Source organism: Callithrix jacchus, chromosome 15 (genome assembly GCF_049354715.1).
Source record: "Callithrix jacchus isolate 240 chromosome 15, calJac240_pri, whole genome shotgun sequence".
Classification (NCBI taxonomy): domain Eukaryota; kingdom Metazoa; phylum Chordata; class Mammalia; order Primates; family Cebidae; genus Callithrix; species Callithrix jacchus.
In genome coordinates, this window is record NC_133516.1 from 89,191,542 (window position 1) to 89,318,346 (window position 126,805).

General features: G+C 38.8%; 1 protein-coding gene, 1 long non-coding RNA gene, 1 other non-coding gene and 1 pseudogene across 6 annotated transcripts; 2 read left to right on the top strand and 2 right to left on the bottom strand.

Moving 5' to 3' along the window:
- The first annotated feature begins 25,196 nt into the window (after window positions 1-25,196).
- LOC144579445 (uncharacterized) lies at window positions 25,197-43,766 on the top strand. Of its 2 annotated transcripts, none has more exons than XR_013526984.1 (4): window positions 25,197-25,285; window positions 32,542-32,663; window positions 42,051-42,262; window positions 42,518-43,766. It is a non-coding gene; the product is annotated as an uncharacterized LOC144579445 (long non-coding RNA). The 2 variants fall into 2 exon arrangements; XR_013526983.1 differs by having other exon boundaries at window positions 32,566-32,663.
- On the top strand, window positions 34,471-36,977 carry LOC100387020 (glutamyl-tRNA(Gln) amidotransferase subunit A, mitochondrial pseudogene; annotated as a pseudogene).
- A 13,001-nt stretch (window positions 43,767-56,767) lies between the features above and the next one.
- Window positions 56,768-87,087, bottom strand: CD200 (CD200 molecule). 3 transcript variants are annotated; one of them, XM_078352157.1, is made up of 7 exons: window positions 87,046-87,087; window positions 85,982-86,104; window positions 80,970-81,051; window positions 76,793-77,119; window positions 74,065-74,337; window positions 72,002-72,109; window positions 56,768-58,119 (listed from the first exon to the last, which is right to left on the bottom strand). In XM_078352157.1, the coding sequence occupies exons 3-7, from the start codon at window positions 81,040-81,042 to the stop codon at window positions 58,112-58,114; spliced, it is 789 nt and encodes a 262-aa protein (XP_078208283.1). In that variant the 5' UTR covers window positions 81,043-81,051; window positions 85,982-86,104; window positions 87,046-87,087; the 3' UTR covers window positions 56,768-58,111. The 3 variants fall into 3 exon arrangements, with proteins under 3 accessions (XP_078208283.1, XP_078208284.1, XP_008980683.2); XM_078352158.1 differs by lacking the exon at window positions 85,982-86,104 and having other exon boundaries at window positions 74,065-74,332; XM_008982435.6 differs by lacking the exon at window positions 85,982-86,104.
- A 4,924-nt stretch (window positions 87,088-92,011) lies between these two features.
- LOC118148269 (U5 spliceosomal RNA) lies at window positions 92,012-92,127 on the bottom strand. The gene has a single exon (XR_004735023.3). It is a non-coding gene; the product is annotated as a U5 spliceosomal RNA (small nuclear RNA).
- Between the last annotated feature and the right edge of the window lie 34,678 nt (window positions 92,128-126,805).

A 126,805-nucleotide genomic window follows, 5' to 3' on the forward strand; every position in this document is an offset into this window, starting at 1 on the left:
AACTATGTCCCAAGCATTGTTCTAGGTGCTAAGGATATAGTAATGAACAAGGCATTAGCTTCCCCTTTCATGGCTCATTTATGAGGCAGACATGAGGCAACAGAAAGGAATAAATAAATAGATAAATAAATAAATAAATGACAAAGAAATAAAATTCAGCAGTGAAATCAAGACAATGAACCAATATATTCAGTGATGAGACAGAGTGACCAGCAGTTCCTATGGATGGAGTGGTCAAGGAAGACCTCTCTGGGGAGATAGACAGTCACCTGTCACCTTAATGGCAAAAATCCTGTTGCTAGGTATGTACCCACATGGTGTTATGAAATGTATTAGTTTTCATTCATGGAGGATCCTGGCTTATAACTCCCGCAGCCCTTGTTACAGTCTTTTGTTACAGTGTTGGGTATGTCAGGCCTCAGGGATGGGCCTCTGACCTTCTTCTGCCCTACTTTCACTTGCCCCAAAGCAGGACTCTAATCTTAGCTTCCTTTCTGATGGTTCATCTTTCAGCCCTCCCTTGAGGGGAGTCCCACCCTATACCCTCTGGGAAGGAATGCTGACATCATGAAGTTTCCATAAAAATCTAAGGACAGGGTTCAGAGAGCTTTCAGATACCTGAATGAACACATGGCAGTTCTTGCAGGGTGGTGTGCCCAGGGAAGGCATGAAATCTCCATGGTCCCCTATTCCTTGTCCCATTTCTCTCTTATCTGTATTCTTTGCAATATCCTTTATAGTAAGCCAGTAAATGTAAGTAAGTGTTTCCTTGAATTTTTGGAGCCACTTCAGCAAATTAATTGAACTCAAAGAAAGGGTCATGAAAACCCCAACTTGAAGCTTTTTGGTCATAGGTTACAGAGACACAGACTTGTGACTGGTGTGGTGGGGGAAGGGCTTGGAAACTGAGCCCTCAATTTATGGGATATGACACTAACTCTGGGTAGTGTCTAACTGAATTAACAGCTGGTGTCTGCTGCTTGGTGTGTGGGGAAAGACATCCCACACTATGATCACAGAAATCTTCTATGTTGATGACTATTGTGGTGTGAGAGTAGAGAAAAAATATGATTAAAGAGTTTTCTCTACACAACCCAAAAGATAGGAAATCAGTATATCAGAGAGATATCTGCACTCCACCATTTTTTTTGCAGCAGTATTCACAATAGCCAAGATTTGGAAGCAACCTAAGTGTCCATCAACAGATGAATGGATAAAGAAAATGTACATATACACAGGGGAGTACTATTCAGCCATGAAAAATAATGAGATCCTGTCATTTGTAGCCACATATATACAATTGGAGGTTATCATGTGAAGTGAAATAAGTTGGACACAGAAAGACAAACTTTGCATGTTCTCACTTATTTGTGGGAGCTAAAAATTAAAACAATTGAATTCATAAAGGTAGAGAGAGTGAAAGGATAGTTACCAGAGGCAGGGAAGAATGAGGGGGGATTGTGGGGAGGAAGCAAGGATAGTTGATAGATACAAAATAATAATTAGAAAGAATGAATTAGACCTAATATTTGATAACACAGCAGGGTGACAATTAAAGGTTTAATTGTACCTTTAAAAATATCAAAAAGAGTACAATAGGTTGTTTGTAACAAAAATGATAAATGCTTGAGGTGATGGATACCCCATTTTCCCGATGTAATGCCTGTATCAAAATATTTCATGTACCCCATAAATTTATATACTTATTACGTGCTCATGAAAATTAAAAGTTAAAAAAAATCAGCCAGCTGACACAGCTCTAGAGAAAACTAGAAAATATCATTCTATACAAAGGCCCACAGGTAGAAAAGCACCTAGCCATTCAGGAGCCCAAAAGAAAAGCAGAGTAGCTGAAGTGTCATGACAAGGAAATGAATGGTATTTGATGATGTCAGAGAGGTAATTAGAGGCTGCTGATGAGAGTAAAAAGTTTGTGTTGTGGCCGGGCACAGTGTCTCTCGCCTGTAATCCTAGCACTCTGGGAGGCTGAGGTGGGTGGATCACCTGAGGTCAGGAGTTCAAGACCAGCCTGGCCATCATGGTGAAACCCCATCTTTAAAAAAAAAAAAAAGTTTGTCTTTTATTTAAAGACATGAAAAGGGGTTAGGGAGGAATATTACTTTACCTTTTTTGTTTTTCCATAGAAGGAAGAAAACTTCTACTTTGATTTTTCAAAGAGAAGAGAGTTGGAGTAACAATTCTAGATTCTCTATGACTTATCTAATTAAAGAATTCTGGATAAGAAACTGAGATCATAATATTATTTTTCAATCTTCTGGTAGACCATGGTGTTTTTAGGTACCAACAAGACATTGATATTCTTTTGATATAATAACATTATTAAGATTTAAAAAGAGCCATTAACATCGTTAGATATATTAATATACTACACTAAAATGTTTAATCAGACATTTGATTTATTATAAAACATTCTTCTATACTTTTAAAATTCTTCTAAACAAAAACAACAAAAGTCAATTGAACATACAAATGGCATAATAAATGTAAAAATTATTATTCTGATTCAAAAACTTTCTGTGAAATATGAACATGACCAAGTTGAAATTAATTCAGAGGCCGGGCATGGTGGCTCATGCCTGTAATCCCAGCACTTTGGGAGGCCAAGGCGGGCTTATCATAAAGTCAGGAGTTCGAGACAAGCCTGACCAACATGGTGAAAACCTGTCTCTACTAAAAATACAAAAATTAGCCGGGCATTGTGGTGGTCGCCTGTAATCTCAGCTACTGGAGAGGCTGAGGCAGGAGAAGTGCTTGAACCTGGGAGGCAGAGGTTTCAGTGAGCCGAGATTGCCCCACTGCCCTCCAGTCTGGGTGATAGAGCGAGACTCCATCTCAAAAAAAGAAAGAGAAATTAATTCAGATGTTAATCAGTTCTAGAAAATAAAATAACTAAACACATTTTCTGTGAAAAAAACACACACACACTGTTGCTTGCTCTGAATGTAATTACTGAAAAAAATAAAAGCTTTCAAAATGATCTCTCAAACTTCTCTAACAAGGTGTAGAATTATTTAAAGATGAATTAACCAGAGGAAAATATTGAAGTAGTTTGTAAAGGTTATATTTCCCCCAAAAATCATTTTTAATAGTTGCCTTTTTTTAAACAAAACATCACTACATACATGGGTTTCAGCAAAATGGCAGAATAGGAGGGTCCCAGCCCAAGACCACTCACAGAAATCCTTTAGTCCCCTCACAGAGTTGGTAACTATTCACAGACAAGAATGCCTTTGTGAGAAGTCTAGTTCACTAGGATAAAATTGCAGCACCCAGTAAAGCATAGAAACAGAAAAGCTATATTAAAGGGTCAGAGGAATGATTTCACTTGACCCATGTTACCTCTCCAGCAAGCCAGCACAGAGCCATTCCAAGAAGGATCCCCTTAGCCTATAACTTCTCCAGCAGGAGAGAGAATAAGGTGGCTGTTCAATTTCCCCAGCATTTCAGAGACATACAGAAGAAGTTCAATTCTGTGTCATTTCACGTGGAACGCTTGGGGGATTGGCCTGACTAGACAGACTGGAGAGAGCTATGAACAAAGAAGAAGAGTTGTGGGAATTTCAGCAGCAGCATGCAGATCTTTGTGGAGGCTCCATATTTCCACCGGTGGTCTTACCCAAACAGGGCCTTACTGGCAGCCTTGCCCAACCAGAGTCCACTCATCCAGCCCTGCCTAAGTGTGAAGGCCCTCCAACTGGCCCTGTCCAATGATAAAGCCCACACAGTGACTCTACCTAACCAGAGAGTCCAGACAACAGCCCTGTCATGCCAGGGAGCCCAGCCGGCAGCCCTGCCAGACCAGGGAGCACTTCCAGCAGCCCTGCTCAATAAGGGAGCATGACCAACAGCCCCATCTGAATGCAGAGCTCTGCTAGAAGCCCTGCACACCTGAATGCAGAGCCCAGATAGCAGTCCTATCCAACCGCAGAGCCCAGCCAGATGTCCTGTCTTACTGTGGAGCCCAACCAGTGTTCCTGTCCAATCACAGGGCTCTTCCAACTGGTCCCTCCTGACTTTGGAGCCCAGCGGCTGACCCTGCCTGACTGTAGAAATCCTCCTAGACAGCCATATTCAACTTTAGACATTTCATTAACTGGCCCCAACTGACCATGGTGCCCAGTCAGCTGATCCTGCCAGATAGCAGAATACAACCAGTGGGTACCACTCAGCCACAGAGCACTGGCAATGGGTCCTCCTTGACCAGGGACCCTGGTGGCACAACATGCCTGCTCCTGTATGCTACCAGCTGGCTTAGCCAAAACTCCACGCTGAGCTATGTGGAAAAGGTCTGTCCCTGACAAAACCAATCTCTAAAGTCTGAAGAAGTAACCATCTCCTCAAATGTGCAGTGAAGTTGCAGGAAATAAAATCAACATACAGAAATTAGCAGCATTTCTATACACAAACAACAACTATCAAAAAAGGAAAGAACACAATCTCATTTACAATTAGCAACAGAAAAAAATAAAATACATAGGAATAAACTTAACCAAAATGGCTAAATATACGTCTACTGAAAACCACATGTAAGATGTGGTGATGGTTGCTCTCTGTGAAGCGAAGCTATCTAAGCTAGGAGGTTAGGGACATGTGTTACTGTCTGAACTTGGCAGAGGCGAGTATGATTGAATGTGTAAGACAGTGCCAAGTGTGTACCATATATGGGTATGTGTGTTTCCTCCTGTCTAAAATATCAACCTATGCTTGCCTTTAATCTCATCCTAAATGCAATCCTCAAACACTCCTCCTGGTGTCATTATATTGTCCTAAAATGCTCTGAATCAGAAGTTTAGAGAGATTAAAGTTCTAACTTCTCTTAAACAATGTTTGAAAATCTTTTCCTTTGTGTTGTTCCACATGAAATGACTTTAAGTGTTGAATGTGTACATTATTCCTACCTTCTGAGACTTAGATTTATAGTTTATGAGTTGTATATTATAGGACATGAAGCTGTACTCTTCATATGCCAGTGACTCCCCAGCTTGCACAGTAGTTCTTCCTTTCTGGTAAGGGATACACCAAAGACCCCTTGCAGATGCCTGAAACCTGATACCAAACCCAGTATACCTCTGGTGCACACCTAAATCTGTGTTCAGATGAACAGAACCAGCTCTGTACTTGATTATCTTCACTAAGATATCGGATGTAAATCTCAAACTTGTCATATTTAACACAAAGTTCTTAATTTCCTTCCTTTTTCAAGCCCATTTGTGCTGTGTTTCCTGTTTAAGTCAATGACACCCATCCATTTAGTTATGTCAAAAACCTAGGAATTACCCCTAACTTTCTTTCTGCACCTTCAATCCATCAGCTAGTAGTGTCTTCAAGAGTGTATCCTTTTTACCCACTCCTCACCATCTCCTTTCCTGTCCCCCTTGTCCAAGCTACTATACTTTCTTTCTGCTGTGGAAGCAGTTTTCCAACCCTCCTACCTCTCCACTTGACCACTTAATGTGCATTCTTCAATCAGTAGCCAGAACAACCTTTGAAAAATGTAACCTACCATGTCAGTCCCCATTTGACATGTTCCTATTGGGATTTTAAGAAGATATTAGATAACTTCTTATTTTCTCAGCTCTCAAGTCTGGATTCAATTGAGAGACAGATTTGGGCAAATGAGAAAAATATTAGTATTGTTATTGATAAATGCTTGGATTGGCAGATGTTGCCTTGTATTGAGTATGATCACGAAGACACCACTAAAATCTAACTTATCTTCCTGTTTATTTTCTCTCACTTTAAAGTGTGGTTAGAATTTGAAGAAAGCAATTTCATGAAGGTGGAAATAAGATTGGCCTCATAAAGTATATCCTCATAAAATATATATTTGTATATGCATATATTTGTAATATACAAATATATAAATCTGACCTGTAAGCTCCTAGAAATAAAAATTTTAAAAAGAAAAAATGAAATTAAAGAAAAACAAATATATAAATCTATTATCTGATCTTTCCCAAGAAGGATCTCACAGCCCTGGTTACCCTTAGGCTTAATCATTATGCCAGAACTGTAAAGAGAACAAAAAACATTACCTGTGTCCAACATGTATGGCCTGTTCCACTCTCAAGTGATCTCTCCAAAGGAGAAATGTCCAATACGATAAGTAAGTTGGAAGCAGAAACCAGTTTTGTTAGATCCATGCCTTCTGAAGTCTCTTGTTGCCTTCCTCCCTCAAGAGATGTCTACCCTGTTTTCCACTTGATTGAAAACTGTCTCCCTAGTCTGGTGTCCTCGCAGCTGTGTATCTGTGAATCTGTGCTGGTAAGTTTTCTCCCTCAAAAACTGACTTGATGATAAAGACCCAGCTCGAAGGTCACCTTCTCTATGACGTCTTCGGTAGTCAGCATTCATTTCTTGTGCTTCTCTGTTCTTATAATATCTGGTATATATGCCTGCATTTCACTAATCTAACCTACTATATTATACATAATTCTGTTGTTTATATGTTCATCTTTTATACCTCACTGAGTTCAAGGGTAGGAATGGTGAGTTTGCTTTGTTTTTTGTTTTGTTTTTTGACTCCATATTCTCAGAACTCTGGCACAGAATACTCAAAAAATATTTCTTCTTCCTTTCTTCCTTCCCTCCTTCTCACTCTCATTCTCTCCCTCTTTCTTTTTCTCTTTATTTCTTTTATCTTTTTAATCACCTAAACAATACTTTATATGCAGTAGAAATTTTCCTGACTAGTACTTACCCAAGTATTTTTCAATATTGTACAGTAATTAGTCTTAATTAGCCTTTTAATTCCCAACCAGAATTCTAGAGGGATTTAAGTCTGATAGTGGTGTCTATATAATGTGAAACAATATTATTTTACTCTATTGTAATGTAATATCAACAGTTTGTTATATATGTTTGCATGCTTTATGAACACCTCATATTTTGCTATATCTGCCATATCTCAAATGTTGTAAACTGAGCTTCAGTACTAAACAAATGACTGGTACTGGCATGTTTTATCTCCATACCTAAATGCTCCTCATTACTTATAATCTATATCACCGACATAATTCTCTGTCTCTCATTTGTTCATGCTTATTCACATTTGATAATAGCTGGACAAGTGTTAACCGGGTTGGAAGCTGTTTAAGATGGTGAACTGATTAAGCAATAAGTAAATGTATGAGTCCACATAACTGAAACATCTAGAGTATTTAGCTTTTGGAGCAGCTTGATGAGAAGCTTATATACATCTACTATCAGGATCTAGATGATTTTTGTTTATCTTCTACTTCTGCTCACCTCTAATTAGGAACCATTCTTAGTTATGCTCTGTCCTTGTAGTTGCAAGATGACTGCAGCAGCTCCAGAACACTTATCTTTAAAACTCCACACCCAGGAGAAAAGATAAAGTCCTTGTCTCAGAAAGTTCTAACAAAGTCTTAGAATAGAATCTCACAGATCTTGATTTTACAGACTTGGATCCTGCATCTATTCTTGAATCAAACTGTGGCCAAACCAAACAGTGATGAATAAAATGTATGTTGGAATGAGGATTTGGCCAAAATACACTCCCAGAGGTAGGTAGGAAATCAACTTTATACATATAGACAGAAAGGTGGGAGAAGAAAATCGCCCAAAACAAAATCACAGTCCCATAACTGCAAGATGGGATCTTGATTCCAGGTGGTAAAACCAAGAAATGTTCATTAGAGATGTCCTGACATATTATACAGTCTCTGTAGTACATACGAAATTCACTTTGGGGAATTCACAGAAAAAGGCAGCCATTCTCAAGAAACATTAAACTAATGTTTGGAAAGATGCTCATGGACTGCGGATCCATTAGGAAACACCATTCATATTAAAAGGACACTAACAAGTAAAGAAAACACTGGCTTCATCTATCAACCAAAAACAATAATAATAAAAGCAGATGCCTGAACTATCAGCCACTGATCCATCACTGAGCTGTTTCTTAAGAGTGCCATCTCCTGGGTGACAGCAACTGGACTTATTTATTTAATATAATAATTAATATAGTTATGATACATTAATAACTGTATTATACATTTAAAATGTAATAAGAGAGTGGACCTTTGTTTTTACCACACACACAAAAGATGAGAGTGAAGTGAGAGATTTGTTAACTAAGCTAATTTGGCAATAATTGCACAAGGCATATGTATATCAAAGCATCATACTATACAACTTAAATATGTACAGTTTTATTTGTCTATTACACCTCAATAAAGCCGGAAAAAGTATGAGTTAAGCACTATTATGAAAGCCTGAAATCCCTCTATGCTGTACCTGGCACTCTATTAGGTGCTAGGTAAATATATAGTTTTTAAAGAATAACTCTAGAAGCCAAACGGCATAATTATACTAATGGCCAAAGAGACCAGCTCCATCAGAGGCAAAGCTCAGAAGATGCCCTGAGGCTAAAAATATTGCTGTCCTTGGCTGGGTGTGGTGGCTCACATCTGTAATCCCAGTAGTTTGGGAGGCCGAGGTGAGCAGATCACCTGAGGTCAGGAGTTCAAGACCAGTCTGGCCAACATTGTGAAACCCCATCTCTACTAAAAATACGGAACCAGCTACACAGGAGAATGAGGTAGGAGAATCACTTGAACCTGGAGGTGCAGGTTGCTATGAGCTGAGATCATGTCACTGCACTCCAGCCCGGGCAACAGATCGACACTCCATCTCAGAAAAAAAAAAAATTGCTGCCCTTATAGAGCTGATCACCTGGCATTTTGAGCCCTTTCAGCGGTCATAGACCTTTGGAGAGGAAAAACTGAGGCACGTAAGAGGGTGGAAACAACTCAGTAGTGACACACTGTGAGTCCTGCCACAGCAGCACACATGGATCCACCACTCAAAAACCCTAGGTCACAACTCAGTTTCTCCTTATAAGGAAAAAAAAAGGCAGGAAACAAACAGTCTAGGAATGAGGAGAAAATAAGGCGAATGATTCCCTTTTGAGCACCCTGTAGGTTTACAGCACCTCTACTTGCCAGAGTAAAAGGGAGTAATACAGTATTGTGCACGTTTACACTAAGGAAAAAGAGCCCTAAGGTGGGCCTGTAAACCGTAGAGTTCCTGGGTTTCCTTTTTCTGTATATTGTTTTCTGCCTGCTTTAAAGCTGCTGTTACTTTTCTGCTAAGATAAAAACCACTGTTTGTATCTAACAGGTTTTTTGTTTTTGTTTTTTGCAAGGCAGCAAATTTGTATTTATCTCATGGCTAAAGTACTGAGGTAAAAGCTGTGTTGTATGTATGTGTATGTGAGTCAGTGTGTGTTTGTGTGTGTGTGTGTGTGTTTGTGTGTGTGTATTTGAAGACCTTCATGACAGACTTCCATAATGTTATGTTCAATTGGCAGTTAAATCCATTTTAATTGCCTTCTAGCTCACTAGACTTTCTCTTCTTTTCTTTTTTTTTTTTTTTTTGAGACAGAGTTTCGCTCTTGTTACCCAGGCTGGAGTGCAATGGCGTGATCTCGGCTCACCGCAACCTCCACCTCCTGGGTTCAGGCAATTCTCCTGCCTCCGCTTCCTGAGTAGCTGGGATTATAGGCACGCGCCACCATGCCCAGGTAATTTTTTTCATATTTTTAGTAGAGACGGGGTTTCACCATGTTGACCAGGATGGTCTCGATCTCTTGACCTCGTGATCTACCTGCCTCAGCCTCCCAAAGTGCTGGGATTACAGGCTTGAGCCACCGTCTCTTCTTACCTTTTTATTTGTTTGTTTGTTTTGAGGCAGAGTCTTATGCTGTCACCTAGGCTGCAGTGCAGTGCTGCCATCTCAGCTCACTGAAACCTTTACCTTCTGGGTTCAAACGATTCTCTTGCCTCAGCTTCTTGAGTAGCTGGGATAGGCACACCACCACACCTGGCTAATTTTTGTACTTGTAGTAGAGAGGGGGTTTCACCATATTGACCAGGCTAGTCTGGAATTTCTGACCTCAAGTGATCCACAGTTCTGGGATTACAGGCATGAGTCAGCATGCCCACCCTCTAAAATGTATTCTTAAATGAGGGTTTCTGATAACTTTGGAGACTATTACATTAGAATAGAGGAATAACTTTCAGTACTCTAGGGAGAGCTAAAACATTCATAATATCAAGCAGAACAGGAGTGAACTGTGTGAACTGAAGACAAAAGTACTCATTTTAGCTTTTTTCTTAAAATGTTGCTGATCCTTTGTTTTGCTTTTTGGATCAAGAACAGTTTTCTTTATGCTATTTACAGCTTTTAACAACTGAGTAAAGTATACTCTTATGAACAACACTTGGAGCATATTTGCTTCTCTCTATCTGATTTCTACAGAATTTGGAAACTATTTGTGCATATTCCTAACTTATGACTATACAGTCATCTGCATAAGTGCAATAAGTGTCTGTTTTCATTTGTAATAGGACACAACTGGAAAAACTGATTATTTTGCCAAGGCTTCAACTGGAATGGTGTACTTTCCTTTAAGGAATCAAACTTTACTTACAGAGTAAAGTGTAATAAAGCAAATCAGTCCTGCCATCCATGATTTATCTTTAGTAAAAATAGTTAACTAGAGAGGAAAAAATATGTTTCAAAAATTATAGTACACTTGTTGTTAGATTCTAGTCTTGCCTAATGTTTTTTAATTTTCACTGTTTTCCACAATTTGAACAGGGTTCTAATTTTTCGTGGCTACAAGTCATTGAAATAATGTTTTAATTTTTTTCCTTCTTTTTTTCCTCTCATTTTTCCTAATTTGGAGACACTGAAAACTAAACTCTACTCTATAAAGCCCTGTGAACTGAAGCTAGACAGCTTAAACTTCAGAAGTAAATAACAACTTCTATTTACAGAAATAAGCCACTTTCCTATCCTCCTACTGAAGTATGAACTTCAGAGTAATGTGGCCTATATCAATTTACCAGGATTGCTTTTTTATTTGTTGTTGTTTCTCCCTTCCTACCCCTATTTTCTCTTCATAAAACATGAGACTTTACAACCTTCTACAAACGAGCTTTCCTAGTAACTCGGGACCTACCTGTCTAGGAATAAACCATCCTAGCCATGAACGATCAGATGAAAGCAGGAACCAGAGACTTGTTTTCTTGTAAAATGTTTTCTCTGAAAGATTTTTTGAGAAGAAAAGGGAAGAAATGTGAAAGGAAAATATTTTGGGCCCCAAAATTACTAAGCTAAAGGGAAAAGCCAAGCTGGCACTGCTTAGGGCAAACTTGCCTCCCATCCTGTTCAAAGTCATCCCTCTGCTCACTGAGATAAATGCATATCTGATTGCCTTATTTGGAAAGGCTTATCAGAAATCCAAAATAATGCAATCTTTTCTCTCTCACCTACTTGTAACCCAGGAGCCCTGTTGGGTCTGAACTGAACCAATGTTCATTTTACATGTTGATTGATGTCTCATGTCTCCCTAAAATGCATAAAACCAAGCTGTGCTCTGACCACCCTGGGCACATGCTGTCAGGACCTCCTGAGGCTGAGTCATGGGCATGTGTCCTCAACCTTGGCACAGTAAACTTTCTAAATGAACTGAGACTTGTCTCAGATTGTTGGAGTTCACACTTCACAACTTTAAATGGATCATGATTGGGAATAGTTAGTTGCTTAACTTCAGTGTTCAGTGAGGAGTTGCCCAGCTCGTTGTCTCAGGTAGTATCAATGAACTGCAACCAGGGGAAAGACAGGGAATTTTTCTGATAGCTGCAACCTGTTGGGGAAGCCATGCCTGTTATAGGATGATGGGTCATAGTTAGATGAGGTTTCTTATATCTGTAATTTCCTGAAGTGATTAATTGGAATTTCTCAATTATTCAACAGGTCATAATAATAAGACTGACTAATCAGATTATGTCACATCAACAGCCTGATATAATAACCTGTATATACACTCTTCCTGTAAGATCAATCCAAGGCCCTGCCTGGGGGACATTGGAGACCTCTACATTTGACATTAAATCAATAATATTGAAATGATAAAGCTTTCAATAAGGATGAGGGAAAATATAAAAATATCCCTCTATTTTGAGAGAAGCAACAAGGACAAATTTCTTGGGAAAAAAATCATGTTTTTTATATCATAGAAACCATAAGCATTTGACACATTATAGAGATTCACCACTGTGTATATGTGTGTGTGTGTGTGTGTGTGTATCACTATATATATATATATAGTTATATATATGTATACATCGTTTGTATGTATGGAGTATATGTGTTGTTAATTTCAGTTAAGAAGTTTATTTTGAGTTAATAGGGACTAGCTAATTCAATCAAGTAGAGAATAACTTATATGATCTACTTTTTAACTATAATTTCTTTAATGGAATTTGAGTCTTGAAGATTTGTGTAGGAATTTGGAAAATTAGAACTATCTCTAACTTTTAGTACGAGCCAGAAAGAAAATAAATGAGTTAGTCAAAGTTTAAAAATAGTAAGTCCACTCAAATACAAAGTTCTAATTTTTTCTGTCATTCATTTGTGTAACTTATAAATATTCATTAAAAACTACCATGTGTAACTTACTAGGTTCTAGCAGTTGAAAATGGGGGACATCCCAGAAACAAGTGGTGAGCCTCTATAATGTGCTAAAATGCTTGTGGTTTCTATGTTATAAAGTACATTACAACTTTTGCAATACAATTTTTTCCCAAGAAATTTGTCCTTAGTGCTTCTCTCAAAATAGTGATTTAGAATTACCTCTCTGAATTAATTTTAAAAATTACTTTCTAAAGTATCTGTTTTTGTATCATTGAAAATTCCCATGCAGTAATGTAATCTTTCCTCTGATTTCTCAACACAGACACTGGATTTAATTTGCAAATATTTATTTTGACTAATTATTCCTGCTTGTTATTCACCTGAGTGAATCTTCACAATTGCATTTCTATATCAAGGACCTCAGTCAAGAACATTACTACTAAATTGTTAGGAATAAACTCTCTTCATAAGTGCATTTTCTATACCTTTGGCAAAATGTGGCAGAACTCAGTTTTGTAAGAGATACCAAACCATGCTTAAAACCACACTAACTGTTGAATTGAAAACATTAATTTTTGTATTTTAGTTTTCTCTCATATATTTGTTGTACTTTTCACAGTATTTATTTTTCCTCGTGTTTTTTTTTTACCATTTTTCTACCAAGTCATACTATTAATAAAATCAAACTGAATTTCTGATTACTCAAAAATTAGCATTAATCAGTATGATTTTAACTTAAAAAAAAGTTAGCTGCCTAGCTTGTTAGTGACCCTTAATATTTTCATTAAGGCTAATACATAGAATGATGAGAGTAATTGTGACTAAGCATATGTATGATATTCTATTATTTTTCTAGAATTATAATAATATTTTTTTAAGTTGAAAAAGATTCAGCTTCAGCCTTCTCCCCAAAGCAGGGCTTCTTTCTAAAGAATATTAGAAAAAGGCCAGGCACGGTGGCTCACGCTTGTAATCCTAGCACTTTGGGAGGCCGAGGTGGGTGGATCACCTGAGGTCAGGAGTTCAAGATCAGCCTGGCCATCATGGTGAAACCCTATCTTTAAAAAATATAATAAAAATAAAATAATATAAGTAAAGAATATTGGATAATATTCTTTAATAAGCAAATCAAATAATTTAAATAAATTTAATTAAATTTAAATAAAATAATTTTTAATTTGAAAGCAGGAAAGTTGCATAAATTTTTTAATATAAGAAATTTGGTATTTTTTCCATTTCTTTTTTTTTTTTTTTTTAAGATGAGGTTTCCCCATGATGGCCAGGCTGGTCTTGAACTCCTGACCTCAGGTGATCCACCCACTTCGGCCTCCCAAAGTGCTAGGATTACAGGCATGAGCCACCACACCCAGCCTATTTTTTCCATTTCTTAGTTTATGGTTTGAGATTCATCTCAGTGCATTCTTAATCATGACTACCAGGGCAATCAATTTAACCCATTTAAAATAAGGAGAGAAATAATGTTCCATTATTTTATTATTCAATTCAAAAGCAAGTTAAGCCTTCATATTGAACTACCCTTCATTATATCCTCCCTTTTAGTCATCTTCTTAGGAGCCTCAAATGCCCAAGGTCTTACACATACTCACCATATTCATGGAACTGAGACTCCACACACGTCACTTTGAGGCTGGAATATACTGAAACTGCCTCCACAAACTCGTTATTCGGGACCAAGACTTACAGCCTAAAGCCAAGGACATTTCCAAAGAAATTTTCTCCCACCCCGTGATGCCGCTCGTGCTGCAATGCAATGAGCCTGGCTACGCACAAGACATACTTTGGCTTGCTCCCGGGAAACCTTTAGACAAAGCCTCTAAAGAGCGCTGAGCTGTTGCTATCATTGCTGGCTTCAAGCATTTTGTCCCCGTTCATTTCCAAGGTCAGACCTGTTGCCAAGACTTTCTTGAAGGTGAAGTGGGGAGTCTTAGCTACTGCCTCCCCAAAGACAGATGTTTTCATTGTTTGCTGCCAACTTGTTTGTCTTATAGTGGTTTCTCAAGATATCCAGCAAGAAAGGAAGAGAAATGCCTCACCTTGCTCCAGGAAAACGACAGACTGTGATGATATATCCATGAGAAAATAGGCCTGGACTCAAGGAACTTTTCTCCTTTAACACACCCATGGTAAATAAAACCAGTCTAAGTTTCGGCTTCCCGGACATCCTCTCACTACATTGTGTTTAAAGTATCTTAATACACGTTTTCATTTGCTGGAGAAATGTGTCATTGCTTAAGTTGTTCTGTCTAAACAATCTGAGACAGGTCTTAGTTAATTTAGAAAGTTTATTTTGCTAAGGTTGAGGATGCGTGCCCATGACACAGCCTCAGGAGGTTCTACAGCACATGCCCAAGGTGGTTAGAGCACAGTTTGGTTTTATACATTTTAGGGAGACATGTGACATCAATCAACATATGTCAGATGAACATTGGTTCTGTCTGGAAAGTTGGTACAACTCTAAGCAAAGGCAGAAAGACTTGAAGCCAGGAGGGGCCTTCCAGGTCATAGATAGATAAAAGAAAAATGATTGCATTATTTTAAGTTTCTGATTAGCCTCTCCAAAGGAGGCAATCAGATATGCATTTATCTCAGTGAGCAATTCTATTAAATAGAATGGAAGGCAGGTTTGCCCTAAGCAATTCTCTGCTTGACTTTTCCCTTTAGCTTAGTGATTTTGGGGTGCCAAGATTCATTTTCCGTTCATACTCCTAGGTACAGTGCCCAGACAGGAAAAAATGCTCCAAATCTAAAAGGCACGGTGACAATCACGAACACATAATTTCCCATGTTGCTCTGCATCCTGCTTTATAACAACAACTGCATGATCTAATGTTAGTCTTGCATCACCTGAAACTTCTTTACCCTAAGAGCTATGGCTTTATGAGAACACTAATCATACGTCATTATAAACTCACAAGCTGAATAGAGTCCAGCATTGCCTACCATGGAAGAAACATTTATTCTCCACCCTGTCCCATGCCACTACTTTTGTTTAGATCTATTGAGGCAAATTTATTTTATTGGCTTTAATGAGCTTGGGACACTGAGAAAGCATGTCAAGAAGTAGAAGGGAGGAAAGGAAAGAAACGTAATATTATGCTCTGCTGTGCTTTCTTAATACTGAAAACATTGCAAAGAATAATTCACCGATGAGGACATCAGGATATGAAAAGGATAACCCTATGATTGTTAGGGATGAGCTGTGCTGTCTCAGAAAATCCCCTCCGAGCAGGCGACTCCTTCCTTCCCCGCATTGCTCTGCAGCTGCATTCATGAACCCCTACCTAGGCACCACATCCAGGCTGCTCCACATGCTACAATTAATCAAAGCCTGATTACAGCCATCCAGGCAGCTCGAGGGAGACAGGGAAAACATGTTGGTTATCCATACTTGTAAATTCCTGTTTGACACATATCTGTAAAAAATACTGGTTTCTGTCTTTTTTTTTAAAAGACTGCCGCCAAAAAAGTCACAGATGATGTATTGCAGGTCTGTTTTAAGTTAACAAACTATCTCTGTGAAACTCCCTTATGCCCCTCTCACCCCATATAAACCTTTATCGTCTAAGCTCAGGGCTGCCTCCTCTGTTATGGATTTATTTGTCCAAATTGTTGGAGTTTTGTTTTTAATATGTAATTATTTTTTTCTTGATACATTTTAGAAATAATATTTGGGAACCAGAAATGTGTCCAATGTGCCATCAAACATTGCATTTACTGCCAAACCAGGACACCTTTGTTATGTGTCATAATGACTTTGATTTATTCTATCCATCATTCCACAAGCATTTATTAAAGTTTTATTATATGACAGGTGCTTGTGTTTTACTCAGACCCTGTCATTGTGTTCTTAATTTCAAGTTAGATGACTCCTGGAGCTTTATTCTTTGCACCACATTGTCAGTCTCAGGGTTCTTTCAAATCCCACCCCTGGGAAAGTTGGTGCACCTGTAGTTCCTCTCTGAAATAAAGAAATCCTTCTTGTTTTTGCCTGAAACTAAAATGCTCACTATTCTGAGAGTAATCGTTTGCCCTGGATTTTCAAGAACAGTTCTATTTTTAACTTTTTTGTTTTAACTTTTGGTTCATAAAATATGTTAATCACAGATATGTGTAAAAGGCTTCTTTGCTCTTGTCTTGTTAAGAGTATGTATTACCTGCATATCACTTATCACATGCACATATAAATCTGTCGCATGAGGGAAGGGGCTCTTGTAAATATTTGAGTAGATTGATAAATATGTTTTAACTGGAGAAGGTGGGCTAAGAGGCCCTGGAATGTCTCAGGGGGTGCCTCCCCTATAGGCTGCCGTTCCGGTCACGCCTGGTCATAACTACAAAATCTTGCTGGGGCCTCCACGTGTTGTACCAGACCGGGTCAAGGAATGCGCCACACTCTGGGAATGAATTATGGGTCCTTTATTAAGCTGGCAACTGAGAGTGGCTGACGTCCAAAATTCTCTCGGCCCCAAACAAAAAGTTAAGTGGTCTTTTATACACTAGTTTTTTGTTTTGTTTTGTTTTGTTTTTTTGAGATGGAGTTTCACTCTTGTTACCCAGGCTGGAGTGCAATGGTGCGATCTCAGCTCACTGCAACCTCCGCCTCCTGGGTTCAGGCAATTCTCCTTCCTCAGCCTCCTGAGTAGCTGGGATTACAGGCACGCGCCACCATGCCCAGCTTTTGTTTTTGTATTTTTAGTAGAGACAGGGTTTCACCACGTTGACCAAGATGGTCTCGATCTCTTGATCTCGTGATCCACCCGCTTCGGCCTCCCAAAGTGCTGGGATTACAGGCTTGAGCCACCGCGCCCGGCCCTATACACTAGTTTTAACAGAAGTGGGGGACCCAGCTGAAACAAAGTTTTCAAGCAGAGTAAGCAAAAAGTTAAAAAGAAAAACTGAAACATGAGAAATGAAACAGTGGCAGGTGTGAGGAGTAGAGCTGTCATGAAGGACATACAACTTATATAAGGCGGGCTCTGGGCGCTCACTGCAGCTGCATTTCCAGGCTCTGCTGGTACCACTTTACTCGGCCTCTCATCAACAAAGTCATTTCTGGGTGCCCAGAGTCAGTCTGACCTTGCTTTATACTATAGTTACATATTGAATGGGGAGAAGGTTACTAAAATGAAGAAGCCAAGATGGAGTCTGTTCAGCTCAAAAAGGCTAACATAAAGCCTGCACAGCTTTTAGTCAGGGAAAAGGAGAGTTTGTGTTAGCTGGCAAAAAGCAGAGTATCACAGAATTACAAGTGTGAGCCACAGTGCCTAGCCAATGTCCTGATATCTTGAGAACAGAAGCATTTCTAATTTTGCTTTAAAGATAATACTGATTCTTGCACAATATAGTAATTTAAAAAATTAATCCTCTATCACAAACCCTTTTAACAGAGCATGTCTCCCTATCATCGTTTTTTTATCCTTTATATAAACAAATATTTTACCTTGGGTGGATGCATTCTTCTCTTACTTTCGGGAACATCCTACTCTGTTTATGGAGTAGCTGTTTTTTCACCACTTTACTCTCTTAATAAACTTCCTTTTGCTTTGCACTAAGAATTCGCCCTGAATTATTTCTTGCATGAGATCCAAGAATCCTCTCTTGTTTTCTGCATTGGGACCCCTTTCCTATAAGAAAACCATGTGCAGTGTGAGTGCAGGAACATTGCCAGCTGCTTGGAGAATTGCTGAGCCTAACTGTTGCAAAAACAAATCCTACTGGCTGCCATTATTGTCACAGCGGGGAGGGCTCTCTGCCTACTCATACATGCATATTGGAGCTCTTGCTCTGCTTGGCTTACATTTTCCTTCTATTTTCTTAGTTTTCTTGCAACATTATGCATGTCCAAATTCTTTTCTTATTAGCAAGTGGAGACCTTTGCTTTGGCTGGGGTGCTGAGTCTCACAGCTACGTGGAGTTTTACGAAAGAGTAGATTACAGGGCAAAGGGGAAACTGAAGGCATAATCTTGGGGAAAGTGGAGTTGGAAGTCAAGCTGTCCAAATAAAGAATCTCTTTCAAAGGTCGGGGAGTGAGTCAGAAGGGAAAACCGTTTATTAATATATTTTAACAACCATCTTGTTAAACTATGTTTTTGTTTATCTCTCCTGACTCCTGTGGGCATGTGAAACTGCACCTCTCACTGTAGAGACATAAACAAGTTTTGTTCTCATTCGTTTCCTTTTCACTTAGGAATCTCAATTTCAGTGTTACAAAACACACATTAATCCTAAGTAATTCCTCCCCTTCTTCGAAGATTCCTAAGGACCCCATTTGGTTCTTGGAACCAAAACTATGTTTCTATTATGTTGAACTATGAAATAAAGCTACAGACATTAAATGAAACCATATGAAGTATCTCATGAAGCAGCACATGGTTAATTTCCAAATGTGTATTAAAAACATTGTTAGGAGACTGGAGTTAGAAATGATTGTTTTTTTAAAAAAGGAAAAATAGATCTTTGTTCTTTTCTTTTTATAACTTTAGTAAATCTAAAATTACATTGTTTGGGGTCATGAAAGTCTACTATGTAACACTCGGTTTTAGGGGCATGAAAATCTACTGCATAGCACTTGGCATGCTTATTGAAACACCTTAGTTGATATATTTAGGATATAATAGATGTTAATCTTGTCTAAAAATATACAGAGAAAAGAAGTCTCTCCACTTTGCCATCTCCTATTTTTCTTTTGAAGAAGTCAGGAAAAATAGGAACCAAAAGCCTAGAGAAAATAACATGAATGTAATTGTATCCCCAGGTCCATATCTCTCTAATGCCAAGGAAAACAGAGAGACTGGTTCTATGGGAATTTCCTAGGGGAATTGTCTTTGCCAGCTTTACTCCATACTAGTGGAGTAGAAGTGGAAGGAGAGTTTACCCTAGTTGGAAAAGTATGCATATGAGCACAAACACAGCAGTGTCAGAGGTTGTAGCACAGCCTTTGGGCCAGGAATGGGCAGAAGGGCAAACTCGAGGTGATCAGGATCTAACTTTCCCTTTAAAAGTGCCCCAATCTAGCTTCAAAAAGCCTGATTCTTTTCCTTTGACAAATTCTGTCTCCAGTTAAAACATATTTATCAATCTACTCAAATATTTACAAGAGCCCCTTCCCTCATGTGACAGATTTATATGTGCATTGATAAGTGATATGCAGGTAATACATACTCTTAACAAGACAAGAGCAAAGAAGCCTTTTACACATAACTGTGATTAACATATTTTATGAACCAAAAGTTAAAACAAAAAAGTTAAAAATAGAACTGTTCTTGAAAATCCAGGGCAAACGATTACTCTCAGAATAGTGAGCATTTTAGTTTCAGGCAAAAACAAGAAGGATTTCTTTATTTCAGAGAGGAACTACAGGTGCACCAACTTTCCCAGGGGTGGGATTTGAAAGAACCCTGAGACTGACAATGTGGTGGAAAGAATAAAGCTCCAGGAGTCATCTAACTTGAAATTAAGAACACAATGACAGGGTCTGAGTAAAACACAAGCACCTGTCATATAATAAAACTTTAATAAATGCTTGTGGAATGATGGATAGAATAAATCAAAGTCATTATGACACATAACAACGGTGTCCTGGTTTGGCAGTAAATGCAATGTTTGATGGCACATTGGACACATTTCTGGTTCCCAAATATTATTTCTAAAATGTATCAAGAAAAAATAATTACATATTAAAAACAAAACTTCAACAATTTGGACAAAGAAATAAATACTAATATTGCCCTCCTAGGTGTTTAAACAGTGTTATAGTTGGCAATGTTCTATTCCTTAAACTTTTGAGAGAAGCATCACGTTTATTATTTTACTCTTGATTTTTTTGTCAAGCTTTTCTTATACATTTATATTATATTAGTTCAAAATTTTTCTAATTGAAAACATCCCAAAATGTATTCTTTGGACTGTGAGCCATCCATCTCAATTTTGCTAATGATGCAATCCGTTGTATTCTTAATACTGATTTACTCTATTTTAACTCAGTGAAAAATAATTATATTTATTTATTTATTCAAGCTTCCTCTCCTCTCTTGTTCTGCTTCTCCAAGATGTTTTTCCTCTAAAACAAGATGAAGGTCAATCAATCTCCAGTAAAGTAAGACATCTGGAATATCTGAAAAAGGGCAGAAACTATACAAATCTATTTTTTAAAGTGATTATTATAACTTAGTATTTGGGCCTCTGTGAAGGAAGAAAATAATTTATAACTCTTGAAATGATTAGTATTCCATGTTCTTTGCAGAGGTATTGTGTGAACAACATAAACTATGTCAGTGTCCTCTGCCAATCTCTAGTATCAGAGGAGGAATTGAAGATGAAGGTGAGGAGGGACAAACTTCTAGAAACCCTCCTAAGGAGACAGTCTTAGGGGTGTCATGGAATCCATTCTGCTGGCATGTAGGGGGATTTTTATTAACCAGTTCATTTCTCCACTTTTCTGTCGATAATGAAGTTTTGTAAAAAGTCTGAACACATAATAAAATGCTATTTATTATGTCCCTTAGGACTCAAGACACTGATAAAACTCTGTGGAAAATGTTACAGAGCCAACTTAACCTGCTAATATCTGCCATTGGCTTCTGAACTGGGGAACACAGGGTTTACCCTAAGAAAGTCATCTTTCAAAACACTGCAACCAGCTATTAGTGCCTGGGTCTGAATTCCTTGTCAAAACTTCCTAGAGTTTGAAAAGAATTTGGACACTGGGTCAGCTACTTCCCACTAACCTGCTGACACCTCCTCTATGATTAACTTCTGAAAAACTCAACATTGCCAAGAAAGCAAAGTACTCCAGGTCTAAAATGTTTTTAATCAGTGACAAACTTTTTTAGGAATTTAGGGATGCAGGGCTGGGCTTCATTCCATGTCTGCCCAGAAGTCACCATCACAGAAAAATGCAATGCTTTAACTGCCATTAATTAAAATTATACATGCAAACATACTTGTTATTTTCTATGTAAATTTATAAATCCATAAAATGCATTTTTAAAAGTAGAATTCAGCTAACATTACAATTATGAGAAACTGGTCGGGTGCAGTGGCTCACAACTGTAATCCCGGCACTTTCAGAGGCCAAGGCAGGCAAATCACAAGGTCAGGAGTTTGAGACCAGCCTGACCAACATGGTGAAATCCTGTCTTTACTAAAAATACAAAAATTAGCCAGGTGTGGTGGTGCATGCCTGTAATCTCAGCTACTCAGGAGGCTGAGGCAGGAGAAATGCTTGAACCTGGAAGGCAGAACTTTCAGTGAGCCTAGATCGCACCACTGCACTCCAGCCTGGGTGACAGAGCGAAACTCCATCTCAAAAAAAAAAAAAGAGAGAGAGAGAACCTAGAAGCTTTCCCACTACGAACAGGAACAAGCCAAAAATATCCCCTCATACCACTCCTTTTCATCATTATACAGGAAGACAAGGAAAGGAAATAAAAGACATACAAATTGGGAAGGAGGAAATGAAACTACCTTGGTTTACAGATAACATACTTGTTTATATAGAAAATTCATTACAATTGGCATCAACAAAAACAACAAACCTTGAACTAGTAAGTGATTATAGGCAAGGTTGCAGGATACAAGGCTAATTGATACACAAAAGTCAACTGCTTTCATATATACCAGCAATTAACAAATGGAATTAAAATTAAAGACACAACACTACTTACATGTGTAGAAAAACTATAAAACTCTGATGGAAATAACCAAAAGAAAACAAAATAAATGCAGAGATATTTTGGTTTGTGGATAAAAAACTCAATATTGTAAAGATGTCATTTTTTTCTGACTTGATCTATACATTAAATGCAGTCAAAATCAAAATTCTGACAGGTTATTTTGTGGATGTAAACAAACTCATTCTAAAGTTTGTTATATAAAGAGGCAAAAGACCCAGAATAGCCAACACAATTTTAAAGAAGAAGAACAAAGTCAGAGGACAGACCCTACCCAACTCAAGACTGGCTATAAAGTTACAGTAATCAAGACAGTGAGTATTGCTGAAAGAACAGACAAATAGATCAATGAAATAGAATAGAGAGCCCAGAAATGGATCCACATAAATACAGTCAATTGATCTTTCACAAAGGAGCAAAGGCGATACAATAGAACAAAAATATTCTTTTCAACAAACGGCCCTGGACATCACATGCAAAAAAAAAAAAAAAAAATCTAGATAGAGACCTTAAAATCTTAACAAAAATTAACACAAAATGAATTGTATAAATAAGAAATGAAGTACTATAAAAGGCCTAGAAGATAACATAAAGAAAATCTAGGTGACCTTGAATATGGTGATGACATTGTAGATACAACACAGAAACCATGATTTGTGAAAACTAATTCATAAGCTAGACTTCATTAGAATTAAAAGCTTCTTCTCTGTCAAGACCACTTAGAAAGAATGAGAAGATGACCTCATAGACTTGGAGAAAATAGTTGCAAAACACATATCTGATAATAAAAAAAAAGACTGTTATCCAAAATATATCCACACCCTCAAAAAACCCACTTAAAACTCAACAATAAGAAAATGAACAATCAGATTAGAAAATGGGCAAAAGATGTGAACAGACATCTCACCAAAAAAGATATAGATAACTAATAAGCACATAAAAAGATGTTCAACATCACATGTTATGAGGGAAATGTGACTCAAAATGATGAGATACCTCTACACACCTATTTGAATGGCAAAAATTCAAAACACTGAGAACACCAAATGCTGGTGAGACTGTAGAATAACAGGGACTCTCCTTTATTGTGAATGGCAATGCAAAATGGTGCAGCCACCCTGGAAGAGAGTTTGGTAGTTTCTTCTGAAGATATAATTCAAAATTCACACTTCTTGAAATTTACTCAAATTAGTTAAAAAGATGTCCACACAAAAATTGGCACACAGATGTTTATAGAAGCTTTATTAATAATTACCAAAATGGGGAAGAAACCAAGATGTCCTTCAATAGGTGAATGGATAAGTAAACTGTGGTATACTCATTCAATGGAATATTATTGACCATTAAAAAGAAATGCACTGTCACACAGTGAAAATTACCATGAGAAGCAAGCCAATCTGATAAAGCTACAAACTGTGTGGTTCCAACTACATAACATTCTGGAACAGGCAAAACTATGAAGACAGTAGAAAGATCAGTGGTTGTCTGGGGTTAGAAAAGAAGAGGGAATGACTCAGCAAAGCAGAGAGAATTTTTAGGTCGGTAATACTATTCACCATAATACTATAATGATGGCTACATGTCATTATACATTTTCAAAACCTATAGAACATACAACACCATGAGTGAACCCGAATGTATCATATGAACTCTGGGTGACAATGATATGTCAATGTCACATGGAGTTTGAGTATAACAGATATACTGCTTTTATGTGGGATATTGCTAGTGGTGGAAACTGTGTGTATGTGGGGCAGGGAGTATGTGGGAAATCAGTATAGCTTCTGCTCAGCTTTGCTGTAAACCTAAAACTAAAAAGTAAGATCTGTTTTAAAACCTAAAAAACAAATATGTTAAAAATAGAATTAGACAGTTGAAACAGAAGTGCCTCTAAGAAATGTAACAGTGATCTGAAACAATTTGGTAGCCACCAAGCAAAACCGTCTTTCATTTCACAACTAGTAATATCACTGAAATCCACAATACAATCCAAATAAACAGAGCACACCCCTCTTGAGGAACTTTACTAAATCTTTGCAAACATATTTTTTCCATTCCTAACTGTAATCTTACGGCCAACTATCATTTTTAATTTAACTTATTTTATATATAAGAAGGCTTTTAAACTCATTTTCATATAAGGAAACAGATGTACAAAGAAGATAGTGGGTTGCTCGAGGTCACAGAGCTAGTAAGAGAAGAGACAGTGTCTATCTAAGGGTCTTGCATGACACCCTGGAACTCTTTTATTCTTATCTCTTTCTTTGGACAAGACTTATGACACCCAGCATGAGGAAAAAGGACTAAGTACACTCTGCGCATCTGTGCCTTTGGAAGACTGCACTGTGAGCTTTCCAGAGGCTGCCAGTTCCTCCGCCTTGAGTTCTGAATGGCACCAGCCAGGCCTCTCCTGTGTGAGAGGCTAATACAAATCTTGCTCTGTCCAGGAAGATTCTCTCTGCTCAATGAGTGGACTAAAATGAAGAGTGCTGAAGAAGCCACTGAAACTGTGTTCTCAGACCTTCTGCTTTTCAATTATGCGTTCACAGGTGTTCTCACAGTGAGCATTATGTGAAAATACTGTTTGGGGTACAGGAGATACAGGAGTAAACAAGACAGGGAAGGGTCACATTTGAAGCAGAGCAAACAGCAAATGTGAAGGCTTTGAGTTGGGAACAAGTAGATACCTGTGGCCAGGCAGGAGGAGGAGCCCCCAGGAACCATCAGGGGCAGGGCAAAGGTGTACTTAGGTTACATTTTATTCCACTAAAACATTTCCTCCTGATCTGCTTTTCATTTCTTTTCATTCCTGCTCATGTGTTGACCTCAGTTCAGTTGGAAGCATTGCAGCTGGAAGGCAGAAAAGGGGAAGAGGGCTTACATGGTACCACTGACTGTCAGGAAATGATCATATTAGGTTAAAAAGAGAGGGATGAGGAGAGAGAAACAATTGAGCTCTGTTTCCTGAGCCACAGAGCTAGCATCAGGCCCCCCACTGAAGAAAGCACAAACAAAAGCTTCATTTGTTTCCCAGTGGCACTGCCCTCTAAGGCCTCTCCACAGAAAAGAGGTCTGAAAGAAGCCTATGAGATTTCTTTTTACATACCGAGGATGAATGTTGAAAGTGAGTGGCATCTGGGGGAGTTATTTTTCAGCCTCTTGCATATCTTCCCAGCTAAGGAGTTCTGGTGTCTACTGCTTTAGGAATTCCTGCTTTATCCTTCATGCTTCAAGACTAAACTTGCACTTCCCTGAAAAATGCTATGCCTCTCTCCTACTCTGTCTCAATCTGTTCTGGTTCACTTTTTAAGATTCTGTATTTTTGATCTCAGCGTTACTTTCATCAGAAAGATTTTTTGGCTCTGTCTTAGGGTGACATCAATTGGCATTTTGGAAAAGATTCATAGAGGCTTTTGTGTGCAGAAAACAATGCTTACAGTACTCTGTGTTACCACTGACATTTATTCTGCTACAGTTATAAATAGAAAACTTTGCTTTTCTTAAGCTTTTGAACATAACTGAAAAAAATCGGTTTTAATCTATCAATGTAAACATGTTTGGGTTAAAGTAAGCACAATTTGTCCTTGGATATTGCTTGGTTGGCTTATATATATATATATATATATATTTCACAAACAAAATGTATACAAAGCTTTAGGTTCTATATATAAGCTTAAATTATTTTATATTTAAAATTTTTTTATATTATACAGTTGACCCTTGAAAAAAGGCAGATGTTAAGGACGCCGTCTTCCTTCACAGTCAAACATCTATATATAACTTTGCTCTCCAAAAACTTAACTACTAATAGACCATTGCTGACTGGAAGCATTACTGATAATACAAATAATCAATAACATGTATTTTGTATGTTATGCATATAATATATTCTATTCTGACAATAAAGTAAGATAGAGCAAAGAAATGTTATTAAGCAATTCCTATGAGAAAATACATTTACTATCCATTAAGTGGATCATCATAAAGGTCTTCATCATTGTCTTCACATTGAGTAGGCTGAGGAAGGGAAGGAAGAGGACACATTGGTCTTGCTGTCGCAAGGTGGCAGAGCTGAAAGAGGTAGAAGGAGGAGCACAAGGCACACTGGCACAGCTTTACAGAAGTACATAATTTCTGTCTGATATCTTGCTTTTTCATTTCTCTAAAGATGTTTCCATACAGTACCAATCTTCCATCATTTGCTTTAATTTCCGTGCCTGTATCACCGAAGGCTCCATGTACAAAACGGAAAAAGCAGTCGTCAATAATTGTAACCCTTTTGCCAGATTGTCTGGTCAGTTTGTTTCATTGTCTCACACTGGTTTGGAAGCCCTCATCTCCATCAAGTTGTCTTCTGTTAATTCTTCTTGTGTGGTGTCTATTCGTTCTTGAATTTCTCCAAGATTTATATCTTGAAACCTCTTCTCCCTGCACCATTTTTGCCATATCCACACTCTCTTTCAAGATTCCTATGACTGGTCCTGTTACAAATCTTGTGAAGTCACATACAATGTCTGGACAGTTTTCTCCAGCAAAAACTTATTTGTTTGGGCCTAATTGCTTTCACATTTTCTATAACAATGACATCTTCAATGGGGTACCTTCCCAGACCTTCATGATGTGCTCTCTACTGGGATTCCCTTTCATAGTGCTGACAATCATTCCACAGACTACTGTGAATAATGAGCCTTGAAGGTCCTTATGATCCCCTGATCTGAAAGCTGAATTAGACATGTTGAGTTTGTGGCTGCATAGACCAGTTTAATGCTTCTGTGTAGAACTCATGGGGTTCTAGGTGGTCAGGGACATTGTCCAATATCGAAATAGCTTTATAAAAAAGCCCCTTACTGGCTAGGTACTTCCTGATTTCAGGAACAAAGCATTGATACAACCAGTGAGAAGAAGAGTTCTCATTTTTTGGGCCTTACTAACAGCTGGTGTTTGTATTTTCCTTCAAGGCTTGGGGGTTAGTAGCTTTATAGATAAGGACAGTCCTGGTCATAAATCCCACTGCTTTTGCACAAAACGTTAGCATTAGCCTATTCCTTCCTGCCTTAAATCCTGTGCTTGCTTTTCTTCCTTACTAGTTGTAAAGGTAGCTGAGAGAAAGGGGAACAGACCCGAAGTTAGGCAAGAAAGTTTTATTAACCTGCTGGGCTGCTCCATAACAGTCAGAGGAGGCAGCCCTGAGCTTACAAAACAAGGGGTTTATATAGGGTGAGAGGGGCATAATCCATCCACTGGTAACAAGCACAGAGATAGTTTGTTAACTTGTGACAGACCTACAATACATCATACTGTGCCTTTTGTGGCAGCAGTCTTTTTTTAAAAAAGAGAGAAACCAGGAGTTTTTTACAGATATGTGTCAAACAGGAATTTTCAAGTATGGATAGCCAACATGTGTTTTCCCTGTCCTCCCTGAAGCTGCCCGGATGGCTTTAATCAGGCTTTGCTTAATTATAGCATGTCTGGCAGCCTTGATGTGGTGCCTAGGTAGAGGTTTATGAATGCAACTGCAGAGCAATCAGAGGGAAAAGGGGGTCAGCCTGCGCAGAGGGGGTTTTCTTGTCTGTAACACTAGTAAATATCTTTTGTGGCATTTTTCTTTCCCCCAGAATGAGGCACTTTTATCTGCAATAAAAATATCTTCAGGAAAATAAAATTCAACAGTTTTATTAATGGTGTCTGGAAATTTGCTGCCTGTTGGTGGTCAAAAACTGCTTCATCTGTGATCTTGATATTTTTAAAGGCATGCTTCTTTCTAAAATTAGCAAACTATCTTTGCAGGCATTAAGTTTTCCAGCTTTAGATCTTTTACCTTCCTTTTACTTTAAGTTATCATATAATGACTTTGCATTCTCTTGAATCATGTTAGAGTCTATAGGTATCCCTTTCTTAGAGCAATCCTGCAGTCACATAAAAGCTGCATTTTCAATATAACATAAAAAGGTATTTTGCAAAAAGTGCAAGGTTTTAGTACTTGCTGGCCTAGCTGTAGTGATGACTTCATATCTTCTCTTTTCTCTTACTCTCTTTTTCTTTCTTTTCTTTTCCAATGAGCCTTAGGCTAAATTCATTTACCTTGAAGTGCAGGAAACCTCAGCTGCAGGCCCCAATATATGGGACATATCAAACAATTCACCTTTTTTGGTAATGTCATGACTCTTCTCTGTGTCTTGGGAGCACTTCCAGGAGCATTATTGGCTCTTTGTATGGGTCCCATGGTGTTATTGAATGTTTACGGTATAGCGCTGAAAAATAAGTGAAAACTTCAGAAGGTCACCTTTTACTGGGATACGCGATTTATGAATGAGACAAACTGCTCACTTGGCGATCATTAGCATCACATGGCATTTTAACCAGATGCAATGCTTGAGCTCACTGCAATAGCAATGGGAGGTGGCTACAGAATTATTACAGAAGTCCAACATGTACTACAGTTATTTTGTGCAGTTATAATTTGATAGCACATCTGAATTTGTTTACATTTTTCTCAACTGAGAATGGTGTCATGTAGTCTGCATTGGTAGGTGTAAGTGTTGACAAGCTTTAACTTTTCATAATAGATTTGTGTATATTTTATGTAGTAAATAAGAAAGTAGACTAGTATCTAAATATATTTTATGCATTCATGGCATACATAACTTTCTCTTAATCTTTTTGCTATTTCTAGGCATGAATTATCAGTGAATATTTAAAAATGGTCAGATATTTTCAAATTTTTTTCTAATATTGTTATACTTATTGAAAAAAAAATCCATGTGTAGTGAACCCTTGCAATTGAAACCCCTATTGTTCAAAGGTCAATGGTATGTGATTCAACAAATGGATGTCTCAGTCCAATAATATGATTGTTCCTAAATATTGAAACATATTTTATGCACCTGGTTAATTGTATTCCTATAAATGTTTCCAGCTATGGTCACACTTTCCTATAATGATTTTTCTCAGGAACCTTAACCACCTAAGAAAGCAGATATACAAATCCCATGAAGAAAGTTTTGTATACACATTTCCATATGATACTCTTAACCATTTAAATATCATAAAACTTGCACTCATAAATTTAATAAATCAAGATTATCTTAAATATTTAAAATTAATTGCAAACATACATGAGTAAAATCTTCAAGTGTTTTAATTAAAATCATCTGTCTTTCCCAGGCATCAGAGAGGACTAGAGAAAAAAAAATCACCTATTATGTTAGTTTCTCTTAAACATTTTTGATACAAAGCATATACAAAGCAGTATCATGATTTTTAAACTTGTTGCATTTGCATAAAAACACCTTATGCAAAATTACAGTATCATATTCATTTGTAGAAATCATCTAAGTATTTCTAGTTTTTTGATATAGCCTTTAGTTTGCAAAGTCATTTAATTAAGTAGAACAGAATTATCATTTCAGGTCCACCACTGGAGCTGAGATTATTCACTCAGAGTTGTTTGTTGGTCAGCGATTTGATAACAACAGTATGAATTTGGGTTCCCTGGTCACTGGTCAAAGAATTAAAATCTGGAACATGTGGACTAATGCAGAGTACCTTCCAAGAAAATTCAGCTCAGTTCTAAGGAAAATCCCCTTTCAAGAGTTCTGTTGTTAATGAAGAACTCATTGATATTATCAATTTATTGCATCACATAAATTTTTGCCATCTTTCAAGTTTTACCCTGACACAAATTCTGCCATAACTGCCTATAATATTTTAGCACTTGATTGGATAGATGAATACGCTCATCCAGATTTGAATCTCTTTGTTTCCTGATTAGAATAAACATAGTAGTGTGAGATTTTATATTCTATGGCTTAGCAAACACAATTCCATTATTAATAGCTAGTATTCTGGTCTTATTATTTAATATTTAAGGTGGGCAAGGCTGGAAGTGAGAACATAAATTCAAGCAAAGTTTAGAGAAACCAGTTGTATGAGATTCCTAGGGCTGCTGTAACAAAGTGCCATGAACGGGGCTGTTTATTGTCTTATAGGTCTGTAATTTAGAAGTCTAAAATCAAGATGTCAGCAGCGCAATGCTCTCCTGAAATCTGTAGGAGAGGAACCGTTTCTTGCCTCTTCCTAGTTTCTGGTGGTTTAAAGGCAATCTCTGATGTTCCATGGTTTGCAGATGCATCACTCTCATCCTTCATCTTCACATGGAGTTCTTCTTGTGCCTCTGTGTCTTCACATGGCATTCTTCTTGTAAGGATGCCAATCATATAGGATGGCACCCTATGCCAGCATAACACCAACTTAATTACATCTGCAATGATCTATCTCTAAATCAGGTCACATTCTGAGGAACCCAGGGTTTGGACTTCAACATTTGTTGTTTTTTTTTCTGAGAAAACAATTTGATCTCTAGCACCATAACAAAATCAATGGACTGTAGATCCTGGTAATGTTAAGCAGTTTATCAACCTTGGCATTATTAACTGATTGTACTGAATTCTTTTTTTGTACTGGAAAATTCAGGAGGTCTGTCCTACATATTGGGAGATGTCACCAGCATCTTTGGCTAATAGGGGAGACCTCCTCACCTCTTTCCACTTCCCGGTCTTCACCTCCTTCCTCCTCTAATTCCAGGATGGGAAGGAGGGTTAAAAAAAAATACCAAAGAGCTTAAATCCTTGGTCAGGCAACTTGCTGATGCCACTGACCGGGTCATGAAGAGGCCCAAGGATTGGGAAGATAAGTTTCTTTTCAGTTCCCAGCGTCTCTGCTAGCTATATGCCTTGAAAGAGTTGCAAATGAATGTTATCACTACCAACCAGACACTGGGTCACGTCCCCCACGTCTGCACGAGCCAGGCTCCCTCCTGGAAACACCTCTGCCAACTAATAATTTACTGCCTTTGCCTTGTTTCTGTAAGCTCCTCCCTTGCCTGCTCCTGCTCATGCTGCATATGAACTAGCAAATCAGTGAAGCCAAAACATTGTAATGTCAGACATCCAGCCAATGGACAATGACACAGTTTTGCCTCAGTTTCCCCTTTAGTATTGTAAGCCTATAAAATTGGAAAGAAGCTGCTTCTCAGGGAGCTTGGTGAATAAGTCTTTACACCCTGCAGCTCTTGACTGAGTAAAAAGCCACTTCCTTCCTCCTTTCAGTGTTAGAGAGGTTTGTTTCCCTCTGCTCTTGGTTCATGGCCTTTACCTATTACATGCTAGTAACACCCTCTTAATGTGACAACCAAAAATGTCTTCAGACATCTCTAAATACCTCCTGGAGGGGTGGGCATCAAAATTGCCCTCAGCTGAAAACCACAGATGAAAGAAAAATAGAGAAAGGCACACATAAAGGAAAGCCAGGGTTGGAATATTTGAGGAAGAAAAGAAGAAAAATAGGAAATTGTCTTATGGCAATGAGAAGTGTGTAAATAAGGTCATAAAGGGGGATTCGTTTCTGTAAGAAAAATATTAGAATATGATTATAGGAGTGAGGCAAGTGCCTGAAATAGGGTGAGGTTGGTAGAGGGGAAAAGGCCTGGGAATTAAAAGGATCATCTGTGTACACATTGATATAGCCAGTAATTACCATGGAAGTAGTTTTGGAGACTGACAGTTAACCAGGAACTAAAATGTTCAAGGAATGTGAGGAGCAGGGGTGATCTGGGGGAGATGAATGGCTATAACAAAGAGAAGGAGTAGGTAAAATATCTGATGATTTGAGATTCAAGCAAGGCCTTTCGTGGAGTCAGAAAAGACAGCAGCCTAGAAGTGGCAATGGGGGACAAAAGGACACCCCTTCCCCCCATGCCTGTGTCTGGATCCAGTGATATAAAAAAGGCAAAACCACTGCAGCGGGCTGCAGGAGACACCATCCTCCAGGGTGCACCAGTTAGTGCAAGAAGAGGTAGAAGGGAAACTTTAGGAAAAAAGTTGAGGTCACACAGAAGTTTGCTGATTATTGGCCACGAGTTCCAGGGAACAGAGTTGAAGGAGTTCAGTGGTTGAGGATTGATGAGAAGCAAGATCAAAAACAGGAATTAACAGAGCCTTATAAAAATTAGTGTCAAGAGAAATGAGCAATTTCCTAAGAATCAGTTCTTAGCTTCTTGCAATGACTGACATAAATAGCAATAAAGACATATTAGATAATGGTGACAAAGCTGGTGATTTTGAAAGCTGTGGGAGGAGGGATCCTGCCAGGAGCATGCCAAGTTTGGGGGCTCCCTCTTGATCTTTGATGGTGAATTTTCACGGTCATTTTTCACTGGGTCCTGAATGGGTCTCAGAGGAAAGCAGTTTAACATTAAAAAAAAACCTTCAGTGTTGGAACCTGAACCCTCTGAGTTTGTATGTCAGATCTGCTACAATGAAGGTAGATGTCTGTCTTGGTTTTTTTTGTTTGTTTTTTTGTTTTGTTTTGTTTTGTTTTCAGACAGAGTCTCACTTTGCCATCCAGGCTGCAGTGCAGTGGCTCTATCTCAGTTCAATGCAACCTCCACCTCCTGTGTTCAAGCGATTCTCGTGCCTCAGCCACCAGGAGAGCTGGGATTATAGGTAAGCACCACCAAGCCCAGCTAATTTTTGTATTTTTTAGTAGAGAAGGGGTTTTGCCATGTTTGCCACTAACAAAAAAGTTACTGAAATATATACCAAACTGTCTGCTGAGTTGTACAGACATTAACAACTCAGTCACACTTTAAATCGATGTTTTTTGCACTTTCATATAACTCATGGGAAGAAATACCTTTCTTGGCATAATCCAAAGTACGTATTTGTGAGCATTCTGTTAGTGAATACTTGCCCTTATTGCATGTTATGTACACTGGTAATTTATTTGTCATATTACTATCTTTTATGAGACAGGGTCTTGCTCTGTCACCCATGCTGGAATGCAATGGCACAATCACGGCTCACTGCATCCTGGACCTACTGGGCTCACGAGATCCTTTAACTTCAGTCTCCCAAGTAGCTCAGACAACAGGCATGTAGTCACTTCATCCTCTCCATTCACACCATTTACACTTTGTAACTTCACATTCATCCTCTCCGTTTACCTAGATCACACACACCAAGTAACATCCTCTCTATTTACAATAGGGCGCATTCTGAGTAAATTACTCTGTGACTTTGCTTCATTCTCATCATTTATGTATTATATATGCCAGGTAACCAATGGGAAGCCTCTAGAGTATTGAAACCCTAGAAAATCCTGTAGGTGGACCTTTTGAGCCCCTATGCTCGGCCCCCTTTCACACTGTGGAGTGTACTTTCATTCTCAATAAATCCCTGCCTTTGCTTTCCTTGCTTTGTTTGTGGCTTTTGTCCAATTCTTTGTTCTAGATGCCAAGAACCCGGACACCTTCTATCATTAGCACTGCCAGATAATGACTGTTTTTAAGTTCATCTCATGATACCAATTTTGAAGCAACTTTATTCTACAAACTTATATTGAGCACCTTCTCTGTGTCTAGTTCTGATGGCTACTACAAATTTAAAGAATGATGTAGATTCTGCCACACAGGCCACTGGGGAAAACAAATACATAAATACTTACTAAATAAAGAATTGTAATATAAATCTGTCAAAGTGCTGTGGAATCTTAGCCTAGAAAATCTGAAAACATTCTTCAAAAAGACAGGACAATTAAACTTTGCTTGAGGAGGGAGTAGGACTTGTGTAGATAGAGAAAATGTGCTATGAAGTTATAAATCATGTTCCAGGTGGTTATTTCTTAAGCTGAGCCACATACAGAATTTGGTTTATACAAATAGTGCGTTACTACTTTTCTTCTAAACAAAAAATCTTTTTTTTGAGACAGAGTCCTGCTCTGTTGCCAGGTGCCAGGCTGGAGTGCAATAGTGTGATCTCAGCTCACTGCAACCTCTGCCTCCCAGATTCAAGCAATTCTCCTGCCTCAGCCTCCTGAGTAGCTGGGACCACAGGTGTGCACCACCATGCCCAGCTAATTTGTGTATTTTAGTAGAGACGGGGTTTCACCATGTTGGCCAGGATGGTCTCAGTCTCCTGACCTCGTGATCCGCCCGCCTCAACCTCCCAAAGTGCTGGGATTGCAGGAGTGAGCCACCGCACCCGGGCGTCTTCTGAAATTTAATCCATCTCCTTTATCATCTTTCTTGGATTTTAGAAAAAAATTTCATTTCTGCAGAATTGTCCTGCTGTTGGCTGCCTAACTACAGCTTAAGACATGACAAACTAAAGAACTTCTTGGAAGTAATTCCTCAGAACATACCAAGTAAAGCACATACTAATCTGGGTAAGATTTAATCAGCCTGCTAGACATATTCATCATGTTCGTTGTGCTGTGGTTACAGAGAACACCAAAATTCTCTCCGCACTCAAGATGCTTGCATGTGCTGGGAAGGGGAGTGGACAAATTAAAGAGGAAGAGAGGCAGGAGGTAGTGTGTGGAGCCACAAGAGAGGATCATCTGACTCTGGGAAAAGGTAGAGTTGGTTACAGAGAAAGCACTCTGGAGAGGAAGAGGGGGCACCTAAAATCTAGCTATGTGTGAATTTACTTAGATAAGCAGTTACAGATTCAAGTCCTATGAGGGTCATGTAGGTAACCAAAATGAGAGCAACACCCTGAGGACAAGATAGGATGTGGTGGGGTCTTGGCGAACCAAACGTATAGCCAGTCTGCAGGAAGCAGTGGGTTGTTCTCTGGCCGAGTATATTAGTCTGTTTTCATGGTGCTGATAAAGACATATCTGAGACTGGGAAGAAAAAGAGGTTTAATTGGACTTAATAGTTCCACATGGTTGGGGAGTCCTCAGAATCACGGCGGGAAGTAAAAGGCACTTCACACCTGGTGGCAACAAGAGAAAACGAGGAAGATGCAAAAGCAGAACCCCCTGATAAAACCATCAGACCTTGTGAGACTTATTCACTACCATGAGAACAGCATGGGGGAAACCACCCTCATGATTCAGATTATCTCCCACTGGATCCCTCCTATAACACATGGGAAATATGGGAGTACAATGCAAGATGAGATTTGGGTGGGGACACAGAGCCAAGCCATATCACTGAGCACAGGCACACTGAAGTTTTTAAAAACCAAATTGAGTGACAACTAAAGATGGCTGCACCCATGTAACATCACTAGCAACCAGTGACCTCTTTTTCCTCCTTGCCTGGCTCCTATGGTGGCACGAGTTCCTATGGACGTTGGGCACGAGGACTCTGCTGGGTTGGACCCTTCGATAAGTTTCTGTGGCACTGCAACAAGGACAAATTACAACAGAGCTCTGTCAAAAATGTCTTCCTCTTATCAGGAAGACCAAGTTTCTAAATGCTTACATTACTGTATCGGAAGAGTTAGCCTTAAAACAAGCTGAAAAATTAGAAAAGAGGTATCAGAATGGACAGTCACTTGGGGATTTAGATGGAATTCCTATTGCAGTAAAAGACAACCTTAACATGTCTGGCATTGAGACAGCATGTGCATCAAATATGCTGAAGGGTTATGTACCACCTTATAATGCTACTGTAGTTCAGAAGTTCTTGGATAAGGGAGCTCTACTAACAGGAAAAACAAATTTAGATGACTTTGCTATGGGATCTGGAAGCACAAATGGTGTATTTGGACCAGTTAAAAACCCCTGGAGTTATCCAAAACAATATAGATAAAAGAGGAAGCAGAATCACCACAGCAAGAATCAAGATTCAGACTGGCTGATAACTGGAGGAAGCTAAGATGGGAGTGCAGCTGCTGTGTCAGCACTCACATGCTATGCGGCTTTAGAATCAGATACAGGAGGATTGACCAGAAATCCTGCTGCCCATTGTGGGCTTGTTGGTTTCAAACCAAGCTATGTCTTAGTTTCCCATCATGGCCTCATTCTCCTGGTGAATTTGATGGATGTGTCAGGAATCTTAACCAGATGTGTGGATGATGCAGCAATTGTATTGGGTGTCCTGGCTGGACATGACCCCAGGGATTCTACCACAGTACATGATCCTATTAATAAGCCACTCGTGCTTTCCAGTTAGACAGATGTGAGCAAACTATGAATGGGAATTTTGAAGGAATATCTTGTAACAGAATTATCAAGTGAAATACAGTCTCTCTGGTCCAGAGCTGCTAAGCTCTTTTAGTCTGAGGGGGCCAAAGTGATTGAGAAGTATCCCTTCCTCACACCAGTTATTCAGTTGTCTGCTACCATGTATTGTGCACAATGGAAGTGGCATCGAATATGGCAAGATTTGATGGGCTACAATATGGTCACAGGTGTGACATTGATGTGTCCACTGAAGCCATGTATGCTGCGACCAGATGAGAAGAGTTCAATGATGTGGTGAGAGGAAGAATTCTCTCAGGAAACATTTTCTTATTAAAAGAAAACTATGAAAATTATTTTGTCAAAGCACAGAAAGTGAGACAGCTCACTGCTAATGACTTTGTGATTCCTTTTAACTATGGAGTAGATGTCTTGCTAACTCCTACCACCGTGAGTGAGGCAGTACCATACTTGGAGTTCATCAAAGAGGACAACAGAACACAAAGTGCCCAGGATGCTATTTTTACACAAGCTGTAAATAAGGCAGGATTGCCAGCAGTGAGTATCCCTGTTGCACTCTCAAACCAAGGGCTGCCAATAGGACTGCAGTTTATTGGATGTGCATTTTATGACCAGCAGCTTCTTACAGTGGCCAAATGGTTTGAAAAACAAGTGCAGTTTCCTGTTATTCCACTTCAAGATTTCATGGATGATTGGTCAGCAATCCTTGAAAATGATTAACTTCTGTCTCTCTAAAACAGTAAACATATCTTAAAATTTAAGATGACTTTTAGGCTGGGTGTGGTGGCTCACACCTGTAATCTCAGCACTTTGGGAGGCCAAGCCAGGTGGATCACTTGAGGTCAAGAGTTTGAGACCGACATAGCCAACACAGTGAAACCCCCATCTCTACTAAAAATACAAAAATTATCTGTGCATAGTGGTGGGGCCTATAGACCCAGCTACTCGGGAGGGTGAGGCAGGATACTCACTTGAAACCCAGAGGCAGAGGTTGCAGTGAGCTGAGATTGCACCACTGCACTCCAGCCTGGGTGACAGAACAAGACTCTGTCTCAAAAATAAACAAACAAACAAACAAACAAACAAATAAATAAATAAGTAAGTCAGGGAATTCGCACTTGTATGGAAAAGGTTTTTTAAAAACTTCTCTATTTTGTTAAAACTATTGATAGGCCAAGCAAAACGCATTTGCTAGTGGAGGAGGTCACTCATGACCATTTTCAAATTTCTGCTCTGTTAATCAAGGCTTTTTTAGAATTCTGTATTTAAAACGAAAATTTCTTGATTGGAAATAACTGTAATACCTTAGTGCGACTGGTCCATTTGATTACTTTCTTCTTAGTTGGAGTAAATGGAATTAGTGCTTTTTAAGTCTCTGTTACGGGCTGGGTTACCAGGAAAATAACTCTTAGCATCCTGGAAAGAAGCAACGCTTTCAGGATAAAAAGGGTAAAGTCTGTGAAGCCCTCAGGGAAAGATGGAAAGAAACACTGGAAGGGTAGGAGCAAGTAAGAGGACTCCAGGAGAGGTGCTCTCCTGTTTTTGTGCATTCAGTTCCTTTGCAGAGTTGGGGAAAGGGAGATTTTTCAGCAAGGGTCAGTCCTGGCTACTATTCTGGGACAGTGTAAAAGAAAACAGTTAGTTTTCCCCAGCACTTTGGGAGGCCGAGGCGGGTGGATCACGGGGTCAAGAGATCGAGACCATCCTGGTCAACATGGTGAAACCCCGTCTCTACTAAAAATACAAAAAATTAGCTAGGCACGGTGGTGCGTGCCTGGAATCCCAGCTACTCAGGAGGCTGAGGCAGGAGAATTGCCTGAACCCAGGAGGTGGAGGTTGCGGTGAGCCGAGATTGCCCCATTGCACTCCAGCCTGGGTAACAAGAGCGAAACTCCGTCTCAAAAAAAAAAAAAAGAAAACAGTTAGTTTCTTTTCCTTTTGTTCATTTAGGGGCTACAGTACTGTTATGTCAGTAACATAGATCACAGTCATTCGTCTCCAGGATTTTTATCTTCCTCTGAACCTGACCTAGGCACTGTTTGGTGGATTATAGAGGAAAGGCTCTAATGTGAAAGTAGGTTGGGTGAAGGAATGAGAAAAAGGAAAGCGTCTTGGAGCAAATGAGCAGGCTTTTCCCATGAAGAAGCAGATATGTGCCCAGAGGAGATTCACAGGAAGGGAACTATAGCATCTTCTTTCTCTCTTTGTCTTCCCTTTCCTACCTGCTTTTTTTCCCCCTCCCTACCTTTTGGAAGGGAAAGCAGCAAAATGTTAGTGCCACTGTGTACCAGTCTACCCTGGACTCTGACATGCCAGCAGAAATGTTTACTTTCTACCAGAACCAAGGCACTAAGCAAACGTTGTCAAAAATTCACAGAGAACCAGAAAGCATACTGTGGACAGATGTGCTACCTGCTATGCTGACAGACCCTTTAAAAACATTCCACCTGCAGTCCCAAGTAATGGTCAGACCATACACTCTGACTTTTAGTTGTAATCAAAGACCCAAAGAGTTTTCCTGGTGGCACAATGAGTGTTCAAAAGATTTCAAAAGAAATATATAGTGTGAATAATGTGTAAGTAAATGCTATCATTTCCAGGCTGGACTAGTGTTACTAGGATGAGTCAATCAGAGAGGAGAGGCAGAATGTCTTCATGGAAGAGAAGTAACATCACTACTTGTACCATGGTGATTAAGGAATTTCTTTCTCCACACACAATTGGTGTCTGCTAGCTGCCAGATTCTTGCAGCCCCTGCCAGAGTGAAAGGCCCAAAGTATGGATAGTGGCAATTTATTCCTAAACCTGGGGACCTTATCTTTAGAAGCGGAAAACAGAATTGTCTTTAAGGGTGGTAATACAATATGGAGGGAACAGACATTTACTTAGGGCCTATGCCAAGCACAGGACTGGGAATAGAAATGGGTGTGGCGGAGCACGTCCATCAGCTGCTTGTCCAAGATATGGCCTAGCTATTGTTTCAATGTCTTAAACAGTCAAGCGTTTTTAGTCATGCCTGTGGTTTCTTTTGCAATGCCGTTTCCTCAGAAACCTACAAGGCTTCCATGATATTTTCCTCCCAGGGAATTCTGTTTCCAGGAAATAGGTAACATTTTTAGATATACTTCTTACATATAATTTTCAAGCCTGCCTTACTTTTTTGCTTCCCCACCTCTAGGCCTCCCTCTCAATTTAATTGCAGCTAATTTGAAAGCCAGTAGGCTCAAGTAAGAAGATATACATCCTTTTTTTCCTCCTCAAATAAGAAATTCAAGACTAAAGAAACTTAGAAAATGTTTTCAAAGTTACCAAGTTAATAATTGGCAAAGTTGCCTGGTGAGGCAACTCACACCTATAATTCCAGCACTGTGGGAGGCTGAGGTGGGTGTATCACCTGAGGTCAGGAGTTCAAGACCAGCCTGGTCAACATGGTGAAACCCTGTCTTTAATAAAAGTAACAAAAATTATCTGAGCGTGGTGGCAGGAACATGTAATTCCCAGCTACTTGAGAGGCTGAGACAGGAGAATCACTTGAACCTGGGAGGTTGCAGTAAATAGAGATTGTGCCATTCCACTCCAGCCTGGGTAACAAGAATGAAACTCCATCTAAAAAAAAGCAAAAAGAATTTGGCAAAGTTGAGGTTCTATCTTACATTCCTCAGACTTAGAAACCTGGGCTGTTCATTTTTCATCAAGCCCAGTAGAGAATTCTCAACATTTCCAAGATGGTTTGGAAGATAGCTGCCTAATGGATTATAGCTCCTCAGCAATGTCTGAGAAACTATGATATAAAGTAGAGTCTGGATATTAAAAAGAAAGAGGAAAAGGAGAAGAGAAGGTAGAAAAGAAAAGTGTTCCATAGAGGTGAAGAAAAGAAGTAAATGCGTATGTTTGAGTAGTGGCCTTGGGCCTGAGTGGAGTTCAAGCAAAGTTGTCCATTCCTGGAATATCCTGCTAAGATTGTGGTCTCTTATTTATGTCTAATTTTACTACCACATTTTAAAATATGGTAAAGAATATCTTATTTCACTTTGTGTTGCTATGAAGGAATGCCTGATTATACAGGAAAAAAGGTTTATTTGGCTCACAATTCTGATTGCTGGAATGTTCATGGTTGGGCACCCACATCTGGTGAGGGCCTTTGGCTACTTCCACTCATGACAGAAGGTGAAGGAGTGATGATGTGTGCAGAGATCACCCAGCAACAGAGGAAGCAAGAGAAATGGGGAGCTTCCAGGCTCATTTTAACAACCAGCTCTCTCAGAAACTAATACAGTGAGAATTCAATCACCCCTAAGGGAAGGTATTAATCTATTCATGAGAGATCCACCCCCATGAGCCAAACCCTTCCCATTAGGCCCCACCTCCAATATTAAGGATCAAACTTCAACATGAGATTGAAAAGCATAAAAAAGAACAAGTGAAAGAAAACTGATAATGTGAGTTATATCAAAGTCAAAGTGTGGGGTTATATCAAAGCCAAACTGTGGGGTTATATCAAAGCCAAACTGTGAAATTCAAAAACTGCATTTATTGGCCTGGCACAGTGGCTCAAGCTTATACACAGCTCTTTGGGAGGCTGAGGCAGGCAGATCACCTGAGGCCGGGAATTCGAGGGCAGTCTGATCAACATGGAGAAACCACATCTCTGCTAAAAATACAAAATTGACCAGGTGTGGTGACGCATGCCTGTAATCCCAGCTAATCAGGAGGCTGAGGCTGGAGAATCTCTTGAACCCAGGAGGCGGAGGTTGCAGTGAGCTGAAATTGTGCCATTGCACTCCAGCCTGGGCAACAAGAGCTAAACTGTGTCTCAAAAAAAGAGAGAAAAAAAAAAAGAAAAGAGGAAAAAAACTGCATTCATTTAATTCTGTTGACCTTTATTTTCCTCCTCTGTAAAATGTGAATAATGATACAATATTGTAGATTCATTGCAAAGATAAAGCCATATAAGTTGAGTTTGTAGCACAGTATCTGGCTCATAAGATAGCAAATGCATCATCTCCTCCCTCTCTCCTTAAAAGACTTCTGTTTTATTTTGTAGTTATTTTCTAAAATTTGATTCCGTAATCTCTTTTTAGTGGTGACAATTCCAAAAGAAATTGATTTCAACATAGTTCTGCAAAGTTGCTCAAAAAGCAGGAGGTCAGTAAAAACATGAAGAGAGAAAATTTGCTTTCTGTGAGCAACCTCTCATCCCCAAATCCCCAATAGAATCCTAGACACATGAGTGACATGTGATGATGATATGCATCAGAGATTTGGTGGTGGTTTGCCACACAGTCACAGCATTAGATAACTGACACAGTCACCGTGAGTGGACTACACAGAGTCAGGGGAAGTAGTATAAAATGGCCAGAGGCCAGACTACTGACCCTGTTACAGATCTTAGTTTACTTAACAACAATGGAAGCCATTGGAGAATATGAGTCACAGGTAACATCATTATCAGAATTTAGAAAGATTACTTGCGTGTGTTGTGAAGAATGGATTGACAATATTTCAGACAAGTGATGATAATATTTAGAATAAAGGCAGTAGCCGTAGAGATGCAGAGGTGTAGATTTTATATTTAGGGTGTTACAGTAGTAAGATGGAAACAGATGAGGAGAGAAGTCTTAAGCATTCCTGCCAGATTTCTGGCTTAAGTGCTGTGATGGTTAATGTTGAATGTAAACTTGATTAGATAAGAGTGCAAAGTACTGTTCCTGCATGTGTTTGTGAGGTGCTGCCAAAGGAGGTTAAAATTTGAGTCAGTGGACTGGGAGAGGCAGACCACCCTGAATCTGGGTGGGTGCAATCTAATCAGCTGCCAGCAGGGCTAGAATAAAGCAGGTAGAAGAATGTGGGAGAACCCGGCTTGCTGAATTTCTGGTCTTCATCTTTCTCCTGTCTAGATGCTTCCTGCCCTTGAACATCAAACACCAAGTTCTAAAGCGTTGGGACTCTTAGACTTGCACCAGTGGTTTGCCAGGGGCTCCTGGGTCTTTGTCCAGAGACTGAATGCTACACTGTGGACTTCCCTAGTTTTGAGGTTTTTGGAATTGAACTGGCTTCCCTGCTCTTCAGCTTGCAGACAGCCTATTGTGGGACTTCAACTTGTGATCACGTGAGTAAATACTCTTTAATAAACTCACCTTCATATATACATCTATTCTATTAGTCCTGTCCCTCTAGCGAACCCTGTGCCCAAATAGATGATGACACCATCCCCTGTTGATAAGAACAGGAAACGGAAACAGTGGGTGGGAGAAGGTGGTTCCCTGGCAAAGGCCCCTCCCTCAAGCCTGAAGATCTGTGGCCCTAAATGGGGACAGGCATTTCTGTTTTCATGCCCTCTATCCTGTACCCATATAAACCCCAGGCTCCAGAAGCAGATGAACAGATGAGAAGATGAGGAGACAAGCAGACGGATTGCAGAAAGGCACCGCAAAGAAAGAGAAAAGAGGAGGAACGTCTGAACACCGAGCGTTCAGCTGGGGTGGTCGGAAAAGAGTTCGGCCACTAGATGGCCAAATTCCAGGGAAGATCATCTTCCCACTACGTTCCCTGCTTCTGGTTCCCCATACATCCCACTGACAGCCACCTCTACCATTCAGTAAAACCCTTCATTTATCCTTTAAGCCCATGTGTTACCTGATACGTCTGGGATGCTGGGCAAGAGCTAAGGATACAAAAAGCGGTTGCACTGCCCCTCTGCCCTTGCAGACAGTCAGAGGGTCCATTGAGCAGGTTAACACACAAACCGTCCATGGATGGCAAGGCTAAAAGGGCACATGGTAACACACTCCCACTTAGGCTCCTTTGCCTGCCTGTCTGTGTGCTCCCCGTCCCATATGGGATTTGAGGAGTGGTGGTGACCAAACCAGCAAGCCACACCCCTGTCACATGTCCTTCGAGGGGGATCCAGGAACTCTCCTGTTTTACTATAACAGAGAACACTGAAGGAGGATGGGTTATGGGACTGGGAAAGACCAGGAGTTCAGCTTTGGACCTGTTCAGTTTGAGTTGCCTGTAAGGCAGCAAGTGGAGATGATTGGTAGACAGGTGGATACAAATATCTGGAGCTCAAAGGCGTTAGAAGTAGTAATTTTGGTGTTGTGAGTGTATAGATCATAACTGAAGATGTGGCATGGATGAAATCACATAGGAAAAGAGTACACTAGGAGAAAATGAGAGACTCTATGCAGGTTTTCAAGAACTGCAAAATTTAAAAGTTAAGTATAGGAGAATGGGCTGGAAAGATGAGGGGAAAATCAAGAGCACATGTACAGAAAAGGTAAAAAAGAGTCATTAAACTAGTGATATGGAGGTCACTAGAGTCCTTCCAGAAAGCAAAAACTTGCTTACAAGTTCAAGAGGACAGTGAGGTTGTCCCCTTACATGCCCCTGAGCCCAGGTTAAGAATTTCTGCCTGTGACTTCCAAAGTCATCTAACAAGGTAACCTAATGGGATTCAAAGTATTAATTCTCTACTCTCTCAATGGCAAGAAAATTTGTTTAGCTGACTTTAATGTCATTTGAAACTAAGTGATTTTGTGTCCCCAGGCAGGCTACTGGTTCAAAGAAAGAGGTTATATTAATATAAATAAAGCAGCTTCTTTGTTTGTCCATTGGAAAGTCTGTTTGTCTGCAAGCATAGAAAGCATTAGGTAAATCAACTGCAGGGAGATAGCTGCACGGATGCTAAACTCTGCCTGATGCTTCCAGCCTATTTTCCAGGCATGATCAACAGTGACTTATTTCTTCCCTGGAAACTAATCTTCCTGTTTGGACCTGTTTATATTATTCTTAACCCCACCACAGATTATTGGCAACAGCATCAGTAAAACCTGGGAATTCCTGAGACGTGATTCCAAAAAGCTATGGTTGGGAATATGTAAATCTGATAAATTGAGAGCATGAGTTTACAAAAACTTCCAGTTTCACCTAATAATATACTCTCTTCCTCCCTTTTTTTAAAAAAAGAGATGAGATCTCACTCTATCACCAGCCTCTCTCCCTTTTGACCATTCAACCACTGAACCCCAACTCCAATTACTAAAGCCAACTATTTCATAACTCAGTCTCTCACACTCTTGAGCAGACCCAATAATAAGAAAGTATATTTCACTTTTTCTGTTTTGGTTCTAGTCCTGCTTTCTGGATCTTTGTGTTAGTTTCCTATGGTTGCCATAACAAATTACCACAAATATGGTGGCTTAAGACGGTAGAAATTTATTCTCTCACAGTTGTAAAAGCAAGGCGTTGGCAGGACTGCATTTCATCCAGAGGCTCTAGGGGCAGTCTGTTCTTGCCTCCTCCAGCTTTTGTTGGCTCCAGGTGTTCTCAGCTTGTGGCCACATCACTCTGATTTTTGCTTCTGTGGTCACATTGCCTTCTCCTGTGCTCTGAGTGTCTCGTATAAGGACACTTTGCATTGGATTTAGGGCATGCCCTAAATAATCCAGAACAACCTCATGTCTAGATTCTTAACTTACATCTGCACAGACTCATTTTTGAAATAATGTCATATTCATAGGTTCTGGGGATTAGGACATAGAGCTATATTTGTGGGGACAATTCAACCCACTACCACCTCCAACGAACACATCCATTTTCTCTTGTATAGGATTGCCTTTTCAATGTTTGAAGATAGCTATTCGATTTCCTCTTGTTCATATTAAGGAAAAAATTGGCTGATGCTACGGAAACTCTACAATGATCCAGGCATGTGCCAAAATAATATTATTGTGTCTATTTTTCCTTCCTATTCAGTATCATTTCCCTTTCGGGCATCATATCAGGTGGGGTCTTTTTGCTCACTGACTCAGGAAAAGGATGTAACAGGGTAAAAAGAATAGTAACCTATTTTTATTTTACAAAATGCTAAAAAATCTCAAGCTTTTGGGGAAAGTGAACCAGCCCACTTGTGGGGAGAGAGGAGGAACAGAACAGAGACAGGGAGACGGTCTAAGGATCCCATAATAGAGGGTGCATGGGTAGATGTGACTGCGCTCAAACTGTCAGATAAGGATGCTGTAAGGAGCCTGTGCCAAGAAGTACAATTCGGCTGGGCACGGTGGCTCATGCCTATAATCCCAGCACTTTGGGAGGCTGAGGCAGGCAGACCACCTGAGGTGAGGAGTTTGAGACCAGCCTGGCCGACATAGTGAAACCCCGTCTCTACTAAAAAAAGAAAAAAATTAGCCTGTATTCCCAGCTACTTGGGAGGCTGAGGCTGGAGAATTGCTTGAACCCGGAAGGTGGAGGTTAAGGTGAGCCAAGATCGTACCACTGCAGTCCAGCCTGGGCAACAAAGCGACTCTGCCGTTTTGGAGCAAAGTCATACATATTTTCAGAAAAACAAAACTATTTCCTTTTGAGAAACAGCTCTTAGCTTGCAATTGAGCCCGGGAAAAGCCTGATCATTGGGATACCAAATTATTTTTTACCCATAATTACGAACTGTGTAATTGATCCACCCAGCCATAAAGTCAGGCGTTCCCAGCGACAGTCTATTATCAAACAGAATTAGTTTATATATTCCTAGGCTAGAGGATCAAATTAAGTTGTACGGGCAACTGACCATTCTTTCAGTGTATGTAGTCCCGTTGCTTAGTCATCTTTCTCTCAGCTACTTCAACTGCCTCAGTGGGAATTTCCATGACCAGCCGAATAAGGAACACAACAATCTAGACTGGTTTATGAAGCAATGAAACTCAATATTCCACCTCACATTCTTTCAGAATTTTTTTTACTTTCTTTCTTGACAGTGCTGAATGAAACCACCTGCGAAGACCTTTCAGCCAAAACCAAACTCATCATTATCTATGTGTGTAATCTTGAGTAAAATGTAGTTCTTCATCTGTAAAATTCAGGGGTCACACATGATAGTTCTGAGGCCTCTTAGCTCAATGATTTTACTATTATCTGATGGGGGCCCATATAAATTCAATGTAGAAAAAAGTAACAGGAAATCCACTCTTTGAATAATGAGTACACTGGAAGTCCAATCTTCAACAGTACGTAATATATCCTTATATCAAACATGCGTATGTGCCCCTGAGTATAAAGTAAAATAAATAAATAACCACAAATAAATAAATAATTACAGGAACTGACATATCATCCAATTCCTCTATCCCCTTTGTGCTACGAAACAATGGCAAAACCAATAAATTTTCTTGTTTATTCCTTTGACATAGCCTGCCATTGATCAGAATGAAATATATCAAATTTCTGTCTTTCAACTAACTCTGAGTCTAATGAGTCAGATAGCTGACTGAGGCAAATATTCACCAATTCAATTAAATTCATCTAACATTAGATCTCACATCCTTTTAATGTCAGGGTCAAAATGCAAAGGCACACTTCCTTTATTGGAACAGCCTTCTGTGGTGTGAACCCGGACTATGTTTCCAGTTCATTTCATGCTCCTTTCCTGCTGCCCACTCTAACCCCCAGTCTAGCGCTTCCTTTCCTTAGCCTCACTTGGTGTTCCACAGCTCCTGCCTCTGCATATGCTGCTCTGCCTGCCTGGCATATTTGTCATGCTGTACCTCAACGTTGTCACAGTTTATGTGACAATTTCCCTGAGCATCTTTAGAGAAAGCATTTTGTCTTATTTATTTTATATTAATAGAGCCAAGCAGAATGCCTTTCTCATAATTGATGCTCAGTAAATATTTGTTGAAATGAATGCTCAACCATGTGATTAAGCCAGTAGGTCTCACCTCCAGACTCTATCTCAGAACAGAAGCAGCTCTCTTTTCCCTTCATTCCCTCCTACTTCAGTTCCCTGGAGTGGATTCATTTATTCTTTGTGTTCATTGCTCTCCATTGAACTTTTAAATAGATCCGTTAGGTGGCTTTCTCACTTTCATTGTTTTCTTCTACTAGAGGAATGATATTTCTACATAGCTACGCTGACCCCAAATACAACCTCAATCTACTCTTTTCTTACCTTACAAACTAGTGAAGTGGACTGCTTAATGACTAAAGGCTGAACTTTAGGTATTACTTCCTGGAGACATTCTCAAAGAGGTTTTAATTAAAATCACTTCAGAAATTTCTAACACATCAAAATTCTTTTCATTTAGTAATATCTAGCTTTAGAACTGAAGAAATTACTTAGCCTTAGCAAGCGTCTAGGGTTTGTTACCACCATTTGTTTGTGAATGAAATAAGGGTACCCTTTCATAGGGATGCTGTGAATATTAATTGACATAGTATGAACAGCAGTCAACACTGTGGTGAAATAGCAAAGTGACCAATAATGTTCGCTGTTTTAGTTATTATTATTTTATAGCACTTGAAGTTTTCTATGTGTAAGCAGGGACTCATCTGATGAATACTTATAATCATATAGTTGGGTAGGTTTTATATCAGGAAACCCACACTTGGAAATGCTTGCCTCATATTTTCCACCATATTTATTTAAGGATTAATTTTGATTGCCCCTTATTTTCACCAAAGTAACTTGAATCAATTTCAAACTATATATACTTAAAAAGTAGTAAACTGGGAATGCTGGAACCAAGAAAAGGTGAGCAATCATGTATCAACCATAATGGTAAACACAAGTTTATCAATTGAGTTCCATATTTGGCTCTTAAATTAATAGTGGCTTTTCTGGATGATAGTAAAATAGACTAATATTTTTATATCTCTACTTCCTTTATTTTTATTCTGTACTTCACAATTTTTTCTAATGAGCATTTATTATTTTTAATAATCACCACAAAGTATCTTAATCAGATCTTGGCTTCTTGAAGGTCAAGGCAAGAAGGAAAAATTAGTCATTTATAGTTACATATGACTTAACATTGGAGACATGCTCTGAGAAGTGTGTTGTTAGGTGATTTTGTCATTGTGAAAACATCATAGCGTATACTTACAGAAAGCAAACAGTATAGCCTACTACACACCCCGCTATCTGGTATAGCCTATTGCTTCTAGGTTCAAACCTGTGCAACATATTATTGTTCTGAGTCCTGGAGACAACGGTAACATCGTGGTATTTGTGTATCTAAACTTATCCAAACATAGAAAATGTTCAATAAGAATGTGATAGAAAAGATTTAGAAATGGTACATCTGTATAGGGCACTTACTATGAGTGGAGCTTGCGGGACTAGAAGTTGCTCTGGGTGTCTGTGAGTGAGTGGTGAGTGAACAGGAAGGCATAGGATATTACTGGAGACTATTGTAGACTAAAAACCTGTACACCTAGGAGACACTGAATTTATAAAAATAATTTTCCTTCAATTATAAATTAACTTTAGCTTACTATAACTTTTTTACTTTATGAACTTTTAAATTTGTTTTACCCTTTTCACTCTTGTAGTAACACTTATCTTAAAAGACAAACACAGCCAGATGCAGTGGTTCACGCCTGTAATCCCAGCGCTTTGGGAGGCCAAGGCGGGCGGATCACGAGGTCAGGAGATCGTGACCATCCTGGCGAAAATGATGAAAACTTGTCCCTACTAAAAATACAAAAAAATTATCTGGGCATGGTAGCACATGCCTGTAGTCCCAGCTACTTGGGAGGCTGAAGCAGTAGAATTGCTTGAACCCAGGAGGCAGAGATTGCAGTAAGCCAAGATAGTGCCACTGCACTACAGCCTGAGCGACAGGGCAAGACTCCATCTCAAAAAACAAAACAAACCACAAACACAAATACACTATACAGCCTTACTAAAATATTGTCTTTCTTCATATTCTTTTCGCATAAGCACTTTGTGAATAACAATTGAATAACAATTATTCATTTTTTTACTCTTTCAACTTTTTAATTAAACATGAAGACACAAATATACATATTAGCCTAGACCTACACAACATTGAGATGATCAATATCACTCTCTTCCAACTCCACCACATCTTGTCCCACTGAAAGATCTTCAAAGGCAATAACATCCAAAGAGAACTGTCATCTCCTATGTTAACAATGCTTTCTGCTGGAATATTTCCCAAAGGACCTTCCTGAGGTTCTTGTACAATTAAGAATATTTTTTAAAGTATGATGAGTATACTCTAATTTAACAATAAAAAGTATACTAAATTCATAAACCTGTAACATAATCATTTATTATCATACGACCTTATGATGGCTATGACATCACTAGGTGGTAGGATTTTTTCAGCTCCATTGCATAATCCAAAGGGACCATTCTTGAATATATAGTCTGTCATTGACAGAAACATCATTATGCAAACACGATTGTATATCGTTAGAATGAAAAAGGAGACACAGGGAGAGGAACAATACACGCTGGGGGAGTTTGGTGGAGGGGAGAGAACATTAGGAAAAAGAGCTGATGCATGCTTGCTTATTACCTAGGGGATAGATTGATAGGTGCAGCAAACCCCAGCGAGACACGTTTACCTATGTAACAAACCTGCACATGCTGCACATGTACCCCAGAATCTAAAAAAAAATTTTTTTAAGGAGACAGTGTGCCAATTCTTTCAGGAAAGTAGATTTTTTTTTTTAGTATGCTTTTCACTTGGAATACTAAGAAGAATAATGTACTCTAACTTCAGAATAATTTTTCAGCAAATATATCGACAATGCCTGAAAACACTTCTTGCAGCACTGTTCCTAAAATTCAGGGGTATAAGCGATTCTGTAATGGGCTATGATTATATGGTTCAAGGAGAAATGCCAATTACATGGATTTTGTGTTTTCAGTCCATTGCCCCTAACGATCACTGTCAAAGGAGCCCAGGAGTGAGTGTAAAGCACGACTACTACATCTACTCTAACAGTCCTGAATGTGAAAATGCTTGGAACTGGCTATATAATAGCTTGGAGTGTCCGAGGATAATAAATAAAATGTGTTTAAAGTTTCGCAATTACATCGTGTATAGGATAACACCAGAAATTCTGAGGCTCCTGCCCAGGTGGGTGACCTCTCACCTGTATCCAGTTCAAGCTACGAGCAGGAATAGTCCGGTCAGAGAGGAAGAAGTGACGCTGCCAGAAGTGTAAAGAGAATATCATCGCGACTTCATTGTCTGCAGTAGTGTATCCTCTGATAAGTCATTGGTGGTCCAGAGAGTCACACCAATTGGTAAGAGAAACCACTGGAAACCTCTCTGCTATGTATCCTGGCCACACTTATTTTTTTTCTGAATCCAAAACTGAATTCCGTTTGCTTACCCAAACTCTGTCAGTACCTGGTCTTTCTGTCAACTCTTTCCTACTCCAACACTTCTCAAGAGAATGATTGTATTCTCATTTTAACACCCACACGTTGATGAATGATTGAATGCAGAGTGTTTGGAATTGTATTTTCATTGATAAAAGTCTATAGTAATGGAATTCAAGGTTGTTGAGGAAATATTTTATTTGGAAACCAGATGAAAATGTGGCAGAGTTGAATATATTGTGAGAAAAGAGGAGGTACTAGTGTTCTTGCTTAGCAAAGTAAGATATGAGTACTTTTTAAAGCTTGGATTATGAGATTTCCAAACACATGCCAAAATAAGAGAATAGAAGGGCTTCAATTTCAACAACGATGAACGTACACCAATTTTATTCTGTCATCCATATCCAAAACATCACAGCATTACATCTGTAATTATGTAGAAACAAAATCAAAGTATAAATTGATTTTTTTTTTTTTGAACGGAGTTTCGCTCTTGTTACCCAGGCTGGAGTGCATTTTTTTGCATTTTTAGTAGAGACGGGGTTTCACCATGTTGACTAGGATGGTCTCGATCTTTTGACCTGGTGATCTACCCGCCTTGGCCTCCCAAAGTGCTGGGATTACGGGCGTGAGCCACCGCACCTGGCCAAAGTATAAATTGAATTATAATGAACACATTCCAGGCTGGGCACGGTGGCCCATGCCTGGAATCCCAGCACTTTGGGAGGGTGAGGCAGGCAGATCACCTGAGGTCAGGAGTTCAAGACCAGCATGATCAACATGGTGAAATCCCGTCTCTACTAAAAATAAAAAAATTAGCCAGATGTGGTAGCACACACCCGTAATCCCAGCTACTCAGGAGGCTGAGGCAGGAGAATCGCTTAAACCCGGGAGACAAAGGCTGCAATAAGCCAAGATTGCGCCACTGCACTCCAGTCTGAGCAACAGAGTGAGACTCTGTCTTAAAAATAAAACAACAAAAAACATATTGCTGAATTTCATTTTCCATTCATGATAGTTCTTCGTGAATTTCCACAAATCGTTTCTAAATATATGCAAGTAGATTTATTTCATCTTTTACTAAATATTTAATTTCTTCAGAACCAGGATTTTAGTAGTGTCTTCCTCTGCAAATACCTCTCAGGACCCAGTACAGTGAGATGCTTGAAATGGTGCTTGAAAATTGCTATCTATTGCAAGACACGTGCTGCTGTTCTGATCACCATAAATGCTACTGGCAGAAACATATAACGTAATGATGAGAAATGCAGTGTCACTTTCTGATGAAAACTATTCATTAAAACATAAAGTTTATGACAAGAAAATTATATATTTATTCAATATAAATTAATCACAACCTTCACCTAGTAATATCAGCACCTCTATTCCATCTCTTGATTAAATAAATAAAACAAAAAATGTGGTCCAATTATAGGAAGTTACTTGTTGTCTTTCTCCTCATCTTTTCACCGCTGTTGAAATGTGTTTTCCAGTATGTTTAGCTTTTGAAACTTCATGAGAGCGAATGGAAATTCCTTCAAGTCTGGCTTTATAATTGTTCGTTTTATGACTGGTTCATGGTTTTTCATTTGTTATTTTTAACCTGATGTATCTGGAAAATGTTCCCCTCTCCTGGCAAAAATACAGTTTTACTTGTTCATGGGCACTCTTGCTTTCTCTTCTCAAGATCCAAAGGAAAAAACACGCTGTTGAAAAAACAATGTGTTTTCAATAGCGTGTTTTTCAACATTCCCTTCCCTAGCCAAGGGAAATCTACGCAACAGAAAAGGGATTCTTCAGAATAAAGTGCAATGTCAAAACTGTGCATATTATCTCTCAAACAGGATGAATACCTTCTCACTGCCAAAGTAGTTGGAGGGACATCAGACACCAGTGATGGGAACACTGAACCTTACATTTGGCAAGGCGATTCAGGAAAGTTTTGGGTTCCAGTAAGCTCTCAGGTCCTGAATATATATAAATATATATATAAACTTAGAAAATGGTTTTCTCAGCTGAGCCAGGGCACAAAACCAGATTCTGTCAGACCACAGAAGAGCCTTTGTAACAACAAGGAGTGGTACTGCTCTCTGGTTCTCTCATCTGTCCTGGTGAAGAAGTGAGGCTTGCGTGATCTCGGTAAGTTATTTGAGCTCTGTTTCCCTCAGTTTCTTCATCTCTGCAGTCTCTTCTAGTGTTTCTATGATTCTTTTTCAGTCTATGAGTCTCAGAGACTCAAAGGACGTCATTTGGTTTCACCAAAAGTTTTGGTTTACTTAGGGGAATTTGTGCTAGCCAAATCTTGAGACACTAGGTCTCAAAGTGTCAGTTTACCTTTGTTTATGCAAATGGTGGCTTCTGATGACATTTTGAAGATAGGACACGGTCAAATAAATGCAGTGTCAACTTGCTAGGTCTGGAATTCTCTCAAGGAATACATTCTCTCTTTCCAAGGTATCTGTAAATTAAATTTAGCTCCAAGAAGAAGTAGAGAAAACATGTCCTTTCCATGAGAAGCTGCAACAACGTATATTTAGTCCCAGAACTGCCCACTGAGACAAGTGGAAAGGGGAAATAGACTACAGGATATCTTTAAGCTATGTGGCACAAACACTTGTAGGCCAATTCTCCCTACCCTTAAAGGTACACAATAAAATCAGTGTGTTTCCATCGGACTGCTCGCTGTTTTTCCAATTCGTTGCTGAAACTGTAGAGCCATCTGGCCTGTTAATCAATATTCAACTTAAGAGCATTTAATTAAAGCCATCACCTGACTTATTTTTAAATGTGATACAGTCATCCTGTGGTAACCTCAGGAGATTGGTTCCAGAAGCTCCATGGATACCAAAATCCGCAGATGCTCAAGTTCCTGATGGCAGACTATATTTATATCACCTACGCACATCTTTCCACACACTTTAAATCATCTCTAGATTATGTATAAACCTATTACAGTGGAAATGTTATACAAATAATTGTTATACTGTATTGTTTTTAAATTTGTATTACTCTTATTGTATTTTTTTCAACTATTTTTGATCTGTGATTGGTTGAACCCACGAATGTGGAACCCACAGACATGGGGGGGCTGACTGTATTTACAATATTGCTTATGATTCATTAGACAATAAACTAGTATAAATATAAATTAAGGAAATTACTTGATACTGAGCTAAACACAACCAGATCTAGAATCATGTGCTATTTGAAATGCTTTACCTGAGCAGTGGGCTTCAGTACCTCTCTAATTGGACTGGAACCGGAAAGATACTCCAAGAAACACAAAACTCTTTCTCTTTTTGAGTTCCAACTTTTTGAGAGATGTGTCCTACTATTTAGATTAATATGAGTCTAACTAAAAGATTGAAGTATCTTTTGGTTATCTATGTAGTATTTTTCATGGGAAAAGGCATATGAGCCATGCAGGTACCCACAGAAAGAACATTCCAGGCAGAGAAGAGTAAATGCCAGGTCTCTGAGATGGAAACATGTCTGAAATGTCGGTGAGATAGCAGCGATACTGGTGATCAAGAGACAGAGTAGTAGAAGGTGATTTCAGAGAATATCAGCGAGCCCCATTGTCTAGAGCCTTATACCCACCTAAAGACTTCGGCTTCTATTCTAGGTGAGATGGGAAGTATTTGGAAATCTTAGGCCAAAGAATGATGTGATTTGACTTGACATATTTTATTTTATTTTATTTCTTACTGCATTTTAGGTTTTGGGGTACATGTGAAGAACATGCATATAGGTACACACGTGGCAGTGTGATTTGCTGCCTTCCTCCCCTTCACCTATATCTGGCATTTCTCCCCATGCTATCTCTCCCCAACTCCCCACCCACCACTGTCCCTCCCCTATTCCCCCCAACAGACCCCAGTGTGTAGTGCTCCCCTCCCTGTGTCCATGTGTTCTCATTGTTCAACACCCACCTATGAGTGAGAATATGTGGTATTTCATTTTCTGTTCTCGTGTCAGTTTGCTGAGAATGATGTTCTCCAGGTTCATATTTTAGAACAGTTATGTTTCTAATAGACTGAAAGGGGAAGAATGCAGAAGCAGGAAGATTAATTAGAAAGCAGTAACAATGATCTAGGAGAAAAATAATAATGGTTTGGGCCAGGTATAGGAGCTGCATTCTGAATACATTGACAGAACAAATAGGACATGCTGGCAAATAAGCATGAGATAAGCCACTTCAGGGTGGGGAGAAAAGAGAGTGCACTAAACAGGAAGTCGGGAATTCTGAGTTGGCATTCCAGCTCAAAACACAGGAAAAAAATAATTGAAAAGTATGAAGTCTATTTTCACACCTACACAAATGGGATTAATTACCTTCAGGACCCACAAGACAAATGATTATGATGCCTGTGTAAATGCTGGCTTGTTTGGATTGAGTCACTGCTCCATGTGACTTTGTGCAGGTGAGTTAGCCTGAGCAACTGTGGAGGGGAGGATGAAATCAAATCTGGAATCTTTTGAGAACAGACACCCAAAAATATCACTACTGTGAAGAAATAATTCAAGAAACTTTACTTTAAAATACAAAGGCTGTGCAGTCACTCACCCGTTAAATCCCAGCTAAAGCCAAGCGAGGAGAATTGCTTGAGGCCAGGAGTTTGCGACAAGCCTGGGCAACATAGTGTGACCTTATGTCAACAAATATAAAAACTCAGTCAGGCAAAGTGGTGTGTGCCTGTAGTCCTAGCTACTCAGGAGGCTGTGGCAGGAGGATCATCGCTTGAGCCCAGGATTTCAAGGCTGCAGTGAGCTATGATGGCACCACTGTACTCCAGCCTGGGTGACAGAGTGAGACCCTGTCTCTACAACAAAAGTTAAATAAAATACTCTTTTTAAGCTCAGAACAGCTATAGAATGAAGTTAGTTCTTTCTCGTATGAAAAACAATGATTAGTTTTCATCAAAGCCTTGTGATTCCTAGTAGCAATATGGATTTTGTACTCTTTGAACCTAGACTTATGAATTGTTATCAAGTCATACATTGAAGAATACAAACCAAAAAAAAAAAAATAAGACCAAAGGAGAAAAACCTTATTTGCAGTTTCAGTTTCCATGAAGCACAATAGACTTCTGTTTTCTCTAAGCAGGTTTTCGCTGCCATGGAATTTTTCTAAATTTTTACTAAGAAAAGATATACATGATTGAATTATTGTAAGGGACTCAAAAGTTTACAACTTTCCCAATTCTGCTTAAATATGCACAGCCGAAGCTCTTTTTCTAATTCACAAATACAAGAAAGGCACCCGTAATTGAGAGTTCTGGATAGGTATGAGAGGGCTGGTGAGCAGCCTCCCGGGGTGAGAGGGCAGTAGACACAGAAGAGAAAGCAAGGCTGTGGTGCTCCACACGGAACCACCTTAGACAGGGGCATGCGTCCAGTTATCCTTTCCTTCTCCTCTTTATTTCTCTACAGCCTCCCAAGTCTTCCCCATCAAACATACCTATCCTAAGTTCAAGTATCTCAACATCCTTAAAAGTAACTGAAGAGCCATTTAATAAGCTAATTTAAATTGAATTATTAACAATAGATAAGAATTAGTCCTTGGGCTTTCTGAGATCTCTGCTTTTTAGGAGGAGCTCCCAGTAATGTAATGGCCTTAAGTCCTGGTTTAAAGGTGAAATGCTTAGGTACCATGAAAATAGATGTTTAGCAAGGAGCTCCTTTGAGAAAGACTCATGAAACCTTCCCCTAGGGTGGTTTTCTTCTTTGCCTATACTTTAAATCAGTAGCCTTTAGCATTGCCCCTGAGACCATCTCACGGGGCTCACAGAATCAAAACTTAGTGTCATGGTAACACCAACAAATTATTTGACTTTTTCACTCTCATTCTCTAATAAATGTGTTCTTAAGTTTTCCAAAAGCTATAAGATATATGATGTTGGCATCACTCTGACAGCTAATAGGATATATGATTGTATATTTTTGTATTTATATTTTATTAGTTTTAAAGTCACATATAATAAATATCAAAAGATATAATTCACATTACAGAAAAAGCTCTTTGGGATCCTCAATGATGTTTTTAAATGTGAAAAGGGGTCCATAAGACCAAAATGTTTGAGAACTGTTGCATTAAGTCATCCTGCCTGATCTAGCACCAACTGGCTCAGATACTAGAAATCCAGAAAAATACAAGGGGATGATTCCCACTAAATTCAAAACTATGTGAGATCATCAGTCTGCAAAAATTGGTATCTAAAAGCAAAATCAAAAGAACACATCTAAGGAAGTGCTGCAGAACTGATAGGGTCATGTCAAAAGGACACAGGCACCAACTCAAAGGAGCTCACAATGGCCAGACATCCAATTTGTGTTTTTGTGATTAGTCAGAAACATCAGCTCATCTTTTAAGAGGCAGGAGATAGAGAGGAGGGGAGGGTTTTACACACATTATGAGAAAAGACAAGGATTATCATTCATTTCCACATTTCCAAAGAGAATATCATAAGCCAGATATTTGGAGTCAACACTTTTAATTGTTCAATATTTTACTACAAATATAAGAAACAATACAGAATTAAATAACACATGAAAATCTGGCTAAGTATATGAATATCCAGTTCAGCAGTGAAAACAACTTACATTAATTCCTAGGTCACTGGATAGACACAGATGAAGCAAAATATACTGAACAAGCAACTAATTTGGTCTTACAGTTTTAAAAGATTTGATATTATTCCAAGAGCCGGAACAATTTCTTTAGAGCAAAGGAAATGTATGTTCATATTTGCCTCCGCTGCTATTGTGAAAAGTTAATTCACGGTAAAAGAAGCCAGCAGAGACAAAGCATATGAATTGGCTGACTGCTGTACAGGAAATCTCCTAAACATCTGTTTTCATAATATATTTTCATTATGCGAGGCTGACTTTTGAATGACCTATAATAGGGCTGGGTCATGTTATACGACAAATGGATGGGGAAAGCATGCTTCTCAAAAAATGTGAGCTATTGTCTGAGACTAACAATATTTATCTTGCTATAAAAATAGATAAGTTAAATGAGTAGGTTAAGATTGCCAATGTTATTTCACAATAAATTCAGTCCTATATAGTTGGAGTAAATTTCAGAGAAGCACATGAAGAACAGCAGTGAAACTAAGGATTCTAGCAAGGCCAGCTATTAGCAAAACAGTAAGCAGGAAGTGAACTAGATTCAATATTATTCCAAGAGCTGGAACAATATCTTTAAAACAAAGGGAATGTATGCTATTTGCCTCCTAAATGAAACCAAATGATGGAAAAACAGCCTCACAGACCCAAGAACAAGGGAAGAAGAGATGTAACCTCAACAGAAAGGCAAAAGATAATCTCAGAAAAGTTCTTTGGACCTTTCTGTATTCTTTCTTCTCTCTTTCACTTCTTCCCCCTCTGCTTATTATTATTATTTTTTTTATGTTTTAAGTTAAGTTTTAGAGCTACACGGTAAATTATCTGGTCCAACACCTTTATACTTTGGATGAGGTAAAGTGACTAACAGAGGTCCCCACCAGTAGGAGCCCAAGTCAGTCTGTGAGCTCAGCGCTCCTGATACTAAGTGCAGTGCCCTTTCAACCACATAACATGCACTGCTTTACAAAATCAAGTCCTACAACAGACTGGAGAGGTAAAATGACTTCCTTTTGGAACTCAAACACTGAGTAGCTCAGATGGCAGTAGAAAGTTGTGGGATCTCTTAAGGTTTTCGCTCCCACCTCTTTTCCTCTTTCAGGTCCTTTGGAGAATGGTCCCTTTTCCTCCTGCTTTCCTCGTGTCATATTCAAGTAGACCAGGGAATCACTTTCAGGGTGATGTGTGACTCACTTAGGGTTCTGGATAAAAGAAAACCAAGGTATTAACTTGGGACACTTGTAAATTCTGTCTTAACAGATTTTAAGAAGATAAATAACAGAAAGATTGAGAAACACATAATTATTCTACTGCACATTCATTGGCAAAGATAAAGAAGTAGACAATTCTGACCCAGTACGATGTGAGGGCACTATGACTCTACGAGAACACAAGTAGACTGGATGCAGTGGCTCATGGCTATAAGCCCAGTGTTTTGGGAGGATCATTTGAGCCCAGGAGTTCAAGATCAGCCTGGGAAACATAGTAAGACTTTGTCTCTACAAAAAATAAAAAGAAAAAATTAGCTGGACATGGTGGCATGCACCTGTAGCCCTAGCTACTCGGGAGGTTGAGGCGTGAGGATAGCTTGAGTCCAGGAGTTTGAGGCTGCAGTGAGCTATGATCTCACCACTGCACTCCAGTCCCAGGCAATACAGCAAGATGTCTCTTAAAAAAATAACAAACTAAAACAAAAATAAAAGGGCATACATAATCCCAGGAAATACTGGCTTAGCCAATCGCCTAAGACTATAAATAAAGGAACATATTAAAAAATCCCAAATGATCCAAATGTACTCTATTTATAGGCTTTGTTTCCAATGGATAATAACTCACTGGATGTCAGGGTAGAAATGGTCATGAATAGAGGCCTTCCCAAGGGCTACTGGCTTTCTGGCGCCTACTGGGAGCCTGTGGGCCTCCCAAAGCACATAGACGATGAAGCAAAAGACTTGGAATTTTATCTTGGCACCACCTCTCACTCTGTGTCATCTTAGGTAATTGTTTACCAGACCTGAAAACTTCTGCACGTTTTAGATCCTGCCAGTATTTCTAACTTCAGGAATCAATGGACCATGGAAAGACCATCTTCTCCCAACATAGCACAATACTTTTCAATTTAAATAGTAAAAACAAATTACTAGAAAAATGGCATAAAATAACAGACACGATTCATTTTTAAAATATTAGATTCAACAGTTATAAAATTACTGTCAAATTCTTATCATAGAATGTAAGAATTTATTCTCGATTATATACTTATTTTTCTTCAAACTGGTAAAGAACACTTCTTGGATGGGCAACCATCCTTAGACTATACTTGGAGTAACACCATTCAAAAAAATATATGTATGTTTTTGAGATGAAGTCTCATTGTGTCACCCAAGCTAGAGTGCAGAGGCACAATCTTGGCTCTCTGCATCCTCTGTCTCTTAGGTTCAAGTGATTCTCCTGCCTCAGCCTCCTGAGTAGCTGGGACTACAGGCACGTGCCACTGCGCCTGGCTAATTTTCATATTTTTAGTAGAGATGGGGTTTCTCTACGTTGGCCAGGCTGGTCTTGAACTCCTGGCCTCAGGTGATCTGACTGCCTAGGCCTTCCAAAGTGCTGGGATTACAGACTTGCACCACCGTGCCCTGTAAAATGTTAATGACTTTTCTGCCTTAGAGCTTTCACATTTGCAATTAAATCTGCAAAAGGCCACTCTTCCCTGTCTCCTCCATGGCTGGCTTATTCTCTCCCTGCAGGTTTCTGATTAAAAGTCACCGCGGCAGTGAAGCTTTCCCTAACAAATTCCAAGTATCTGGTATCCTTTCCAAGTGACCCTCTTTCATCGCATGCCATATTTTATATTATTCTACATTATTTCCTTGCGCTAAAATCTCATGTTTTAATTTACTTGTAATTTCTCTGCCCGTCCCCCTAGCCTGCCATATCCATTAGAATGGCAAGGTCCTCTTCTGTTCATGATAGTATAACCCGTGCTAATTACAATGCCAAGCATATTAAAAAATATTAATAAATATTTATAAAATGAGTAATTGAACTGAACTTCTATGAATCTGGTTTCATCACCTATCAGACAGAAATGCTTTCCTAATAAACTGCTGTGAGAATTAAACGTAACCATTTCTAGATCTAATCCTTCTGTCTCATGATCATTTACATATTTAAGAACACCCTCCATGCCCTCCTTTTATCCCCACTTGCAAAATTTTATCTTCTGAAATCTAAGTACTATTTTCCCTGAGTGGTAAGACTATGCGTTTTGAACTATCAATAAGCAATAACAGAATTTATAATTCTTATATGACCTAACTACTGACTGGAATCCAGAATAGTAACCTAAATAATAGCATGGTTTCCCTTGGAGATCACCAGAATACGTTTTCTTTTCTTTTTTTTTTTTTTTAAAAAAAAGCTCTTAAATTAAGCCTGAACTTGAGTAATTGATTTCTTAATTCTGCATCTGGTCAGAAGAAGTTTTTCCTTTTTCTAAAGTAAAGTTTCTATATATCTATTGCCCTCTGACCCCTCAATGGCCATACTTTACTCATAGCCCCTGCCAGAACAAAACTCTTTGGGATTCTTCCCAACTCTAGAATACCTAAGGACTACCTGAAGTACTGGTTAATTTGCAAATACACAGGACACATCTAGAGATTGTGATTCTTTGTCTTTTCGTGTGGTCCAGGAATATTCTTTCATTTTCCTTCTCTTTCTCTTTCTCTACCTTCCTTCCTTCCTTTCTTCCTTCCTTCCTTCCCTTCTTCCCTTCCCTCCCTCCTTCATTTTTTCTCTTTCTTTCTTTCTTTCCTTCTCTTTTGCATTCTTTCCTTCCTTTCTTTCTGTTTTCTTTCTTTTTGGATTGGGTCATCTATGAACCAGTGTATGAGGGAACAAAAATAATAAGGTAAGTTTAAAGCATACGGAATAGAGAGTGAAGAAATTGTTTACTGCAGAGAAGACAGAACAGCCAAGTCATGATAAGGATAGGAGAAACTAGATTCAAAATCCATGAATCAATGCTGATTGGGAACCTAGGGCAGTTTTGTATCTACAGGCACCTTGGGGTAGCCACTCTTCTTGACATGTGGCAGTTTGGTTTCCTAGAAATCCATTTATGTGCATCCTTATAGGAACTGTCCTCCCTCTACCCCTGACTTGTGCTAGTTTCAGTGAGTAATTTTTTTCCCACACTCCTATAGAAGAAATGTCTAGCCAAAAGTTTCTCTTCTTCAAAAAGAGATATGATTGCACTAGCAGGAAATCAATTTTAGGCATCACAAGTTCATTTCAGTACACACAGCCTTTTAGTAGACACATTTTTCTGGTTCTGTCTTCCCACTGGGTCACCATCAATTTTTTCCAAGACTGCTCCTGAAATGACTTCTATAGCAGCTCTTCCAACAACGTCTTTTCGTTCAAATCCTAGAAAAACAATAGATTCCTATCCAGGGCTACTGTGTGGAGTTAGCACATTCTCTCCAAGTCTGCATGGGTTTTCTCTAGATACTCCAGTTCCCCCCACATCCCAAACATGTACTGTAAGTTACGTAAATTGGCATGTCCAAATGGTCCTGGTCTCAGTAACAGTGTGTGTGTGTGTGTGTGTGTGTGTGTGTGTGTGTGCCCCCTGCTGTGGGATGATGTCCTGTCACATGTCAGTTTCTGCCTTCTATCCTGAACTGCTAGGATAGGCTCTGGCCACATGCCCTTTGAGTAAATAATTATCTTACTTGTTTTTGTTACTCTTTCTTAAATGTATGAAATAAATGAGGTATTTATTTCAATGTTTAATATTAGAAATGTTTTGGTCTTTATTAAAAGTTTGGGAAACGTTTGTGACCAGAAATATGCCGTAGGAACTTAAGTCTTGTTTCCATCGTTTAGCCCATGGCAAAATTTGTTTTGTTACAAGGCATTTTGCTTAACTCTCAGTTTCCAAGAACCTATTAATGGCAGTAAGACTTAATGTATTCACCCTTCCAAATACTTATGCCCATGTGCCCAAACAGATTCAGATAACTTCTGAAATCTTCCTCAAAGTTTTCCTAACGGCTACAATTCTTAATTTTTCCCGTCCATTTACCTCTCTAAACTTGCCCTTCCTTCAACATTTGTACAATTCATGAAAATGCGCATCGATAAAGCTAAAAAGAACCTTAGGTTTAGTAATTACAAAACCGAACATCTATTAGAAACTTACTCTACTGCATTGGTGTGCTAGAGCTCTATTGGCTCATGCTGATGGTTAAATAGTAGCGTGAAATCTGCCGTGGTGGGAACACTTACTTCACAGAAGTTGGTGAAAGCTACAATAGCACTCCACCCCACTCCTCCCAAGCCAGTGTTCTAGCATGTCATTCATTTTAGGCACTTTTCTAAGCACTTGCATGTGTTCCCCTTTAAATCTTCACAACATTTTTATGAGATACAGTTACAATTATTATCCCATCTTGATGAGGAAAGGGAGGTGCAGGGAAGTTAAATGGCTTGCCCAAAGGTATAGAGCTAATTTGTAAGAGACAGGATTTGATCAAAATCACTAATAATGGTTCATTGGTGCAAATAAAAATACTGACTAGAAAACAACCCACTCTGTATGTCATTTACAAGCATCCTTGCTAGAATTAACAGTTGAAAACTTTAAACTCTTGAAGGAGAAATACTGTAGAAATAAATATCACACTCAGTTTCTCAATTATTTCATGCATCCCTTGTTAAGATGAAAAGAATTTCAGTTAGATAGGATTAATAACTTCAAGAGATCTATCATACAACATGGTGACTATGGTTAATAACAATGCATTGTATACTTGCATATTACTGGCAGAATAGATTTTATGTGTTCATACCACACAAAAAAATACGTGAGGCAATGCACGTGTATACATTTAGTCATTCCACAATTGTATACGTTCCACAATATATACGAATATCATGTCATGCGCCATAAATACATACAATTTCAACTTTCAATTAAAAAAATAAAAACAATAAATATTCATAAGTAATCATTTAGAAAAAAAAGATTAAAAGAATATTGTGTACATCATCCCAAAGGTATTTAATGAGAACTCTTTAAAGGACTTTTAAAATACAAGGCAAGCATTTTTCTTTATTGTATAAGAAGGGGAGAAGGTTGCAGAATTTATAAACTAGTGTCCACAGAGACTCAGAACTAGAAGCACTGGTCAGTCATCATGAAATTCTAGTTTGAATACTGAGAAGGTCAAGAGGCTTTCTTTTGATAGTCTCTCATTCATAAATTTCCATAATTGTGCCTCATGAAATGTGGAACATAACATTGAATGATTTCTGCAAAACATGTCTTACATGTTTGTAGCACAGAGTCTCATTTGTTCTTTATTCACTAGAAGAAACTGCATTTTTTACAATATGGTTATTTTTAGAGATTAAAATAATTCAAATTAAATTGTACTGAACACTCTTTTATTTCTTAATTTTTTCTGACATTTCCAACATTTTTTCTACTTAATATACTTCATCAAATATATACATATTTTATCTCTATCTTTTAAAAAAATTGTTGGTGGAAGAAATGCTCTACTGCATATGGGCCGTTGGACTCAATTAGGGCCTGTAAATGGGAATTTTGAAGAATTCTGAAAATGATATGAAAAGTATTGAGGCTCCTAAAGTCTATAATGACTTCATAACATGACTCTGCAAGTATCAGGTGCTGAGAAATTCCCAGTTTAATACATTGTGATAAATAGGGAAAGACCAATTTGGTTATGCCTACTATCACTACACATAGCGATGAATAGAATTTTCCCACTTTGATCTTTCACAGTTCCCTGTGAACTTGTGTCTGCGTCATGCTTATGACTAAGACAAAGGAAGTCAGGATTGCTTCCTCCATGAAAAGGTGGAAATAGGAAGAAGCAGGAAATACGTAAGAACTGAGATTCTAATAAAAAAAGGTTTTGTAACATTATAGTAATAGATTTTGTAATATTACAGTTAGTGATAGAAAACAAGACAAAGCAGAAGTGATTCTTTTGCATGATAGATTTGAGAGACAACATATAATCATATAAAGTAAAGCCTTGCCTGGTCAGAGGTTCTGACCAGGTTTTGAAGTTCTTTGATAGAGAGTTGCCAGGAACAGAGCCAAGGCTATGGAACTGTAGAGAGAAAATCCTTCTACTGGCAGGTCAGTAAACAGCTGTCTCTCTAAGCAACTCACTCTCACATCCTCTTAGCATTTGTGGTAAGCATAAAAATAGCATAACCCCAAAGACATCCACATCCTAATTCAAGGAATCTGTGAATATGTTGCTTTATGTGGCAAAAGGGATTTTGCTGATGTGATTAAATTAAGGACCCTGAGATGGATTATGCAGTTGGGCCCAATGTATGACAAGGGTACTTTTAAGGGAAAAAGAAGACAAACATGTCAGATTTATGATTCAATGTGAAAAAGACTCAACTGGACATTGTTGGCTTTGAAGATGCGAGGCAAGGAATATGGGCAGTCACTAAAAGCATGAAAACAGAAAGAGGAAAAAAACACTCCTAGAGCCTCCAGAAAGGATAGTAGCCCTGCAGATACCTTGTTTTAAACCCATGATGGACTTCTGATCACCAGAACTGTAGATAATACATGTGTGTTGTTTTAAGCAACCAAGTTTGTGATAATTTGGTAAAGAAGCAATAGAAAGTTAATACAGCATTTCTGATGTTTCCCCCTCTGTAAGCCAAGTTGAGTACTTTCATTAAGTGGCCCAATCTTTTCCAGGTTAAGGAGCATACAGTTGGCTTCTTTTGTTAGTAGAGGATAAGATCTTGGATCTGTTTAAAGGCAAGCTTAGTATATGGGCGTGACTATACTACTTAAATGCATGACAGTTCCAAACAAAAACAAACTGGCAATAGACACTAAGTAAAGGATATATGCAAGCTAAAATGCAAAAGGAGCAGAGATGTTAGAGGATTGTTCAGCTGGATGATTTTCTCATCCTTTTTGTTTTTCACTAATTAGTCTAACAGATACTGACAGCTCATCTCCTTAAAACAGCCCCATGGCCAAAACCCAAGGGAATGGGTACATCATCTGAGGAGTCGGGGTCCTGGCAATGTATAATAATAGGTTAGGTTATTGTGAAGAGAAGGAAATCAAGGTAAAAATACAGCTCATGCAAATGAAAAACATACTTCTACATGGATTAGCTAGTACTCGAAAAAAAAAGAGTCAGGTTTGGCATATACATTTTACATGACTGTCTAAATTTTCTATTGTTCTCCAAAGCAGGCTTGACTCAACCAAACAAAACCAAACCAAACAAAATGGCCTCTCAAAATAGAGCTGTCCAAAAATTAGGTGATTGCCTATGACGATCTGCCTCAAAGTGAAGTTTCTTTTATAGTCTTCAGAAGCATGTAATTGTTGGTGGGTTGACTAATAAGAAATAAAAGATCATTCTCAACCCCGAATTTAACTACATTGTCATATATGTGGAAGGGACAACTTTATGAAATCACTGGGTTGTAATAGAAAGAACTATTTCGAGATGGTGAAAAATTTCCCTAGGAAATTTTAATTCTTTCTCACTTTCTGTTTTAGTTATAAAGTACTGGATTCAGGAAAGAGAAAAGAATATTCTTTGAAATCTTATTAGTCTTACTGTGGTAGTCTCCTGGGAAGTAACTGTGATAATTCTATCAGGAATGGTGCAGAGAGAGGGCCCGTGCTGTTTACAGATGGAAAACACCAACATTGTGCTCTCCAGCATTACACAGCATCACAAGAAAAGTAATGGGAGTCTAATTTCTATGTAAAAATAACATCAATAACTATAAGTTTGCTTACACATTTGTGAGAAACAAGTAGTGATTATGACTTAAAATAAACTTTTAACATACTAGAACCTCTGGGACACATTTAAAGCAGTCTCCAGAGGAAAATATATAGCAATAAGTGCCCACATGAGAAGAGTGGAGAGATCCAAAATTGACACCCTATCATCAAATTGAAAGAGCTAGAGGAGCAAGATCAAAACAACTCAACACCTACCAGAAGACAAGAAATAACTAAGATCAGAGCAGAACTGAAGGAGATAGAGACACGAAAACCCTTCAAAAAAAATCAATAAATCCAAGAGCTGGTTTTTTGAAAAGATCAACAAAATAAACAGACCACTAGCCAGACAGATAAAAAAGAAAAGAGAGAACAACCAAAAAGATGCAATAAAAAACGATAAAGGGGAAATCACCACAGATTCCACAGAAATTCAAACCATCATCAGAGAATATTACAAACAACTCTATGCACATAAACTAGTAAACGTGGAAGAAATGGATAAATTCCTGGACACTTGTGTCCTCTCCAGCCTACACCAGGAGGAAGCTGAAACTATGAATAGACCAATAACAAGGTCTGAAGTTGAGGCAGCAATTAAGAGCCTACCACACAAAAAAAGCCCAGGTCCAGATGGGTTCACAGCTGAATTCTACCAGACACACAAAGAGGAGCTGGTACCATTCCTTCTGAAACTATTCCAAATAATCCAAAAAGAGGGAATCCTTCCCAAATCATTTTATGAGACCAACATCATCCTGATACCAAAACCCAGCAGAGACTCAACAAGAAAAGAAAACTTCAGGCCAATATCCATGATGAACATAGATGCAAAAATCTTCAATAAAATACAGGCAAACCAATTGCCACAGCATATCAAAAAACGTATCCGTCATGATCAAGTAGGATTCATCCCAGGGATGCAAGGCTGGTTCAACATACGCAAGTCTATCAATGTAATTCACCACATAAACAGAACCAAAAACAAAAACCACATGATTATCTCAATTGACGCAGAGAAGGCATTTGACAAAATTCAACAGCCCTTTATGCTAAAAACCCTCAATAAACTCGATATCGATGGAACGTATCTCAAAGTAATAAAAGCTATTTATGACAAACCAACAGCCAATATCATACTGAATGGGCAAAAACTGGAAGCATTCCCTTTAAAATCTGGCACTAGACAAGGATGCCCTCTCTCACCACTCCTATTCAATATAGTACTGGAAGTTCTAGCCAGAGCAATCAGGCAAGAAAAAGAATAAGGGTATTCAAATAGGAAAGGTGGAAGCCAAATTGTCTCTATTTGCAGACGACATGATAGTATACCTAGAACACCCCATCGCCTCAGCCCAAAAACTCCTGAAACTGATAAGCAACTTCAGCAAAGTCTCAGGATATAAAATCAATGTGCAAAAATCACAAGCATTCCTATACACCAATAACAGACTTAAAGAGAGGCAAATCAAGAATGAACTGCCATTCACAATTGCTACAAAAAGAATAAAATACCCAGGAATACAACTTATAAGGAGCATAAGGGACCTCTTCAAGGAAAACTACAAACCACTGCTCAACAAAATAAGAGAGGACACAAACAGATGGAGAAACATTCCATGTTCATGCTTAGGAAGAATCAATATCGTGAAAATGGCTATACTGCCCAAAGTAATTTACAGAATCAATGCTATCCCTATCAAGCTCCCATTGACTTTCTTCACAGAACTGGAAAAAAACCACCATGAACTTCATATGGAGCCAAAAGAGAGCCCACATAGCCAAGTCAATTCTAAGCAAAAGAACACAGCGGGAGGCATCACACTACCGGACTTCAAACTATACTACAAGGCTACAGTAATCAAAACAGCATGGTACTGGTACCAAAACAGAGATATAGCAATGGACCAGAACAGAGGCCTTGGAGGCAACACAACACATCTACAACCATCTGATCTTTCACCAACCTGGCAAAAACAAGCAATGGGGAAAGGATTCCCTGTTTAATAAATGGTGTTGGGAAAACCGGCTAGCCATGTGCAGAAAGCAGAAACTGGACCCCTTCCTGACACCTTACACTAAAATTAACTCCAGATGGATTAAAGACTTAAACATAAGACCTAACAGCATAAAAACCCTAGAAGAAAATCTAGGCAAAACCATTCAGGATATAGGAGTAGGCAAGGACTTCATGAACAAAACACCAAAAGCATTGGCAACAAAAGCCAAAATAGAGAAATGGGACCTAATCAAACTCCACAGCTTCTGCACAGCAAAAGAAACAGTCACTAGAGTGAATTGGCAACCAACAGAATGGGAAAAAATTTTTGCAGTTTACCCATCTGACAAAGGGCTGATATCCAGAGTTTACAAAGAACTCAAACAGATTTACAGGAAAAAAACAAACAAGCCCATTCAAAAATGGACAAAGGATATGAACAGACACTTTACAAAAGAAGACACACATGAGGCCAACAAACATATGAAAAAATGCTCATCATCACTGGTCATTAGAGAAATGCAAATCAAAACCACATTGAGATACCATCTCACCCCAGTTAGAATGGCGATCATTAAAAAACCTGGAGACAACAGATGCTGGAGAGGATGTGGAGAAATAGGAACACTTTTACACTGTTGGTGGAGTGTAAATTAGTTCAACCATTGTGGAAGACAGTGTGACAATTCCTCAAGGCCTTAGAAATAGAAATTCCATTTGACCCAGCAATCCCATTACTGGGTATATAGGTAAAGGACTATAAATCGTTCTACTATAAGGACACATGCACACGAATGTTCATTGCAGCAATGTTTACAATAGCAAAGACCTGAAACCAACCCAAATGCCCATGGATGATAGATTGTACTGGGAAAATGTGGCACATATACACCATGGAATATTATGCAGCAATCAGAAATGATGAGTTTGTGTCGTTTGTAGGGACATGGATGAATCTGGAGAACATTATTCTCAGCAAACTGACACAAGAACAGAAAATGAAATACCACATATTCTAATTCATAGGCGGGTGAGGAAAAATGGGAACACATGGACACAGGGAAGGGAGTACTACACACTGGGGTCTATTGGGGGAATAGGGGAGGGACAGCGGCGGGCGGGGGGAGCTGGGGAGGGATAGCCTGGGGAGAAATGCCAAACGTGGGTGAAGGGGAGGAAGGCAGCAAGCACACTGCCATGTATGTACCTATGCAACTATCTTCCATGTTCTGCACATCTACCCCAAAACCTAAAATGCAATAAAATAAATAAATAAAATTTAAAAATACAAAAAATTAAATAAATAAATAAATAAAAATAAATGAACCAGTATTTGCTTAGCCCTGAGCATTTAAGCTCCAGCATATTCAGCACTCGGTTTTACTAGCTGTAAGTTATGAAGCCAAATTATCTGGATATTAAAATTTTCAAAATTGGGGCCCGGGCACAGTGGTTCATGCCTATAATCCCAGCACTTTGGGAGGCCAAGGCAAGTGGATCAACTGAGGTCAGGAGTTCAAGACTAGCCTGACCAACATGGAGAAACCCCATCTCTACTAAAAAAAAAAAAAAAAAATTAGCCAGGCATGGTGGCACATGCCTGTAATCCCAGTTACTCGGGAGGCTATGGCAGGAGAATCGCTCAAACTCAGTAGGTGGAGGTTGCAATGAGTCAAGATCACACCACTGCCCTCCAGCCTGGGTGACAGAGCAAGACTCTGTCTCAAAAAAAAAAAAAATTCTAAATTGGTTGTTATAGTTTGGATACTTGACCTTACAAACCTCATGCTGAAATCTGATCCCCAATGTTAGGAGTAGGGGCTAGTGGGAGGGGTTTAAGGCAGCAGATCCCTTAAGAACTGATTAATGCCCTTGGGTTGAGTGAGATCTCTCTCTGTTAGTTCCATGAGAGCTGGTAAGAGAGTCTGGCAGCACCCTCCTTTGTTTTCCTGTCTCGCCGTCTGATCTCTGTGCACACTGGCTCCCCTTTTCCTTCTGCCCTGAGTGGAGACAGGTTGAGGCCCTCACCAGATGCAGATGTTGGCACTGTGCTTCTTATATAGCCTTCAGAAGCCAAATAAACCTCTTTTCTTTATGAATTACCCAGACTATGGTATCTTTTATAAGCAGGACACATGGAAAAGTCAACATAGGTTCAGGTATTTATTTCACAAATGAGTGAAAACTTGGGCAGAGAAATAAGCTGATTCTTTTTGCTTCAAGAATTGGATATTGGTGCTGGGCATGGTGGCTCACGCCTATAATCCCAGCACTTTGGGAGGCCGAGGCAGGTGGATCACAATGTCAAGAGATCGAGACCATCCTGGTCAATGAGGTGAAACCCTGTCTCTACTAAAAATACAAAAATTAGCTGGGCATGGTAGTGCATGCCTGTAGTCCCAGCTACTCGGGTGGCTGAGGCAGGAGAATTGCTTGAACCCAGGAGGCACAGGTTGCAGTGAGCGGAGATCGTGCCATTGCACTCCAGCCTGGGTAACAAGAGCGAAACTCCGTCTCAAAAAAAACAATAACAAACAAACAAAAAAGAATTGGATATTGGCATTGAATGGTTATATTTCCCAGAAAATCCAAGGCTTGCTTAATGAACAAGGGTAATTATTTTGCATGTGTCTTTCCAGTAGAATTTACCTCTGGCTTGAGTAGATTGCATTATTAGACTTTTGCCCAATAGGGGCTTTTAAAAATGAATTTAAATACTTTATACTTTCCTGCTGGCACTTTCCAAAAGAAAAGGGCATTAACATTATGCACAGATTAAGTGAATGCAATTGACAACAATAGCTCCTTTCAAGTCAAGACACTAGGGCATCAGTAATGACAGAAAGAACATTTGGCAGAGGTCAGGGCACTATGGTTTAGTCCTAGCCTGCTCTTAAGAAGCTGTATGAACTTATGGATGAAAGTCAGCTTCCCTCTCTGGGCTTCAGTTTCCTAATTGGAAAAGAAAAATGTCAGGATAAAGTAGAATCAAACACTTCTGCCTTTGATTTTATTTTGTGGAACACTTATGAGTTCTCTGGGCTTATAACTGTGTGCAATAAGACTAACTGACCTGTAATCTTCTCTCCTGGACAGAACAAATACCTTTACCTACTTTTGCAAAAGGGTCACTGACATGGAGGCTTTTTGTATGTTTTATAAATTCACAAGAATTAATCTGGAGGACTATGCAAAATAAAGTGGTCAAAACCTTGAAACATGAACAAAACATAAAAGCATAAACATAAAATGAAAGAAAACATTTATATAGAACATAAAATGAAAGGAAAAAAGGTTATACTTGAGTGAGACTTTTAAGCAAAGTCTAAAATAGCAATCAAAGCCAACATTGGTTTCTTTCCTGTCCCCTATCCTGCAGTCATCTGAAATGGAGGAAACTCCCACCTTACCCCTTCACTCTAGCAGATTCCCATTACACAAAACATAAAGTGCAGCTTTGTATTCACTTCAATAAATTATGCACTGTCTTCAGAAACCAGACATTTCATTCTTCCTCTTTGCCTAACTCACTTCTCTTGCTTTATAGTGTCTCTTATTTTATAATTTCTTATAGTATCTTAGATTGGCATTTATGAGGTACTGAATTTACAATAGGAGAAAGTGAATTTTAAATTCTCTCTGTCCTCAATCAATTAACATTTAACATTTATCAATTAACATTCAATAAATTAACATTTATTGAGAACCTGGTATATATAAGATGCCGTGATAGTTGTGAAAGATAAAGAGAAATTTATAGTCTAAAAAGGCAGAACAACGTGACACAGTTACTGTAAGTATTGATCACTTGCATGATGCTGATAGTGTTTGAGGCATCATGGGAGTAGAACACAGAAAGTGCCACTTAATGAGTGATCGTAACTGGACAATTTCAGCCTCTTAAACGGGCAGATGGCCCATGAAGTGCTGTAAAAAGAGAAGAGATTGTCCTTCTCATGATGAGTGAAAGGATCCTGCATGGGTGCCAGACTTCTTTCTTTGGTTCTATCACCATTGTTTGATTCCATTAGCTTTTAAGTCATCTTAGCAAACAAAAAGCAGAAATGTTCAATTTAATGTCCAATTGTAAGAAAATACCATGACACATTTTAAAACAGTATCAACATGTCTGTATTTTGGAAACAACAAACAAAACACATTGTTGCCATTCCCTCATTTATATCTTCAAAAGACCCACAAATCGTCATTAAAAATATAATTTCTGTCATTTTTCTTTTAACACCCTGTGGCGACTCACCTCGGTCCTGATTCCGGTGGCGTTTCCAGTACAGTAAGATTGAGATCAGGACCAGAAGAATTACCAGGGAAACAATGCTTAACAATAGTGGAACTGAAAACCAATAGCCTACAGATATTTAAGAAGGAAAGAGAAAAATGATGTCACTAGAGGAAATTGTTGAGGCAAAAATTGACAAAGCAATAGATTTGACCTTTCAGTTGAAATCGTTGTTAAATACATACATATGGAGGTTTACATGCATGACTCCGTATCATTTTAATAATATTTAGATATTAGCAATAGCTAACATGCTTTATTTGGCTGCTATGTAACAAGAGCTTTAAATGTATCAACGTATATCACTTAATCTCCACAATATCTGAAGAGTTAGATATTATCATCTCACAGATTTAAAGAAAACTGAGGCTTGGAAACTTTAAGTGAGATCAAAATCAGAATAGCGAACGGGATAACCAAGGCTTGGTTGAAAGTCTGTTTGCCTCTAAAGCACATATTCTTTGCCATATTGTCTATTAAAAGAATATATGTTTATTGAGGAAACTGTGGAAAATACAGAGAAGTATAAAGCAAAAAAAAAAAAAAATCTCATTATTTCTAATCCCAGAGATAACTCATCTCAAAGTTTTTATTACATATCTTCTTATCTATGACTTTGTTATTAAATCTCTTTCCAGTAGTCAATCAATGCAACTCAGCCTAAATATCAGCTCCTCCGCGTCATGTCGCAATGCGAAGGCAGACGAGGAACTTTCTGATTTGGGAGTCTCTAACATCTCCATACCTCCATAACGGGTTTCTTCACATCACTATTTAACTGACACCTTCAGACTTTTAGACAGGAGTTTGTCTAATTTCTACAGTTCCAGTGCTTTGAGCATAATGCTTTGAGTGTGGAAGATTTTTGGTAAATGTTCACAGAATAAACAAACATTATATAAGTAGTATATAAACACTAAGTGATATAAGTGAAATCTGGCATTCTTGGGGGAAAAAAGAGACATTCTTTTTTAGGTTTTTGTTTTTCAAGAAACTATACCCTTTGCCATGGCTGAATCTAAAGATCTCTTCACAAATATACAGATTTAACACTACAAGTCTTTCTGACCAAATTGATGTAAATATCCAACTTCTGATTAGTCTGAGTTTTCAGGGTCTCCAGAAATGCCTAGAGGGGGTGAGCCTTAGAGGCCACTGCACTAAAGAGATGTGTGTAGAAAGTTTTTCCATTTTATTGCTCATAATTTCTCCCAAAAAGAGCAGTAATATTTTTTAGAAGGCTTATTACTGACTGCTTCATCTAGAGTCAGTGCTTCAAAACTACACAGAGAAAAGATTTGGCTATTATAATAAAACTTCTTGTCTTTATAATCTCTGCTCCCTTTCTTCTCTCCTCTATATTCTCACCTCTTGTATCTATGAGGCCCGAAGACAGTAGTTTAGATAAAAAACACAAGAGAGTAAAAAGGAACTTGGATGAGAGGCATTTGTTTTAAAATGGGTGATGAAAGCACTTCAGATAGGTTCCTTTCTCACAGTGTAGATTACACAGTGGTTTCATCACAGATGTTGCTTCCAGGAAACCTTCCAAATCTCTCTCCCAGATTGAGCCCCTCCTTCTCAACCTCCAGTCCTCTCATGGTGCATCATAGCTTTCTCTCTGGAGAATTGAATACAGAGTTTTACAATTGCCCATCCATTTATCTGTACTCCCTAGTAGATGAGAAACTTAGGGACTGAGTCTTGCTCATTGTTGCATTTTTCATGTTTAACCCAAAATCTGGCCCAGAACAGACCTAATTACATGGTAGTTAAATGGAAGAAATAAATAAATGAATGGATCTCAGCAACAGCATTTGGTGTGTGGGCAATGAACCACATTTATGAAAGTAAAACTTGCTTTATTTGTTTTCTCAACAATTTTTTATTTTTTCCTTATTTACCCCATCCTTTCTCCAAATAGCTCTTATGCTAAGAGGCTGAAAACCTTTGTAGGATATTCATCCCCTTCCAGGTGTGTGCACACAGATACAATCACAGCCATCTTGCTCGCTTTCTCTTACCTTTGTTGAGGGTTTGTTTAAAGTCGGTCACAGTCCCCAGGTGCAGCACCTGGCAGATCACCTCCTTCCCCACCTGATTCTTAGGGTCTTTGACCTGGAGGATGCTAGTAACAGACGTGGTCCCATTTGGGTGAGACACAGTCTCTGTACTATTTTCAAACCCTGACCGAGGAACCTTCCAGGAGATCACGGGGGCTGGGCGGGCAGTGGCAGAGCAAGTGATATTTAGGTGGTCTTCAGAGAATCTGTAGTGAAGGGATACTGTGGGCTGTACTGGGACAAAAAAGAAATACAACCTGTTATCAGCTAAGCACCTGGTCTGAGTCCTGCAGTCTCCTCAGAGAGATGAGGGAAATATGCTTATACAAACATAGTGTAGGCTAGAAAGATAGGGTGGCATATCCTACCCAAAATGGGGACTTTCCAGTTCTTCTTGTTTCTAATTCTCTGATCTGCAGAATGGAGACTGGCCTAGTACAAACCTGTGATGAGAAAGACCCTCTTTGTAATTTGTCTGTAGCAAAATTAGTTGGATGGACATAGAGTATTGGGAAATCAGATGTTACTTTTCTCTCCCAAACAGTGCAAAGCCTACTTATTCTGTTTTTCTTTTCCAGGGGCAATGTGGCATCTCTGCCTTCTTCTACGAATTCGTCTTAAATGGCTTGACAATAACCCCCAACCAGCACCACCTACTGCCATATATGTGGCCTGTATCTATCAGAAGCACCAGGCAGTTTCAGAACAGAGAGCCCATAGAAAGGCTACTGTTTAGAGACAGAGTCTCGCTCAGCCACACACCCAGGCTGGAGTGCAGTGGCATCATCTCAGCTCACTGCAATCACCCTCTCCTGGGTTCAAGCAATTCTCCCATCTTAGCCTCCCAAGTAGCTGGGATTCCAGGTACCCGACATCACGGCTGGCTAATTTTTGTATGTTAGTAGAGATGGCGTTTCACCATGTTGGCCAGGCTGGTCTTGCACTCCTGACCTCAGGTGATCCACCTGCCTCAGCCTCCCAAAGTGATGGGATTACAGACATCAGCCACCGTGCCCAGCCTAGAGATAGTTATTTTCTTCTTGAAGCTGAACCAGTGAATTAGATACATGGGAAAGAGGTGAAAAATCCCATTTTGAAAGAGCTACACAAAATGCGAATTTGGAATTCATAGCTAATAACCTTAAAAACTCTAAAAATGACTGTTGGAAGAGTATTGGAAATCACCTAAGAGAAAATAACTAGCACATGAGAAAATTGTTTTCAGGCCAGCTGTAGCTTGTACCCTCTTGAAAATCCCCTGATTAGTGAGTTCATTTTTGTTGGACTATAGAATTTTCCTTTTCTAAGCAAATGTAGACTTGTCTTTCTGTGATTGACTTTGGAGCCCACAAGATAGTTAAATCCCAGTGCTAACTGAAAGCCTGGGCTGTGCTTATAGATTCAAGAGGCAGGTAGATGACCATGGGTTGGGAGAAGTAGGGCTATGGAATTGTGGCTCTGGCTAAAGAGTGCCCAGATTACTAATGTCTGTGAGAACTGGAAGAAGAGAAATAAAACTGAAAATATTTGAATATGGTGGTGACCAGACTGAGTGTCGAGGTCCTATGATGTATCAAAGAATGGCTTAGATGAAAGTTATAAGGTGTGGCTGGAAAAGGTTGGGGTGGAAGAGAACAGAATTACTAGCTTTAAATCTCAGAGGCATCTGGTTTTCAGGAAAAAAAAAATACAAAAAGTCTATGAGTGAAGGAAGGAGACTAAGAGAAAGAAAGATGAGAGAAAAAGTGGAAGAGAGCTAAAAGGAACAGAAATGAGAAAAATATGACATAAGAAAAATTAGATAGGAGGAAGGAAAGAATAAAGGAAGGCAAAGAGGAGGAAAGGAAGGAAGGAGACAGGGAGGAATAAGAGTAAAAGACAGAAACAGAGAGAAAGAAGTGGAAATCAAGAAAGAAACAGCGTAAGATTCTATAGAGAGGACTCATCATAGGCAAAATAAGTACAAGAAATTTCTTTTGGTATTGTCCTATCTCCCTTGCATCCTCATCTGCTAAGTTATCTCTTATTCCCACTTCCTAATCTTTCTCTCAACTGTGTGTCAGTTAAGAGGAAAGGAATCTCATTAAACTAAGCCTCCTGGATTTTAAAAGAATGCTTATTGTCCAGGTATATCCTTAATTGGCATCATTTCAGGTGTGAAATGATATGCTCTATGTGCCCTTGTCAATCCTGAAAGAGTTACCCTGAAGCAAAATGAGAAGGACAATCGTACTGACTCAAGGCTAGCCCAATCTGGCTCTACCCTTAGATCCAAAAAGTTGAAGTGTAAGTGACCCTAGAAATGATCTATTTCACACTTATTGTGCAGACAATGAAACTCCAGTGCAGAGTGGATAGGGCTCTTCTACAGTCACAGGATTGCTAGTGGCAAATCCAGGTCTGAATCTTATTACTGCTAATGGAAAACTTGTTGCCCTCATCATTGTCCTCAAATTACTCCTGTTGACAGCAGAATCCCTCAGAGATGAGATAGCTCCAGTCAAAGAACTCAGTGGATCCCCATGAACTCTCCAAATAATTGTAAACACAGCTGTAGTAGACACGAAAAGCTAGCTTCTCATGACCCTTTCTGTGGTTAAAATCCTGAAAAACTGGGCCCTACGCCTGTTCCAAACATTCTTGAAAATAGTATTTCCAGACACAGACAATGTATTCCAGAGACTCTCACCATAGAGGGTGAGGCAGGGTGTTCCTGAGATCTTCCCATAACCAAAGGTATTGAAGAGACACATGTAACACCCTTCATCCTCCAGGGTGGTATTCCAGAAGGTGATGGTTGAGTTTTGGAGTCCCAGCTGGGTAATGTTCAACTTGTCCTTATAGGCAGGCTGGACCACCACCCCATAGCTGTTGCTGAAGGTGGCTACATTTTCCGGGCTTAGAGCTTTCTTTTTCTGCCATGTCACGATCAGGACTTCGTAGGTAGTTTGCAGAGAGCATCTTAAGGAAGCAGGTGTATTTAGCTGTTCTCTTTCATCCTGGGTCAACACATCCACTATGGAATCAGAAAAGAACATTTATATTTAAAGATTGTAACACACATACACTTTTTCCTGATTACAAATACAATGTATTTTCAATGTCAAACAGAAAATATAGAGAAAATACAAAGAAAAAAACATTTGTTTACATTGCTACATGGTTCCAAAGAGATATACAGGGTCAAATATGTTTGTTTAATCTTTAAAGAATAGTAACAGAGTAGAAAAACAAGACATCACCTCTCAGTTACAAGAAATTGTGAAGAACCTCTGTAAGGTGTGAAGAAGATACAATGAGATTGAAGATGTAAATGGCCAGGTAGGATAGCAGCTTCACCAAGCATGTCCACGCTTGGAGAAGTAGAAACAAAGAGCCAGAAAAGGCCAAACGATAACAGGCAGAGTGATCACTTCAGGTAAAGAAGATGAAGCAGCCTTATGGATTCCACACAAACACACACACATCCACACATTCTCCAAAGGAAGCAGGCAGAACAGAGGTGTCTGCCTCCAGGAAGCAAGAGAGGTAGGTAGAGAGATGTATGGGACAATGCTCTGGAGGATCTTGAAACTGACACACAAATAATAATTTACACACCTCCACTTTCATTCAATGCGACGGAGATAATTTCTTCCCTTCTACAATATTAGCAACTCATAATATAATAGATTATTCGATGGAAAATCTCAACATAGTAACAAATAGCCAAACTTTTGAGAAGGCCAACACAATGAAAGAGAGAAATAATAAACTGTACAAACCCAATAACTCGTACCAAATGAATAAAGATATCATAAGCCAATAAATGCTTTGACATGAATACATGTGACATCCTAAGCGTAATTAAAGCATTATAAATAGAAATTAGAGACATAGAAAATGAAAAATATAAAATTGCAATAGGTTGGCCGGCTTAGCAAAATGGAGGTCACTGAAGAGTAAATTAGTCAACAGTAAGACCAGGCCATAAAATTCTTCTAGAATGTAGCACAAAGAGATAATGATACGACCGGAATAAAGCAAAAATTCAATGAGCAGACTTAAATGTTCCAAAATCAGTCCAATAAGACTTCTAAAAGGAGAGGAAAAAGAGAATGGAAGACAAAAGCACTATAAGAGGAGAAAAAGTATTTTTCAAAATGATAAAAGGAACAATCTAAAATCAGATCTATTCTATTAATTATGAACATTTATGCACCTAACAACATAACTCTGAAATATATAAAGCAAACACTACTAGAATTACAAAGAAAAAATTTTAAATCCACAATCATATTGAGACCCTTCAATTTCATATGTTTAAACAATTATTAAAGCAAAAAAGTTAAATAGAAAATACCAAACACTGCCAGGTACAATGGCTTATGCATGTAATCCCAGTGCTTTGGGAAGGCAAAGCAGAAGAATCACTTGAGGCCAGGAGTTCAAGATCAGCCTTGGCAACAGTATGAGACCCTTGTCTCTACTAACAATGTAAAAATTAGCCAGCTGTGGTGGTGGCACATACTTGTAGTTCTAGCTACTGAGGAGCCTAGGACAGGAAGATTGCCTAAGCCCAGGAGTTCAAGGCTGGAGTGAGCAATGATCACATCATGGTACTCCAGCCTGGGTGACAAAGTAAGACCGTATCATAAAGAAAATAAAATTTGAAAAACAATATATATTTATATATACACATCAGTTATTTAATATTATAAATGTTTTATATGTTTATATAGAGATACACTATATACTTTATATGTATGTAGATATCTCTGTGTGTGTGTATATATATATTCATATAAATTTCTTCCCTTCTCCAATACTGGCAACTCATACTATGATAGATTATTTGATGGAAAATCTCAACATAATAACAAATAACCAAACTTATGAGAAAGTCAATACAATGAAAGAGATATAATAAACTCTATAAACCCAATAACTCATACTAAATGAATAAAGATAACATAAGCCCCTTCCACACCCCCACAACACACGCACTTTACTCAAAGAAAGGATGTATAATCTTTTCAAAACACACATAAAACATTCTTCCAAACTGAACTCAAAATAGGCTACAAAAAGGTTGTTACTCTATGTATGGTCTTGAACATAGTTCGTAATACAATAAAATTAGAAATCTACATACTTCTTTTAAGTCCTAGGTACATGAGAAATCATAGAAGAAATCATAAAGTATGATAGCTGAATGACAATGAGCGCATAATATGTTATAAATCTATAGAAATGGGTAAGACAGGCTGGGCACAGTGGCTCACATCTGCAATTCCAACAGCTTGGGAGGTCAAGGTGGGCAGATCACTTGAGGTTTGAAGTTTGAGACCAGCCTGGCCAGCAAGGTGAAACCCCAGCTCTACTAAAATACAAAAGTTAGCTGGGTGTGGTGGTGGGGCGCCTGTAATCCCAGCTACTCAGGAGGCTGAGGCAGGAGAATTGCGTGAACCTTGGAGGTCTCAGCAGTGAGCTGAGATCGTGCTACTGCACTCCAGCCTGGTGACAGAGTGAAATTCTGTCTCAAAAAAAAAAAAAAAAAAGAAAAGAAAAGAAAGAAATGGGCAAGACAGTTCTCAGAGAAACATATTTAATTCTAGCAACATTTAATAGAAAAGAGATATTGAAAAATGAATACACTTACTTCCAAACCTCCTATCCTTCCTTTCAAAAACTGCAGTGAATTAAAGAAGATAAAGGCACTAACTAATACAATGGTACAGAAAATGTAAACTTGATCACAAGCATGTAAACTTGATCACAAGCATCCAAACTTGTTTTTAAAGACTGATAATATAGATAAAATGTTGCTAAGTATAAGTAGAGGAAAAAAAGAGGCTGAGCAAACAGCTCCCCAGCAATATCAGCGAATGAAAGATGGTGTAACAAATACAGGCTGGAACCCCTGAGTATTGCATAATTCAAGACTAAATGATGTACACTCTTGGAAGATGTGAAAAGTTCCGGGAAACAACATCTGTTGCTACGATTGAGGTTTCCTTAAAGTTGGTTGAGATTCTGCAGAACAGAGGTTTGAAGAAATGATTGCTTTTAGAAAGCAGAGTGAAAGGGGACTCAAAACTAGAGTTCAACTCTTGGATGAGTTTTTCTTTTTTCTTTTTGACTATGGAAGAAATCATTTCGGGGACATTTACAATTCTTTGCTACTTCTATGGCATCCCATTTAGATTCCTCTGTTCAGTTGATAAGTCCTGTCATGAATGTCATGGACCAGAGCCCACCTGATCTCCACCAGCATCACCCACATCTGTGGAGGCTGATGCTGAGCAACATCACACTGCAGTGATGAAAAGGCCATTAGCAAAGTGAGTGTGACCTCCCAAGGAACCGAGGAGGAAGAGCTAGGAACTTCCATTGATAAGTAGATGGTACAGCCACATTTGTTATACAACAGATAATATAAGCACGTATAACTTCTACATTTCATTGTTTTCTACATTTTTTTCTGTAAAAAGGGAACACACCCAATTTTAAGGCTTACTGCCAGATTACCTTCCAAAAAGACTGAATTCAAGCATTCCCATATTTTTATAGACACAGGAAATCATTATTTGTAAGAGTTTTTCAATTCAGTAAGTAAAAAATGGCATTTCAATTTAGAGGATATTTTCCATAAGGCTGGTTCATCTACTAGGGAAACAGCTTCTAAATATCAAAGTGTGCTTCGACATTGAAAACAAAAATGTGGGAAACAGAAAGAACCACTCTCACTCCTCCAAACAGATTAAATGTTTAAATAATTCACGCAGATAAATGGAACCAGCATCACACAAACAATAGTGGCCAAATGTCTTAACTCCAGAAATTGGGTTTGCTGGAATCCAAGCAGGGAAATTGAGCTTCTTTACCTTGTGCTGTGCATAGCATCACTGCTGCCATGCCCCAAACCAGGCTGTGGGTAGACAGATGACAGAAGAGCATCCTGACCACCTGAAGACAGAAAACAAAGTACAGAAATGGGGTTTGGATTTGGACAAAGCCAAGGAAGCTTCAGTATAATCGTTATTTCAGGGAATGTCGTAGCTGAGTTTTTAGCCACCAAAGAACTTTGGTTCTGTGGGAGCAGAACGAGAGGTTATAAATGCAAAAAATAACAAAGCGTGTTCAGGTTATGAGGAAGGAAAGGCAGCAGTACGGCTCCAACACAATAGCAATCCCTGGCAACTTGGGACCTTGTTCCTAAAGCCACCACTGCCAAGAGCGAGGTCTCAAAGACACAGGACCACTGGGGAAAACAAACTGCCTTAAATAAATACAGGAAATGCTGAGAATACAAATGTTAAACAGCATCCACTTGCCAAAAAACATTCACATCTGTTAATAATAAAAATGTAACTCAAGGGTAACCACTTTTCAGGAACATTATTTGACTGCCTTGAATTTTGTTGAGGTTCATTTTAATTCTGCAAGTCTTATATATAAAATGCATGTTTTAAAAACCAGCACTGGCTTTAATTTTTTCCTTCATTGCCTTATTTTCATCTGTGTGGGCAGAAATCCTTGGCCTTCTTACAAATCATGGGAGTATTTAAGAGAATGTTATTCTGGGCATCATCCTTCTATAAAATGATAAGGCAGGGTAGAGGCAGCTGAACGTTTCTCTGCAGTAGTCCCATGAATCCATTCATTTGGTCTGTATGTATGTTTATGGGGGGCAAAGGCAAGAAATGTAATTTTTTCCTATATGTTTTCTATATTTCTATTTTCATAATAGAAATATGTAAAGAATGTAACTTTTACCTGTATTTTTTTAACTGAACTTTAGTTTTATTTCATGTTACTATTCCAACTAGAGATAAGAATTTACTTTCAATAAATGTTGCATAATCTCTGTCAGTCTCCCACAAACCCAACACCCGATAATTGTCCCAACCTCTAGCATTGCATCTACATTCCTGGGGGTTCAGAAAATGCCAAGCTATAAGACAGGACTACTAATCATTGATTACAACCATCTATTATGCTAGCACTTGCTAAAATGGCTGTGTTCCCCTCAAGTCATCACTGTCATTAATTTGTGCAATTATTGCCCACAAGATGAGCTGGTGTTCGCTCATGTTCTTCCAGGCTGTCCCTGGGTCCCCCTGTGCTGGGTGAAAGGAAATTCTACAAGGCTTTCCGCCTAAATTCCCATGTATCTATCCATCTCTGTTTTAATGTTCCCTTGCCATGATGGACAAACATGCTGCTTCCTACAGTCCCTTCAAGGGACTGTGAGACACAGGCATTTTTTTTTCTTGTATCTCAGCAACTACTTGCAGGTTCTATTTTCTACTCACCTGAACTTTCCATGTCCGGGGGCTGGGCATAGGGCCTTATTTTGGGAATGCAAACTGGTATCTGAGCATAAACATCAGTCCCATTTTGCTCTCCCAGCCTAGAAAATGTTTATCTCTCTGAGCCAGAAAAGCTGGTTTCTCCATCACTCTGCATTCATCCAATCAACTCTTTCTAGCATGAACATTATATCCTTGATCTTTTAGCATTTAGGCATTTGAAACTGGAATGGCAAGGCTCTTGGTATTGCAAAATGCTGGATTTTAAACTAAAATGTATTTTCTGCTTAGAATTCCTCCTCTAAGGCAATGGGTGCTTAACTGTCTGATTTGAAACACCAGAGGACAAAAATAAAGTACTGGAATAAAAAGCCACACCAGATGATACATTAAAACAATACTCCAACTTATATTTTGCATAAAGTTACTAAACTACAAATACTAACATTTATTGAATACCTATTATGTACTAGACACTGTTCTTAGCACTTGAGATAAAGTATTTCATCCAATATTTCATATAAATCTATATAGGAGGCACTATTATGATCATCACTTTCAAAATAAAGAATATGAGGCACAGAGAAGTGAAGTAACTTGCCCAAGGTCACACAGCTATGAAGTGACAGAGAAGGGGTGAAAGCCCAGGCATTCTGGTTCCAGAGCTTAAAACCACAATCACTACACCATCTTGCCTCCCCTATGTATAAAGTTTTGTTGGTTTTAAAATCTACCTCTATCATTACAAAACTACATTGTTATTGCCTATGGCCCAATCATGATTGTGAGGCATTACCAAATTGCTATTCACACAGCAGTCTCTGCTTCACTGCCCTGCAACAATATGCTAAATTCAGTTTTGAAAGTGTAATTAAGAAGCAATCAAACAGGTTGCCACAGAGCCAAGGAATCTCTGAAAGCCACTGAGTCACAGTCTAGAAGCTCTGCTGGTAATATAGCGTGACCCCATCTATCACTACCTGCCACTCAGTCCCTACAAACATGTTATCCAATCTCCTGTCACTGTGCTTTCCACCTTGCATACCAAGCTCCATTTCACCATTCTTTCAATGACTTGAAATCACCAAGCTATTTCCTGCATCTGTTCTTTTATTTATGCTCTCAGTTGAATAAAAGAAAGGAACAAATTGTGAATAATTAAATCCAAGAATAACATCAAATTGATCATCGTTGTACCCAGAAGAGCTTCTCTTTTGGACTTTTATCTCTCAGGCACTCAAGTCATTCAGGATGTCTTGCTTTTCCCCTACCTAGATATGTAATTAGTCACTACACACATTAGCTTCTCGCATGTGAAGTGTTTTCCCTTACTACCCTAGTCTCAGCTCATAACGTGGTGTTTTGTGCAGTAGTCTTGTCTTCCAGCGGAACTGAACTTCTGCCAATATAGTTGACCCACTATCTCTGTGGGTTCTGTATCCATGGATTCAGGTAACCACAGATGGAAAACACATTTTTTTAAAAAAGCGTCTGCACTGAACAAATACAGGTCTTTGTCATTATTGCCTAAATAATACAGCACAAGAACTATTTGTATAGAATCTACATTGTATTAGGAATTATAAATAATGGAGAGATTAGTTTATATATATGGGAGGACATGTATAGCTTATATTCAAACATTTTGGCATTTCGTATAAGGGACTTGCACCATCCACCCACTGGTATAGGTGAGGGTTTTGGAACAAAGCCCCCATGGATACCAAGGACAACTGTACTTCTTTCGTTTATTCTAATACTAATCATCTCAATTGGGTCTGACTTCATTCCAGGCACTATGGTAGGCGCTTTGGAGACAATGGTGGATAATGCAGATATAGTCCCTAACTTAGTTAAGTTTACTATCCAGCTTATGTGTTTACACAATATTAACAGATTAATTTTCCTTCAATTCCCCTTTGCACAGGTTGCCTTCCCACTAAAAATCTTCTACAGCCCCTTGCTATCTAGAGAAAACTGTTCAAGGTTCTTAGCCTATTTTCATTCTTGCAAATTAATTTCCACTGCCTTCCTATGTGTCCCCTCTGTGACACCTAGCCTTTTCTACTTCTAAATGCACCACACAATTTCCTGCCTTGGTATTGTTGCTTGAGCCATTCCTCCTATGTGGAATGTCTTCCTCCTCACTTGTATTTACATAAGGTCTTACTTTTACGAGCCTGATTACAGTCATGTCGTTAGACAGTGATCCCCCTCTTCTGAAGCACCTTCTCCTTAGGTCTTTTGGAACTTTTAGTGCTCGGAGAAGATTCAAGCATCTTCCTCCAGTGCCAAAGGGATCCTATCTCCCTTTGTCCACCACACCACAGCTTCCAGATCATGTCTGAAAACATCTGTCTGCTTTCCAGTTTGAGAGAAGATGACTACCTCCCAAGTATATTCACCATCTGCCCTATACCCTGAGACACTGTTTCCAGCATGCGTACTACCTGTCAACACACTCCCAACCCCCGCCACTCTCCCCAGCTACCAGTCTTTCATTCTCTCTTGTCAGTGGGAAAAAAATATAACACTGAAGCAGACCTGACAATTTTGGAAACTACGATTCTTTCTCAGACTGTGTTAAATTCCTGAGGTTGGGACATTGGCTGCTTGTTTGGTTAGAAACAATCTCTTATTTGGCTCTGTCTATTCTTTTATGGTATTTAGCAGTATGAACATAGTCTTCTATAAAGTAGTGGTCTCTCTGTGCCTGTCTCATTGCCCCCAAGAACCTCAACAACCACTAAATCCTGTTCTTTAGAGGGATGCCCTGACCACTTTTTCCTTAGTAAACCCATCATGGGTGTCCTATTCTGAAGTTATATGTTCTTATCGGCTCCTGTTTAGCCCCACCTGTTGCTACTATAATTTGAAGCTTATTTCTAGAATGTTGAACCATAATAATTTAAATGACATTGGTTTAGGTTCAGGATGATTGTTAAAGGGTGATATTCTACCTGGGGGAATCCCATCTCCTTGTTCTCAGTGTTTGCCTTAACTAAGCCCTGTTTTTGCCATTCCTTTTAGATGCAATGACTTCCCTGCTAGAATTCATTTTCCTTATCACCATAAGGTGGGTCTTTCTGTATTCCCTTCAGTTTCTCTGGGATTTTTATTATCTTGTGATATTCTTCTTTTTGTGGGCTTAGGAGCGGTGGGTGGGGAAATAGAGTTCTGAAGGATCTAAATCTCTCCTCCTTTGCCTGCCATAAGGATTTCTCTTCCTTTTCCTGTCTAATGGGAGCCACTCAATTCTAATATCCTCCTACTCAATGGATTTCTTCATTTTAATTCTGGTCAAGACATGCCCTTTTCTTTCCTTGGAAGAGAGCCATGACCTAAACTTAATGAAGGCAATATAAAGCGGAAGTTCCAAACCAATTCCAAATAACAGGTGTTTCACAAACATTAATTAAAGCACTTAGTATAGAGCCCAGGTTTTAGTCAAAGCCAACATGTGTTAGGCAGCTAAAAACAATGAATCGATCAAATCATAGAAGGGAACTACAGTCATGAAAACAAAGAAGCCCATTTATAACCCTTGCCATGCAGTCCAGGGTTCACAAAAGCCTGGGTCTTACCTGACGCTGCCCACCTGGCAGCTACATTGCCCCTATTCATGCCTCTTCCTCGGCAAGTTTCTATGTCCAAATCCACATCACCCCACATGTAGTCACATGGACTTGGAAATATTAGCCTTCCGCCTGTTTATTTGTAAAACCAGGTAATAATTCCTTGTTAGAAGGAGAGTTATAAAGAGGATTAAGTGCATCTAGCTTGCAGTAGACCCTAGCTCACAGACCACCATTCTCCTTTGTTAAGAAAGACAGTGAAATCACTGGCTGTGCGGTCTTGCCATCAAACCATACATGAAAACATTATCCTGAGGCATTCATTGTATTTGGATTTTTATTTCAAATACCCAAATACCAGTGGGGTATATGAAAACCTTCTCCGTCTTTTTGTCTTGTAAGCTGGTTCCGAATAAACAAAATGTCTGTTTCTCTAGATACCCTGGGTTAACCCTTCAGAGCATCACCATCACAGAGCATTTCAGTTCTCTCAAGCGAGGCTTCAGAGTTAACCCTCTTCAGTTCATGGCTTCCCCCAGGCAAGAGCTAGGAGGGAGAAAGGGGCTGAGTAACAAAGAGAAGACGCAGGAACTCTCCCGGAGAGAGCGAGCCTGGAAATCTGCATCCGCGCCTCAGCTTTTGGTGTTAACACGAACCCACGCAGCATTCTTCATTCTCTTTTGGGGGCAGTTTAAAATAGGGGACGCCTCCTCAGCTTTGGGAGCTGGAGCCCGAGAGCCAAGCCATAAGCCTGCAGGGGGATGCGCCAGCCTCGCCAGCTCGGAACAAGCGCCTCCGGAGCCCCCCGGCCTATGCATCTTTTATTCAGGGAATTGGAATGGAGAACCCCCAACGCCAGCAGCGGCCTGTAAACCACCCTTTGGAAGGCAAAATCTGCTCCTCAGCAAGGGATAGCGCTTAGAGAAAAGCGCGGCCATCAACCCCGCAGATCAAGTCCCCGGACATGATTGTGGGAGAGCCGAAGTTCCGCGCCTCCCACTGCCACCCGCCGCAGGGCCTCCGTCGACATCGCCCTCCCTGCGCTCTCCTTCCCAAGCCCCTTCCCCGCTCACCAGCCTCGGCATCCTCGCTCCCGGAGGCGCGCGTGGCCGACTGCGGCTGTGTGCCTGGAACGCTGACGGCGGAGAACGTCACCTGTGCCCCGCCGTCCCTCCCACGTCTTACTCCTCCCTAGCCCCCTTCTTCCACTCCCCTTTTCCCACGCCCTCCCAGGAGCGGAGGCTGTCTGTGTGGGGGCAATTAAGTGATGTTCGTGTTCACCTTTGTCTATTTTCAGATATTTTTCCCTTTTCAGAGGTGACCACTAGGGAAACTAAGACTGTGTTTGGTGGGGGCGGGGGAAATCATTTTTTTCTTCCATTTTCCTGTAAACTGGACTGAGAAAGGAAATGAGGTAGGAGGTTGCGGAGATGAATTGTTGAACTGTTAGCTCTTGATGTAGTGGCAAAGGATTCAAGCTGAATATAACCAATAGGTTTTTTTTTTTTTAAGAAAAAACCCACATTTATTATTTTTAAACCCAGATACAACTCATATATCTAAGCAATCAATTCCGTAATGATTTCACCTTTCATGATGTAACCGGTTCTTTGCTGAAGAGTTTCCTCCCATTTGCATTAATGATGAGGATTTTTTTTTTCTTTTTCTTTCCTCTTTTTTTATTTTTTTTAACAAGTTCCAGAGTTCTTGGCTCTAAAAACAAACAAAAAAGGCAAAGAAATCATCCAATGTTCATCTCCTGAAGCCTTGTGTGTTTTACTACCACCACCCTCTCAGAAGAAGCTGGGACAAAGTTTTGGGGCTTTGTTTTTGCTTCTTTTTACAGATAAGGTCTCGCTCTGTTGTCCACGGGAGAGGGCAAGTGGTGCGATCATAACTCACTCCTGGGCTCAAGGGATCCTCTCACCTCAGCCTCTGGAGTAGTAGCTAGAACGATAGATGTGCAGCCACTATGTCCAGCTATCTTTTTTAGACATGGGGTCTTGCTATGTTGCCCTGGCTGGTCTGGAATTTCTAGCCTCAAATGATCCTCCTGCCTACGCTTCCAAAGCAGTGGGATGGCAGGTATGAACCACTGCACCTGACCTATTCTCCTACTTCTAGCACCGTAGACTAGGCTCACCCGATTTTGAATTCTATATGCATAACATCAGAGCATATGTCCTCACTTGTATCTGGGTTTTTCACTCAACAGTAGATTTTAAATATCCATCCATGTTATTGCCTGTAGTGTGGCTTATTCATCCTCACTGATGTATAGTATTCTATTCTATAAATACTGTGTATTACAATCTATTTATTCTTCTGTTGATAAACATTTCTTTGTTTTTCAAATTGGAGGCATTTTTCATAGTGGTACTATAAACATTCTCATGCATGTCTTTTCATAAGCATATGTACATCATTGTATTACATTTTTTTGCCATATGTTTTTCTATCACTTTATTTTTAACCTTTCTTATTAGAGAAATATTAACTGCACACTTGGAAAAAAAAGAAGCCTGCCACCTTGGCCTCCCAAAGTGCTGGGATTACAGGTGTGAGCCACTGCACCCAGCTTTAACCTATTTGTATTTTGTGATTACTGATATTAATAGGACTTTTAAAGTTTTTATATTTTACTATAGTATATTTCCTTCTATCTTATTTTTCATTAGGCTAAATATGCTTTTACTACATTAAGAGTTATATTTCTGGCTGGGCACAGTAGCTCACGCCTGTAATCCCAGCACTTTGGGAGGCTGAGGTGGGTGTATCACCTGAGGTCAGGAGTTCAAGACCAACCTGCCCAACCTGACCAACAAGGGGAAACCTCATCTCAATAAAATATACAAAAATTAGGTGGGCATGGTATCTGGTGCCTGTAATTGCAGCAACTTGGGAGGCTGGGGCAGGAACAATTGCTTGAACCAGGGAAGCGGAGGTTGCAGTGAGCAGAAATTGTACCATTGCATTCCAGCCTGGGTGACAGAGCAAGACTGCATCTCAAAAAAAAAAAAAAATTCTGCAAATATAGTCACCCAGATATTACTTGAAGATGTAGACAAGAACTTCACACAAGGGGAAACTTGAATGGCTAACAAATACATAAATATATGTTCATACTTATTAATAATCTGAATAAATGCAAATCAAAGCAGCCATTCAATTGGTGATGATGAGAGGGGACCTGAATCAGGGAATGAATAAAAACATTCAAAGACATTAATATTAATATAACCTAATTTGAAACCAATAATTAATAAAATTGGATTATATATTTAACCAAATCATTGTTTTCATTTATTTCTAAAATGATAATTGCTGCTACCAAACGCATGATTTAATTTGGAAGGTTGAATCTTAAATTTGAAGTGTACAAAATGACAGTAACAAATTCACAAACCTGCCAGTTACCTGTATGCGAGAAGAGAATGGCTCATTACATTCTCCACGTGAGGCTGTCTCAAGTGAAGTCTTGGTTCACACAGATTCTGTCACTAGACTTCTAGGTATATGTACCTAGACATTAATGTCACTATCCTTCGAGGTCACAGAATACAGCCCAAACACGCCCCCTCATGGCAGCACATAGTAAGAGGAATCTATGAGTAAAAATTGGGAGATTCACATTCAGATTCTCTTGAGCCTGACCGAAGTAGATTTTCAAATGCTTAGTTGGGCATAAAAATACTCCAGTTACAGAGCTTACATATTATTTCCACTCTATAATAGTGAGGGTCATAACTTATGATTTGTCCCCTTGGAGAGTATATTCACTATACTCTAAAATTTATACCATTGGTCCTTATATGTTCCATACATTTCAGATTCATGTATAAAGATACTTAATTAACATATTCCCTTGGATGCAAAACAGGCATTTGTTCGAAATTGAGCTCCGGATTCTCTTTCCAAAGTCTGTTCTTCCTCTAACCTTTCCCCTATTTGTAAACGTTTTCTTTATCTAACACCGAAAACACACAGTCATCAGGACAATTCTTACATGTTGCTCTTTTACCACAACTAATTACTTCAGCCAATCTTGCCATCCTAAATGTGTCCTTAATCCCTCAGTCCCCTTTGCTGCTACTCTAGTCCAGGCCACCGTCAGCTCTCATCTTGACTACTGCAATAGTCTCTTTGAAAAATCTCCTTCCAATCTTTACCTTTTTACCACTCAATGAACTTCCTCCCACCGGTTGTCTGTGGTCCATATTCTCCCTCGCAAAAATCTGTCCTCAGTAAAGACTCTTAAACTCAATTTACCATAAGTATTAATGACAACTAACAGCCTACCTTTATACTACTCCAGAGTGAACTATCACTTTAACCAGGATATATCCTTCACTGCAGGAATTGCCAAGCATGTGGAAAACAGTTTTTTCCAGAACAACAATTTTCATGATGAATTTTGCCAGAGCCCTCAGAACTTCTTTTTTAACAATTGAAACTGGCCCTGTTTCACTCATCTTCTTTTTCACAAACAGGTAGCATTTTCTTTCCCAGGACAACACAGAGGACAACTATGACAACACATGAAATAAATTAAAATGTTATGAGTGTACCAACTATAGGCAGACAAATAGAAGAACTAGATGTACCTGAAAAACATAAATCAGAAACATTCTTTGTGACTATACTTCTTTTCTATACACTGTATTGCCCTCTCGATACCTTTAGTCTACAATGCTGTTTTGATTTTCCATTGCCTCATTGACATTAAAATTAATACTACATGAGATTTGCCATATTCCACTTCATTAAAAAAAACTAACGGTCAAACTCCTACATGTTCTTCAAAGATATATAACATCTAACATAATCTTAACATTCTCAAGAATAAGAAACAAGATGTAATCACCTAAATATTTACCATAAAAATGATTAAGTAAAATATAATATAATAAATTAAATAATTTTATTCAGAATTATATATAAATTCATAATTATGTATATTTATAAATAAGTTCAATAATAAAATAATAAAAACAATGTAGTCACTTGGTGACTATATTACTAAAATAAAATTTCCAGAGTCTGCAATGAAAATTAACGTATAATGATAATAAATATTCAAGATGAATGTACTAAGTAATGTGATAGACATTTTATTGGGACCATTTATTCACATGAACTGGATAAGTGCAGTTATTAGGTACAGATGAGAAAGCAGAGTCTCTGCGATGTTCAGAAAATCTCTCAAAAATATACCATGATTAAGTGGAATAAGTGAGAAACACATTTAATTTTCACTCTAGTGCTTACACTCATGAAAAACAATTTTTCATGCATCAGCACTTTGAAAAATAGCTATTTTGTCCAAAGTGTAACAAAATCTTGTTACTAACATGTCTTCCTGTAGCCCTCTGAATAAAATTTACATTTTTTATGCAATTTAAAATTAACAAAAAGCTATCACTATAATTGTCAATGATTCTTCTTAGATATAACATAAAAATGAACATATACACTTTCTGTTGGCCCTTAAGGAAGTTTTTGCTAACATTAACGTGAAATATTTTGCATTTTGCATATTTAGGTCTTCTCACAGTAGGCTTTCTTCTCTGTCCTCTTCCTAATTGCCAGACTGCTGTAATTTTTCTGCTTATAGTAACCCCTCACCCTTTTTAAATTTGCTGCTTTGAATTTTCCATTACCATTGAATGAAAAGAAAAATCTTTGTTAGATGTTCTTCTCTGAAATGCTGTTTAGAAAGTTCATGTGATTTGGTTGTGCAGTTTTTTTTGACTGCTCAGACATCGTTTTATCTCAGTTTTTAGATTTTGCCAATGTTCTTTCTCAAGAAGATACTACAGTCTACATTATACAAGATGCGACATTCTAAATAGGTGGAGGGGGATGAATGTGAAGAACTCAGCAGTGAATATGAACACATCCTTAAAGTCAACGACAACAGTGGAGAGACGAAAAAGCTTTATATGAGAATTTCAGCAGAATTAGGGATTTATATTTCTAATATTTGTTACAAAACTAAGCACGGATGAATCATTTCTTAGTTGGAACTTTTTTTTTTGAAACCTTGCTGAAACAAGACCTCAAAAAATTGGTTTCAGACTCAGAGTTGTTCCCCTCCATGGAAATCTTTAGTAAAAAGCAAAAGATTTATACAATCTGAAGAGAAACCAGAGTATAGTTGATAACTTCTTTACTGACACTTGTATTTCAAGAAGTAAAATTAACCAATATCTAGCTAGTAGATTGATGGAAAATACATATGCTATTCAATTGGCATTTTCCAATCTCATGAGTTGTGGAAATTTGCCAGGAAAAGGGAGCTGATTAACTTCAGTTTCAAAAAAACCAGATGCAACCAAAATATTTATCTCTAATGCTTCTTGAGATGCCATTGAAATTACGGTAGGAAAAATAAAAGGGTTAAATGTAAAACAACAAAGAGAAGAATAACCTTCAGTGGCAAGAGATTGTGAAGAAACAAATTCACAAAAGATATAAAGTAGACAGAGGAATGACCTATGAAGGTGCAGAATGAAAAAAGCTCCAGCCTCACGGATGTGTAAAGCAGATTACACCCGCAGAGAAAGCCCTGTAGAACCTGAAAAGACCCAGGACCCTGAGGACAAAAGAAGCTGGAGTGAGTAACAGAATTAAAGCTTTAGTCAAAAGCAGCCATTTCTGTATTCCAAAGCACAACTTTGAACAGCCAGGTACTTAGTCCACAGCCAGAAATTAGAGTGGTGATTAAAGTCATTGATCGAATATACTGGGATTATTCCTAGAGCAGTAGGGGTCAGGGACCCCAGAGTGAAGGCCATTACACTCCAGCTTTTGGAGTCTCTCATCTAATTGTTGCCTGTTCTCTACAAACAAACGCCCACCTCTCTGTATATTGCATCCTCTGTAAGCCTCCAGTAAAGGAACTCCAGACACTGAAGAAAGCCTAAAATCAAAGTAAGAAGTCTCAGTGAAAAAATAAAATAAAATTTAAATGGTGAGCGGGAAGTAGACAATATAGAAAACAGAAGGTAATTAAAATACCTCTAAATTATTATTCCCAGGTATATTTGAGATATTATTTCCCTTAAAACAGAAAGAAAAGATTATGAAAAATTAAACAATTTAATTTTAAATTATAAAAGCAATTCCAAATTAAAACATGACTGTCAAAATAAGGAAAAATATCAATGAGTTTGAAAATATTCTTTAGTAAACTTCCCAGATAATGTGAGGAAAAAAAGATGTAAATATTAAAAAGAAGAAAAAAAATCCAATCTAAATGTTTTAATGCCCACTGAATCAGAAGTATAAAAGAAGAAAATGAGTGAGATGAATGGAGGAAATTTTTCTAAGAAATGAACAAATATTCAAAATCGAAGGATTTGAGTATCTGAACTGAATGAAATCACATTAAAGGATAAAACAAACAAATAAACAAAACCTAAATATCACTAGAATAAAGAGAAGATACTATGTTACCAAAGAGATAGTTTATGGCAAGATAGTCACCAAAACTCTAGGCTACAGGATAAAGGAATTAGAGTATTTGCTCTAAAGCTTGTCTTAGATCCCCTGTTGAAGTCAGAAGGGGAGAATACATTATTCTTTAACCCTAGAGAATGGTGAAGGTTATTTGGCTTGTCAATGGATCCTTGTGATTTATGCTCCTATTTATCCAAAGGAAAGGAAATCAGCATACTGAAGGGATATCTTTTGCACTTTCATGTTGGCTGTTTGTTTTGTTTTGAGATAGGGTCTCACTTTGTTGTCCAGGCTGGAGTGCAGTGGCATGACCAGGGCTCACTGCAGCCTCAACCTCCCAGGCTCAAACAATCCTCCCACCTCAGCCTCCTCAGTGTCTGGGACTACAGGTGAGTACCACCATGCCTGGCTAACTTTTTTATTTGTTGTTGAGCCAGAGTCTTGCTCTGTTGCCCAGGCTGGTCTTGAACTCCTGGGCTCAAGTGATCAGCCCACTTAAGCCTCCCAAAGTGCTAGAATTACAGGTGTGAGCCACTGTGGCTGGCAGCTTTCATATAAACTGCGGCCCTATTTACAATAGCCAAGATAAGGAATCAACCACAGTGTCCAACAACAGATGAATGAATAAGAAAATGTGGTATATGTGCATAATGGAAATACTATCCAGCCATAAAAAGGAATGAAATCCTGGCATTTATGGCAACGTGGATGAGCCTGGAGAACATTATGTTAAGGGAAATAGCCAGGAACAGAAAGTTAAACACCACAAGTTCTCACTCATATGCAAAAGCTTAAGAAGTTGATCTCACAGAAGTAAAGAAAAGAAGATATTAGAAGACAGGAAGGGTTGTAGGAAGGGAGAATAGAGAGAGATTCCTTAAAGTTTATGAAATTATAACTAGGTAAGAGGAAAAGCTCTAGTCTTCTATAGTAAGATGACTATGTTTAACATGAATATATTACATAGTTTCAAATAGCTAAAAGAGGTGATATTGAATATTTCCAACACAAAGAAATCATAAATATGTATTTTATTTGATATAATATTTGATATTAATTAAAATATCAAATATTAAATGAACATAGCAACCATATAAAAAAGCTTTGGGGGTTCACCCATCACTACATCTGCCTTACACGTAAACATAAAGGGAGTTATTCCAGTTGAAACAAAGGAATGCTGTCTCAGGAATGTAGGTTTGTTTCAACATGAAAATCAAGGTACTGCACCATAAGGGAGAAAAGCTTTTGATAATCTCAGCACATGCAGACAAAGCAATTGACAGAATCTAACACGTTTATATGATGAAAACAAACAAACAAAAAAACAACCCTAGTAACAGAAGGAAACTATCTTGAATTAACTAAGGGCATCTATGAAAAACCCATAACTACCAGCATACTTAATGGTGAAAACAAAGTTTTTCCTTAAGAGTAGGGACAAGACGAGAATATCTACTCTCCCTACTTCTATTCAACAGTGTATTTGAAATTCTAGCCAGGTCAGTTAGGCAAGAATTTTTAAAAGATGGGGAAAGCATGGGATACCACTTGGAAAGCAAGAAGTGAAGTATATATATATATTTGCAGATGACATGACTCTATGTAGCAACCCCTAAAAACTGTAAAAGGCCTATTAGAGCTAATATTAGGTTGGTGCAAGAGTAGTTGCAGTTTTTGCCATTACTTTTGCACCGACCTATAAATGAGTTCACCAAGATTATAGGATGCAAGATCAGTACAGAAAAATCAGTTGTACTTCTATACACTAGCAATGAATAATGCAAAAATAAAATTAAAAATCCAGTCCCATTATGATTGCAAAGAAAGAAAAGAAAAAAAAAAAAAGAGTTAAATGACCAGGAATAAGTTTAAGAAGAAAAGTGCAAGGCAGTCCCTTTGCTGAATTTTTAAAGAGTTTGCGGTGGCTCACGCCTGTAATCCCAGCACTTTGGGAGGCCGAGGTGGGTGGATCACGAGGTCAACAGATCGAGACCATCGTGGTCAACATGGTGAAACCCCGTCTCTACTAAAAATACAAAAAATTAGCTGGGCATGGTGGCGCCTGCCTGTAATCCCAGCTACTCAGGAGGCTGAGGCAGAATTGCCTGAACCCAGGAGGCAGAGGTTGCGGTGAGCCGAGATCGTGCCATTGCACTCCAGCCTGGGTAACAAGAGCGAAACTCTATCTCAAAAAAAAAAAAAAAGAGTTTGTTGTACTTTTTTTATCTGAGCAATTTCCATTTGGCTTCTCTTTATATCACCTATTTTTTCTTCTGGAACTTTACTTTTTTGCCCAGAGTTTCCATTTTTTTTCATCTATTTCAATAGTGTTTATAATTATTAGTATTTGCTGAAATATTTTTATGATGGCTATGTTAAAATCCTTTTCAGATAATTCCAACTTCTGTGTCTTCTTGGGGTTGCTGTCTTTTATTGTCTGTTCTCATTCAAGTTGGGATAACCTTGGTTCTTGGTGTAATGATTTTCAATTTTTAGTTGGACACTGCAGATATTATAAGACACTGGATCTTATTTAAATCTTGGGTTTTACCAGGCATTTGCTGACACTGCTCTGGCAAGAGACATGGGGTCACCTCTTATAGGCATGTTGGAATAAAACCTCAAGTTCTCTACTCAAGTCTTCAGTAACAAACAGCCAAAGAAGGGCTGTCTTCTTACTGCTATGTAGGAGTGGGGCTTCAGGCTCTTCACTAGGTCTTTGGTGATACCTCCCTGGATGGAAAAGAAGGATGCCCTATTACTGCCCCCTGCATGATCTCCACTGATACCATGGGAGGTGGCTTATGCCTATAATCCCAGGACTTTGGGAGGCTGAGGAGAGGATGGCTTGAAGCCAGAGATCAGCCTGGGCAATATAGCAGACTCCATCTCTACAAAAAGAATTTAAAAATTAGTCAGGTGTGGTGACATGCCAGTAGTCCCAATACCTGGGAGGCTCAGGTGTGAGGATTGCTTGAGCCTATCCTCAGGTGTGAGGAGTTTAAGGTAGCAGTGAGCTATGATGATACCACTACATTCCAGCCTGAGTGACAGGGCAAGATCCCATCTCTTTAAAAAAGAAAAAACAGGTGAATGATTCTGGACTACAAGGATGTCCAGTGTGTGGTCATTAGAGTGGATTGCTAAAGAGATACATTAGACAACATTTAAATTTCCTGTTAATTTGTGTTATATATGTGTGTGTTTATGTTATATATATGTAAGTTTATGTATATATTAATATATAAAGTTAATATATGAATATATATTATATAAATATATTTTTATATATTAATATGTATATTATATAATATATTAATATATTATATATATTAAGTTAATATATCATATTATACATTATCTATGTTAACTTAAAACATGTTTATAAACAAATACATACTATATAAATACATATATTACATATACATACATATTATATATGTAATACATAATACATATATATTATATATATTAACATAACAAAACATATTTATATAAACAAATACATAAATTGGCAAATATTAGGGTTGCAACCTAATTAATTTTAAAATACATATCAACCCATAAACCACAACCCACATACAGATATGTGGTATTTCCAACAATGAGAATAATGTTTGTGCTTGTGTGTGAGACAGAGTTAACAAAATAGACAGACTGCTAGCCAGATTAATAAAAAAGGGAGGAGAATCAAATAGATGCAATAAAAAATGATAAAGAGGATATCACCACTAATCCCACAGAAATACAAACTACCATCAGAGATTACTATGAACAGCTCTATGCACATAAACCAGCAAACCAGGAAGCAATGGATAAATTCCTAGACACTTGTACTTTACCAAGACTAAAGAAGAGGAAGTTGAAACCCTGAATAGACCAATAACAAGGGCTGAAGTAGAGACAGCAACCAATAGCCTACCAACCAAAAAAAGTCCAGGTCTGGAAGGGTTCACAGCCAAATTCTACCAGATGTAGAAAGAGGAGCTGGTTCCATTTCTTCTGAAACTGTATTCAAACAATGTAAAAGGAAGGAATTCTCCCTAACTCATTTTATGAGACCAACATCATCCTGATACCAAAGTCAGGCAGAGACTCAACTAAAACAGGAAACTTCAGGCCAATATCTGTGATGAACATCAATGCAAAAATCTTCAATAAAATACTGGCAAACAGATTGCAACAGCACATCAACAAGCTTATCCATCACGACCATGCAGGCTTCATCCCGGGGATGCAAGGCTGGTTCAACATACGCAAATCAATAACTGTAATCCAACACAAAAATGGAAACAAAGACAAAAACCATATGATTATCTCAATAGATGCAGAGAAGGCCTTTGCAAAATTCAACAGCCCTTCATGCTAAAAACTCTCAATAAACTAGGTATTGATGGAATGTATCATAAAATGATAAAAGCTACATATGACAAACCCACAGCCAATAGCATACTGAAAGGGCAAAAGTTGGAAGAATTCCCTTTGAAATCAGGTACTAGACAAGGATACCCTCTCTCACCACTCCTATTCAATATAGTATTGGAAGTTCTAGCCAGAGCAATCAGGCAAGTAAAAGAAAGAAAGGGTATTCAGTTAGGAAAGGAGGAAGTCAAATTTTCTCTATTTGCAGATGACATGATTGTATATTTAGAAGACCCTATTGTCTTAGCCCAAAATCTCCTGAACCTGATAAGCAAATTCAGCAAAGTCTCAGGATATAAAATCAATGTGCAAAAATCACAAGCATTCCTATACACCAATAACAGAATTAAAGAGAGTCAAATCAAGAATGAACTGCCATTCACAGTTGCTACAAAGAGAATAAAATACCTAGGAATACAACTAAGAACATAAAGGACCTCTTCAAGTAGAACTACAAACCGCTGCTCAACAAAATAAGAGGGGACACAAACGGATGGAGAAATATTCCATGCTCATGGTTAAGAAGAATCAACACTGTAAAAACGGCCATGCTGCCCAAAGTAATTTACAGATTCAAAGCTATCCCCATCAAGCTACCAATTACCTTCTTCACAGAACTAAAAAAAAAACCTTAAACTTCATATGGAACCAAAAGAGAGCCCCTATAGCCAAAGCAATTCTAAGCAAAAAGAACAAAGCTGGAGGCATCACACTACCTGACTTCAAACTATACTACAAGGCTACAGTAATCAAAACAGCATGATACTGGTACCAAAACAGATATATACCAATGGAACAGAACAGAGGCCTTGGAGGCAACACAACACATCTACAACCATCTGATCTTTCACCAACCTGACAAAAACAAGCAATGGGGAAAGGATTCCCTGTTTAATAAATGGTGTTGGGAAAACTGGCTAGCCATGTGCAGAAAGCAGAAACTGGACCCCTTCCTGACACCTTACACTAAAATTAAATCCAGATGGATTAAAGACTTAAACATAAGACCTAACACCATAAAAACCCTAGAAGAAAATCTAGGCAAATCCATTCAGGACATAGGAGTAGGCAAGGACTTCATGATCAAAACACCAAAAGCATTGGCAACAAAAGCCAAAATAGACAAATGGGACCTAATCAAACTCCACAGCTTCTGCACAGCAAAAGAAGCAGTCATTGGAGTGAGCTGGCAACCAACGGAATGGGAAAAAAATTTTACAATCTACCCATTTGACAAAGGGCTGATATCCAGAATCTACAGAGAACTAAAACAGATTTACAAGAAAAAACAAAGAATCCCATTCAGATGTGGGCAAAAGATATGAACAGACACTTTATGAAAGAAGACATATATGAGGCCAACAAACATGAAAAAATGTTCATCATCACTGGTCATTAGAGAAATGCAAATCAAAACTATATTGAGATACCATCTCACACTAGTTACAATGGCAATCATTAAAAAATTTGGAGACAACAGATGCTGGAGAGGATGTGGAGAAATAGGAACACTTTTACACTGTTGGTGGGATTGTAAATTAGTTCAACCATTGTGGAAGACAGTGTGGCGATTCCTCAAGGACCTAGAAATAAAAATTCCGTTTGTTCCAGCAATCCCATTACTGGGTATATATCCAAAGGATTATGAATTGTTCTACACAGGCACACAAATGTTCATTGCAGCACTGTTTACAATAGCAAAGACCTGGAACCAACCCAAATGCCCATCGATGATAGACTGGACAGGGAAAAGGTGGCACACATATACCATGGAATACTATGCAGCCATAAAAAATAATGATTTCATGTCCTTTTTAGGGACATGGATGAAACTAGAGACCATCATTCTCAGCAAACTGACGCAACAACAGAAAATCAAATACTGTATGTTCTCACTCATAGGTAGGTGTTGAACAATGAGAACACATGGCCACAGGGAGGGGAGCATCACACACTGGGGTCTTTCAGGGGGACATAGGGGAGGGAGAGTGAGGGGTGGGGAGTTGGGGAGGGATAGCATGGGGAGAAATGCCAGATATAGGTGATGGGGAGGCAGGTGGCAAATCACACTGCCATGTGTGTGCCTATACAACAATCGTGCATGTTCTTCACATGTACCCCAAAAAGAAAAATGCAATTAAAAAAGAAAGAAAATACACTTGCAAGATACTCTGCATAAATTCAGTTCAACAATGGTAAGGTAGAAAATCAGTGCAGTACTAGATTACAAGATAACAAAGTTAGACAAGTTAAAACCTATGCTTTAGAACATAGGTATTTAAAACATGACTTTTCTTAACAATTTCCTCTTACCGGAGCTAATATACTTTCTCATAGCACTCTTGTAAACAAGAGTGAAGTCAGCTCTCAGGTATCATAAGAGTCTCTCAAATATAGAGGAGAAAAGGCTGGCACTGACAGTCGCAAGGAGGCAGGGATATAGGCTGAGAGTATGGGGAGGAAGACAAGAATCAAGGGTTGGGTGGCAGATGTTGGCATCTTCTTCTAAAGTGTCATCTCACGGTCTTTTTTTTTTTTTACACAAAATATATATATAACACACATGTATCGCAGTACATATGGAAGTTACACAGTATGTATTATTTTTGTGGCTGGCTTTTTTTTTTTAATTTTTTATTGGATTTTAGGTTTTGGGGTACATGAGCAGAGCATGCAAGACAGTTGTGTAGGTACACACATGGCAGTGTGCTTTGCTTTTCTTCTCCCCTTCACCCACATTTGGCATTTCTCCCCAGGCTATCCCTCCCCACCTCCCCCTCCCACTGGCCCTCCCCTTTTCCCCCCAATAGACCCCAGTGTTTAGTACTCCCCTTTCTGTGTCCATGTGTTCTCATTTTTCATCACCCACCTATGAGTGAGAATATGCGGTGTTTCATTTTCTGTTCTTGTGTCAGTTTGCTGAGGATGATGTTCTCCAGATTCATCCATGTCCCTACAAACGACACGAACTCATCATTTCTGATTGCTGCATAATATTCCATGGTGTATATGTGCCACATTTTTCCAATCCAGTCTATTATCAATGGGCATTTGGGTTGATTCCAGGTCTTTGCTATTGTAAACAGTGCTGCAATGAACATTCGTGTACGTGTGTCCTTATAGTAGAACGATTTATAGTCTTTTGGATATATACCCAGTAATGGGATTGCTGGGTCAAATGGAATTTCTATTTCTAAGGCCTTGAGGAATCGCCACACCCTCTTCCACAATGGTTGAACTAATTTACACTCCCACCAACAGTGTAGAAGTGTTCCTTTTTCTCCACATCCTCTCCAGCATCTGTTGTCTCCAGATTTTTTAATGATCGCCATTCTAACTGGCGTGAGATGGTATCTCAATGTGGTTTTGATTTGCATCTCTCTGATGACCAGTGACGATGAGCATTTTTTCATATGATTGTTGGCCTCATATATGTCTTCTTTCGTAAAGTGTCTGTTCATATCCTTTGCCCACTTTTGAATGGGCTTGTTTGTTTTTTTCCTGTAAATCTGTTTGAGTTCTTTGTAAATTCTGGATATCAGCCCTTTGTCAGATGGGTAAACTGCAAACATTTTTTCCCATTCTGTTGGTTGCCGATCCACTCTAGTGACTGTTTCTTTTGCCGTGCAGAAGCTGTGGAGTTTCATTAGGTCCCATTTGTCTATTTTGGCTTTTGTTGCCAATGCTTTTGGTGTTTTGTTCATGAAGTCCTTGCCTACTCCTATGTCCTGGATAGTTTTGCCTAGATTTTCTTCTAGGGTTTTTATGGTGCCAGGTCTTATGTTTAAGTCTTTAATCCATCTGGAGTTAATTTTAGTGTAAGGTGTCAGGAAGGGGTCCAGTTTCTGCTTTCTGCACATGGCTAGCCAGTTTTCCCAACACCATTTGTTAAACATGCAATCCTTTCCCCATTGCTTGTTTTTGTCAGGTTTATCAAAGATTGTATAGTTGTATGTATGTTGTGTTGCCTCCGGTGCCTCTGTTTTGTTCCATTGGTCTATATCTCTGTTTTGGTACCAGTACCATGCTGTTTTGATTACTGTAGCCTTGGAGTATAGTTTGAAATCCGGTAGTGTGATGCCCCCCGCTGTGTTCTTTTTGCTTAGAATTGACTTGGCTATGCGGGCTCTCTTTTGGTTCCATATGAAGTTCATGGTGGTTTTTTCCAGTTCTGTGAAGAAAGTCAGTGGTAGCTTGATGGGGATAGCATTGATTCTGAAAATTACTTTGGGCAGTATAGCCATTTTCACGATATTAATTCTTCCTAACCATGAACATGGAATGTTTCTCCATCTGTTTGTGTCCTCTCTAATTTCATTGAGCAGTGGTTTGTAGTTCTCCTTGAAGAGGTCTCTTACGTTCCTTGTGAGTTGTATTCCAAGGTATTTTATTCTTTTTGTAGCAATTGCGAATGGCAGTTGGCTCTTGATTTGGCTTTCTTTAAGTCTGTTGTTGGTGTAGACGAATGCTTGTGATTTTTGCACATTGATTTTATATCCTGAGACTTTGCTGAAGTTGCTTATCAGTTTCAGGAGTTTTTGGGCTGAGGCAATGGGGTCTTCTAGGTATACTATCATGTCGTCTGCAAATAGAGACAATTTGGCTTCCACCTTTCCTATTTGAATACCCTTTATTTCTTTTTCTTGCCTGATTGCTCTGGCTAGAACTTCCAGTACTATATTGAATAGGAGTGGTGAGAGAGGGCATCCTTGTCTAGTGCCAGATTTCAAAGGGAATGCTTCCAGTTTTTGCCCATTCAATATGATATTGGCTGTTGGTTTGTCATAAATAGCTTTTATTACTTTGAGATACGTTCCATTGATACCGAGTTTATTGAGGGTTTTTAGCATAAAGGGCTGTTGAATTTTGTCAAATGCCTTCTCTGCGTCAATTGAGATAATCATGTGGTTTTTGTTTTTGGTTCTGTTTATGTGGTGAATTACGTTGATAGACTTGCGTATGTTGAACCAGCCTTGCATCCCCGGGATGAATCCTACTTGATCATGATGAATAAGTTTTTTGATTTGCTGTTGCAATCGGCTTGCCAATATTTTATTGAAGATTTTTGCATCTATGTTCATCATGGATATTGGCCTGAAGTTTTCTTTTCTCGTTGGGTCTCTGCCGGGTTTTGGTATCAGGATGATGTTGGTCTCATAAAATGATTTGGGAAGGATTCCCTCTTTTTGGATTGTTTGAAATAGTTTTAGAAGGAATGGCACCAGCTCCTCTTTGTGTGTCTGGTAGAATTCGGCTGTGATCCCGTCTGGACCTGGGCTTTTTTTGTGTGGTAGGCTCTTAATTGCTGCCTCGACTTCAGACCTTGTTATTGGTCTATTCATAGTTTCAGATTCCTCCTGGTTTAGGCTTGGGAGGACGCAGGAGTCCAGGAATTTATCCATTTCTTCCAGGTTTACTAGTTTATGCGCATAGAGTTGTTTGTAATATTCTCTGATGATGGTTTGAATTTCTGTGGAATCTGTGGTGATTTCCCCTTTATCATTTTTTATTGCATCTATTTGGTTGTTCTCTCTTTTCTTTTTAATCAATCTGGCTAGTGGTCTGTCTATTTTCTTGATCTTTTCAAAAAACCAGCTCTTGGATTTATTGATTTTTTGAAGGGTTTTTCGTGTCTCAATCTCCTTCAGTTCAGCTCTGATCTTAGTTATTTCTTGTCTTCTGCTGGGTTTTGAGTTTTTTTGATCTTGCTCCTCTAGCTCTTTCAATTTTGATGATAGGGTGTCAATTTTGGATCTCTCCATTCTCCTCATATGGGCACTTATTGCTATATACTTTCCTCTAGAGACTGCTTTAAATGTGTCCCAGAGGTTCTGGCACGTTGTGTCTTCGTTCTCATTGGTTTCGAAGAACTTCTTTATTTCTGACTTGATTTCATTGTTTACCCAGTCAACATTCAAGAGCCAGTTGTTCAGTTTCCATGAAGCTGTGTGGTTCTGGGTTGGTTTCTGTATTCTGAGTTCTAACTTGATTGCACTATGGTCTGAGAGGCTGTTTGTTATGATTTCAGTTGTTTTGCATTTGTTGAGCAGTGCTTTACTTCCAATTATGTGGTCAATTTTAGAGTAGGTGTGATGTCATCTCACTCTCTTAATGTCCTTTGTCTTGAAGGCTCAGCTCTCATTTATCAACATATTTACACTTGATGTGTCTCCCCGACTCCATTTCTACCTGCCCTAGTTAGCTATTTCCTTTTTCGCTGGCTACAAAGTGAAATTAAAATGGAAAAGGGTATGTGTGTTGTGTGCATGCAAATGTGTGCAAATATGGGTGTGCCATATTAATATTCTGTTTTAAAGCAATTTTTCTCATTCTTCTTATTAAAAAATGATGGAGGGGGATAATTAAGTTATTGTTTTTCTTACATAATGCTGTTGTATTCTTTTGCTTTTCTGGGCTAAATGGAAGCGGCATTTTACTTTTAAATACAGACTTATTTTTCTTAAAATTGTATATACTCAGAACACTATATGATTGGTGATTTTACCATTTTTTTACTTTTTAGACTTTCAGATGTAAGGGTGACAATGACTCCAAAGGCAAAACATTTTTAAAATGGTATTGTCCTAATGATTCTTTTCAAAGGAAAACAAATATTGGGTAACCGATATGTCACCATAGTGTACATGCAATATTACAATGTCCCAGAACTGTTCTGTTGGGTCAAGGTATACAGTCAAAAGTTAACTAATCCCCTCCCCTATTCCACAGTTGGGTATAATACTTTTTTGGACACTAAATAAGCCCATTACTGGCATTTCTTCTGCCCTAAGCATCATGTCCAGAATCTCTGCTTAATCCTCAATCCCCAATCCTTCACTACCTGACTTCTCATAGTGAAAAGCTACCTAAAACAAAAGATGTTAAAACAAATACAAATTCATTATGAAATATGATATAAATATAGAAAAAGAGAATAATATATCTACCAGGGTCTTTTATAGAAGCTGCAGTTAGCATGGGATTTGAACTTACAAGGATAGCTGAAAATAATAACCTTGGGGTGGGCTTCAAAGATAATTTATTTACAGATGCCAGATTCCAAAGAACTAACATATAATTAATGAAAAAGCTGGGAACTGTAATTAAAAGCACCTGCAAATAAATTTTACAATTAGAAAAATAGGACTGCTTTTGTAGTCCATTTTAAGAAGAACATACTCAGGATTATTGGACATAGAGAATCAGCCAGCACCAACAGTACCCACCAGCAGACACAGGAGTGGGACCATCTAGCTCATTCTGTGTCAGCTGACTTCCACTTGACCAAAGATGCAGGAGATGGGTTGGCAGAGCTTAGCTGACGCAACGCAAACCACTTTTAAGTCTACTCTTTTTGATTCCTTCTTCCTGTCATTTGTCTGAACTCCATGTGTCTGGATTTGGTTTAAAAGTATGAATTTTTCTAATAAATTATTTGCTTCTAATGTGGTTTAGGTAATGGTCTGTATTTACAAAACTATCTTGATTACTTTGAAAGAAATGTACACCTGCTTATGATTTGAAATATTTTTTCTTGAGGCCTTTCCCTGATATAGCTCAAATCTCACACATTAAAAAATTTGTTATAGTTTTTGAATTAGAGTTTAGCTGCTTCTGTGTTTTCTTCTCTGCTTTTATTCTCTTAGATATAAATGTAGGAAGCTTTAGAATATAGGTATTTAAAACATGACTTTTCTTAACAATTTCCTCTTACTGGAGCTAAAACACTTTTTCGTAGCACTCTTGTAGCATTTTAGGTTTAAAATTGTATCTGGTATGAAATTATGTGAATCAGATTTTCAGAATTACTGTTTTCTTTCATAATTTTTCCCCTGGGTCTTTGATATGCTAGATAATTTTCAAGATATAATTTATTCACTAAATTATGAAGCTGAATTTATTAATTCCATACCCTTTATCCTTTGTTTCTGATTGTGGAAAGAAAAATTTAATTTGAACATAGATAATATGTGGTTCATGAATGAATGACAGTACCAAAAAAGAATGCTTACCTGCCAAAATAACTTTTGAAACGTGTATATATCCATGTTAAATGCAGCAGTAAAGAAAATTACTGGTATAAATAGATGATAAAGTAAGTCTGGACTCATCCATTGCATGGTATTTGCATATCTTTGGACCTAATATTATACAAATACATCATCTTATTTATTCATCTCTCTATTAGAATAGAATACATGCTAGGCACTCCTAAATCTAACAGCAGAAAAAGACAATTTTTAAATGATGCATCACACAAAGGAGTAAGTGATATCAAATTCTAGAAACTACAAATGATTGACCATGTATTATATAGAAGATGTGTGGCAGAATAGAAGGGATAGAGACTGGAAAGTTAATGCAGTTCATGCAATAACTAATTAACAATGTTTAACATGAGATATTTAGTTGAAATATGCAAATCCTATTGTAGGTATCCATTGAACATTCGCTTATTATGGAAACACTGAGTACCTACTGTGTTAGTGATAGCTTTGCATTTCGGAGATAATTCTCCAGGTGTCTCTTGTGTTTCTCCATGGTTTATGAATGCAGGAACTGATTGTTTTTCTTCCAAGACTATCTTTTCATGAATGTTGGTATGGCTTAGAAGGCAGAGCAAGTGTCTCCCTCAAGAGAAAAGGACAGGTTTACTTTACTGTCCAGTGAAATAAAGATAATATCTCCCTCAGAGACATTTATTTTATTTAAAGAACAAGTATAGGAAGAACACTGGCATGGGGGAGAATATGCAGCAGATTTTCAGGCATATAAGATGAAGAAAGAGATTTCAGGTAGGTGGATAATCATGCAGAACATTCACAAAGGAGTAAGTGATTGTATCAAATTGTAAAAACTACAAATAATTGGCTACAGAAGATGTGCATGGAAGAACAGACAAGAATGCAAATGAGCTTACTACCCATTATAGAGGATTCAGGTTCTCTAAGCTTAGATTTCTTCTACTGTGGTCAGATACACAACCCACTGTAGGTGCAGATTTCACCTGGCCCTCTTTGCTTCTCTCTTTGGGATTAGGGTTCAGGAAACAGGCACAAAAAATGTTCATACTCTGGTTACTGCTATTGCTGTGGATAATAAAACTTTTTTCCTCTGGTCCAAGAGTCCCATGTCTTTTGCTGGGATCATGAAACTGGCAGGCTAGCTTATTAGCTGGCAAGTAGAGAAAAATCCTAGAAACTTCATGGGTCTTAACATTGGTATCTTCCTTAGAAGGAGATGCTGACAAATAGTAAAACTTATAGCAGTACCTCAAATTGCATTTGTGTCAAAATCATATGATGACAAAACCTGTTTATGACATGTAAAGTAGTAAACTGCTTCCCATTCTTACATGAATACAGGTTTTGTATAATATTTTTAACATGACTGGCTAAATTTGGTTGGGAAAATCAGTCATTTCAGACAAGTTCTCACATCCATTCTGATTGACTAGGGCAGACACTGGCAAATTATGGTCCCTGGGCCAAATCTGCACACTTAACAGACTAGTTTCTCTTCCAACAGGTATCCTATAAAACAGTCTTAATTGAGGAAACAGATTAGTTCAATATTATAATTCTTTTGCTACTCAAGTCCTGTACCAGCAATACAAAGTCTCCTTGAGCTCCTATGTCAACAGCCATTTTTTCCAAGTTTTAAAAATCTGTTTAACATTCATTCACTAATTAACTTAACATTCACTAATACTTTCAGTAGCTGTATGTGTACTCATTCTGAATTGACTAGGCTTTGTGTTCACTATGTTTAACTGGGTCGCAGCTTTCACAGGCCTTGCTCCTTTTTCTACATCTGAGCTCATGCTATCCACATCACAATCATCTATTCACGGGCAGAATAGTGAAGGGATGAATATTTTTTGCAAATTTTAAATGGCATCCCTGAATTTATATGATTCTCAAAAAAATACTCATTTACAATACACACCTCATAAGATGTAAAGCTTAGTAGTTCAAAACTGCATCCAAGTAAAAATAATATCACAGGGAGAGGAATTGGAAAGTCTTTCAAGTGCATGTTCAAAAATGCTGCAAAAAATATGTTGTTACTGAAGGCAATGAAATATCTCATTTATAGAACTTTAATGTGATATGATTTCTTAAAATTGAGAACTATGACCTATGGTTTCACTACTTGTTTTCTCTTTTCATGAGTTTAAAAATCCTTTCTCACACTTATCGGCCCACAGAATCAGTGTAATTGTTAATCTACTGGGTTACTGTCTTACCTCTCCTATGATGTATCTCATTCTCATCTCCTTAGAAACTTAATAAACATTGCTAGCAGTTATTGGCTCTTGGGTTACTACTGAAATATTTAGAGTAGTTTTGTACACATTATAAATCAGAGATTAGTTTCTTTAGCAATCTTACAATAAAAGGTTAATAAATTTTAATGAAATCTTCTGGTTCAGGAACAATGAGAAACTTGCCCAATTAAAAAAAAAGTTGTGGGATAGTGGGTTTTGCTGCAACTGGTTTATTTTCCTCCTGTTTTCACCTATTCTGGTACAGTCTGGCACCATTGTCCTTCTTGTAATGCTGAGCCTGAAAATGCAAAGCAGAGAGGCAGGACCAAAATTGAGGCAAATCAGGGAGCCTGCCAATGGGTCTCCAGGTGCCATCTCTGAAACTGGAGGATATCAGGAGGAAGGGCTTTCCCATGTGGAGATAATGAAGAAGCTCTTGGCATGGTTGGCTGTAGGTATGTGATACCAGAGGAGTGGGAGTCAAATAGGATATGTTGACTTTTAATTCAAGCAACCCTTTTCTGAAACACTTTGCCACAATGAAGGAAATAAGGAATTGTACTCTCAGAGATGTCGAAAAAAGATACATGGATCTTCGAAGACAATCACTCACAATATGCAGGGAAGGAATTAAATTGAAGGGCATTTTTCTTAGACAATATCATTTCTCATACTTATTTGATCAAGAAGTTGAAGATTTGTATAATAAGGATATAGTTTGAAGCACTAAGAAGAATAAGTCATCAGTTTGAAAAGAGGCTCTCAGAGCAACATGAATTCTGCTAAAATGGAAGCAAGAACAAACATCAAATTTATATTGATGCTGAGGTGGAAGAATGGTGAAATAATTAATACTTTATGAAAAGTTTATGGGGACAATGCTCCAAGAAATCAGTTTGCAAATGGATAACTTGTTTTAAAAAGGGATAAGGTAATGCTGAAGAAGCAGCCCACAGTGGCAGGTCATCCACATCAGTTTGTGAAAAAAAAATTAATCTAGTTCATGGCCTAATTGAAGAAAACCAACAATTAACAGCAAAAACGACAGCGAACACCATAGACGCCTCAGTTGGTTCACCTTACACAATCTGACTGGAAAAGTTCAGCAAACTTTATACCTGATAGGTACCAAAACCACTGCACCCAGATTAGCTATAGACCAGAGCTGAGCTTTCAATGGAAATGTTAAATAAGTAGGATCATGATCTTGAAGCACTTCATTGAAAAACTGTAAGAGGAGATGAAACATGGCTTTATCAGTGCAATCCTGAAGATGATGCACAATTAAAGCAATGGTTACCAAGATACAGAAGTAGTTCAGTCAAAGCACAAGTGGACTGGTTGAGAGCAGAAGCCATGGCAACAGCTTTTGGATGCTCAAAGTATTTTTCTGGTTGACTTTCTGTAGGGCCAGAGAATGGTAATATCTGCTTATTATGAGAATGTTTTGAGAAACTTAGCCAAAGCTTTAGCTGAACAATGCCTGAGAAAGCTTCACAAGAGAGTTCTTCACCACATTCCTCTCAACAAACAAGGGCAATTTTGCAAGAGTTTTGATGGAAATCACTAGGCAACCACACTACAGTCCTAGTGTGGCACCTTCTGACTTTTTGTTTCCTAATCTTTAAAAAAAAATTTTAAGCAGTACATTTTTGTTCAGTTAATAATGTTAAAAAAACAACAACAACAGCTGCATCAAGATGGTTAAATGCCCAGAACTCTCAGTTCTTTAGGGATGGAGAGCTGGTATCATCACTTAACAAAAGTGTCTTGAACTCAATAGAGCTAATGTTCAGAAATATGGTTTATATTTTTATCTTTTAATTCCATTTTCCACAAACTTTTTAAAGTCTCCTTGAATATGCACCCTTCATAGAGGGGAAAAATTTGTGTGGCTATTCATGTTGACTTAAATTAACGCTGACTTAATTTTCCATTTTGTAAATACAAACAAACCTAAAAGTTGATATAAATTCTGTTCATAGCCCTTACCAAACAAATTTGTGAAATAAATGCATTAGGAAATAAACTAAAATAACCTTAGTGAAATAGATGCTACCATTTTACTGAGGTGTAAACATTGTTCTGCTATGGAAAAAGTTACATAAACAGTCATGTGCCTTGTGATGATTGTTTTGTCTACAACTTCACTCTTTGAAGACCTCAATATTACTGAAATGAGGAGAGGAGATCTAAATTCCCAAAAGTGTCAACTGGGCATGGAGGCTCATGCCTGTGATCCTTGCACTTTAAGTGGCCAAAGCAGAAGGATTCCTTGAGGGCAGGAGTTCCAGACCGGTCTGGGAAGCAAGACAAGATCATGTCTCTATAAAAAATAAAATAATTAACTGGGCATGGTGGTGTGTGCTTGTGGCCATAGCAGCTTGGGAGACTGAGGCAGGAGGATCACATACACCCCAGATATTGAAGCTGCAGTGAGCTGTGATCGTTGCCACCACACATATAGCCTAAGCAACAGAGCAAAACCCTGTCTCTTAAAAAAACTAAAATGTCTTTGTGCTATGCAAATCCTAATTTGAAGAATTCTGCATTAAATTCTCTCCAAACATTCTTCTAAGTACAGTGAGAAGTTCAGTTTTTGTTTGATTCAGAATTAGGCTGAGATAGTAGTTAATAAAATTGTATTAAAAGTTAACTGTTTTGTGAACTAATAAGGAGTTTTTCTCTTTTTAAAAAATAGGCAGTCCTTGCTTTGCATAGTTCCAATATACATAAATATCAGTTACCACAATTAAGTTAAATAAAACCAGTCCAACAATGTGGTTAATATTTCAGTTACCAAAGTACTGAAAAAAAAACTTTCATGAATTTTGTTGCTAGGTCTTTAGTTGGCAAATCATTGTTCAATTAAAAAAAAAAGATAATGAGATCCAAGATGGCAGATTAAGAGCAGCTCTGGATTGCAGCTCCCAGCAAGAGCACAGAGGGTGACTGGATGCTGCATTTTTTTATTACCCATAGGCCAGGAAATTCCCAGGCAGAGGAGCCCCATGGGTCACCAGCACAGCTGTTTTGGCCTGCACAGCAGGTCTCCACACAAAATACATGCGTCCGGGCATCATTTTAGCTAGTAATTGGAGCGCCTGGGAGACAGAGTCACCCACTCAATTAAAAAAAGGAGATTGAAACAGGGAGCCAGGTAAGGAGATTTTCTGGGTGAAAAAGTGCCACGAGCCCCCAGTGTGGCTGTTTTAGCTGGCACAGTGAGTCTGCACAAAGTCTCCGGGCACCTTTTCAACTGGGGACTGGAATGCCTGGGAAACAGAATTGTCCATTCAACTGAATAAAACGTGACTGAAACAGGGAGCTAGGCCAGAAGATTCCCCCACATAAAAGCACCACAAGTCTCCAGCAGCTGTTTCAGCCGGTGCAGCAGGTCTATGCACAAGAAATCACACATATGTGGGTGCCATTTAAACTGGTGACTGGGATGCCTGAGAGACAGAGTCATCCATTCAACAGAAAAAAAAAAAGGGAGGTCTGAGGCAGGGAGCCAGGTGATCAGGCTCAGCCAGTCCCACCTTGACAAAAAACAGCAATCTGAAATGCTCTGGATTGAGCGTTTCACAGCAAGCACAGATGAACCTGGGACAGTCTAGCTCTGTGGGGGAGGGGCATCTGCCTTACTGAGGCAGTCCGGCACTACCAAGGTAGTCCACCCTTCCTGAGGCAACCACCATTGCCAAGGCAGTCCACCATTACAGAGAGAGTCTGCCATTACAGAGATGGGTAGCCATTGCCAAAGAAGTTAAAATGATACCCCTATAAACACAACTTCAGGGACTTTCACATGGCAGCTGGGCGGAGCTCACAGCAACTCAGTAAAGCTTCTGCTGGCAGACTGTGACTAGGCTGCCTCCTTGCTGGGCAGGACAGCCCTGAAAAAAGGCAACAGCACGACAGAAACTTATAAATAAAGCCCTACAGCCCTGGAGCAGAGCACCTGGGGGGGGGGAAAGGCATTTATGAGTTCTGCTGCAACAGACTTAAACCTACCTGCCCTGCAGCTCTGAATGGAACAATGAAGCTCACAGCTCAGCACTTGAGCTCCTATAAAGGACAGACTATCTCTTCAAGCAGCTCCCTGATCCCGGATATCAAAAGAGTCACCTCATAAAGGAGAGCTCAGACTGATATCTGGCAGGTATCCTTCTGGAACAAAGACAGCAGAAGAAGAAACTGGCAGCAACTCTTAATGTTCTGCAGCCACTGCAGGTGGTCCCCAGGCAAGCAGGGCCTGGAGTGGACCTCAGAAGTCCTACAGCAGAGGGTCTGACTGTTAGAAGGAACACTAAGAAACAGAAAGAAATAATTTCATCATCAACAAACTGGACATCCACTCAGAGACCCCATCTGAAAGTCAACAACTACAAAGAACACAGGTGATAAATCCACAAAGATGGGAAGAAACCAGTGCAAAAAGGATGAAAACACCCAAAACCATAATACCTCTCCTCCTCCAAGGGATCATAACTACTCACCAGCAAGGCTGGATGGAGAACGAGTCTGATGAATTGACAGAAACAGGCTTCAGAAGGTGGGAATAAGAAATTTCTCTGAGCTAAAAGAACATGTTATAACCCAGTGCAAAGAGATTAAGAACATTGAAAAATGGTCTGATGAAATGCTAATGAGAATAAACAGCTCAGAGAGGAATATCAGTGAATTGATGGAGCTGAAAAACACAACATAAGAACTTCGTGAAGCATACACAAGTTTCAATAGCTAAATTGACTAAGCAGAAGAAAGGACATCAGAGGTTGAAGATCAACTCAATGAAATAAAATGAGAAGGCAATATCAGAGAAAAAAGGGCAAAAAGAAATGAACAGTTTCCAAGAAATATAGGACAATGTGAAAAGACCTAATCTATGTTTGACAGGTGTGCCTGAATGTGACAGTGAGAATGAATCCAAGCTGGAAAATACTCTTCAGGATATTATCCAGGAAAACTTCCCCAACCTAGCAAGGTAGGCCAATATTCAAGTCCAGGAAATACAGAGACCACCACAAAGATATTCCTCAAGGAGAGCAACCCCAACACACATAATCGTCAGATTCAACAGGGTTGAAATGAAGGAGAAAATGCTAAGTGCAGTCAGAGAGAAAGGTTGGGTTACCCACAAAAGGAAGCCAATTAGACTCATAGCAGATCTCTCAGCAGAAACTCTACAAGCCAGAAGAGAGTGGGGGCTAATATTCAACATCCTTAAAAAAAGAACTTTCAACCCAGAATTTCATATCCTGCCAAACTAAGATTCATAAGCAAAGAAGAAATAAAATCCTGTACAAGCAAGAAATTACTCAGAGATTTCATCACCACCAGACCTGCTTTACAATAGCTCCTGAAAGAAGCACTAAACCTAGAAAGGAACAACCAGTACCAGCTACTCCAAAAACATACCAAATGGTAAAAAGTGTCGATACAATGAAGAAACTGCATTAAATAACAGGCAAAACAGCCAGCTAGCATCAAAATGGCAGGATCAAATTCACACATAACAATATGAACCTGAAATGTAAATGGGCTAAATGTGCCAATCAAAAGACATAGACTGGCAAATTGGATAAAAAGTCAGAACCCATCAGTGTGCTGTATCCAGGAAACCCATCTCACATGCAAGGATACACAAAGTTTCAAAATAAAGGGATGGAAGAAGATTTACCAAGCAAATGGAGAACAAAAAAAAGCTGGGGTTGCAATCCTAGTCTCTGATAAAATGGACTTCAAACCAACAAAGATCGAAAGAGACAAAGAAGGACACTACATAATGGTAAAAGAATCAATCCAACATGAAGAGCTAATGATCCTAAATATATACACACCCAATACAGGAGCATCCAGATACACAAAGCAAGTTCTTAAAGACCTAAAACGAGATTTAGATTCCCACACAATAATGTTGAATAGTGTTGAAGTGGGAGACTTCAACACTTCACTGTCAATATTAGACAGATCAATGAGACAGAAAATTAACAAGGATATCCAGGACTTGAATGCAGAGCTGGACAAAGTGGACCTAATAGACAAACACAGAACACTCCACCGCAAATCCACAGAATATACATTTTTCTCAGCACCACATTGCACTTACTCAAAAATTGACCACATCATTGGAAGCAAATCACTCCTCAGAAAATGCAAAAGAATGGAAATAATAACAAACAGTTCATCAGACCACAGTGCAATCAAGTTAGAACTCAGGATTCAGAAACTAACTCAGAAATGCACAGCTTCATGGAAACTGAACAACTGGCTCTTGAATGTTGACTGGATAAACAATGAAATAAAGTAAGAAATCAAGATGTTCTTTGAAACCAATCAGAATGAAGACAAACTTACCAGAATCTCTGGGACACCTTTAAAGCAGTGTCGAGAGGGAAATTTATAGAAATAAATGCCCACATGAGAAGCAAGAAAAGATCTAAAATCGACACCCTATTGTCAAAATTGAAAGAGCTGGAGGAGCAAGATCAAAAAAACTCAAAAGCTAGCAGAAGACAAGAAATAACTAAGATCAGAGCAGAACTGAAGGTGATAAAGACACAAAAAAACCTTCAAAACATCAATAAATCCAGGAGCTGGTTTTTGAAAATACCAACAAAATAGACAGACTGCTAGCCAGGATCAATAAAAAAGAAAAGGGAGAAGAATCAAATAGATACAATAAAAAACAAGAAAGGGGATATCACCACTGATCTCACAGAAATACAAACTACCACCAGAGATTACTACAAACAGCTCTATGCACATAAACCAGTAAACCAGGAAGAAATGGATAAATTCCTAGACACATGTACTCTACCAAGACTAAACCAGGAGGAAGCTGAAACCCTGAATAGATCAATAACAAGGGCTGAAGTAGAGGCAGCAATCAATAGCCTGCCAACCAAAAAAAGTCCTGGTCCAGACAGGTTCACAGCTGAATTCTACCAGACGTACAAAGATGAGCTGGTTCCATTCCTTTTGAAACTGTATCAAACAATACAAAAGGGGGGAATCCTCCCTAACTCATTTTATGAGACCAACACCATCCTGATATCAAAACCAGGCAGAGACTCAACTAAAAAAGAAAACTTCAGGCCAATATCCATGATGAACATTGACGCAAAAATCTTCAATAAAATACTGGCAAACAGATTACAACAGCACATCAAGAAGCTTATCCATCATGACCACATGGTCTTCATCCCAGGGATGCAAGACTGGTTCAACATACGCAAATTCATAAATGAAATCCATCACATAAATGGAACAAAGACAAAAACCATGTGATTATCTCAATAGATGCAGAGAAGGCCTTTAATAAAATTCAACAGCCCTTCATGCTAAAAACTCACAATAAACTAGGTATTGATGGAACATATCATAAAATGATAAGAGCTATATATGACAAACCTACACCCAATATCATACTGGACGGGCAATGGCTGGAAGAATTCCCTTTGAAATCTGGCACTAGAAAAGGATGCCCTCTCTCACCACTCCTATTCAATATAGTATTGAAAGTTCTAGTCAGAGCAATCAGGCAAGAAAAAGAAATAAAGGGTATTCAATTAGGAAAGGAGGAAGTCAAACTGTCTCTATTTGCAAATGACATGATTGTTTATCTAGAAGACCCCATCGTCCCAGCCCAAAATCTCAAACTGATAAGCAAATTCAGCAAAGTCTCAGGATACAAAATCAATGTGCAAAAATCACAAGCATTCCTATATACAAATAACAGACAAACAGCGAGCCAAATGAAGAGTGAAATACCATTTGCTACAAAGAGAATAAAATACCTAGGAATACAACTAACAAAGGATGTAAAGGACCTCTTCAAGGAGAACTACAAACCGCTGCTCAATGAAATAAGAGAGGACATAAACAGAGCAACATTCCATGCTCATGGTTAGGAAGAATCAATATCATGAAAATGGCCATACTGCTCAAAGTAATCTATAGATTTAACAGTATCCCCATCAAGCTACCAATGACCTTCTTCACAGACCTGGAAAAAAACACTTTAAACTTCATATGGAATCACAAAAGACCCCGCATAGCTAGGACAATCCTAAGCAAAAAGAACAAAGCCAGAGGCATCAAACTGCCAGACTTCAAACTATAGTACAAGGGCCACAATAATCAAAGCAGCATGGTACTGGTACAAAAACAGAGACATAGACCAATGGAACAGATCAGAGACCCCAGAAGAAACAACACACATCTACAACCATCTGATCTTTGACAAATCTGGCAAAAACAAGCAATGGGAAAAGGACTCCATATTTAATAAATGGTGTTGGAAAAACTGGCTAGCAATGTGCAGAAAGCAGAAACTGGACCCCTACCTGTCACCTTATACTAAAATTAATGCCAGATGGATCAAAGATTTAAACCAAACACCATAAAAACACTAGAAGAAAATGTAGGCAAAACCATCCAGGACATAGGCATAGACATGAACTTCATGACTAAAATACCAAAAGCAATGGCAATAAAAGCCAAGATAGACAAATGGGATCTAATTAAACTCCAGAGCTTCTGTACAGCAAAAGAAACCATCATTAGAGTGAATCGGCAACCAACAGAAAGGGAAAAAATTTTTGCAAGCTACCCATCTGACAAAGGGTTAATATCCAGAATCTACAAGGAACTAAAACAGATATATGAGAAAAAAACAAACAACTGCATTGAAAAGTGGGCAAAGGATATGAACAGACACTTTTCAAAAGAAGATATATATGAGGCCAACAAACGTATGAAAAAATGCTCATCATCACTGGTCATTAGAGAAATGCAAATCAAAACCACACTGAGATATCATCTCACACCAGTTAGAATGGCAATCATTAAAAAAATCTGAAGACCCGAGATCGCGCCATTACACTCCAGCCTGGGTAACGAGAGCGAAACTCTGTCTCAAAAAAAAAAAAAAAAAAAAAAATCTGAAGACAACAGATGCTGGAGAGGATGTGGAGAAATAGGACCACTCTTACACAGTTGGTGGGTGTGTAAATTAGTTCAACCACTGTGGAAGACAGTGTGGCAATTCCTCAAGGATCTAGAGATAGAAATTCCCTTTGACCCAGAAATCCCATTACTGGGTATATATCCGAAGAACTATAAATCATTCTACTATAAAGACACATGCACATGCATGTTCATCGCAGCCCTATGTATAACAGAAAAGACCTGGAACCAATCCAAATGCCCATCAATGATAGACTGGACAAAGAAAATGTGGTACATATACACCACAGAATACCACAAAGCCATACAAAATGATGAGTTTGTGTCCTTTGTAGGGACTTGGATGAATCTGGAAATCATCATTCTCAGCAAACTGACACAAGAACAGAAAACCAAACACCATATGTTCTCACTCATAGGTGGGTGTTGAACAATGAGAACACACAGACTCAGGGAGAGGAACATCATACACTGGGGGCATTTGTGGGGGTAGGGGGAGGCAGTGAGAGGTGGGGAGGAATAACATGTGGAGAAATGCCAGGTATAGTTATGCACCTAAAGTAAAATAAATAAATTTTTAAAAGCCCACAACAAATATTTCTTTGTATATTATTGTTATAAAAGTAGAATAAATAATACCATAACATTTACTTTCATTTAATTTTTTTTAAATTTGCTTCCTTGTAATACAGTCCCTAATCAGGTCAAAGAAAGTGCAAAAAGTGTTTTCTTTTTGTTTCTACCATGTTCTTTTCTTCTCAAAAGAACAGACATAACTTATCATTTGAATGAAACATATGGGACACCCTGCCCCAATTGCTGCCTGCTTTCTTCAATTATCTCCTTCACTGAAATCTCACCCTGACATAGCAAGTAAGAAGATATAAACACTTTGAACCCAATAGGGTGTAGAAATAAGATTCTACACATCTCTCCTTAGGAGCAGATTATTATTTGAGTCATTTGATTGAAAATATTAAGAAAAGGGTATGAATTTAAAAACAAAATGATATCCTATTACTTCTACTTTCCTTAATTCTATATGGTAGCATTTATAAGATATACCTGAATAATAAATCAGATAAAGAGAGAGTGATGCTTACCTCCAATGATGCAGATCAAAGGCAATATTAGAATGATTTCAGGGAGGTCCTCAGAATTACTCAAAAATAAATTCTTGAAATATTCCAGCCATACATTAGAAAAATTTTTATGAAAATCAATGTCAGAAACCACATCCATATTATCATTCATCTTGTTTTTCACAGTCCATCCAAACCTAAGAAGTATAAGATTTGCCTTCTTGGTGGCCTTCTAATAAATTTCTGAAAAGCAACAAAAAAAGCCCTATTATCATTTAATTATTTCTAGTGATATCTCATGGTCTGCTTAATCTAGTGATACCTCTCCCTTCCATGGTGCTTTCAAGTTGATGTAATAAAAAAGTCAAAATCCCAAGTGATAGAGACTACCAGTGTTACCTTATGTTTACTTACAATGTCAAGCACTACTCAGTTGTTACCCACCCTGAATCCATCCAACTGTCTGAAAGAAGGATTCTCTATCTAACCATTTACACTCACCAGTGTGGACATTGAAACCACAAGCTGCTGCAGGTTACTTAGCTCTGTGGATGGACAACAAAGGGTTTTTTCCTCAGATTATCTAAGCCTCTGGAAGCATGTTTGGTAGCTATTCCAAAGTAGGAGTGAAACCAGGAAAGAATATTTGGATCCTTTTGTTGTTCTATCCAGACAGAAATTAATCAATCATGATGATATCCAGTCACAGCCTTCTTTTATCTCATTTGGGACACTGAAAGGCCAGGCGTTGTCTAAATTTATGTATATATACAGCGACCGAGAATGTAAGAAAAATATTAAAACCAAAACACTTTCTTAGAACAGGGAAATTCTTTTTTTTTTTCAATATTTTTCTTTTTTTTTATTGCATTTTAGGTTTTGGGGTACATGTGCAGAACATGCAAGACAGTTGCATAGGTACACACATGGCAGTGTGTTTTGCTTGCTTTCTCCCCTTCACCCACATTTGGCATTTCTCCCCAGGCTATCCCTCCCCACCTCCCCCTCCCACTGGCCCTCCCCTTTTCCCCCCAATAGACCCCAGTGTTTAGTACTCCCCTTTCTGTGTCCATGTGTTCTCATTTTTCATCACCCGCCTATGAGTGAGAATATGCGGTGTTTCATTTTCTGTTCTTGTGTCAGTTTGCAGAGGATGACATTCTCCAGATTCATCCATGTCCCTACAAACGACACAAACTCATCATTTCTGATTGCTGCATAATATTCCATGATATATATGTGCCACATTTTTCCAATCCAGTCTATTATCAATGGGCATTTTGATTGATTCCAGGTCTTTGCTATTGTAAACAGTGCTGCAATGAACATTCGTGTACATGTGTCCTTATAGTAGAACAATTTATAGTCTTTTGGATATATGCCCAGTAATGGGATTGCTGGGTCAAATGGAATTTCTATTTCTAAGGCCTTGAGGAATCGCCACACCGTCTTCCACAATGGTTGAACTAATTTACATTCCCACCAACAGTGTAAAAGTGTTCCTTTTTCTCCACATCCTCTCCAGCATCTGTTGTCTCCAGATTTTTTAATGATCAACATTCTAACTGGCGTGAGATGAGATCCCAATGTGGTTTTGATTTGCATCTCTCTGATGACCAGTGACGATGAGCATTTTTTCATATGATTGTTGGCCTCATATATGTCTTCTTTCGTAAAGTGTCTGTTCATATCCTTTGCCCACTTTTGAATGGGCTTGTTTGTTTTTTTCCTGTAAATCCGTTTGAGTTCTTTGTAAATTCTGGATATCAGCCCTTTCTCAGATGGGTAAACTGCAAAAATTTTTTCCCATTCTTTTGGTTGCCGATCTACTCTAGTGACTGTTTCTTTTGCCGTGCAGAAGCTGTGGAGTTTCATTAGGTCCCATTTGTCTATTTTGGCTTTTGTTGCCAATGCTTTTGGTGTTTTGTTCATGAAGTCCTTGCCTACTCCTATATCCTGGATGGTTTTGCCTAGATTTCCTTCTAGGGTTTTTATGGTGCCAGGTCTTATGTTTAAGTCTTTAATCCATCTGGAGTTAATTTTAGTGTAAGGTGTCAGGAAGGGGTCCAGTTTCTGCTTTCTGCACATGGCTAGCCAGTTTTCCCAACACCATTTGTTAAACAGGGAATCCTTTCCCCATTGCTGGTTTTTGTCAGGTTTATCAAAGATTGTATAGTTGTAGATATGTTGTGTTGCCTCCGGTGCCTCTGTTTTGTTCCATTGGTCTATATCTCTGTTTTGATACCAGTACCAGGCTGTTTAGATTACTGTAGCCTTGTAGTATAGTTTGAAATCCGGTAGTGTGATGCCCCCGCTGTGTTCTTTTTGCTTAAAATTGACTTGGCTATGCGGGCTCTCTTTTGGTTCCATATGAAGTTCATGGTGGTTATTTCCAGTTCTGTGAAGAAAGTCAATGGTAGCTTGATGGGGATAGCGTTCATTCTGTAAATTACTTTGGGCAGTATAGCCATTTTCACGATGTTAATTCTTCCTAACCATGAACATGGAATGTTTCTCCATCTGTTTGTGTCCTCTCTGATTTCATTGAGCAGTGGTTTGTAGTTCTCCTTGAAGAGGTCCCTTACGTTCCTTGTGAGTTGTATTCCAAGGTATTTTATTCTTTTTGTAGCAATTGTGAATGGCAGTTCGTTCTTGATTTGGCTTTCTTTAAGTCTGTTGTTGGTGTAGACGAATGCTTGTGATTTTTGCACATTGATTTTATATCCTGAGACTTTGCTGAAGTTGCTTATCAGTTTCAGGAGTTTTTGGGCTGAGGTGATGGGGTCTTCTAGGTATACTATCATGTCGTCTGCAAATAGAGACAATTTGGCTTCCACCTTTCCTATTTGAATACCCTTTATTTCTTTTTCTTGCTTGATTGCTCTGGCTAGAACTTCCAGAACTATATTGAATAGGAGTGGTGAAAGAGGGCATCCTTGTCTAGTGCCAGATTTCAAAGGGAATGCTTCCAGTTTTTGCTCATTCAGTATGATATTGGCTGTTGGTTTGTCATAAATAGCTTTTATTACTTTGAGATACGTTCCATCGATACCGAGTTTATTGAGGGTTTTTAGCATAAAGGGCTGTTGAATTTTGTCAAATGCCTTCTCTGCATCAACTGAGATAATCATGTGGTTTTTGTTCTTGGTTCTGTTTATGTGGTGAATTACGTTGATAGACTTGCGTATGTTGAACCAGCCTTGCATCCCCGGGATGAATCCTACTTGATCATGGTGAATAAGTTTTTTGATTTGCTGTTGCATTCGGCTTGCCAATATTTTATTGAAGATTTTTGCATCTATGTTCATCATGGATATTGGCCTGAAGTTTTCTTTTCTTGTTGGGTCTCTGCCGGGTTTTGGTATCAGAATGATATTGGTCTCGTAAAATGATTTGGGAAGTATTCCCTCTTTTTGGATTGTTTGAAATAGTTTTAGAAGGAATGGTACCAGCTCCTCTTTGTGTGTCTGGTAGAATTCGGCTGTGATCCTGTCTGGACCTGGGCTTTTTTTGTGTGGTAGGCTCTTAATTGCTGCCTCGACTTCTGACCTTGTTATTGGTCTATTCATAGTTTCAGCTTCCTCCTGGTTTAGGCTTGGGAGGATGCAGGAGTCCAGGAATTTATCCATTTCTTCCAGGTTTACTAGTTTATGCGCATAGAGTTGTTTGTAATATTCTCTGATGATGGTTTGAATTTCTGTGGAATCTGTGGTGATTTCCCCTTTATCATTTTTTATTGCATCTATTTGGTTGTTCTCTCTTTTCTTTTTAATCAATCTGGCTAGTGGTCTGTCTATTTTCTTGATCTTTTCAAAAAACCAGCTCTTGGATTTATTGATTTTTTGAAGGGTTTTTCGTGTCTCAATCTCCTTCAGTTCCGCTCTGATCTTAGTTATTTCTTGTCTTCTGCTGGGTTTTGAGTTTTTTTGATCTTGCTCCTCTAGCTCTTTCAATTTTGATGATAGGGTGTCAATTTTGGATCTCTCCATTCTCCTCATATGGGCACTTATTGCTATATACTTTCCTCTAGAGACTGCTTTAAATGTGTCCCAGAGGTTCTGGCACGTTGTGTCTTCGTTCTCATTGGTTTTGAAGAACGTCTTTATTTCTGACTTGATTTCATTGTTTACCCAGTCAACATTCAAGAGCCAGTTGTTCAGTTTCCATGAAGCTGTGCGGTTCTGGGTCGGTTTCTGTATTCTGAGTTCTAACTTGATTGCACTATGGTCTGAGAGGCTGTTTGTTATGATTTCAGTTGTTTTGCATTTGTTGAGCAGTGCTTTACTTCCAATTATGTGGTCAATTTTAGAGTAGGTGTGATGTGGTGCTGAGAAGAATGTATATTCTGTGGATTTGGGGTGGAGAGTTCTGTAAATGTCTATCAGGTTTGCTTGCTCCAGGTCTGAGTTCAAGCCCTGGATATCCTTGTTGATTTTCTGTCTGGTTGATCTGTCTAATATTGACAGTGGAGTGTTAAAGTCTCTCACTATTATTGTGTGGGAGTCTTAGTCCTTTTGTAAGTCATTAAGAACTTGCCTTATGTATCTGGGTGCTCCTGTGTTGGGTCCATATATGTTTAGGATCGTTAGCTCTTCTTGTTGTATTGATCCTTTTACCATTATGTAATGGCCTTCTTTGTCTCTTTTGATCTTTGTTGCTTTAAAGTCTATTTTATCAGAGATGAGAATTGCAACTCCTGCTTTTTTTTGCTTTCCATTAGCTTGGTAAATCTTCCTCCATCCCTTTATTTTGAGCCTTTGTGTATCCTTGCATGTGAGATGGGTTTCCTGGATACAGCACACTGACGGGTTTTGGCTTTTTATCCAATTTGCCAGTCTGTGTCTTTTGATTGGTGCATTTAGTCCATTTACATTTAGGGTTAATATTGTTATGTGTGAATTTGATACTGCCATTTTGATGCTAAGTGGCTGTTTTGCCTGTTAGTTGTTGTAGATTCTTCATTATGTTGAAGCTCTTTAGCATTCAGTGTGATTTTGGAATGGCTGGTACTGATTGATCCTTTCTATGTGTAGTGCCTCTTTTAGGAGCTCTTGTAAAGCAGGCCTGGTGGTGACAAAATCTCTGAGTACTTGCTTGTTCGCAAAGGATTTTTTTCTTCCTTCACTTCTGAAGCTCAGTTTGGCTGGATATGAAATTCTGGGTTGAAAGTTCTTTTCTTTAAGAATGTTGAATATTGGCCCCCACTCTCTTCTGGCTTGTAGTGTTTCTGCCGAGAGATCTGCTGTGAGTCTGATGGGCTTCCCTTTGTGGGTGACCCGACCTTTCTTTCTGGCTGCCCTTAGTATTCTCTCCTTTATTTCAACCCTGTTGAATCTGACGATTATGTGCCTTGGGGTTGCTCTTCTTGCGGAATATCTTTGTGGTGTTCTCTGTATTTCCTGCAATTGAGTGTTGGCTTGTCTTGCTAGGTGGGGGAAAGTTTCCTGGATGATGTCCTGAAGAGTATTTTCCAGCTTGGATTCATTCTCTTCGTCCCCTTCTGGTACACCTATCAAACGTAGGTTAGGTCTTTTCACATAGTCCCACATTTCTTGGAGACTTTGTTCATTCCTTTTTGCGCTTTTTTCTCTGATCTTGGTTTCTCGTTTTATTTCATTGAGTTGGTCTTCGACTTCAGATATTCTTTCTTCTGCTTGGTCAATTCGGCTATTGAAACTTGTGTTTGCTTCGCGAAGTTCTCGTATTGTGTTTTTCAGCTCCTTTAATTCATTCATATTCCTCTCTAAGGTATCCATTCTTGTTATCATTTCCTCGAATCTTTTTTCAAGGTTCTTAGTTTCTTTGCATTGATTTAATACATGATCTTTTAGCTCACAAAAGTTTCTCATTATCCATCTTCTGAAGTCTAATTCCATCATTTCGTCACAGTCATTCTCCATCCAGCTTTGCTCCCTTGCTGGTGAGGAGTTTTGGTCCTTTCTAGGAGGCGAGGTGTTCTGGTTTCGGTTGTTTTCCTCCTTTTTGCACTGGTTTCTTCCCATCTTTGTGGATTTGTCCGCTGGTCGTCTGCGTAGTTGCTGACTTTTCATTTGGGTCTCTGAGTGGACACCCAGAATGTTGATGATGAAGTATTTCTGTTGCTTGGTTTTCCTTCTACCAGTCTAGCCCTTTCGCTGTACGACTGCTGAGGTCCGCTCCAGACCCTGCTTGTCTGGGGTGCACCTCTAGTAGCTGTGGCACAGCGAGGGATGCTACCAGTTTCTTTTTCTGCTCTCTTTGTCCCAGGATGATGCCTGCCTAATGACAGTCTTTTGGATATAGAGGGGTCAGGGAGCTGCTTGAGCAGACAGTTTGTACTTTATAGGGGTTTAATTGCTGAGCTCTGCACTCTGTTGTTCATTCAGGGCTGTTAGGCTGCTATGTTTTATTCTGCTGCAACAGAGCTCATTAAAAAACCCTTTTTTTTTTCTCAAATGCTCTGTGTTGAGGGGTTTGGGCTTTATTTTTGGATGTCCGATCAGGTGTCCTGCCCAGCTAGAAGGCAGACTAGCCACTGTTTGGCTGCCGAGGCTCCGCCCTGCTGTTGTGTGATTCGCGCTGTTCCTGCCGGCTCTGCTGTGGTCTCCGCCATGCCCTGCGGCGGAGTCTCTTCGTTGTAGCGTGTTGCCTCAGCAATGGCAGGCTGCGTCAGCAATGGGCGTGTATCTCAGTTGGGGCGGGTTGCCTCGGCAACGGCTGGCTGCGTCAGCAGTGGGCGTGTATCTCAGTTGGGGCGGGTTGCCTCGGTAGTGGTGGTCGCCCCTCCCCCACAGAGCATCTCGTACCGTCTGCTCGGGATAGTTTGAAATCGCGGTTTTGTTCGTCCCACTGGGTATCCCAATCCCTGCAATCCCCTGGGCTGGCCTACTGTCCAAGTCTCGTTCAGTCTCACGTCCAGCCCTCTCAAGTCTCAGGTTGTCGGTTCAACAGGGCACCCGGACAAGCACGCCCTGTGGGGATTGCTGGGTAGGGCCGGCCGCCGCCGCCCCAGCTACCGGCTTCGCCAGGCAGACCTACTGCCTGGTGTCCTGTGTCTTTTTTATATTTGGGAGTTTCCCCGTTCTGTGGGCAAGAAAGATCAGTCTGGAAATGCCGCTCTGGCTCACCGTTTGCGGATTCAACGAGAAGAGCTCCAATCCTGTGTTGTTCTCACAGCGCCATCTTGAGTCCTCTCGCTTGGCTAATTTTTGTATTTTTAGTAGAGACAGGGTTTCACCTTGTTGGTAAGGCTGATCTCGAATTCCTGGCCTCAGGTGATCCACCTGCCTTGTCTTCCCAAAGTGTTGGGATTAAAGGTGTGAGCCACTGCACCTGGCAGAGAATAGATTTTTAAAAGACCCAAGAAAAGGGAGAGCTTGCATGGTATGGGGGAAGTTTAGGTTTCCTGCTCAGTCTTTGCTGGTACGTGGGTACAGGAACTGGGTGAACATTTTTCTGTGGTGTTTGGTTAAAGTAGAGCTGTTATTGATACAATTCTCCGTCTTGCTGGGCTGCCCCTATTCTTGGGTCTTTAAAAAATCTATTCTTTGCCAGGTGCAGTGGCTCACACCTTTAATCCCAGCACTTTAGGCGGCTGAGGCAGGTGGATCACCTGAGGCTAGGAATTCGAGATCAGCCTGACCAACAAGGTGAAACCCTGTCTCTACTGAAAATACAAAAATTAGCCTAGCGTGGTGGCAGGTGACGGTAGTCCCAGCTACTCAGAGGCTGAGATAGGAGAATTGCCTGAACCTGGGAGGTGGAGGTTGCATTGAGCTGAGATTGTGCCACCGCACTCCAACCTGAGTGATGGAGCCAAACTCTCAGACACACACACAAACATTATTCTCATTGTTGGAAATACCACATTATCTGTATGTGGGTTGTGGTTAATGGGTAGATATATATTTAAAAATTAATTAAGTTGCAAACCTAATATTTACCACTTTATGTATTTGTTTATATAAAATATGTTAAGCTAATATATATAATATATGTATTATATATTACATATATTTATGTATTTATATTATGTATTGCTATGTATTTGTTTATAAACATGTTTTAAATTAGTATATAATGTATAATGTGATACATGTTAACTTAATGATATATGATATATATTAACTATGATATGTATTAACTATGTAATATATATTAACTTATGTATAATATATTATACATACATATTATATATATTATTAATATATAAAAGTATATTTTTATATATTCATATATTAACTTATATCTTAATATATATAAGCTTACATATAACACACACACACACACACGCATATATAACACAAATTAACAGGAAATTTAAATGTTGTCTAATGTTTCTCTTTAGCAATACACTCTAATGACCACACACTGGACATCCTTGTAATCCAGAATCATTCACCTGTTTTTTTTTTAAAAAAAGATGGGATCTTGCCGTGTCACTCAGGCTGGAATGTAATGGTATCATCATAGCTCACTGCTACCTTAAACTCCTGGGCTCAAGCAATCCTCACACCTGAGCCTCCCAGGTATTTGGGACTATTGACATGTCACCACACCTGACTAATTTTTAAATTCTTTTTGTAGAGATGGAGTCTTGCTATATTGCCCAGGCTGATCTCTGGCCTCAAGCCATCCTCT

Coding starts and splice junctions, on each gene's coding strand:
- CD200 (XM_008982435.6), bottom strand. Junction 74,338..76,792: donor ACCCTGCCTCACCCTCTATG/GTGAGAGTCTCT, acceptor TTTTTGTCCCAG/TACAGCCCACAGTATCCCTT. Junction 72,110..74,064: donor TAAACAAACCCTCAACAAAG/GTAAGAGAAAGC, acceptor AAATATCTGTAG/GCTATTGGTTTTCAGTTCCA.